Below are 140,046 nucleotides of genomic sequence, written 5' to 3'. Positions count from 1 at the left end.
AAAGAGCTAGTAGCTTGGGTTGGCAGGTGAAGTGCTTAACTTGAAATTTATTAGCTCATGTTTTTGCTCCGATTCTGTACTTGCTTGGCTAACTTTAGTAATCGTTGATGTAAATCTGGGGTTTCATTGTTGGTTTCTCTTCGATTCAGTGGAAAAGTTGGCTAGATTTCATCAATCTCGATGGGACTAGACTGCAGAAGGTTGGGCCTCTCTTTATAAGCAAAGTAAGTATCATCGTTTCTTTCCACGATTGGGTGCAATATGGAGTTAGCAATGTATTCTGCAATTCTTTATCATTTTAACACTATAATGACACCGAGAACAAGGAGTAAAATATAATGGCAAGGCATGGACAATCACAAAAGCCATCTACGGAATGCGGAAAACCCTGAACTCGATTTGTGGAAACAGTTAATGCTTCCATTCCATATTTGAAAGAACTTCAAATTTTTGCAGGTTAACACAGTTTTCCAGCTGATTTTAGTTGCCTCAGCTCTCCTACAACCCGAGTTCAGAACGCCAGAAACTAAATCATGCATCACATACTTGAGGTAAACTAACTGACCCTTTGCTTATTAGGTCATAGATAAATCACAAGTCACAAAAGCTTAGATTTCACGACACGTCAACAGTTGGATAGTGGTTGCAAGAACAGTAAGTTCTACCATTGCATACGGAGCCCAACACACGAGAAAGAGACTGGTGATGATGTCAAAAAAGCCTTGGTCGAATTCTTAACGCAACACTAAGACAAGTGACGAGTTCCTTCAGTTCCGGAAGCAGCCGATGTGTTAGCATATATAGAGCCGTAGATGGAAAGAAAGGAGTAGTTCATGAGCCCAAGGAGCCTTATCGGTTGCTTGTAAATGGCCGGCACCGTCTTGTAAAATTTTGTTATTGATGTTTAAGCTCCGTTTCAAGATTTTTTTCCTAGTTTTCAATGTGGATGATTTGCATCATGCCGAGTTTCGGATCAAACATGAAGATGCTTCCATTAGAGACAGGGACAAACATAAAATTTTATATTCAGGAGTATAATCGTCTTCAAAACCCCTTTTTAGTCGTTAAAAAATCTTATTATTTAAATCGTTCTAATACATTGCAAACGTGTAAGATCACCATATTTTATATTTGATTGTATCCACCATATTTTGTTTATGTATTCACCATTATCGATTATTACACATTCATTAAAAAGATTTTCATCTGATACCAATAAGATCACCATCGAAAGTCATCAGAATTTTATAAACAATCAAAAGTGTTCTTCAAACTTCTTTATTCTTTCAACAATCATCTATTTAACTTTTGATTCTAAAAATGTTTTTGAAATGCAACGGTTACTAAGCTTTATCACAAAACAACACGTGTGGAAACTTCTAGGCAGCTTCCACACGTGTCTGAGGACCCGGCTTCATCTTAACGTTACAAGCGCCACTGGTTGGCTCTTCGATTTTTCAAATTCAAATTAAGAAAACCTCACTTTTGCTCCTCTTCTTAACCGCTCTCACTCACTCACTCAACTCAATAAACCATTTGTTCGCTGCAAAATCTCCCAGTTAATCGCTGAAAATCGAATACGTCGATCAAATTTAAGCCCAAAAAATGGAGGAAGATCCTTTTTCGTCGTCGTTCTCTTCTTCGTCTTTACTTTTCAAAGACATCTCCAATTTCAAAACCCCAAAACGCCCTTCGAAGCCCCCCGTTTTCCATTCACCTTGTCCTCAGTACTTCACCGCTTCCAAACAAACCCCGAGGACTTCTTCGTCATTTCGTCACCGCTCGACCTTCCTTTGCCCCTTCCTGTTCCCGCTCCAGATCCAAAGCCTCCGCTGCCGCCGCCAAGTTCAAAGCCTTCGAGCTCCAGCAATCTCAGTCGGCTAGGAAAGAGCAGCTCAAGAAAGAACAGTCGCTCAAGTCATTGTCCAAATCTCTTACCGTTTGGTTGAATTTCCTCTTCCAGAACCCTAAGTCTTGCGGATGTGATTGTCCATCAATGGCCGTGATGATAGGAATACTGTTCGAGTGGATAGTGCCTGGAGAAGCCCGAAACGGATGAGAGAGTTGTGGTGGAGAGGGAATGAAGCGGAGGAGAACGTAGCGGTCAATATTTCAAGCTCGAATTATTCCATTTTGAGGTCTTCGTTGAAGGAAGTTTGTAGTTTCGATGATTTTAAGCAGCGGATGCAGATTTATTTGAGTTTGGGGAGTTGCGAGGAGATTTTCAATACCATGACTCAAGTTGTTAAGGTTTCGCTTCTCTAACTGTTATCCTTTTCGTTTTCTCTGCGCTTTTCTTTGTGGGAATGGTAGTTTTAGATTAGTGTTAGTTTCTCATATTAAAGATATGTTTTTAATTAGTTAGTGATAGCATTGGAGTCTTAGTGTTGTTCTTACTTAAATTTCAGAATATAGATGAAGGAAGGTTAAAAATGAAGGCACATTGTCCTATAGTTACGTTGGAATGAAGGAAAATGCATGTAAAATTCTTATGTCTTACAACTCAAGTTGGCTCCGAATCGGGTTGTATATTATTTTTGGAGGTGATTCCCTGTTATCATCTGATGGAGATGATAGTTCTGTGCAAGATATTTCATTTTTTAAGATGGTTATAGAAAAGCAGTTTCTATCGCACCCTGGACTTGCCAAGGCTTATGCTTATAACAAGAAGGTTGAAGGCTTGTACAGACCGGGATACTATGAAAATTTGGGGAATGTTATATTGAAGAGGATTTTGTTGCTTGTACTTATCCTAGATCGAGCTAAATCTCAGACCAGTCTTCCTCTTAAGTACGGTATTGATGGAGTGGATGGAGGTTCACCTCTTCTATTCACAGTTTCATCTGGTATAAAATCAAGTCGTCAAGTTCTTAATGGTAATTGCATAGCTCCTTGCTTGAATTTTTTTGTTGCTTAGTTTAAAGCTATATGTGCTATTTTTGGGGGATAACTTTGTCTTCATTTATGATATAAAACTAGATTTTTTATCATCGGATGTTATGCATGGCGAAGGTAGTCTTCTCGCACATCTGGTGGTCATAGGGTACAAAGTTTCTCATCAGCAGGTATGTGGTTTACATTTAATCCATATGTAATGTGCTTGTGGGTGCATATGCATACTCTGTATGGTTTAATACTAATCTAGAATCTCGCAACTTAATTTTGGGTCATTTTATGCTGATGACTATACATTAACTCTATATATCATCTTGGAATGGAAATATGGAATAATAAGTTCAGTTCCTTTTCTTCTTCCTTCTTAACATCCAAATTTTTACCTTGATGCAGTCTGCCCTTGCTGAGTTTGACTACCAAGTATCAGATTTATTCTTGGATTTTCAAGATGGGGTGCGGCTCTGTAGAGTAATTCAACTTTTGCGACATGAACCCTCTATCCTCATGGTTGGTATTTATATGGATTCCCATAAAATTAAAACGTCAGAATCAATTAGTTATCTTTTAGCAACGCATGGAATGTAATTTAACGTAGCTGCTCATTGCATGAGCAGAAACTAGTAGTTCCTTCAGACATGCAAAAAAAGAATTTGGCCAATTGTGGTGTTGCCCTGCAATATTTGGAACAGGCTGGTGTCATGCTATGTGATGAAGATGGATTGAAGATTACAGGAGATGATGTTGCTGGTGGAGATAAGGAACTCACTCTATCCTTGCTGTGGAATATATTTGTTCACTTACAGGTATGCTAATTTTATCTTTGTTTTAAATTTATAAAAGTTAATGGTTTTCAGAAAATTTGCAAATGTTAATCCTTTATCTCTCACTTCTGTTTTCATTGAACTTGCAGCTGCCTCTTCTGATTGATAAAACAACTATTGCTGATGAAATATCCAAAATAGGTGGCCTTAATATGGTATGCTTCAGACTTACATTGAGTTCTTGTGAAAAATGAGGGGTGACAAGTGAGGGAGGTGAGGAACAGGAAAAGGTGGATAATTGACTTAGTTTTCCTATTCATTACAGAAAAAATAAGTGCATGTAGGAAGTATAGCAACTAGCTTTATGCTTAAGTAATAGAAATGCTAGGCTAAGTTCCTTTTTTCAAATTTTGTTTCTTTTGTATATTAAGGTTTCCTAATGTTCATAATCTCAGTTTCATTTTTCTATGCTCACTACAGGAAAACTTGAATGTAATCAGTTCCACTCTTATGGGAATGATTTTAAACTGGATCCAGGTATTCTGTTATTTCATAGCAACATTGTTTTTTCTTCTTCTCCACCTCTTATATGTATCTTTTTTTGTCTGATATACTAGTTAATCAATAGTTGTGATTAGGGAATTTTCATTTTTGCATGTTTACTCATTCAAATTGCATCTTCGTTCAATTCATTGCGTTAATAACAATATAGATTAATGTTTGCAGGCAATTTGTGAAAAGTATGATCTTAAGGTTGACAGCTTTTCTTCACTGGTTAATGGAAAAGCCATATGGTGCTTGCTTGATTATTACTTCCGCAGAGAATTGTCCTGTTCTTGTTATAACAAGGTGCTACAGATTCTCTGGCCCTATGCTTTCATTCTTTTCTACAGTGATATGTATTATCATCTTATTGTTATGTCTTAACAGGATTCTCATGACCCAAGAGGAGAAGAGTCAATCATGTCTGCCACAGATTACACAGATGCAGTTCACAATTTTATGTTTTCACAGAAACTGATAGCACTATTGGGAAATTTCCCTGAGGTAATGTTCAGTTTAATGCTTATTAGTTGATTATATACTATTTACTTTACATTTGTGATTAGTTAAAAAATTATAACAGAGGTAAGGTGAGATTTTGGGAGACGCTGCTAATGTTTTAAAAGCTGATTTTTTGGGAGGCAAAACAGTGTTAAATGATAAATGGTGATTTAAATGGTGGTTGTGCTGTTATTAATTAGACAATGAAGTTTACTCTTTTAGCACATATTTATTCTTCAAAATACAATTTTATTATACAGCTTACTTTTTGCCTGCTGTGTTGTACAGGTTCTGCAAATAAGTGACTTACTTGAGCATAATGGTGCAGTCAGTGATCAGAGTGTGGTAATTTTGCTCGTTTTCCTGTTGTCCCATCTTGTTGTCAAGAAAAATATGGTAATGCTTGATTCCGGAAGTCATTTTATAAACAATTTGATTTTGTCATAGTTGCAAACGGTTCAAGAACTCTTCTATCTTTTGCCAGGATCAGTTGAATTTCCATAAACTATTGGGTTGCAATTGTCCAAACCTAGAGAGGAGGCATTCATTGACTCGAAGACAGTCAGCAAGTTCTCAAGCTGTTGTGCAAAAGGAAAGAGACATAGATATCACTGAAGGTATGCTTGTCAAATAGATCTATTTTGATTGTATATGCAGCTAAATATGGTTGGATTGTGCAAATCAAAGACCAAACACAATCACATCCTACAAAAAAGCGTGAAACTGTGAGTGTGTATGAATCATTCTTATTGAACCTAGCTTCTTGGGGGGGGGGGGGAACTGGAAAATAAGCTAGAGTTGGCTGCAGTTTGTTCATACAGAAGAAATGTGCTTTAGCTATGAATTTATTATAGTTGGTGCACTTCATGGATTCTATTGTCTTTGTTATGGGTTTTTTCCCTAAGAAATAGATGTTAATTAATCCGAGAAATGTCCAGAAAACTGGTGTTATTGCCTTTTCTATGTGATCTGTCAAACTTCCTCTACTGTGCCATACACTTTGTAATTTCATGCTATGTTTTTCTTGTCAATTCAGAGTATTATTTTGTTTGATACTTTTTTGCTTTTAATGTTAGTAATGTACACAACATTTTTTATTTTTCATATACACTGTTTGTGTGGTGTGCATTTGCATCAGTGTGTGTGTATATACATATATTTGTATGCTTATTTACTTTTTTCAATGCGATTAGTTTAAGGAAATTGTCATGTGAAGTTTTTGCATTTGCCAGTACAGTAAATGTTCAAGCCTTCAGAATTGTGCACTAAAATCTAGTCTTTATTTACTTACTCTTGCATTTCATTCATGCAGATGCTGCTAAAAAGTTCAAGGCCATTCACGCTTGGTGGCGAGATATGACAGAACAAAACTACAAGAGTTCTGTAAGACCTGCTGCTTCTGCTTCGAATTGTTTTCCGGCTCAGAGCACAAGCTCTGTCATTTTAAGAGGTTAGTGTTGCTTATTTTCAACATGAGTAGGAGTTAAATATCAATTGATTTAAAAAAATTTCAGTATTATTTAGTTGATTTTTCTTAATTGGCTATATTTAATTTTGGTATTCGTTGATTGTTGCCACATTCTTGTTATTGCAAGTTCTCATGGGAAATCTGTTCGCAGCGAATTCAAATTACTGGATTCTGAAACTATACTTGATAAATTATGCATTTCTCTAAGGTTCTCTTGATTTTTTGGCTTGCTCAAACTTAATTTGTTATATTTGACTCTTCGACCTTTCATTGCATTCATCATGAATAGAATCAGTAAGTAATATTCTTCTTCTAACCTTGCCATTCCTGCGTAATGCTTCAGAAAATGCTGCAATAACCATACAGTCTCATTATAGGCGTTTGATAGAGCGTCACAATTTTCTGAAGATGATGAAAGCAATCTGTTTAGTCCAAATTGTTATGCGTGCGTGGTTGACTGTAAAGAAAAATTCAGAGCTCAACAATTTCAATTTTGCCAGTATTGAGGAATTTCCATCTGGTATTTGCTCTTGTAGGCATTTTGGTTATATGCTTTCTTCATTTCCGATTTCTCACTGCAATTTTTTATCTTTGCTTTGCCAGAACTCGGGAGAGTTGTAAGGTTTGTTGCTGAGAGGCACAGTTTTGTTAAATTAAGAAGATCAGTGTTGCTCATACAGCAATCTGCAAGGATTTATATCACTCAAAAACGGAATGTATCCCATCAAAACCTCGTCAAAGCTGCCATTGTAATTCAGAAATATGTTCGTGGTTGGATGGTGAAGTCACACAACATTCTTAGCCATGCTCATAATGAGAATGCATCTCTTAAGTGCCGAATGAAGGGTCTACATGATGGTGATATAGAAGCTGCAACCAAGATTCAGATTGCAAGGAAGAGTTTTCTTCACAGATCTCAATCCAAACAAACTTTTTCTGCAACTAAAATTCAGAGCTGTTTTCGGGGTTGGAGGTTAAGGAGGAGGTTTATGAAGCAGAAGCAAGCAATAACAAAAATTCAAAGTAATTTCCGACAACTGAAATGTTGGAGGGTCTTTCAGATTTCTAGGAAGGAATTTGTCCGTAAATCCCTTCAAAATCAGACATTAGCTGCTACCAGAATTCAGACTCAGTTCCGTGCTTGGCTGTTAAGAAGAAGTTATACAAAGAAGAAACAAGCAATAATAAAAATTCAAAGTAATATTCGACGACTGAAATGCTATAAGGCCTTTCAGATTGCTAGGAAAGAATTTGCTTGTAGATCTCTTCAAACTCAGACATTAGCTGCAACCAAAATTCAGAGTCAGTTCCGTGCTTGGCAGTTGAGAAGAAGTTTTATGAAGAAGCAAGCAATAATAAAAATCCAAAGTAATTTCCGACGACTGAAATGCTATAGGGCCTTTCAGATTGCTAGGAAGGAATTTGCCTGTAGATCTCTTCAAAATCAGACATTAGCTGCAACCGAAATCCAGAGTCGGTTCCGTGCTTGGCAGTTGAGAAGAAGTTTTATGAAGAAGAAGCAAGCAATAAATAAAAATCCAAAGTAATTTCCGGCGGCGAAAATGTTTGAGGGCTTCTCAACAATGTGAAAATGCCAACAGATCAGCTATCATCATTCAATCTTATGTGCGTGGATGGATAGCGAGGAGAAAAGCTTGGAGATATAAGTATCTTATTGTTATGATCCAAGTAAGTTGTTCTTCCATAACTGTATGTTATAGTGTTTCCTTATATTTCCTAAGTTGCCTTGATCTGATGGTCAAACTGATATGTCTTTCGAAATTTCAGATAACCTCTGGATTTCTTGTCATATATCAGCTTGATTTATAATTGAAACTATGCTGTATTTGGTTTAAATTGCTGGATGGATCAACCCTCTTCCTTTCGCTAATGTTCTTAATATTGCATTGAATGTTCACTTGCATATCTTCCCAATTTTGAAGTATTATTTTAATAGTTTTTTCCTTGTGAAATTTGGTAGTCACATTGGAAAGGTTATGTTGCTCGGAAAGAATCAAAGGCACGGCTAAAGGATTTGCGCTTGAGAATGCAGAAGTCTGCTAAGAATGTTGACGATAGCAAACGTATTATTAACAGGCTGTTATCAGCACTTTCAGAACTACGAAGCATGAAAAGCATCAGTGGCATTCTTCATCACTGTGAGACCTTAGGTAAGTGAGCATACTGTATTCTACAAAGTTCATACTTGTTACTTTCAAACTACGAAAGCATGAAAAGCATCAGTGGCATTCTTCATCACTGTGAGACCTTAGGTAAGTGAGCATACTGTATTCTACAAAGTTCATACTTGTTAGTATATCCGAGGATATGTTCTATACTGGTGTTGGACACAGATACTTCAAAAATGAAGAGTCGGATCAAAGAAGAAAATGTGATTGAATCAACTTATGACAACACTTAAATTGCAGACATGGCAACAGCCCATTCTCTGAAATGCTGTGAAGAACTAGTGGCTGCAGGTGCAATCGGCATTCTAATAAAACAGGTTCGCTCAGCCAGTCGAAGCATCCCCGATCAGGAGGTTCTAAAGCATGCACTCTCAACACTCAGAAACCTTGCTCGTTATCCGCATTTGGCCCAAGTGTTGATCGACACTCCTCCGTCAGTAGAGACAATCTTATGGGAGATGCTCAGGTTTTCTATTCCCCAGTTGACGATCTTTACATTGCTTTGTTTCTGATTTGGTTATAATTTATATTTCCAGGAACAAGGAAGAAGGTTACTTTATTGCTTCCGAGATCTTGAAGAAGATATGTTCAAATCCAAAAGGTGTGAAAGCTGTACACAAGGTGCCTGCTCTTTTGAAGAGACTACACAATCTTGTTGAAGACCTTACAAGGAAATTAAACATTGAGAAAAGGTTAGATTTTTAGACCGTATAAAAGCTTATTTTCCTTACAAACATCTGGAATGTGAAGTCATTTATGACCCACACCTGGTGTTATGTTCCTTATCCAGCAGGAATCCTCGTACTGCTGCCCTAAAAGAGAGCACAGATAGAAGATCTAGGGAGGCAGTCCAACTGCTTAAACTGATAACACATGGTTATCGAAACCAGTAATCATCAAATGGGTGCACGACACGTGCATGGTTGTTCGGATTGTGAGAGATGCACTCTGTATATAAAGCTGCATAGTGTCGTTTTATTTTGAAACCGGTATGTGCTTGGTACTAACTATATTGATATAAAGCCTGAGATGCACTCTGGGGATGTAGGGCATCCTGGTTATGGGTTAGGGCATAAAACATAATTTATCCGACCATTGCTTACTCTAACAGCAAATATGTTTTTTTTACAAACATAAAATAGTAATTTGATTGAATTATAGTGCAGAATCAATGCCCGGATGGAATACTTTATACAAACTTAAGTACCTTTCGATACCAGGGGATTAAAGCTATAAGTTTCTTCATGTTCAGACGATTATCTGCTGCTTGACTGAATAACTCCTGAATCTGTTTCAGTTCTTTCTCTGGAAACAAAAACATGAAAACATCACTCCGATAGTTAAGACTCATTTCTGATCTCAATTTCTTTCTTCGGAGTTATTTGTAGGTTAACTTCCAAGATAGATAAGTTGAAACATGTGTACTAGTAGTTGAGAACGAACTAAAAACTCAAAAGAAACATGTATGATCAACCAACACGAAGCTAACATCCTCTCCTTACATATATATCACAAATTCCATAATTTGATCAACCTTAGCAACTATTGTCCCGTTGTCCAATCCGGCCCAGCCATATCTAGCAGCCTAGATCTTAATCATCTGCTACACTTGTTAGTATTTCAGTTATCATTTTTCCCTTATCTGTTATATTCTCATAAGAACATGGAAGACAAGTATAGGGATATAGGGATACGATCTTTCAAGGACTTTGATACCCATACAGGATTCGTACTGGTATCCGACACAATCATAATCGTTTCGAGCAAAAATAAATGTAAAAAAAACAGAAGAGAAAAGTACTAGTAGCCTCCAGTTGGTTCTGAAGCTCATGGCCTGCAGCATCATTTTCAGCCTGGACAACAAATGAAGGCAACAAAGATGACAATAAAAAAAGAAATCCCAACATGTAAGTTTATGGGTAAAGTACACCAGAGGTTACTGAGTATATCATTTTGTTCCTTGAACTTTCAGCAATCCTTGTGAGCTGAGCTTATTCCCTCTGTAGGCGGAAGTGCAGCAACCAATGCATCAAACTGGGAAAGAACTACCAACAACAATTAATAACATTGATCCACGAAACTATGATAAATCAAACACGGATTAAGATGGATGTATTTGTAAACATCTGAGACCATGCCTGCAAAATTGCTACTAGTTTCTCAGCTACTTAACACCAAGTCCTGAGTTCTGATCTGAAGCCACATGAATCGGTTCATGATAATGTGAAAAGCCTTGATGTTGATAACAACGGTGCTCCTGAAATTTCCGAATCCGAACCGGAATCCGTGGCTTGTCACATCGCAATCAACATGTTCGACAAACAGGCTTCACCACCAAGCCAAGATATCAATGTTTGCCAAGGTATTCATTTCGAGCTTTCTCAGAAGATTATGGATGAAGCTAGCCCCAATATATTTTAAGAAATAATTATAAAAAAAATTTAATGTAAAAATAATTTTTAAAAATAAAAATAAAACCGAATACACCCATCGTTATTTCATGGGCCAAAACCGGAAAACTTTACGAATACAAATCTGTAGTTGATACTAATACTGATTTAAGTATATAACAAACTATATCAAGCAACCCTCTGAACTATTATCAACATAACACTGCCTATTTGTGCAATAGACAAGTGATCTTCTTGGAGTAGACTTGGTTTCTCATCTAAAAGTTCGATATCGATACTGCCTAGTATGAACACTCTCATCCTTTCATGGACTCCTACTGAATGGAAGAACTATCGATGACGAACTAAGATCAGCATGCCGAAAAGACCGTCTATGGAACGTCTAGATTCAAGCCCGATGGGTGCATTGGAAAGCTCAGAACATGAAGAAAAAAATCATATACACACCTGGTGGGACTCGAACCCACAATCGTCTGATTAGAAGTCAGACGCCTTATCCATTAGGCCACAGGTGCTTCAGTACTTGGTACATTGTATTTGAGTATAAATACAAAGTAGTACATGTATTGGTTCACACATTAGTCGAAGCTTGAGGGATTCTAGGTTAAACAAAAATGAACTTGATCAAGTCATGTTATGTGATAATTTTAAGTTGTTTAATTAACATGTATTTTGTTGTATCAGAGTGGTGATTATATTTAACACGTGTTTTGACATTCGGTAATATTATTTTTGTCTAAAAATCAACAAATAATAATATTTATATATTTTTTCTTGTTATTATATTTTAATTTATAAATCATATATATCAATCATTTATTTTATATGATTTGACTATGGTCAAATTGATAAATTGTGTGCTTGATCAATATCGAATAAAACTAATGAGATTGAGAAAATAATTATTTTAAAACTTCTTAATTTTAAAATTAAACAAATTAAGTGATCACCGAAAAAGAAAATTATTGATTGGGTGATAGTGGTTTGGCCTATGACCATGATCTACCCAACAAGGATAATTAATTAGTATAAATAATACATTATCAGTTTAAGCTCTGAAATAGATCACCGAATTTTATATTTTTATATATGAAATAAACTATCTTAATGGTTAAAGGATGATTATTATTCCTGAAAGTCTTAAACTCGAGAACTAAAGATTATAAAGGTGTTTGAACTTTTATTATCAAATTGTTAAAAATGTTCTAAAGATTTAAAACATGTTATCAATCGAAAATACAAAAAAATATATATTAATTTCAATTTTTCAAAGAGACGACAACCCATACTACCTTCGATCCATTCCTGCTTTTACTCTTTTAGCTTACATCATCTTAAACAAGATTAAAGGAACGATTCAAAATTTAACCACTCTAACTTTAAAGTTGATATTTAAAAAAAATAATTCTAGTTGTATATAGAAAAGTTTATTAAAATTAAGAGCTTCTGTCATATTTATTGGTTTTATCATTTTGAATCTTATCATTTGTTAAAATTTGACAATTTGTTAGACAGAAAAATGAAACCCCATAATTATTTATTTTTTGACTGTGTTTTTTCAAAGAATGCATGGACTAGGACTAGTATATTAAAGGTTTGTAATTTGTATTTCAATGCAATAGCAGGATAGACCCGGTAATGTCCGGTCCAGACACCTCGATTAAATTGAGTCGATAAAATCTATCGAATATCGAACTTCTTATCACTTGATCGAACACCATATTATTTTTGGATATACTTTCTTCAGATCAAAAGGATCACATTAGTATCACTTGTTATTATTGAAAACAACAATACGTGAAAATGAAAGCCATACCTGCAGACAGTGAACTGCACATTCAATATGAAATAGGTGTGAACCATTGATGAATGGCCCAACAACATTTATAAGTCTCTGCAACAGATCCGAGGACACAACCAAAGCAGCCTAGCCTCGGATGCTGTCTGAAAGCAACCCCAGACAGTGATCCTCAAATGACGAATTCTTGTTCCCTTTTCATGCATGCAGTAATTATATACACTATGAGCTCATGCTAACGTCTTATGATTCTAAGCACCAACGATAACTTCAACAAAGCTTGTTGAACTAATCCAACACACAAGCTCTCAAGCAATGGAGTAAAATTCTCATAAAATCTCCAATAAAAATTTATATGGTATAATCCAATACTTGTATAGATACATGTTGCTTTTTACAGAATATTATTACAGACAAAATGCAAGATTCGTCAAGTAATGAGAGTCTGTACCTGGTTAAGCATCGACACTGAGTAAACTTTTCATTAACAGGGGTCTTACTCGTCTCGCTGTAAAACTTGAGAAGATTTCATCCATTTGTCCTTGGTCAAAGAGGTCTGATTTATATCATGCAGTTATGGATAAAGATTGAATCGGCCTTGAAAACTAGAACTGTAAGAGCATCATCATGGTCATCGAAGAAGCGATGAGAAGATAAATTGCAACATTTTCATTGTAAAGACCTGCAAAAGAGTGAGTGTCTACTCAGCGAGAGAAAGGCAACTACCATAATTAAAGTTTGATAAGTTTGAGTTTTAACTTCATTAAAAAATTATTCTGTCAACCCTATGTTCGACCAACAAAGAAGCGATGAGAAGATAAATTGCAACATTTTCATTGTAAAGACCTGCAAAAGAGAGAATGTCTACTCAGCGAGAGAGAGGCAACTACCATAATTAAAGTTTGATAAGTTTGAGTTTTAACTTCATTAAAAAATTATTCTGTCAACCCTATGTTCGACCAACATGACCCGGCAACTAACGATTAGTCTGCAAGTGCATGGAAAGATTAAAATCTACAAATTCTACTCGTCTCAAAGTGATTACAGTTATTTGAGTAAATCAGTCCATTTCTTACCACTTTGTGCATTTGTAGCTGCAGGTAGTGCAGGGATTCTTACAGCTGCATGCAAAAATTTCAGATGAAATAAATAAAAGATGACAAGAGAAGAAGTATCATGATAATATGAAATCAGTTTATAATACGGACTACCATTGAGAATACATACTTTTATTGCATGATGAAGTGGGTAAAAGTGATGGATTTGGCCATGGGGCTGGAATATTATCGTTCAGATCGCAAATGAAACTGATTCCAGAGAACTTGTCAAACGTCGCATCAGAGGGCAAGCTTGGAAGAAGGCATCCAGATGCTAAAAGCAGTTGAAAAAATACATTGTGTTAAATAATCTAGGCCATATGAGCAGTGTTTCAAGCAGAGCCTTCAACAAAAATCAAGAGCCATGATAAAGAGTTATAAATAACCATTAGAAATGAGTGGAGTAAGCATCTTACCCTGACTTCCAACTGTTGCATACAAGTTGTTGGTAATTGGTATCAAAATATATCATGACGACAAAAAAAGAATCAAGTATTAGTACCAGTTCGAAATTGTCACATCAAGATCATTTTGGTTTGCTTGGTACAGGTACAACAAAAAACAAAACCAACCTTGAAGGGAGAAATCCTTTAGGCTTATGTGACAGAGGCTATAAACATCTTTGGTGATATTGTATTTCTGTAGCTTCAAACCTAGAGAGGTAGCACAATCCAATGCTTGTAAGTTGGTGACAAGGGTCTGCTTTTGCAAGTGAGACACATAGTTATCCATAGCATCACAACAAGTTGTCGGGTTACTTATTACATTTCCACAGCTGTTTGCAACATGCTTCATATTGGGGAAAACAAGAGGGCAAACTGAAGCAGAAGACAACATACGAAAATAACTTAAATATGTAGTCAAAGATGTAACAATAACTTCTATGCTGCTCGATATCCAAAGGGATGCTCTTATATGCATCAATCACATGGCAAGAGGTGAATCCTAATCTATGTATATATCACATTTAATAAGGGGAAATTCCAAGCTCACCTTTGTTAACATTGCAATTTGTTAGTCCTCTAAGGACTTCCTTTGCACGATAAGGGTCAAGTTTACTTGCCAACCACCGAAGAACGACAGTTTTACAATCATTTACCCTTGTCGAGTGCTCAGGTAAAATGTGGGACCCATCCATGCTCAAAGGATCAGAAGCTTTCAGTGCAAGTCTTGTTGCAGCATCTGATATGGCACCTTGACAAACTTGGTCACAACATTCTTTCACAGGGTCAATCTTTTCACATGAAGCAAGAAGCTCAGATGAATTCACAGTGTTCTCAAACTCATCAACATCTTTTACCGGGCAAGATGCTTCAGTGAGGTTTGATGGAATAACTGAGCAAACCTGCTTGAGATTTTCATCAGCACCCTGGCCTTCTAAGACTTGCTCAATATCTGAGAGGCAAGGCTTGGCGATGGTTCTGTTTAGGGCAAGCACACCAGTCTCTTTACTTAATTGGCCAACAAGTATCACGAGAGTTGCATGTAGCTGTGGACAACATATTACATTTGCCAACAATGGAGCAAATGCAGCAAAACAATCGGTTGAGGTCATGGTCATCAAGTTCTCAGCAGCAGTGAAATTTAACATACAGTCTCCTATAAAAGGCCAAGTGCAAAATGTAATTAGACACTTAAATCACAACTGTCTTCAGATTCCAATGTGCCCAACTACGTAAAAAAATACCTGATAATTTTGGAACAGTACTATTCGTGAAGGGTGTCAGTGGAGAGGGCGCAAGAAGAGGCAGAAATGGCTGAGGAGATGCACTCGGAGTAATTTCAGGTAAAAAAGCATCTGCTCCCCTATCTGTTAACATATAACTTTTCAGATGATCCGTCGGGGTGGATAAACATTCATGGAAGCCTGCAGTGAGAGCAAGGACAAACACATCATACTCTTTACCAAGATAAATCAACAAATAAAATGTAAAATTTCCGGTTTTTCACTAGTACAGACAATTTTAGCGCATAAGTTCACAAAGGCAAGAGGTGTCTACAACATGCAACCATAAAAGGAAAGAAAAATGATAAAACCCTAAAATTCATAACTTGAGAATTTCTACACTTACATAATTTGCAGACACCTAATGCTTACACCTCAAACTACTGCTTTGCATCGGTCACAATGACAACGTCATTGATAAGACGTGTCTCATGTCTGTTCCTAGCATGTCAATCTATAAAAGTTCCCACTTTTTCCCCACTATCTATTTCTCTCACTCTAACATCAATAAGCGCCATTCACAATTACTCAAGAGATCTCAAACACCTTCATGATGTAATCTGGAGGTATACAAAATCAAGATCATACATTTCTAAGCACTGGTTTTGCTAAACTACCTCAAATAGTTTTCTAAGGTAACTTATATCCTTGTCCAAGAAGCAGTCATTATAGATGCTTAAACAGATATATATATAACCTAAACAACTATAAGAATTATTTGGGAAACAAATACAAGAACTCAAATTGGCAAGTATTCATCACCATAAGGAGGCTAAAAACTACAATAAATCAGTAGCAAACAGTTCAATTAATATAAACTTTTAACCACAACCACACATTCCCATTCCATTTCATTATCTTTTTTAATCATATTAATGGACATAAAATTGGCCTAAACCTAATATCATTATACCACCTTTAACATAAATAACAAAGCATCCAAGCTTTCAAACACTAAAAAGCTTAAGAATAATTTCCCCAGGTTCAAAAAATGCAAAGCAAAACAATGACCCAAGCAGCCAATTTCTTAAAACTAACAGATCAAGTTAAAAAAACAAAACCCATAGAAGGAAAAGAGTCGAAAAAATCACCCACATGCAAGAAACATAAACAGCTCGAGGAGTAACATGCTGGGACTGTGCTTGAGAGACACCCCGGCCCTCATAATCTTTCGTTCACTTAAAAAATAAGGTTGCAAAACAAGAAGAAAAGAGAAAAAATACCCAACTATGGTTAAGAAGCTAGGAAAGTGTGGTAATGCAAAGGAGGACAGGAGGGCAGAGAAGCCATGAATGAGCTTCAAAGAGAAAAATGAATTAAGAAAGAAGAAAGAAGAAAGAAGATAGAGGAAAGCAGTGCGGAAACTGTGGAATAATGAGTAACGAAACTAGCTGTCTTGTTGAGGGAGAGGAGACCCTACAATCAAATTAAATTGAATTTAATACTCGGATATATCAACTCACCCACCAGTCTTTGAGTGCATTAACGCTATCTATTGCCTTTTTTTGCTCATTTTTTCGAACTTTGTTTATTAAGTCATCTCTGACACGTGTGATGATAGTGTTTTTGTGTGAATGTGCAGGTTGTGATCTGGCACGTGTATATGTTTATTGTGAGTTTTTATTTTATTTTATTTTATTTTAAATACTTAAATAGTCCTTTAATCATTTTGAAAATAAAATGATGTTTTAAAAAATCTTAGAATTATATTATGTTTCTTCTTGACTCTAATGCTACATAGTTCCAAGAATTCCACGAAGGATGTAGAAAAATTTATTTTTGTTTTTAAACAAATAAAATTTTGTGTAAAGTTTTTGAAGTTAACATGAGCAAATATTATTTTATTAAACTAAAAGTGATTATAAAGTAATATTTATTTTAAATATTTTTAATTATTTAACAATAAACGTTTAACTATATTTGTAGTTGCGGGTGCTCAAATCTATATTCTCTGAGAATAATAACAATTTTTTTAACCGAAGTAAATCGCAACATAATAAAATATAAAACTTAAAATGAAAGAAATTTATTTCAGAGAAAATTTCTGATTTTAGAATTGAAATAAAAAAAATAAAATCATGCTCTTCGATGTAAAATGTAAGTTTTTTTTATAAAGGGTTCTATCTTTTTTATAACATTTTTTAGTCATTAAAATAATAAATATTAAATAATTTGCAATGATTTAAAATGTTAAAAGATTAAATAACTCGCAACAATTTAAAATTTAGAATGACAAAAAAACTGAATAATAATTTGAAAGTTTTGATGCTTTTTCATCCTTTTATCATTTTAAATTATTGCAAATTATTTAACATTTGTCATTTTAATGAGCTGGAAAATATTGTAAAAAAATAATATAACCCTCTATAAAAAGACTTTTATTTTATGTTAAAAGGTGCGGTCTTATTTTTTTTATTTCAATTCTAGAATAAAAAATTATCCTTGAATTAAATTTCTCTTAAGTCTCATATATTTTTATATTAACTTAAAAAAATTTAAACAAAGTATATGGTTGATGAAGGTCAGCAACAATAATGTTGGACAAATTAACCCGAGTGAATCACATCCCACAAAGCCTTGCTGCCGCCATAGGAGCGGGTGACAAACGGAAACCTCAAAACCGACGACACTTCCTCTACATCCGAGTTCCTCAGCCGCCATTCTTCTAGACAGGCACAGCGCTTAGAAGGTACCTACTAAGCTTAGTTAATCTCTTTCTTCTTCTAATGTTCCATTTTTTGTCTCTTCTGTAAGTTACTTAAGCAGATATTATGTTTATCCTTTGCTATAGTGATTTGGGTTTTTCTCTGTTTTAATATTTTTTTTAAACAGGTGTCATTTTTTTTATGAATTGGGTATCGATATTTCTATGGTTTCGAGCTCTCTTTTGTCCAGAAGAAGTTGTTTTTTCAGCCGAGGTTTGCATGTTGTAGGTAAGCAACTCTCTTGCCCATGTAGTGAAGACATTGTATTCAAAGCAATCTGCGTTAATTTACGACATAGGAGATGGAAATTTTTCGATCATGTGTTCCCAAGTCTCACAGATGCATTAGTGAGTCGTGTTATCGGCGAGTTTCGGAACTCACCTCAGTTAGCCTTGGATTTCTACAATTGGGTTGGGGAGAAAAAAGGGTTCCAACTCTCATTGGCTTCCTGTTGTGCTCTAATTCATGTGATGGTCAGGTCGAGGAGATTTGATGATGCCTTATCTCTAATGGAGAAATTAATCCATGTTAATGGAATGACCCCATTGGAAGTATTGGATGGTTTGTTGGATAGTTATGAATTCCATGATTCATGTCCTGCGGTTTTCGATGCATTGGTAAGAGCTTGCACTCAATCTGGGGCTACGGAAGGGGCTTACTTAGTCATTAAGAAGCTGAGAACGGATGGTCTTCTTGTTACTATTCATGCTTGGAACAATTTTTTGAGTCAACTTTTAAAGTTAAATGAGATTGTTAGGGTTTTGGAACATGTATAAGGAAATGATTTCATATGGGTATATTGAGAATGTTAATACTTTTAACTTGGTTGTTTATGCTCTTTGCAAGGAATGTGAATTACTACAAGCTATTTCGACATTTTATCGGATGTTGAAGAGTGGGATTCGGCCTAATATTGTTACTTTCAACATGATGATAGACGGAGCTTGTAAGATGGGTGACATAGAGCTTGCCTTGAAGCTAGTCGAGAAGATGGGTGTGATGTCCAAGTACTATGTTTCACCCAACACCATAACTTACAATTCCATCATTAATGGATTTTGCAAACTAGGGAAAGTGGCATTTTTGGAAGAAGTCGTTAATGAAATGATTAAGGTAGGTTTCAAGCCTGATGTAAGGTCCTATGCGACAATGATAGATGGTTATGCCCGGAGAGGGTGTTTGGAGGAGGCATTAAGACTGTGTGACGAAATGGTTGAAAGGGGCTTGACTCCTAATACGGTTGTTTATAATTCAGTTCTCCATTGGCTTTACTCGGAAGGTGATATCAGGGGAGCTTCTTTGGTATTATCCGACATGATTGACAAGCATGTATTTCCCGATCAATTTACCTACTCCACAGTCGTACAGGGGCTTTGCAGAAATGGATATATGATGCAAGCTTTTAGATTTCATAGCCAGGTTTTGGAAAAGAATGTCATTGAAGACACGTTTTCGCACAATATTCTCATCAATTACCTTTGTAAAAGCAATGATTTATCAGGAGCCATGCAACTCGTGGGTAGCATGTTTATCCATGGTTTAATTCCCGACTCTGTCACATATGGTGCTTTAATTGATGGGCATTGCAAGGAAGGGAAGCTAGAAAGTGCTGTGCAGGTTTACGAAAAAATGGTGAAGGTGGAAAAAGAACCCAACATAGTGATATATAACTCTATTCTTAATGGATTGTGCAAAGAGATGTCAGTGGATGTTGCAAGACGGATGATAGATTCATTAAAGAGTATGGGTTTATCTGATTCTGTAACATTTAACGCTCTCCTTAACTGTTATTGTGGCCATGGTGATATCGGGGAGGCATTTGCTCTATTCTTGGAGATGACAAAGGTAGGGAGGTTAGTAAACACAGTAACTTACAACACATTGATAAACTTTCTTTGCAAGTGTGGGTGCTTTCAACAAGCAAAAGAACTAATGAAGAGAATGGATCTAGAGGGCCTGACTCCGGATTTTATAACATACACGACACTGATTACGTATTCTGCTAAGAACTGTAGTCCAGATGAAGTTATTGAATTGCATGACTACATGGTGCTTAAAGGAGTGGTTCCTTACATACCGACATACCGGGCTATTGTTAGCCCCCTTCTCAGGGAAGAAAATGAGCAGACAAGAGTTTAGCTTTTATATTTTCTTACTCATGTTAGAACAGTTTTCATTATTTGTATATATATATATATTCATTTTAATACCTCATTGTCATCAGATAATGAAGAACTGAACTTCTTTATGTGAAATATATAGAGGTTTCGGTTTTACACATTGTGTGGATTGGGGCCAATTGTGCATGTTTGTCTTCTTTCTGAAATTGTATAGATAATCAAGCATGGCCTCCTTAGAATTGAGGGGAGGGGCCTTCTTGAATTAGCCTATTGATAGGATCCCCTCTTCGACTTTATGGTTCGAGTCCAGGATTTTGTTTTCTGCCTGTTCTGCCCTTTCTTTTACTAAAAGCTCTAAATCTAATAGGTTCAAAGAAGTAGGCATCGAAAGTTAAAAGCTCTCCAACAATGATATGAGCATTTTCGGTTTCGATGCAGATGTGTCGTCTTGTTAAACTGAAATTGATCTTCTGCACAACTCTGACCAACAATGTATTCCATATTGTGTGGCCTTGAAACTTCCATCATCTTTTATTGTTTCAGGGTATGGTACACCAGAAAAATGCTATCTTTTGATTCTTTTCGATGGAGGCTCAAATTATAAAGCCTTCTTGTTTAAGACACCCGTGTTTGGTAGTCACATGGGTTCCGTCGATATCTAGTCTAGTCGAGTCGAGTTGGACCCCTAAATTAAAGGGGTATTAAGCACCTTACCATTGGACTCCATGGGTGTTGGTAACTGTAAAGCCGAACTCGTTGGTCTCTTCTGCTACTATTTTTAGAGATGAAAAGATATTTTTGCTGCATTGAAGTCTTGACTTTTCTCATCAGATAAATGCTGAGAATGGTTGTTTTTACAGTTTTACTTTGAACCTTTATCACACAAAAATCCTGGAAATTTACCCAGACACGGTAACATCAGGTAAAATATTTGCAGCTATTGTTGGAGTACAGATATCCATGGAGTGGTATATGCCTTTCAGAATAGGGAGCCTATAAAGTTAAAATCCAAAACACAACCACTCAGAGCTTGCCACTTCAACTAGGTCCCATACAAAAAATCAATGAATCAAAATTACTCAAAATCCTCATCACAAAACCTTATCCATTCCCACTGATTCCCTCCACTCATTTCTCAATGATTTCCTCCATACCAGAAGAAAACCACTCTCCAACACACAAAAAAACAATCCCTTGTAGGAAAAAAAAGCTCTCCTCTTGCTCTCTTCTGAACAATTCTCTCGCAATCCTCCATTGTTCCACCATGTCTTGCTCAAATCTGACAATGTGGGTGTCTTCAAAACCTTCTCTTTCCGACACTTCTTTGCTCTCTTTCCGTTCTTTTGTCACCCCTTTTCAGTTCCCATCTCAGAGTCCAACTACCTGTAACCCTTCAAGGTCATCTTCGTCTTCGACCACGGTTCACTGTGGTCTCCGTGAGCTTCGAGACCGTATCGATTCGGTCAAGAACACACAGAAGATCACTGAAGCTATGAAACTCGTGGCTGCTGCTAAAGTCAGGAGAGCACAAGAAGCTGTTGTCAATGGTAGACCTTTCTCTGAATCTCTTGTTGAAGTCCTTTACAACATCAATGAGCAGCTCCAGACCGAAGACATTGATGTTCCTCTTACCAGCATCAGGCCTGTCAAAAAAGTTGCCTTGGTTGTTGTCACCGGTGATCGTGGTCTTTGTGGAGGTTTCAACAATGCTATCCTCAAGAAAGCTGAAGCGAGAATTGCAGAATTGAAGCAGCTTGGACTCGATTATACGATCATCAGTGTGGGGAAAAAGGGTAATACGTATTTCGTCCGCAGGCCTTATATTCCGGTGGATCGTTACCTTGAGGGTAGCTCACTCCCTACAGCCAAAGAAGCTCAGGCGATTGCAGATGATGTGTTTTCGCTCTTCGTTAGTGAAGAAGTCGATAAAGTCGAGCTTCTATACACGAAATTCGTATCGTTGGTTAAGTCTGATCCGGTGATTCATACTTTGCTACCACTGTCACCAAGAGGAGAAATCTGTGATGTGAACGGTGTCTGTGTTGATGCAGCTGAGGACGAGTTCTTCAGATTGACCACCAAGGAAGGGAAACTGACCGTCGAGAGAGATGTTGTGAGGACCGAGACTGCCGATTTCTCTCCGATTTTGCAGTTCGAGCAGGATCCAGTCCAGATTCTCGATGCTTTGTTGCCTCTTTATCTCAACAGCCAGGTATTGAGGGCTTTGCAGGAATCATTAGCTAGTGAGCTTGCAGCTAGGATGAGTGCCATGAGCAATGCTACTGATAACGCCCAGGAACTGAAAAAGACCTTATCTATCGTCTACAACCGTCAGCGTCAAGCGAAGATCACTGGAGAGATATTGGAGATCGTAGCTGGTGCCAATGCTTTGGTCTGATGGACGCGTGCTTGTTCCGCCGTCAATCGCGTTTCATTGTAGGTACTGAGAAGAATCATTAAATTATGAGTATTTCCCTTATTCATTTCTATATACTTGTTCATGAACAATCATGCAGATATGATCCCTTCTTTTTGGCATTGTGATTCTCAAATGCTTATTAAGTCTGCACAATTGAGAGACGCAATGTGTTTTGCAATTGAAAAATAAGAGCGTTTTCCCATCTTTGTATGTCATTTTCCCCTTGCATGTATATAATACTTATCCGGTTTCTGGAGAACGATTTTCGCTTGCTTCAGTTCGCTCTGATGTATTGCCGGCAATAACTATTTTTCCTTACTGAATCAGAATCAAGATGATTTAGGCTTTTCATTCTATAGAACTGCTGAGAGGGGCCTTTTTTTTTCATGTAGATTCATTCTACATATGATGTATCGTATTAGGCTCGAGACTTGGGATTTGACTGCCGAGTACTTTACTCGTGCCGACCACATCTGAAGTTTTCCAGGAATTCGGTGAATCTAAGTCTAGTTTACTAGCAACTTAGCTGCCTAAATTAAAATTCATGGAATATGATCTGCAGTTTATATCAGACATGTTGCTCTTTGGTTTTGGTTCGTTAAGTAGTTTAGACATTGTATAAAAAAAATCATAGAATCCGGTAACATAAAATCATACGCCCGATTAAGTAAAATATGTTGGAAAAACTGATGTTTCAGTTACAACACAAGACTTGTGAATATATGGAACTCAACAGACGGCAGCCATGGATGCCTGCATGCACGCATAGTTTCCATGTAATTGAAAAACTACAAAATTCTTACATCCACGTGGATTTAATACCATAAACTATGTTATTAATGCCATGAAGACAAGACATGAAAAGGTTTATGAAAGTTAATATTTAAAAAATCATATTTAACATTTAGTTTAGATTTCATTTTGATACCGGCCGTTGATGTCTCACCATAAGGTAATGCTACCTCAATATTTAAAAAAATAAGAAAAATATACAACATCAGTAGTTATGTTAATTTTTAACGTGGGATACCAAATTGAAACTTAAACTAAACATTAGATATGGTTTTCAAAACAAAAGAAAATTTGAGTACCAAAACATAACAAAAGCAATAGTTAAAATATCAAATATGTAGTTTACCCAAAAAATAATTGAGAATAAAAAATACTTAAAATACTTTGATACGTGATTAAACGCCTTTCTTAAGGTTTTTATAGTACTCTCCTGACTTATTAAAAAGCATAAACAAATAATTTTGAATCCGATTTTTTTTAATTAAATTAGATCATTAACTAAATTTTTTAATTAAACTCGAGTTTAATCCGATTAGTACACATATAGCATTTTGGCTAACATTATATTTGATTCTAGCTCGAGTTTAATTCAATTAGTGCACATATAACATCCAACAAATCTAAGATTCAAATTTGATGTTTGTTATCTATACGACAAAATCTCTTGTTTACTTATTGAAAGCAAAGGTGCAATAGTTACGCGATATTGGCACGGCTCAATCAGATAACATAACTCTTAAGCTTTTAGAACGATGCTCTCAAATTGAACCACACCAATATCTCGATAACATTCTTCTGTATGCTCTTACTATCTTCCTTCCGGGAACTAATGCTGCATTGTAGAGTTACAAGCACTGAAAGAAATCACACACAAATACATATGAAAGTGTATCCAATCCAATCCTTTGCTAAACTAAAGATGAGCACCAACAACACACATGCATATATATGTATGTATATTTGCCTTCAACTTCCATGGATGACAGAAAATGAAGAACAAAGAAGGAGAAGAAACATTAATGGAGGAGAAGATTAAGGGTTTAGAAAGAAAGAGTTACGCAGGAAATGAAAAGAGAGAGATATAAGGAAAGGAGGAATGGGCAAAAGCAGATGGTAGAGCATTGAATTTGCCACCAACCCAACAACAACAAAGGGGTGAGTGTATTAAATATAAAGCTGTGGATAGACAATATAGGGGGAAAGCTCTTACTTGAAACAAACACTTGAGCTTCCAATTTCTTGCATTTATAAGATGGGAAGGGCCTTGTCTTTGTACCAATACCATTTGAATTTCAAATGAGACTGTAAAAACCCAACGTTTAGCACATGACAAATGATGTTTCAAAGGACATTATTTATATTTTTTGCAATTAATGGGGCAAACAATAAGTACATTGATCCTTGAATGTTGATGTTTCTGTTGAGGTTTGCATTCCATAAATTTAATCATTTTAAATAACCAATCATTTATTATTTATATGAATCTTGATACATTAAAATCACGAGAAATAAGATTATGATATTTGTTGGGTATTGAAATTAGAAAAAAATAATAATGAGCGTTTTCCAAGCCTAATTAGAAGAGAAAAAAAATTAGAAACGGGTTGAGTCGAGTTGGGTTGCCTCTTTCTATACACCCTCCATTAGACTCGACACGAATTAAGAAGTATATTCTTTTTCCTGAATCTGATTCAACTCAATTTTTTTAATAAAAACTCACATATGACCCGACATATAAATAAAGAACTAATTAAAAATTATATAAAGAAGAGGTATTATAACAGTTATCAGTAAATTTATAAAAGAAAATTATAATATTACTCCATGTCTAGTCAGGTCAGAAATTTTTCACACTATATTCGAACTCAACCAACCTCAATTTTTTTTTAAAAGTGATTTTATCAAACCAAATCGTGTTAGAACATGTTAGTTTTGGATTAAATTACCCTCCCAAAACATAACATACATCTACAATATTTTGCCATTATTCTTAGTCTTATTCCGACGGCTTGAATTTGAATTGAAAGTGTTGAGATAAAATTAAAAAGCTAAACTATTAATGTTGTGGTAAAGTGTATTATACTTTTTTTAAAAGAAATAGTTAATTCAAACCTTAAATATGATATTGTTGAGATAAATTATCATAAATCTAGAACCTAACCCTTAAATTTTGCAACGTCAAAGTAAGAAAAAATAAAAACTTTGTGCTCAAATAGCTTAAATAGATTTATTATTTATTTGGAGGGACCAAAAATGTTATTTTTATTTAACTAAATGACTAAAAAGATTATATTAAATATTTAAGAATTGAAAGGGGCTAAACAACAATTGTACCATTTCATCAACAAGCCTTAAATGTCAAAGGACATTTCCCTTTGGTTCTCTCTACAAAACGTCGTCTCTCTCAGGCCCTCATCCTCCATGGTTGAAGTGGCGACCAAAGCAGCATTAAACAAAATAAGTAAAGATTGAACCACGGAAAATAGGGTTGGTGAATTTATAAAATTTTAGGGAACGAATATATATTACTAATTAAAAATACAAAGAAAATATTTAAAATATATACTAATTTAATATTTCTAAAGTGATTGTACTCATATGCCTCTTCCGGGATTGACCCATGGTTATGAGCACTGCTTTCTCTGACACAACCCATGTTCTACAACGGTGAAATATGCTTCAAGCATTGTTATGTTCCCCCTAATGAAAGCACTTCCGATTAAAAAAAGAACAAAGATTCAATACAAAAGTAATTCCACATTAACCCCCAATAGTGATAGAACAATAAAGATAGTTGCTACACTCCCATAATTACATCCCGAGTAGATACCGATGATGTGTCCCTCTCCCCATGTGAATTAATGCATTCATCTGTAACACCCCCCATCATTTACAGCAAAAAAAACAGCGCAATTTTATGACTGTATTCACGTGAAAACCCTGCAATATATATATAAAAGTTATGATCTCTTCCTCCTCAACTAGGAGTATACAAGAACCAATACAGAAGTAGTAGTTAAAATTTTCTGATACTTGAAGACGAGGGCACAAATCTTTGAAGCTAGTTAATGCACAACCGGGGGTAGGCCGATTCTTTTTTCTGCCGACAATAATAACGCTCCTCGGCCATGGTTAAATTAAAAACCATTTTTGCTTTCGAGTTTGATGGTACGTTCTCCTTCCTCACTGGTTCATGGCCTGCTGTTTGATGATGGCAAGTGACCTGCAATTCATGAGCGGAATTAAAGACTTGTTGCACGCGCAAAGATGGTTGGTGTAGCAGTAAGATTACTTGCAGTGAACCCAACAGAAGTTAATTAAATGAACCACGGCATGGCTCTCACTCTACTACCTTCTATCTGTGTTTTCTGCAGCCTGTCGCGTCTCTCTACTTAATGCTCATCTCCAAGTATAGATATGCTAAATAGTGCTAAAACAAAGTCTAACTTTTTAAAGATTGTTCGCTTCCCAAGCAAATAAGAGTTCTAACGTTTTGGTATGTAGTATATTTGAGGGTTATGACTGAAAATCTTTTATAATTTGTTATCTTTTAAAGATAGGTTCCGGTATATAATATCGAACTCTTTTAGTTTTACATAGATTTAGTACAGTTGGTTAAGTGAAAATAAATGTCTAAGATTAACAGTAAAAAATGAGAAGATATTAACTGGAAAAAAAAAACAAGGAATCAATCGAGCTGAATTAAAAATCAGAGATTTTTTTGACCTAAAATGAAATTGAATGCCAAAATGGTTCCAGAAAAAGAATAAAGACCCAAATTAAAATAATTGACAATGTTAACTATAATCCTTTTCTTTTATTGTTAGACTTCAATTTAAAAGCAACATTAAGTCGGATCTGTTGAGAGCGGAAGATTAACTCACGGGCCAACACCCATATATTTAACTTCAAAGTCAAAAAAAATTATTATACTTGTTGAGAATGGGATTTAAACCTACATGAGAAGGACTAAATTAAATTGAATTTCACTTTTTAAATTAAAAAATTACTAAATTTTAAATGTTTGAAGAGACAAGGACTAAAAGATGAATTAGACAGCATTTAGAAAATGTTAATACTGTGTTGAGAGTGGGATTTGAACCCACGCCCTTTCGGACCAGAACCTTAATCTGGCGCCTTAGACCAACTCGGCCATCTCAACTCAGTTATTGAAAATTGATTTTTTTCTGATGGTATATCTTGCTGATTGGACTTTAGTGAGCACCAAAGAAATGGGGAAATAAGTTTCTTACCCAATTAGTATTGATATGCGGTCGAGACAATGGTGTAAATGAAACGAGTCAAATTGCGAGTTATTCGGGATTGAGATATGATAAAATCTTATCTCATAATCGTTTGATTTGTATAGTTTTTTTGAGATTTTGGGATATGATTTTATCATATCATAGTTAGCAATTTAATGTCCAGCTCGTATTTTCATTAATTTTTTAATAGGAAACGATGAGTTTGAAACATATGAATAGTCGAATGACTATTTTATAACTTTTAATAGTCGTGGGACTTAACAAAACAACACCCTATAGTCAGGGGATCATTTTGTAACTTTTAATAGTCAATAAACTCAATAAAACAACGCCCTATAATTGGTAGATTATTTTGTAATTTTTAATAGTCTAATGACTCAATAAAATAATGTCCTATAATCGGTGATCATTGTGTACTTTGCCCTTTAAATTTCATACTTTATATGTTGACAGAATATATTTTAATGATATATTTAATTTGTTATTAAATGTAGGAATTGCTCGAATTTAAATCTAAGATTTAATGTCAATAAATTCTTAATTAATATAGTAAATAATTTACTATTACTGCTAAACTAATGATTTGTGAACCTAAATGAATTACAACATTAATTCATAGGTCGATTTAGCATCTATATATAATTTACTCAATAAACAATTAAAATTTTAAACGATTGACTGAAAAAGTAATTTAAGGTTCATATTTAACCAAATGCACTTTTTATAAATTTAATTTTATAATCGACAAAACTTTCAGAAATAACAGTATAACTTGAAACCGGCCCCAAATATGATAATACTTCTAATTGTTCTTTTTATTTTTCTAATAATCGATATATGATTTATTAATCAATTATTCAGGGTTAGATTTTACAAAAAATTATTATGAGACGATCATTCTAACTCAATTTATTTTATTTACAAATATCAATATTTAAATTATTAAATTTAACATACGAAAGACGACGATGAAATGCCGATGGGTTTGACAAAAGGTAGTAGCGTTTGGTGATGATAGACAACGGCATGTGCCTGAAGAAATTCTGAAGAAAAAAAAAGCAAAAGATGAACAACAATGGGCTTTTCTTTTCTTCCTAGCAATAGGAAGGACCACTTGTAAGATGGCTTTGTCTTTGATATCCCAATTTGCTATAAACTCTCCTTTGTTCATGAGTAGCAGCCTCAACTTTGCACCAATCTAGTGATAGGAGTCTCAAGGATATCTTTGTTTGTACAGACGAAGACAACATAATATGGGGGCCTTTGACGGTTCATCCTTCTTGATTTAGGTCAAGAGTCATATATCATCTTATTAACTAACATTCTAATAGAGTTATTTCATTTAAAGGTATCTCTCACAAGTTGTGAGAGGATTAATAATTATCTGAGCACTCTCAATAACGAAAGGATTAAAGTGATTTATCTTTTTTGATTCAGATGGAGAGTAATAAATATAAATTTTCTCTTATCTCGAGTGTTAGAGGCTTTGGTCAATGAGTTTTCTCTTATTTACATGCAAAGACGTCTTATTTAGAGACATCTATTGGTAATCTTAATACCAATTAGTGGTGGGAGAAGACGTCTCATTTAGAAGCATTCACGAATGTCCTTATCACCAATATAGTGAGGGGGACCATGAGCACGAATGTCCTTATCACCAATATAGTGAGGGGGACCGTGAGCATCAAATTAGAAATAGTGTCTCTAGGGCACACTCTGTTCATAAAGATATGTATAGACGTCGATTGGAGTTCGACGAACTTCGTAAACGCTATCACCACTCTCACTGTCAGGATGATCGGAATCGCCAACTACAAAAAATCCCACCAAACAAACAATTAAAAAGACCAACCCTTGTCTGAAAATCACAAATCAAACAATTAAACGTACTCGATTTCTCATCCTCCTATATATTATATCGACAAAAATACTAATCAAAATTAACTCAATCTTATATTAACAGAATAAACGTTGGTCCCACATTAGGCATATTATATATGAAACAGAAACCTCGGATGATGTGGGGAATCGCCGTTGGATATGAAAACAAACCTTTCGGATAAGTCCACGTCAGGGAATCCGACCAAAGAGACGAGAGTTTACCCCACAAAAAAAGATTCTCCACTAATCGGAGAACAAAGCAAAGCTGTGTAAAACTCAAAACACAAACGCTTCCTTTCCTTTTTGATATTGGTTAGGCCATCCTACACATCAAAAGATCCAAAGGAGACTCATAGATTAATAAAATTAAAAATTAAATAAGAATGGTACGAATCAAGCTATTTCAAAGGTTAAAGAAAAAGTTATTATTCTTAAAGATATTAGATTCAAACACAAAAGATTATAAAGGTATTTAAATTTTTATTGTCAAATTAATCTTTAAACAAATATTTTTTATAATCACACTTTAAAATAATGATAAAAATTAAAGACGAATTCTCCGTTATTTGTACACGAACTTACAAGTGTAGTCGTATTGTCTTTAAAATCAACATTTAACGATTTTAAAATTATAATTCCACCATTTTACTATGATGAAATCTAGCGCGGCTTACTTTTTTTTAATCTGTAGTTGGCAGGCTACGTTACTGGTTTTAGTGCTGATAGTTTATCGTTGATATTTTTTATGTTATTTTTTATATTGTAATTTTATTTTTTCTTTCTTTCTAATAATTTTGGTTTTATGATATATTTTTCTCTGTCTTTTAGCATATTTTCGGTCATTTTTATCGATCATTTTCTTCATATTTAGATTTGACGTCGTTGCGACTGATCAAAATGACGCTTATTTGTTATATTGTTGATCTTTCATTCTTTGAACTTTTAGATTGGATTTGAATATGTGATTTGTGTTCGTATATAATTTTCTCACGATGCATGGCTCTGATTTATGTTTGTCAGTAGTCTTTCAATAGTTTGATCCATTATTGTGATTCATTTGCCGATGCAATCGATTTGTTCGTATCTATCTTTTGTTTAAGTTGTTTTGGGATGAATTTTTAACTTATATGATCTCAAGTTACTAGTTTCTTATCTCTATGTTTATAGTAGAATACCCTAATAAAGCCAAATCGTAGGAGACACTTTGTTCTTTCGTATTCGAGGATATCGAATTCTAAAAGCATTCTACTTCTTCATATCCGATGAGTTGGATTTAGAAACATTTTACTCCTATTTTTCGTACTTGAAAAAAATAAATTTAGAGACATTTTTCTCCATCGTGCTTGAGGATGACAACATATTTCATGTTGCGGAAGACGGCTATCGGATAGAGCAAAATCGCAACTGATAATTTGAGAAAATAAAAATGAAGATAAAAGAGACAAATTTTACGTGGAAAACTCCTAAATAATATAGGGTAAAAACCACGGGCAACGGTAGAAGAATTTCACTACGAGAAAAATAGGAATTACAACCTCTCTCGATCTACCAAGGAGAAAACAATGATAATTCTTTTTTGATAAAAATGAGAAAACAACTCTCAAGAAACTCTCTAAATTCTCTCTAGTATTGGAAGAAAGCTAAAATGCTTTGGGATGGTTTTGAAGCTAAATGAGCTAGGGTATTTATAGTTGAAGCTTTAAGGACTAATTTGTAAATACCCTAAATTACAATGACTAATTGCATAGTTTTACCATCCAAAATTTTCAACAATTTGGTGGCCAAATTTGACCAATTTTGTCACCCCATTAATGCCTCCAAATTGCCACCCATAATGTTAACAATTGATGCAATTTGGTGTGCCAATTTTCAACATTTCATTCAACGTTCGTTCCCTAATCCCTTTCCATGAAACCCTAAACATATAGTGTATATAACCCATTACAAAATGGCCCAAAACAACCCATCACAAACTACACCATATTATTTAAATAAAAATAGGCTCATATCATCTTCTTATTCAAATTCAAGCAAACCCATATTTTCATGGCCACCTTTACAAGCTTCTTCCTGGTTCTAATGGGGTAGCATCCGAAGGAGACGATAGTAGTCCACGAAAATCAGGCAGAGTTAAAGCTACAAACGAAGCTAATAAATCAAAGGAAAGCAACACTAAGAAAACACTGCTTGTTTAAACGAAGAATGTGTCTCGTTGAGATCCATTAATTGATCAAGTGATTTTGGCTTTTATTGTCCCACGTGTGTGAGTTTGAATTCCGGCATTTATCTTTGAATTGTGATACCTCTTTATTTAGTATTAAACGAAAATGAAGAATGTCTCGTTGAGGGAATTAATATTGCTGCTGAGTTAATGTGCGATTCTTTCATTTAATATATATTTCATTCATTTTCAAGGGAAGTAGGTGGTTCCAATCTCCAACATTTGCCATGGTTTTCCTGTCATCATCGTTTAAGTTAAACGTCTAAAATATGATGAGATTCTGAATTATAAACACCAAACATAAAGACTTGATGTTGATTGACAAACTTTCTGTAACTGGATTGATGCCGACACCACCAACAAACAGATTGCTGTTGTCAAATTCAACTATCCAAAATTTATTAATAGATTTTTTTTTTCTTTTTAACAGTTAATCAGTCAAAATTTAATGAAAATTGAACTATCATATATTAAATATTCTATACTTTCAGTTATTTCGATCGGTTAGTTCAGTTAATTAACCAGTTTCGAAAATCGAATAAATCGATAACTGAAGTTTGAAAAAAAATATTATTCGTCAACTAATCGAACCTAAAATTAACCGATCAATTAATAAAAAGAAAACTTTGAACACCCCTAATCATACATAGTAATGGATCGAGTGGAGCGACTAGAGCGATCATTCTCCCTGAAAATTTCAAATTCTTATATATTTTAGATATGTTTATATATTTGTATTGATAATATGTGTTCATCATTTAAAATTTTATAGATTCGTCTCTTATAATATATTATAAATTCATCTTCTTAACATAAAATTCTACGTTCATCCCCGATTATACAATAATCCTCACAATCTTACATGTATGATATTGTATTTTTCTTCAAAATTTTAATTATATTCAATATATTATTAGTGTATAAATTTTATACATGGACACTCAATCACAATTCACTGCCTCAATAATAGATAAAACAAAAAATATTTGATGACTTACTAATATCGTATGAGATGTATAAATTGATAATGAATCAAATATAATTCTCTTTTTAATATATAAAAAATATCTAATTATTCAAATATACAATGTCTACACTGTAAATTCCTTAAATCGGAGGATAATGTGTACTTAAGTATACTAATATCGTACGAGATGTATAAATTGATAATGTCCCATGTATATGTCCCATTTTGTATGTGTTCATATTAATACCGTACAAAATCCTTTTAAAAAAAAGTGTATTCGAGTAATCGAGTTTATACTATCTTAAATGTTATAATAACAATCGTAATAATTTTATGATTTTTAACTTAAAAAATAAATGTAATATAATTATAATTTTGAAAGAAAAAAATAGAAACTTCTATAAAATTTATTTAGAGAATTTTTTATATTTTAATAGATATTTTTATTAAAAAAATAGGTTTTTACGAGTTCTTTTTTTAAATATACTACCTTTTAGAATTTTAATTTTATGACAAATGATAACTTTCTATTGGGTCGCATTATCAAATTTTTAATAAAATGAATGTAATGAAAATAAGAGGACAAATTCAACAAAAATAGTAAAATAATTAAAGTAAAAAATTTAATAAAATATAAAAAGATAATGCGTCAATTAAATTTTAATATAATATAAAAGGATAATGCGTATATGTAAATTATTAAAAATATAATTGATCGTCAATTATTTCATTAAAATATATAAATTTCATCTGAAAATTTGCTTCAAGTAAATTGATTTTAACTTGAAAAACAATCTTAAAATTTAAAATTAATTTTTTTTTAAAAATTCTAAATCAAATCCTAATCTTAGAAGGGAGATGAAAGGAGACTTTAAGTAAAAGAAAAAAGAAAAAAGAAAGCATTCATAACAAATTTAAAGCTCGTGACTTAAAAAAAATATAAAGAAAATAAAATAAATAATTTGATCACCGATTAAATATCCTCGCTCTATTTTAAACTTTTTATCTAAAATATAATATTTTACTCCTCGTATGAAAAAATGTGTAGTTCAAAGATTAAAAAATTAATCTTTATATTATATTTTTTTTATAAAATTAAGTCCCTATACTATTTTTATTTAAGGAACTTTATTTCCCCTTAATTTATATTCAATTTTACTGTTAACTGTTGATATAATAATTAGAAAAAATAAAATAAATTTTTAATGATATACGTTTATAACTTTTTCAAGAGTCAAATTGATAATAATTCTATACATAGAAAACTAAAAAATTATTTATTTTTTTTATAATTTTCTGGTAATAATTAATAGTAGAATTAAATATAAAGTATTATTAAAAAAATATAAAGTAACAAAGATTAAGATTTTTAAATAAAAATAAGGTAAACTGCATACTTAATATCTAAACTATTACTTTTGTTATGTTTTAGTACTCAAATTTTATTTTATTTCAAAACTATACCTAATGTTTAGGTTTCAAAATGGTACTCTCTATTAAAAAATTAACAGGACTGATGATGTGTCATTTTTAATTTTTTTTAATGATGACATAAGATTATCTTATGGTGACAGGTCAACATTGCCTTTAAGTTTTTAACAATATGATATCAAAATGAAATCTAAACTAAATTTTATGTATGACTTTGAAAAAAAAATTATGTATCAAAACGGAACAAAAGTAATAGTTTAGACACTAAATATATATTTTACCCTAAAAATATTTTACGGACTCAATTTATTGAAAATATAATATAAAGATTAAATTTCAAATTTCAAATTTCAAAACAATACAGGGATCTTTGACATATTTAAACCAAAATACTACCTGGTATTTTTTGTTCCTCAATCTTCCTTGAAAGCCATGGAATTAAACCTGCTAAAGCGTTAGTGTAAAATTTGGAAGGTTATGGGTCCATTTCCAGGTTTCCAAAACAGGCCACTGGTCCACCAATCGTAGTGAATCATATATTATATTGTGTGTTTGGTGGAAATATAACTGTTCACTGGTGCCAGATTTTCTCATTCTTGGAGTTTACTGGATTCTCATTGGATTTCTTGGCATAATTACCCTTCCCCTTTTTTCTCTTTCTTTGTTTGACGTCAAACACTCTAATTCGAGGGAAACGTGTACCCAAACTTTCTTATTCCCAACAACCTCTTCTTATTTTTCCAGTCTACCCAAGTTCTTTGAATTACTGACTCGTACGTTTCTTTGATTTTTTTCCCACTTCAATCCCACCTTTAAAACCCAGTTGCAAACCAGGAAAAGTTTGGTTTTTTTTAGTATTTTTGTGTAATGGGGTCCCATTGATTCTTCAACCTGCATTTTTCATTTGACGTGTCTTACTGTATTTTCCATACTCCCATCACCAAACTCGATCCTTTTTGTTCTTTAGATAGAAAATAGTAGGGAACAATTCACATTGTGTGTGATTTGGTTTCGAACTCCCTTTCATTTTTTTCCAATGGCTTTGAAGTGTGTTCCAGTTCCGTTTTGCCCTCAAAAGCCTCTTGTTGAGATACCAGATTTGGGGTCTTACCGAGGTAGGATTGTGTTGGATTTGAGGTCTTCCAAACTGAAATGCTTTGCTTTGGATTATGCTTCAACGCAAAGGGCTTTTGTTCTTGTTGAAGATGAGAAGCCTGGGGCCAAGACATCTCTCACTGGGAAGATTGATGGAGATGGGAGCACAGTTTCCAGGGCATTTCACAAGGACTTGAATCTTCTTCCTAGTAAGCTAACTTGATTTTAGTGCTTTGAACTGATATTAGGTTTTAATCTTTTTTTTTTAATATTTGCTTACTATGATTTTGTTGAGTTGTTCTATGAATTTTGAGTGTGATGGTTGCTATGTTTTGAAGTGATATGGAAATCTATTTTGATTGAGGTTGTAAAGAATCCTGAAATATGTTTAGGACAATGTAGATTACTCCTGTTTGCTGATGTGATGTTTGTAGCTATATATAAGGTTCTTCTTTGAATGAGTTTGTTCCTTAAAGACAACTGCTTTGAATGAGTTTGAAAGATTGATAATTGGAACATTCATTAGGACGAATGATGTGTTACTAGAACGCCATTCATATTCAATGTCTATTGTTTGAATGTTCTTCAAGGATAAACCATGGAAAGTTTGTGATTTTCTCCTGCATGGAACCACCGTTATGGACTATTAGATCCGATGCACCTATTGGTTTAGCAGAAATTCGTTGCGCCGCAGTTATCACATAATATGTCGTTGGCGATCGATGCTGATCTTTAATTATGTTCTTTTCAAGCTGAATCAGGCATCTCTTACTTTTATGAGAAACTCGGATAACACGTGTAGGTATGACTAGGAGGAATGTTCCTTTTTGGAACTTTTGAGTATCATGAATAATAGGATGCAACTCACACGTGGACGAACTTAAGGTGTTTTGGATTTGATCGACTACGAAACGTACTTGTTCTACACGTGCATTGATAAGGATTGTAACCGTTAAATGATTAGGAAGGGACTAATTCAAAGCTATGGACAATGAATATCTTGCCTTTTTCTAGTATTAGGTTAATCTTGGATGATAATATATCTTGTAATTTGGTTGGATTTTCTACTGGTATGATCTGGTGATTCTCTTGAGTTGTAAATGTTTGGCTTAGATGTCCAGAAAGCTATATATTAGCGTGCTATTAAGCACAAGAGAAAATACATTGATTGTTAGTTAGCACGATAAATATATTTCCAATTTTCTTGTATTGTTTTTTATAAGGTATTGTGTTTATCTTTTAATAACTCGGACCATTACATGGTTTTTGTCAATTTAATTTCTGAGATTGAATATATAACTGTTCTGTAGAACCGCTGTCCATAACCAATCTATCTCCATATCCTGCTAATGGTTCAAATGTGCGGATTGCTTATCAGGTCTGAAATCTCTTCATTCTTTGACTGAGTGCCCGATATGTTTCTTGCTATGCTTATACTGTCCATTAATTTTTTTAGGGAAACCCAGGTGCATATGGTGAGGATGCTGCTCTTAAAGCATACCCTGATTGTGAGACTGTGCCATGCGACCAATTTGAAGCTGCATTCAATGTTAGTAAGATAAGTACTTTATTGGTATTTTACTGCATGAACTACGCTGATATGTGTCCGTTATATTTGTCGCATTCTTTTAACAGGCAGTTGAGCTTTGGTTGGTGGATAAAGCAGTTCTCCCCATTGAGAATTCTGTTGGTGGTAGCATACACCGCAATTATGACTTACTCCTCCGGCATAGGCTACACATCGTAAGGGAGGTACAGTTGGTTGTTAATCATTGCCTCTTGGCGTTGCCTGGTGTTACAATGCAGGAAGTCAAGTGTGTTTTCAGCCATCCCCAGGTTGATCATGTTCATATCTTGATATCATTTTATTTTCTTGTTTGTTCTGGAAGTCACCTAATCATCCGGTACATGCTAGTAAAATATATTAGATCTCTTTGAAATTTGCTTTATCAAATATGCAAACTTCATGCTGGGGTTGGGCATTTAGATTCTTTAAGTGTTAGTTTTGCTAACAATTTCCTCAATTTCAGGCACTTGCTCAATGTGAGATGGCCCTTACCAACTTAGGCATTATTAGAGTTAGTGCTGATGATTCTGCTGGTGCTGCTTTGGTACGTCTCGAGATCATCTTGTGCTTCAGTTTCCTCGTGCCATATTTTATTCATTACTTGTTCTTTTATTGTTCGTGATGCTCTACGTATTATGATACTGGATCAGATGGTTGCTTTGAGAGGCAAAAAGGATATGGGCGCAATAGCAAGTGCTAGAGCAGCTGCATTATATGGGCTTGACATTCTTAAAGAAAAAATCCAAGTAAATATTTTCTTATCCCTCTTCAATGCCGCATAGTTTCCTCGAAGAAGATGAATACTGGCTTCATAACAATTGCTGATTTCCGAATCGTTGGCTTAGAATGGACTAACATTATGCATTTACATGGCCTATGAGGTTAAGATGTTATATATATAATATAATTATAACTGAAATTGGATTGACGGGTATCCAACTTGTGTTTTGAAGCACACTTAGCTATTCTGATTTGTTCCTTAGAATATTAGTTTATATTTTCTTCTGAATCACACAGTTATTTCATGCATCAGGACGAGGACGATAATGTTACCAGGTATTTGGTACTTGCAAGAGAGCCCATAATTCCCAGAACTGACAGGGTTTATAAGGTATTCATCCTTGAACTCGATCATTTTTATTTTATTTCACCTATTAATGTATCTCTTTTGTTGATTATCTTCCAATTTTCCAGACCAGTATAGTTTTCACTTTAGAAGAAGGTCCTGGCATGCTATTCAAAGCATTGGCTGTGTTTTCTCTAAGGGATATTAATTTGTCAAAGGTAAACTATAACAGAGTGTTCATCTTTGTCTTATCATTATCCGAGAAGATTCTGAATGTTATCACGCCTCTTGGAGCACTTTTCAGATAGAGAGTCGACCACAAAAAGGGCGTCCTCTAAGGGTAGTCGACGGTTCTAACAGAGGGAGTGCCATGTAAGTGTCCTATTCATTGCGATCTGCTACTGTAAACCGAATCTTAGTAATTCCAGAGCTATATTAATCTGGTTGATGCGTGGTGCCAGGTATTTTGACTATCTTTTCTACATAGACTTTGAAGCTTCTATGGCAGAACTGCGTGCCCAAAATGCATTGGAACATTTACTGGTCAGTCATTTACGATTTATCATGTATCTAACTTGTAATGGTCACATTCTTATCTGTTAGCTAACTAAATTTTCTCGTTTGGATCAATCCGTGTTCTTATTTTATGTAAGAACTCGATGTCATCTTGATCAAGCTGTTCGAGTGTGCATGTTTCCAACATTACTAGCATGTAATAACTGCATGATTCCACTGTGTATTGCTTTTTCGAATTCCGAAATCTCATTGGGGCGTGTGATGCTCTCTTTGGCAGGAATATGCCGGATTTCTCCGAGTCCTTGGTTCCTATCCGATGGATATAGTTGTGTAGATGGATGTCTCTCCCAAATGGAGAGTAGATTTTTATCGTCATTTAATCATTTTTCTGTCAAACCAGCAAGATGGTGGTGGTTCGAGCCACAGGCTATATATGTACATATTAGTCTGTCTTGATCCAGCTGAAGATGAATGGAGAGTTACCCAGAAATTGTTGAAACCTCAACTTACAGTTTATTGGACATGAACTATTTTCTTTCCCTCATTTCTTTTTAGCCCTTTTATCGCCATAGGTTTTTCTTTGTGAAATTTTAAAACATGAGATACAATCAAAATTCAGTGATACAGTATATCCCCCTCTTGAGGGCTTTTAACCTATGGAAAACAAGTTGGTTTGCTAGGTTTCCTTACAAGTATCATTGTTTTGCCCCTTTATTTGTTACTGTTTTCCGAACCGATTGTTTTACAGGCTTCGTCTCCGGCGAGAGATGGAGATAGTAGTTTATTCATATAGTAGCACTACCCTGCTTAATGCCTACTTGAGTTCCTTCAGGAAGTCTTCATTGTTAACCAGGACCTGCAGACACAAAGCATAACCATATTTATAAACTCGTCATCGTAAAAGGATTCTGCTAACGCAAAAAAAAAAAACGAATTTCATATTATGTTCTTGGTTTATATTCAAGTTGATGCAGGTTCTGGGCCATTTTTCTCGCTTTCAAACTGTTTTCCATCCGTGTTAAACACCCAATTATAGTTCCTTGTGAATACTTAAGAACATGGTAGAGATGGTGAAGTTGCTAGTAGAACTAAAGCTTACAGTTTTCCAGCCATCAGGATCTAGGAAAGAGGTAATTCTAGTGTTGATTCCGCGGATTGACCCTGGTTTTTGAGTGCCTTACCAAGCTCTTGAATAACACCACTTCTGTTACATCATCGGTACTAATAGCAACCTGGAATGGGGAAAGTAGTCACCTGAAAAGGACGGTGGAATCGGCACAAAGGAAACTTTGGTATATTCAGTCACTCCATACTTGTAAGTCAACTCGAGAACCGTAGTCTCGTGTTGTTCTGCGTACCCCATCATGGCAATGGGGTACCGTGAAGTGCACGCAACAAAAGCGAGAGAGTTCAGTAAGCTTCTTCTTCCACAGCTGAAGGATAACCTTCATATCTCCGGCTAATACTCTAAACAGAACAATCCAAGTAGGACAGAATTTACCTTGTATTCAGGTCTATCAACCTTCTTTACAAGTTCTTTTGAAGTGAACTACCTTTTCATAGAATTTAACGGAGCGATCTGAATTCCCGGCACAAAGCATTACTTAACAGAGTGGCTGAGGAGTAGAAGCTCATTGGATGAGCTTAAAAATATAAACGTCGGGATCCTTCACAAAATCAATTACAGTTTCCGGCTTTGACGACCTGGGCTCTCAAAACTGTATTTTCTTACGTATTTTCTAATCACTCAAGTTCATCTCAGTGTCTCCTATCACTCTATCAATTTTAATTTTACTTAAATCACTTTATAATTCAAACCTAAATCCAAAATCATAAAACCTTAAATCACTCTAATCTATAGTATCGACTATCCAATTAGTATTGACTCAAGATATGCAACTTGCTTTCTCCTTTGCCTTTGAGATTTAAAAGAAGATGCTTCATTATTAATAAATTGAAAGAAATTCGAAATTAGAATTTATTGTTTTTAAAAAAATGAAAAAAGTTTTGAGGCCATTTCATAATTTTTAAAAGAAAAAAAATTAATTATAACGTCATTAAGTATTTAACAATAAAATAATCAAAATAAGAACAAATAAAAAATTTAGTGAGTAAATTATAATTTTTAAACTTCAGTTAAAAAAACTGTATTTACTGTTATATTATTATATAAAGAAACAACTTAACAAGGAAAAAAGGAAAAGGTTTTAAAAAATAGGATATTTTATTTATTTATAGCCATGGAGTACCATAATTGAATTCAATGATGGTCATATATGTGAGGTCATAATTCAAACCTCAAAATCTAAGAGAACTAAAAACACCAATTATGGAGCATCTCGGTTGTATGATGGAAGCAGTGAGGAATGACATTTTGCCTCCAAAATCAGCCACGTAAGCCAACCATCAGTATCCGCAATCACGTCCAGGTTCACTGAACCCTTTTCATCCCCTCATTGTTTAAAAGCCTTCGAGTCATCATTATTCTCTCCTACGAACACTAAACACATAAAAAAGAAAAATAACTCAGCCACAGATTATTATTATTATTATTATTATTGTTTCAAAATGGCGTTTGCTGTTTCTTCTTCAGCTGCAATCTCTGGTTCTAGCTTTCCTCGTTCAAGTTCCTCCTCCGATCTCAAAGGTACTTTCATTTTTAAAAATTATGTTGTTTTGAGAGGTTGATTAAGTTTATTGATTTTTTTTTTAAATTTGGGCTTTGCTGTTCCTCAAATCGGTTCAGTCCGGTTAGCAGATCGTCATGCAACGGTGAATCTGAGTCGAAGACGTTACGCGGTGAAGGCCGTGAATGCAGAGCCAAAACGTAATGATTCCATTGTTCCTCTGGCAGAAACCATGGCTGCTTCTCTAGGTAAAATTTCAGCAGAAAAATTAATTATAATTTCGAGTTAATTATGATTAAATAAGCTTGAATTCGGGATTGCTTATTTGGTGGATTGAACAGCAGTATTGGAAAAAGAAGAGGCTGAGGATTTCGAGCAATTGGCTAAAGAACTTGACAATGCCTCTCCGCTTGAAATTATGGACAAGGCTTTACAGATATTCGGGGACGACATTGCCATCGCCTTCAGGTAACATTTAGCTCAAAATTTGATTAATCTTGTAAGTATTATTAATGGTTAAATTCTGGTTTTAGTCCCTATGCTATGTTGAGTTTGTGGTTAAATTGATAATAATGTCAATTACTACCCTTGATGCGATGACAATTTATGTTATTTTAACGGTAGCCGTTAACAATGTTATCATTTTAAACCTAATAACATTATAAAAGTAGAGTGCCTAATTATACTAAATCAAAGTAGCGGGATTGGATTCTTAATTTTAACATAGTAAAGGGATTAAAACCATAATTAGACCTATTTTAAAAATAATGTATTTGCCGTAGCATCTCATCATAATTAGACCGATTCTTCAGCGAGGTCGAGAAACATTACGGAACTCGAATCGAGTACATGTTTCCGGATGCTGCTGAAGTTCAGGCATTGGTGAGGAGCAAAGGATTGTTTTTGTTTTACCAGGATGGACATCAAGAATGTTGCCGCGTTAGGAAAGTGAGGCCCTTGAGGAGAGCACTCAAAGGGCTGCTTGCTTGGATTACTGGTCAGCGGAAAGACCAGTCTCTGGGGACAAGTCGGAGGTACCTGTTGTTCAAGTGGATCTTGTTTTTGAAGGATTGGATGGTGGGATTGGTAGTTTGGTGAAGTGGAACCCGGTTGCGAATGTCGACGGGATAGACATTTGGAATTTCCTCCGGGCAATGAATGTGCCGGTCAATGGTTTGCATTCTCAAGGATATGTGTCTATAGGCTGCGAGCCTTGCACGAGGGGGGGTTCTTCCGGGACAACACGAGAGGGAAGGAAGGTGGTGGTGGGAGGATACAAAGCCCCAGGAGTGCGGTTTACATAAAGGAAATTTGAAGCAAGATGGTACAGCCGAAGTTAATGGCATCGACAATGGGGTGACCAATGCCAATGGTACTGCCACTCGAAGTGACATTTTCAATAGCCAGAGCTTGGTCACATTGAGCAGGGCTGGAATTGAGAATTTGGCAAGATTGGAGAACCGGAAAGAGCCGTGGCTTGTCGTCCTCTACGCCCCATGGTGCCGTTTCTGCCAGGTAAACCATGGTTCAAACTATGCATAATTCAATTGAAAAATGTTGACCTTTTCGTATTTGATCCGATGAATGAGTCTCTGAAACTTGAAAAAGGCAATGGAAGAATCTTATGTCGAATTAACCGAGAAGCTGGTAGGTTCAGGGATGAAGGTAGCTAAATTTAGACCGATGGTGAAGACAAGGAGTATGCAAAGAGAGAGTTGCAGTTGGGAAGCTTCCCAACTGTACTTTTCTTCCCAACTATACTTTTATCCAAGAAGAGAGACGTTGATTCGTTGATGGCCTTCGTTAATGCCCTCCGATGACGGTGTCGATGGTCGTGCGGCGGTGGTTGCTTCTCGTTTTTTTCGTAAAGAGTAGGAGATGGATTCTTCAATATCTTGTTGGAGAGGTTCGAGTGGGAGAATGAGTTTCTAGCATAGCAGCCATGGTATCATAATTAGCTCAGTTTTTTTCTTGCATGTACAGTACACTTAGCACATTGTTCCTTGTATTATTAGAGTTATATATATAATTATTTAAAATTTTGATATTTGAACTCGATAAAAGAAATTTTCCTCAACTCTAACTCGGTCCGTCTCAGAAATTGCATTTTTTATAACATGCATTAAAATATTATATAATTTTATATTTTTATATGAATTTTTACAAGATTAAAAATACATATGGTTAAAACTTTTAAAAACAAAAATTTAAAAGGTATATAAAAATGTTAAAACATTTTGATCTAATAAAAATTTAAAATATATTATTAATTATATAAATAATCAATTAAAGAAAGTGTTTTGGTAAAATTTTCAGACAAGATAACACTAATTTGAGAAATGAAAAGCCACCTTTGGAGAGGAAATGAAAAGCAAGCCAACTGTAGAACCCGATGTTGTTGATCTCTAACACTAAACAATTGTTTGAGAACTTTCTCCACCCCTCCTACTTGATGAATTCTTGCCCCCAAACTAAATTTTCCCTTAACTTTTCAGTGATCTTTGGCTCCAATTTCACTGCAGTTCTGAAATGTGAATATTAGATACTAATATCTTTAATTCTTTTTCAATTTTTCTCATATGTTTAGAAGGTTCATTACCATGGTCTCGGATTTTATGTGCGAAAACATCAGTTTTATTCGCTAGCTTGTTCATCCTTTTAAGTGAAAAAATTCCTTTACCTGTTCTAAACTAATTTATTTGATCCTCATTTGATACCACAATATAACGAAGGTTTATAATCAACTGATAGGTATTGTTGGAGAAAATAAAAGGAGTGAATGAGAGTGAAAACGGGAAGAAACCATGACAGAAGTACAAGAAAATCGTGACGGTTGATGATTTCAATTTATGGTAGAAGGTTTATACCCAGCTTTGATATGTGTTGTTGGAGAAGAAAATGAAATTAGGAAGACCCTAAGAATAATTGTTAAATTTAAGTTTAATTGTAATATGCATTAAATGAAGAATTTGATTTGGAAAATAAAATCTATGTGAATAAACGATATGAAAAAAAAGATTGATATGTATTCTTTTAATTGGAGAGGAGAAATTATTTCATGTACCCTCTCCACCACATCATTATTGGCTCCAACCAATTAAAAAAATACATATCAATCTTTTTTTTTTCATGTCATCTATTCACAGATTTTATTTTCCAAATCAAATTCTTCATTTAATGCGTATCACAATTAAATTTAAATTTAGCGATTATTTTAAGGGTTTTTCTAATTTCATTTTCTTTTCCAACAACACATATTAAAGCTGAGTATAAAAAAGTTGAGACCAATTGCTTATCCTATTGTTATGTCTGCTCCTCAGCGATTAAGGAAGTCTGGGACAAGATATGGACGCAAGGCATGAAAGTTCATTGGCATAGACTGATTTGGTACCCTTTGCATATTCCAAAGCACAATTTGATCTCTTGGATGGTATTATTGGACAGGTTACCTACTAGAGATCGTTTGCGGAGAATGGGTTATGTTCTGATTCGATATGCGTTAACTGCTACCAATTTCAAGAATCGCGGGATCATCTTTTCTCTCAATGTTCTTTTGCTGTTGGACTTTGGAAAGCTATTTTGAAGCTTAATGGTATGACTTATTCTTCACTCACTTGGGAAACAATGGTCTCTCGGGCAAGCATTTCCTGGAAAGGGAAGTCTCTTATCACCACTTTGCTGAAGATTTATTGGAACGCTTTCATTTACTCCATCTGGCAGGAAAGAAATCAATGTATTTTCCAGGGTCGATTTAGATCGATCGATACTTTGCTTAAAGATATTGTCGAAACTGTTAGTATTAGACTAAGGGGTAAAGCTATAGATAGACTTGATAGTACTAATTTTTATCTCTGTAATGCTTGGGGTATAGTCTAACCAATCTTTGGTTCTTTTTGTAATTAGGCTGCCTTGTTTTTTTTATGATTGGTTGTAGCATAACATTGCTATTTTGGGTAATAAATTGCTGATTTATCCACACACAAAAAAACTGAGTATAAACCTTCTACCATGAAATTGAAATCATCAACCTTCACGATTGTGTAGTCGTTCCTGTCATTGATATGTTACATAAGGTGAAATATATATATAATGTTAGGCTCTTTAATGGTGAACTCTAAGCTCACTGCTTTTTTCATCAGTCATCACCATTGTTTTCTTTTTCTTCTTCATAGTTCTTCACATTGGAGGATGCTTTTGGCAAAGGCAGCTTCGTTTGTGTATGCGTTCCTGTCATTGATATGATTATGGCGTGTTCTTGAACTAGCATATGTTGGTTTGATGGTTTTGAAGGAATATTGTTAGGTTGATGTGAATTGAGGGCTTAATTGACAGCGATAGCAATGTGGTATTTGATTACTTAGGCTCAGAGTCAAGCAAAGCTTGCTTTGAAGTTGAGGATGTCCCTGTGGTTTTGGTAATGTTAGTTTTTGTTGAGTTGTCGTGTATGTCGACATAGTATGTCGATGGCATTGTTAGGTCTGGTAGGCGTTGAGTCGCTTGGCGTGGTTTTATGCTTGACAAATAAAGTGATTTAACATTGCAATTGAAGGTAGCCATTGTCTGTGCGAGATTTTTTTCTAATTTTCCTAATGATTGATAGTTCTAAGCTGGTTGGTCAGGTCTTTCGTTGTAGCGATATTTTGTTGGTGGGTGATCGCAGTGGCGATTGACACATAGAGATGGAGCGGTGTATTTACCATTGTACAAGTATCAAGTTCATTGAAGTGATTTTGAGTTTGATGTTAGTGTTATGACTTTTGCTTCGTTTCAAGGCATCAATGTGGTGTGAGAGTTGTGGTCCGGTTGGCTTTTGATAGTCTTGTTCTCGTTGCTTGGCTATGGAAGATTTTGCTTGAAACTGTGCTGGCTGTAAATTTTGATGAAGAGATCTGTAAACTGGCTGCAAATCTTGAGAGGTTCTGATCCAAACCGCGCTCAGAGTGTTTCAAAGGACATAGATTTGGCCTGTTAAGAAGTTTGCAATCAAGGAAGTCTAGATACAATCTTTTACTTTTTTTTGGTGATGTCGATGATGTAATCTCAATCTTTTACTAGATGAGGATTACATTGGCTGGTAGTGGTCCCTTACTACCCCGAAACACTCATCGCTCGTATCAGCGTCGGAGATGAGGTTCTAAATACGGTACCATCTTCGGCTTCTTTGTCCATATTATGTGCTTGATGCTGTGGTGCTTGTTACCGAGAGCGGTTGGCCTTCGAAATGGGATTCAAAAGAACTTCATGCTACTACTATAGACAATGCAGATACCTATAATTCGAATCTTATCAAGCATATTTTAGATCACAGTGGAACCGCTCTGCATCCTAAGCACTTCCAGTGTGTTTGCATACCAGTTGTTTAACGAGAACTTGAAGTCGCCCCCGGAGTCGGCGGCGAATTGGGGGTTGTTTTATTCGAATTCGACGTCAGTGTATTTGCATCACATCTCTTCTTCCTAGATTAAACACACTGTTAAGCCATATGCGGTTTAAAAATTTGCCTGATGTTCATAACAGAGAATGCTCAATTTTTGTTATTCATTCCTGTTGTGATCAGTTGGTGAAAGAATGTATGATCATTTAGCATTGCATTCATATAGATGACCTTTTGGGGGCAAACGTAAAAAAAAATGAAATATCTTCACCAATATACCCTATTTTTCTCTCAAGTTATAGTTTCATCAAACGAGTCACATCACAAGCTTTTCAGACTGAATCAAATAAAATTTATGTCCTTAATTCAGATTGTCCTTAATTCAGACAAGTTTACTTTTAAACCCTTATGACATCAAGACACTCACTTGTCCAAAAATCTGGCAAATTCCATGAACAAGGAATATTCCCCCCTCCCCCTACAATTTGAAACCGTCTACTTTGAGTTGCCATCCTTTCAAATTCAAACCCCCCTTTGTCAGCAATTTCATTACAAACCGACAGACAAAAAGTTGGTTTCACCCATTGTTGGGCAATTCCCCATAGCAAAGAAAAATGGTCATCGCAGTGTGACGTTTTGGACATTCGACGTGGCCACTGCATGAGCACCAGAAGCCAGCTGGGAATATAAAACAATGCTTGCGTATACCCAACCCCACACTCGATCGGTTAGTGTGAACATTGGCTTCTTCTTGCATAGAATGAAACTGTCCATGCTTTAGTGCTCCAAGAAAAAAACTAAAACAGACATAATAAAAAAAATTGTCTATAATGTTTGATTAAATAATCACTTTGATTCCTATTTTTTAAGATCATTTTGGTCTTCTTCGTTTTGTCTTAAGACAAAAAACCTTTCGTGGATAGAAATTATTAGTCAACAAACTGTCAACACTTCAAAATATGAGTTTTTTCCTCCTAAAATAAAACGTTTGGCCAAAACGCTCTAAAAAAAGAATAAGTGCTAAAGTGACTATTTAATAACGTTAGAAGCATTTTTAACCTAAAATGAAATGTTGATGGATAAAATGCCGAGTATATATATATATTATGTAAGTTAAAGTAGAGATGGCCGGAATAAAGGGAAGTCTCCTGTTTTGAGGAATGAGGAAGGAAGGACTGAACACGTTTGTAGTAAGAAGTGCAAATCAGCAAAATGCTTAGGTCATTTTACATGTCAATGGCTCCATGTTTCACTTTGGGCCATTGTTAACGTTTCTGTCTTTTTCTTTGTTTTCTAGTGAATAGCTGTTTGTGTTTATATAACGTTTAGCTTTTTCCTATTTTTTTTCCATTTCTTAACTGTAAAAATTATTGCAGAATCTCCTACAATAAATTCAATAAAAATAGTTGGGGCTTGAGATTAATTCTAAGAATCTGGACGATAAATGAATTCAACACTTGCATTTATGTTCTTCAACAGAAAATTGAAAGAACAATGGATGTCAGGATATATATATATATATATATGGCCACCAAAGAATAACTTTGAACTTGAAACCAAGCATATCATGAAGAAATTTGGGATGAAAAGGGGTTTTTTTTGGTTAATTGCATAGGACGTCCTAAATTGTGATTCAGATTTTAAATAACTCTTAAAATTTTATAATGTTCTAATTGAGTTTTCAATTTATTAATTTGTATCAATCAAGTCCAACCATCAATTTAGTCATTAGTTTGGGTATTAAATGCCTGCAGAGATGGAACTATTAAGGAAGTGGGAGGGGGGATTATCTCTTGGGAAGACAATCCTACTCGAATTCATTGAGTTTTGATTAGATCTAATTTAATAGGGTTGGATTTTTTTATTCTAAAAATTTGAGTTTGGATAGAGCCAACTTTTTTAAAGGTTGAGGTCAAGTTCATTCGAGTTTAGAGTGAAAAATCTCTAACCTGACCCGGGATTAAAGTACAATTTTCTTCTATATATTTAAGGATAATTTCCACGATACCTCTCTCTATATTTAATAAAAAAAAGTATGAACTCATCAAATAGCCTCAATGATAAAAAAGAATGTTGTTCTCCCCAGAAGTCTTGAGTTCTAATAACTATGTCTGCAGGTTGTGTGTGCATTGTCAATTGGTTAAGAAAGTTATAAACATAGACTACCTTGTAATCATATAGACTATTCAAAAAAATAAATATATATATTTGTATCAGATTGGATCGAATTTCGACATTAGGATGAGATCTTACTAAACTCGAGTCAGTTCGAATTCGAATTGAGGAGTATACTTATCGGGTTAGATTACCCAACCCCCAACTCAACATGTTGCCATCCTTACTTGTCCCCTACCCAAATTTTCGGGTGCAATTACCTTTTAATACCCAATAGTTTTGGACTTAGATAACTTAAGTCTGGTCCTCAAATTTTCTAATTTAATTTTTTCTAGGCTTTTTTCAATTTAAAAATTAGTCAAGTTAAGTCTTGATTCCTTTTTTATTTAAATACCTATTAACTTATTGCAAATTTTAAATTAAATAAATTAAGTCATAATCCAAATTTTGTTTGGTTTAAATACTTATATTTCTATCAAATTCGGAGTTCAATAATTTGGAAGTTTTAATGTTCTATCCTATGTACGTCTTTGAATATCAGTTGAGATATGATGTATGACACATTTAAAATATACTGATCAAATTATAAGTATGAGTATATCTATCACATGGAGAGTTTGGATTTAGCTATATATACACATGTTGATATGGGACTAATACTCTTATGACTCAATTGAAACGTTTTGAAGTTTGAGAGCTAATATTTAGAATTGAACCATAGTTTGAAGACGTTACGTTAAATTAAGCCAACTTTTCTTTTTTTATTATTATTAAATTTGTGATTTTTATTCTGGTTTTTTTTTCCCACCCAATTAATCAAGTTATTCCCCCTTTTTTTAATGAAGAAACTGAGTTTTGAAATTCCGTGTCCAAATTTTCCTTTTTCTAATCGAACCTCCAATAGACTAAAACTGGCCCTTAAAAGACTGTAAGAAAAGCTGCAGAACAAGACAAAATCCATGCAACACAAGTCTTCCCATGTATTTATTCTCTTTCTGTTTCAACTTTCACTAAACACCCCTTCCTCTTTCTTCTTCTCCTCCTCTTTCATTTTCATTGTCTGATCATCTTTAGGCAACAAAAATGAAGAAAACTGCTGATGTTGATAGTTGGCTGCTCAAAGGGGGTTCTAATTCATCTTCATCTTCTTCCCTCGAGGACACCGGCTGTGTTTATTCGCAGTTACCATCGGCGGCAACCGTGAGAGTCACGAGGCGACACAATAAGGACGATAATCTGTCGGAAATTAGCCTGAAACCGCTGCTCGTGAGGCCTTACGTTAGATCGAAAATGCCTCGTTTGAGATGGACGTCTGATCTTCACCAGTGCTTCGTGCATGCAGTTGAACGCTTGGGTGGAGAAGACAGTAAGCAAGCTTTCTTCCTCAAATTATAACTATACCTTCTTTAACCCCTTTTTTCCTCAAATTATTAATGCATATTTACCTAGGAGCAACCCCAAAGATGGTGTTACAGATAATGGATGTGAAAGGACTAACAATCTCGCACGTTAAGAGCCATCTTCAGGTTTGTATATATATACATATACATATATATATGTTGAAAGAATTCTGGGTTTTGTTTGTTTTTGAATTCTGGTATGTATTTTGAGAGTCTTTGTTTGGTTTGATATATATGAACAGATGTATAGGAGCACCAAGCATGAACAGATGATGCAAGGTATATACATACGAGATTCGTGCATGACATATATAAAATGATATATACATACAATTTTCATGTATATGTCTTATATATGTATGTTTGGTTGTGTAATATTGCAGAAGCGGCTGTTGCAGCAAGGAGAAACGGGGAGGTATCGGATCCGATGAACATGAACTGCCAACAAAATCATCAGTTTAAGGATCATGGAGGACCCTTTAATCGCAATTCATTCCAAAGTGTCGGCCTTGGAATCGAAGGGATGCCTTCGAGAACCGTATTTCGGCCGCTACAATGGTAGAATTATACACAGTCGGTGTATCGAATATTTAGAAGGAAAATGTACCGAGATTTTGTTTATATTGAGACCTTCCTCCATGTCTGCAGGTATGGAAACAAAGGGAGTAACCAGTTATCATACAGAGAATCTGAGCAAACATCAAATTCATATATAATCTTCAAGGATTTACTCAAAAGTTGCACGATCCAAGTAATCATCTCTCTTTGTTTCTGTCATTTTTTGTTGATTGTACACCGAGAAATTAGTCCGTTTTCGATTCGACAGGAGAATAATGAACAGCCGAACGCGGAGCGGCTACATGGTGGTGCAAATTGGAAGTGCAATCATCAGGCAGCGACGGAGAGAACAGTGTCCGATTGTTCGATTTGCCGATCAATTAACTCGAGAGTTTCCGAGACGATGTTAAGGCATGGCAAAGCTGAGACCTTAGGTCTCAATGATGTTTCTCTAGAACTCACTCTTGCTTGAAAACTATGTAGATAAAGAGGACATAACCAGTAGGGAATAACAGAAAGCTTCTTTTGTTTTTACACTGTTTTGTTGGCTAAATATCAACATATTCTAACTTTTAGTATCGATATATATTCGAATACGAATATGCGGATATGATATGTTTCGAACACTATCGACTGCTCGAGACAAGACTTAACAGTGTAGCTACCTCTCCCCCCCCCCCAATTATGACGAAGGTGACCAAAGGCTAAATGCATAGGGTGATAAGCCAGACTTGATTAACGTGTAGCAATTGCATTGTAGCTCGACAACAGTGACGAACACTTAGATGACATTTGGTTGGATGAAATTTTTTTGGAATTGAAATCTAATTTCATCATTTTTTTTATATTTGGTTCAAGTTTTTCAAGGGAATTGGAATCCATGATAGAATGATGGAATTCAATTCCATCAAATGAGGGAAAATGAAATAACATCCAAAAATAGATGAAATTCAATTCCCTTGTTGGAGGGAATTGAAATTTGACCATACTATCTTCATCAATCTTTTGGTAATTTATTCATATATTGAATAAAAATATTTTTTATTATTTCGGGTTGGGTCGAGTTTCTAATTCATATAGTCGGGCCGGGTCGGGTGAAACTTTATTTTGGTCGGTTCGGGTTCGGATTTAGGGTGAAAAAAATTGGACCGACCCGAAAATATATATAATTCAGGCCGGGTCGGATTAAGTCACTGTTTTTATTAAATAATTTTTTTTATTATTTCGGGTCGGGTCGGGTTGGATTTCTAATTCATATATTCGGGTCGGGTCGGATGAAACTTTATTTTGTTCGGGTCGGGTTTTTTAAGTGTGATGTTCGAGTCGAGTCGGTCAGGTTTTTTTAAGTGTGATATTCGGGTCGGGTCGGGTCGGGTTTTTTTAAGTGTGATATTTGGGTCGGGTCGGGTTAGGGTTTAGGGTGAAAAAAACTGGACCGGCCCGAAAATATATATAATTTGGGTCAGGTCGGATTAAGTCACTGTTTTTATTAAATAAAAATAATTTTTTATTATTTCGGGTCGGGTCGGGTCGGATTTCTAATTTATATATTCGGGTCGGGTCGAATGAAACTTTATTTTGTTCGGGTCGGGTTTTTTAAGTGTGATATTTGGGTCGAGTCGGGTCGGGTTTTTTTAAGTGTGATATTAGGGTCAGGTTTGGGTTTAGGGTGAAAAAATTGGACCGACCCGAAAAAATATATAATTTTACCTTATATATTTAGGAATAATTACAATAATACCCCTCTATATATAATTTTTTTTCAATTAAGTCAATGTTTTTATTGAATAAAAATAATTTTTTTATTATTTTGAGTCGTGTCGGGTCGAGTTTCTAATTCATATATTGAATAAAAATAGTTTTTGGTCTATTTTTTGGTAACTAATTAACATACTCCGATTAGAATGTATCGAAATATTGCTCTATCTTTTGGTAACTTATTAACATATTTTTATTGCGATTATTTTAACTTATAATGTTTATTAGCATGATTTTTATAATTTATTAAAATGAATAATCAATCAATAAAATGAAATTTTAATATTTTTTAATTTTTTATAATATATTACTACATATAAGTTGTAAAATAAACTAAAATAAAGCAAAAAAAAAATAAGAAGGACAATTATGACATTTTATATTATTGAAATCAAATTCATCTGACATGTATGCGAACCAAACAGAATATGAAATTAGATTCTAATTCAATTTCCTGCCAATCAAATAGAATATGGAATTGGATTCCAATTCCCACATATTTCAATTCCTTCAAAAATTTTAATTCCCTCATAAACATTCTAGCGAACCAAACGCCACATTATTTTTCTATGTTGGGTTATGTTGATCATAATTGAAATTCCAAAGTCATCATTGATTGAATTGAATTGATGGGCAAAAGGTAATAACATATATTGAATCGATTGATAATTGATTAGACTATAGATCTTAGCACCTGGGATTAACTGATTAGGTTATCTTGTTATGTCCCAGTTAAGGGTGCTGGGCTAGGTTGGGCTGTGCTGTTGAGAGTTGGGATGACCATTTCATCTGAATCCAATGAGATTTAATCTGATTCGGTTAGATTGATTCTTTTTGAAAATTTAGATTTAGATCATATCAGATTTTTTTTAGTGTGGTTGGGTCAGGTTTGGAATTATAGTAGAAAAATTCAGCCTGGCTCAGTCCAACATAATATTATAATTATGTTTTTATATTTAATGATAATTACATTAATATCTCTTTTATTTTATTTTTTTCAATTATGTCCATAATTTACCTAATAAAAATGAATTTACATATATAGATCGAGTTAAGCACGGATTTTAACCTAAAATATTATATTGGATTTTGAGTTAGATGAAAACCTTCTAAACCCGGGTCAAATTAAGTAAGCCAAAAATTTGGCCCATATTAATTAAACATATTTTTAATCTTTTACATCTAATTAAATCTTTTAATTAACATTTTTATCTAAACAATTTGCTGGGTAAAGTACACAAATGGTCCCCTGACTATAATGTGTCGTTTTATTGAATCTCACAATTTTTAAAAGTTATAAAATGGTACCTCGACTATAGGACACTCCTTTGTTGAGTCATCTGACTATTAAAAGTTACTAAATGCTCGTCCGACTATTCATATGTTCTAAACTCATTCTTTTCCATTAAAAATCGCCGATCGTATGAACTGGACGTTAACATGTTGATTGAGATATGATAGAATCTGATCCTAGGATCGTTTGACCTGTATTTTGTGTAGCGACTCTTCGTTTATATTATGTCAACGAGCCAGTGTTCGAAACATTATGTCATCGAGTCAGTACTTGAAAGCAACAACGGTGCCAGTAGACATCATTAAAATATGATTTTATTATATCTCAATCAACAAGTGAACGTTTAACTCAGACGTTTATCAATTTTTTAACGGAAAAGGACGCGTTTGGAGCATATGAATAATTGGGGGACTCAACAAAATAATGTCCTATAGTTGGAGGATTCTTTTATAACTTTTAATAATCAAAGGACTCAACAAAACACCATCCTATAGTTAGAGGAACATTTATGTACTATACACTAATTTCTTTTATCAATTTTAATCAGCAAAGCTTTTGTACACACGGGCGGGTGGGGTTTCAATTAGATGTAGAAGAGAGTGAGGATGAATTAATTTTGGGGCTTTCTACGGCAAAATTAGGAAAATAATACAGGTGAGAATTTTTTTTTAGAAATGAAGGTGGTTGAGGATTATTTTAGGATTTAGGTCATTTGTTACAATGTACGTGGAACTCGTCATGTAGAGGTGACGAGTTTGGAACCTATCTCATGGAGGTGACGAGTTCCATACAATTTTGATCCATTTCATATGACGAATTTTATTTTTTAATATATTTTATGGAACTCGCTACCACTACATGACAAATTTTACGTATACGGTAACAAATGGCCTAAATCCTAAAATAAATCTGAAGGTACCTTATTTTACTAATTAATTATTCCACCTCCATTATTTGTCCAATTTTATTGCTTTATATATCATTAAGCCATTAGCCATTGTAGAAATTTTTTCTTCATAAAACTTTCAAAGAGTTTTTTTCAAAGTTATTTTCTGATCTTATTCAACTAATTAAAATGAAATTAAAATATATTTGTTAAATTCAAGTTTATGAATCATTGAAACGGATTACTTAACCCAAAATCAAATTTACGTGACCCTTAAATCGAAGGCTAAAAACAAAATTATAAGAAAATCATGAATGCCATGAGTGATCATAATTGCAATTTTCCAATAAAATAGTAAATCGATTAGCTATAGGCCCATCAAACATGAAGTTAATCGATACGCCATCAGCAGTCGTGGCATATATATTTCTTCTAACCCTGGCATTTGGCACCCCACTATCTCAATTTGCAATATTTATAATTCAAATTGATCAGTTCAATTATCACTATTAACTTGTCTGCAACTTATGCATATATTTATATAATAGTACCCAAAATATAAAACATGTTTGTTTTTTTGTTTCTCCAAGTGATAACACTGGATTCCACTTCCCAGTTTTATAATCTCCATTACTTAAATTGTATTCTGCATCCCATGTTGCAATCACATGGCATAATACAGAAAACCTTTAACAATATTGGAGTTGGTTGATGGGTTTTAAGTGTTGCTGTTGGACACACATATTTGTTTATATATTTTAAAATAATATCCAGATAATTATAATTAAAATTAATTATTACAAGGTATAAATCAATTTTTGACGAGATTCACTTATGATGAAATTTAAATCATAATAAAGTTGAAGAGGGCACATGCATGACTTATATAGAATGCGACTCGAACTTGAATGTTTCTAAAATCTTTACGTTACCTCTTCAACTTAAATGTCAATGCTAATAAGATTATATTTATGTTGATTTAAGGGCAGTGACTAGTTGAGAAATATTTTTTAGGGTGAGCGTGTATATATTAATAATAGAAATTTTTCGTATGAAGTGTATACAAATGGGTGAATATTCGATCGAGTTGAATAAAAAAATTTCGAGTTAGTCGAGTTGACATGTTCTATTTTGTGATTTAAATTTTGTTCGAATTTTTTCAAGTGAGTCGAGTTTATGAAATTCAAGTCGAATCGAGTTGACTGAGTTTCATTTTAAATTTAATTGTAAGTATTCATGATATCATTCATTATACAAATTGATTCTAATTTAAACAATTTTTTATATGTGAAAGTAATATTTCTTTGTATTCTTTTTTATATGTGAAAGTAATTTTTGTAATGTTATTTAAGAAATCAAATATAATTTAAAATTATAAATATATTTATAATATTATTTTTAAAGAAGATATTTTTTAGGGAAAAATATTGATGGCGGTATAAAAGAGTCAACAAGTTTATGAAAGCAAAGAATTTTTAAAAACTTACAATAGAAGGACCAACTTGACTAAAATATAAAGTTGATGGATTAAATAAAGAATTAAAAAAATAGGAATTAAAATTAAATAGAAATTATATAGTATTAGTAGAGTATGTGGTTCAAATTTAGACTTAAAACTAATGAGAAACTTAAAAAATAGAAAAAATTATACAAAATTAAAGGACTACATAGAAAAAGAGGATGTTTGTTTAAAAAAGAGAGGAATTTAAGGTGCATAGTTATTCTAAAGTAGTTTAAGAGCATGCGATTTAAATTCGATCAAAAATATATTTAAATTAAAAAGAAAATTAAAGAAATAAGAAAATCAAGCATTGTATCATAAAATAGTCAAATTCAAATTTTCAATTTTTTGAATTGATAAAATTTAAAATCGACTCAAACTCATAAATTGAATCATTAATTTGAGTATAATTAAATAACTCAAAACAAAAAAAAATCGATTTTTTTCTAGTTGAGTGAAGTTATTATTACCTCTATGTCCTTAAAATTTGAAAGAAAACAAAAAGATTACATCTCCATTTTTACCATAGAAGTCACTGAGTTCGTGTCCATACCCTACATTTAGATGTAAGACTAATGGACATTTTGTTCGAGGATAAGAATAAATAGATAATTAGCATCAACAAAAAAAAATTATTTATTTAAATTTCTAAGTATATATTGCGCTTCTCTCTGTCAGAAATTTCAAGAAGATACAATTACCTAATCCACTATCTATATAGATGATTGATTAATAGCATTATTATTATTTATTTTTATTTCTTGGAACTGAGCATCATTATTATTTCTTAATATGAAGATTATAATACTAAATGTATGTATAATTTTTGTCAATAATGGTAATAATGTAATATTATTTGTCGGCTACGGTTGACTTTACACTTAACCTAACACAATTTGGACATTTTTTTCCTCGACTTCAATGGCGAATTTTCATGCATGTTTCCCTTTGAAACACAGTCTACTCTCTGCTATATAAATATGTGGCAATGGAGAGGGAGAATGAAAACCAAGCCAAGTTTGGTGTTCTTGAGAATCTGTTTCATCAAACAATGGCGGCCATTGCTATTTCTGATAAATTTTGGTACGTAGCTGTTCTTCTTCTATGTGTTGTTGCTGCATTGAATGGTGTTGTTGTTGAAGGAGATGTTCATGAGGGTGGTTATGGAGGTCCCGGAGGTTGGAGGTATGGTGGTGGTGATGATGATTACTGCTCATATAGAAGTTGGCGAAGTTGTGGTAGCTTCTTTGGACGAGGTGGTAAGTTTGGTGGTGATGGTGGTGGTGGTGGTGGTGGAGGTGGTGGTTCCTCAGGTAATGGTGTTGGACATGGGGAAGGGTATGGTGCTGGTGCAGGAGGAGGCAATGGCATTGATGGAGTAGGAGGTGGAGGTGGTAGTGCTAGTGCTGGTGGTGGTTCCTCAGGTAATGGTGTTGGACATGGGGAAGGGTACGGTGCAGGAGGAGGCAATGGAAATGGTGGAGTAGGAGGAGGTGGAGGTGGTGGAGGTGATGCTACTGCTGCTGCTGCTGGTGTTGGTCATGGAGAAGGCTTTGGAGCTGGAGGTGGTGTGGGGGGTATTGGTGGCGGTGGCGGTGGTGGAGGAGGAGGTGGAGAAGGTGGGTGGAGGTGGGGCTAATGGAGGATATGGTCATGGTAGTGGATATGGTGCCGGTATTGGAGTTGGGATTGGAGGAGGAGGAGGTGGTGGTGGTGGTGGAAATGGTTATGGTAATTCTGGTGAAGGGTTTGGTCATGGTAGTGGATATGGTGCCGGTAGTGGAGTTGGAACTGGAGGAGGAAGTGGTGGAGGAGGAGGTGGAGGTGGCAGTGGTTATGGTAGTTCTGGGGAAGGGTTTGGTCATGGTAGTGGTTTTGGTGCAGGAGCAGGCATTGGAGGCGGTGGCGGTGGAGGCGGTGGTGGTGGTGGTGGTTCTAATGGGGGATATGGCCATGGTAATGGCTACGGTGCAGGTGGTGGCATTGGTACAACCGGAAGGGGAGGAGGAGGAGGTGGTGGTGGTGGAGGTTCAGGTCATGGTAGTGGTTTTGGTGCAGGTTTCGGCACAGGTGACATTGGAGGAGGAGGAGGAGGTAGTGGTGAAGGCGGTGGAGGAGGAGAAGGATATGGACATGGAGAAGGCATGGGTGTAGGAGGTTCAGATGGCGAGAAAGGCGTGAACATGGGATTTGGAATGGGGATGGGAATGGGCATTGGATTTGGTTTTGGCATTGGAACCGGTGGAGCTAAACCCTCAACGGATGACAATGCTAAACCCTAACTCCTCTGGGTATACAACAACAACTTCCTTTCTTCTTTTGCCAATTCCATATGTTCGTCTACTCCTGCATCTTTTCACTACTTTTGCAACAATAAAATACACCAATTATTAGTTCAGAAATTCAAATATATAATCCCATAATAAACACAAGATTATACAGGCAATTCTGCAGAAACAGTGTGTTGTATATGTTCCTACATTATTAATATACAAAGGAACCGATGCTCCCACACATGATCCTTGGAAAATCGGATCTCGTCATCGTTGAATCACTTGTTACGCTCTTGGCCACTGTGGACTAACCACCTGTAACAGCCATTAAAACCAGATAATCAAAATCTAACGATGTAATCATTGACAATCAACATAGATTGATCAACCATGAATCCTTTAAGCCCATAGGGAGCTCAAAGTTCATAGTCATGTGATCCACCTCTGCAACAATTCGCTCACCTCGAGCGTGCTAAAAACTAACCGCATTCGGCTAGCAACAACTGAAGGCTCCTCTGCACGTCCAATCACCGCCATTTGCTCAAGCTGGAGAGTTTTCACCGGAAGCCTTTGGCAAAACAAGAATCCATCTTTCAGTTTTTACTGTTAAAAACATATAAACACAGCAGATTCTAGGATAATCAAAGAAAAGATCAAAGACTAATATCTGATAGGGTTTTTCCAACCAGCATTGCTAAAAGTATATCTCACCATGCCATTCCTCTTATAAAATATGCATTTGCTATGAGAGCGCAAAAGCCTTTCCAATGATGCAGGACATCATCGGACACTGGCGGTGTAGACGACCATCGGACTATAGTTGGTTGTGGTGTACACAATATGGTGATGAATATAATGCTCGCCATAAAATACACTCATTAACCTGGATAGTCAGAAAACAAATTTTCCTTCAGCAAAAATATGGGTCGGATTATATCTCAATCCCATATCTAAAAAGTGTCGGACACCATGCCAGACACCGATACTTCATGAAAAATGAAGAGCCAAAGCAAAATGAATGAAGCGCATCTAAGTTATAGGATATTGCTGGTATACTAAAGGATCTCTAGAACAAATGTAAAAGCTAAAATATGTAAGATCATCACTCACTTCCTCTGCACAAATCTTGGATTTCAGACTGGTGCTCCCGCCATAACTATGCATTACTTCGATTTCAATGCCGGATTCCTTCATGGCGATAAGTTCTTTCCGCAATCCTTCATCAGTGCAGCCCAATGCATATGCATTGACCCCAGCACTAATGAACTCCTGAGATACAAAATCAATCCAACAGTATCACATGAAGGAAGGCTAACATACATGGTCAACTCATTCGAATAAAAAACAGATCAAGCAAGCATGCAAATCATTGAATATACTTTTAGGTTGTCACCTCCTCCACGTTCGATGGCATTCCTGTATCGCCTAAACAAGCTGATCGCTATATTCCGCGACGATCGATACTCATCATCGGATGAAGCAGAACCATGTGATTGACACTGCAGTTAAAATCATAGTTAAAACATGTAAATTGTAAACACTCTCCATTTTATTTCTAAAAAACAATGTAAAAATGAAAGAGTTTAGGTTCAATAATCCTAACCAGCCATCTCTTCGGGGCAACCCGATGCGATACAAGATAGGTTGTAAGCTTGCTGGAATCTTTCCATGAAGGCAATGAGTTATGAATATGAACTAAATTGTTATAGTGAATCGCTGGTAAGATATGGTGAATTGCAGGCTTTGAAACACAAGGCAGCTTACTAAGAAGGATGGAGCTGCCCAGAAATGTCTGGGTTTGGTTGATTTTTCCCGGAGGACTTACCACTAACATCATGGAACCATCCTACGATTATACAACCTTCAAAAGAGGAAACGAATAAGAAGAAACAAAAATGATTGCAAAATAAGAGAAAATTCCATTACTTTGAGAAAGACCCATCCAAGAATTTGGTGATTAAACTCGAAAACTATCGATTTTGTTATTCATAAACATCAAAGAGAGTGGAATTACTAGTGCTTTCTTTTGTTATATGAGCTTTGATAAGTTAAATATAAAGCAAAGAGAGAACACAGATGATCAAAATCTAAATTTATTAATAAAAGAAATCAGTATATTACCTTGGAGGATTTTTGATGAAATCGTCTTCCAGATAAGAGTTGATATGAGAAGATTTGAAATGTACAAGGAAGAATCTTGGTGATGAACTAATGGTTAACGCCACTAGTTATTTGAATGGCTCCTAGATATTCAGTTGTTTGAAGGAAATTTTTTTATATTCTTTTATTTTAGGTCTAATTATATTTTAGTCCTTAGACTATAATAGAATTTAAGATTTAATCTTTATTATTAGTATTATTGTTGTTATTATAATTATTATTTAACTATGCAGTTTGTACTCATTGCATGGTGTTAGTGATAAAAGGGAATTTTATTTTCCATAGAGGATTCAAGTTTGTGCAACTGGTCAGAGTGTGTGTACAGTTTATAAAGGGACTAAAACTACATTTAGACCTTTATTTATTTTACTTTTATATGTATAATTTGGTGTCCTTAATTCCAATATTTTATTGCTTAGAGAGGTACGTAGAGACCATGAACTCCATTTGTCACAAGCAACCACATATAGCGACGTTTCTTGGAATCGTCATCCAAATTCCAAATTCAAAATCCCATGAAAATTTTCCAAATTTCACTTTTAGGCCCCCGGAATTCTCTTACTGGAATTGAACATAATATAAAACACTAAACAACAGAATGTTCATGTACTGTCATGTCGGTTAATAGAAAACCAGATATTGGTATTTGATTGCAGATGTTAAAGTTCAATGGGGGGGGAAACCAAATCAGAAGCAGGAAACAACTGAGAAAATCAAATCCCAGGGACTAAAAGTGTAAATTTTGATCTTAGGATGATGGCTTGTAATATTTTGTTGGTACAAAAGGCATTTTTGTGACAACTCCATCATAGGCCTTTCCTCTTACCAGGATCTTAGCTTTGGTGCCCGCCTTGTGTAATCCGGATTTCACATATCCCATTGCTATGTTCTTCTTCAGGCACGGACTGCATCCTCCGCTGGTGATTTCACCGATGTTGTTCCCTTTCTCATCCTGGATTTCACTGTGGGATCGTGGAGGTGGTCCAGTGGAGATGAAGCCAACTCGCCTGATCGACGGACCCTCTGCTAGTTGTTTCAGGATTACCTCGGCTCCTAAGAATCCGCCTTCTGCTCTTCTTCTCTTCCCTATGGCCCATGTTAACCCGGCCTCAACTGGTGTTATATGAAAGTATATTGAAAATAGACAACTTTATCTAGTACACTCCGTAGCGCCCCAACGAGTGATAACATCGACTTGCCAACCAAATCACTACTCTTTTTTTTTTTTTTATAAGAATTGAAGGCCTCATTAAAAACCCCCCTTCTTAATTAATGGAGCTTGATAGAAAGCTCCTTAATCATTTGAAGGAGGAAAAGAGTGCCCTAGAATTTCATTCAACAACTTAATTACATAAGATACAACCAGGACAGCACCCCTATCAAAAGCAAAAAACCAAACAGTACCCTTAAACAACGAAAAACAGCAACACTAACTTAGACTTGACCTCCTAAGCACTACTCTTTGAATAACAAGAAGAAACAAAATCGAGTATTACCCTGTCCGAGTGAGATAACATGTTGCACCATTGATATCCAAGATTCGGAATTCCCCGAAATATAGCTTACTCAGATCATCCTTTGTCAGATGTTGAAGAACCGGGGCAGCAAGAGGTCCCTGTAATACAAAAAACCAAATGTTTCGACATTGTTCAAATGCTACAGTCTCATTAACCAACAAATCGTGCTAACCGACAAACAATCATTGCAACATTTGTTCGGACTGCTACAACACGAGAAAGTAAGAAAAGTATGCATGTTTGACTTGACAATCACCAGCAAATTGCTTGAAGCAAAACGACTGGAGTCATAAAATCTGAAGGGTCTAGTGATTAACCTGGAGAGCTAGAAGAGATCTCTCATCGTGGATGTGCCACGAGACATCCCCGCCTTTGGCCTTGAATGCCTTCATATGCTCTTCAATGTGAGCCAGATCCTTATCCCTGCAGCCTGCATTCACAACCAGGTATATATGATCATCTTTCACTTTGGTAATCACGGAATCATCGATTGCCCCTCCCTTCTCATTTGTAAATACAGTTAGAGTTCCGGTTCCTGGGGTAAGGCCAGCTACATCAGCAATAACGAGCTTTTCAAGGAATGGAGCACAGTCCTTTCCCTTAAGGCTCAGTCCACACATATGGGAGACATCAAAGAGTCCACCATTCAGCCTGCAATTCACTGTCGAGTCCATGATCGAATCCTTGTACTGAATGGGCATGCTCCATCCGGCGAACGGGACCATCTTCCCGCCATTATCAACATGGAAATCGTAAAGAACAGTCTTTTTCAGATCAGCCTCCGAAGAAAAGTACCGACGTGGCACAACCTTCTTGTCTGCCTGAGCAAGACGACGAGTAATCGACTGCCCGAATTGCCAAAGACTTCCCCTCATCTTCTAAAGCCGAAAAATCTGATGAAAGAGTACATTTTCAGAAACAAGACCACAGTGTAGATACTAAGAACAGCATTTACTTGGGCAATACTAAACGGAATCGTTATCAGAAGCGGAACATTCGAATTTAAAGGGGAAAAGTGATTTAACAGCATTGAGCCTAAAGGGGTTCAACAAACAATACAGAATCTACTGAATCGATGTTACAAATCCAACAAGAAATTACAAACTAAAACATCAGATGGATTTCTTGATAGATTATAACCCAATACACGATCTAATATCACTAAATCAGCATTTGAAGCATCCAATAGTGACATTCAAAACAAATAATCCGACCATGTACAATGAGAATCCCAACATTTACCACAGTTTTGAGATGCAAATGATCGAAACAGAGAAAGGGTATTTAACAAAATCAAGCAAAGAAACCCAATGCTATCAATCATCAAGATCTCATTAAAAAAGACTGAAAAAAAGGCTTACAAAGAAACCTTCTTTGCGTTTTTCAAAAGGAGAGCAATTTCAGAGAGCACAAATGAGCATTCCTCTGCGGCTCTGCCAACTCTGGTACAAAAGATCAACGAAAAAAAGGACAGCCTTTTATATGTGTGAAAGAAAATATATATAAAAATATTATTTTTGGGTATTAAAAAAAGAAGAAAAAATTTGAGAAAATGGTTGGTGGCAATTGAGTGGGTGGAGGATACCAAATCCTCAGCGAGTGGTGCTTAAAAGGGCTTTTAGAGCTATTTCACCACTTCCCAAATCCTTGTCTTGTTCTATTCATCTCTTAACTTCATCTAACGGCTATCATTACAAGGAATCTAATGTATGTTTCTGATTTTGTTCGAGGTTAAAGGTGTGTGATCCTCTAATGAGGCAGTTACTAAGGCTCCAAGTTACTCGAATTTAATTCGATTAAAAATTCGATTCAAATAAATTTAATTCGAATTTTTAACGAATTAAAAGTGAGTTTAAATTTAAGTAAAGCTCAACAATATTAAAATTCGACTCTAACTCAGTTACAATACCAAAAGGCCTAATCTAAAGTAGTCCATAATGGAACCGAGTCTAGAAACGAATATATGGGATTAAAGTCTCAGATAGGGGTCCCATGTTGAGAGATCACTGAGATCTGGGTTGAATCGGCCATGAAATATATAATATTTTTTTCTGATAGAAAAACTAAGAAAAGTTTGTAGTCCGAGCTATTTTTTACAACCATAAGACACATTTGTCCATCGAATAATTCGGATTCATATACTACAAAATTTCAATACGGAACAAACCTCTTAACCCAATTTCATTGAAAATGGTTAATATTTCGAGTGTTACTAGAAAATTTTGATGAAAATGCAAATATAGGAGCCCTGGAAATCTCAGTTGCTATTTATTCTACACCAAGAAAATGTTTTGCCATATCCAGGCTATTTAATAGACTGTTGTTGTTTGCATTCTCATATATCAAGCAGCAGTCTCCGTGGATCCTCCACGACGTCTTTAATGCGACGTTAGTAAAAACAAGAACTTAGAAGAAACATGTCGGATCTGGCATGTATGACTGCGAATACAACGTCATGTATGTGCAGTAAAACATGCATCCAGAACACAGAGTTGAACTTGTTTCACAGTACTGTGAGTTAGGAGCAAACTGGCTGCAAAGCATCTCACCTGAGGAGGGTTAATGATTGGAGTACTTAAGAGGCTTCCATAAACACCGCCATTGGATATCTTGAATGAGCCTCCGGCCATCTCATCAATTGATAACGACCCATCATTTGCCTTCTTAGCAAGGTTGTTTATCCCTTTCTCGATTTCGGCAAAGTTCATTCTGTCAGCATTCGTATAACTGGAACTACAAGACCCTGGAGAGGCATGTCAAACAAAGCAGCCCAATTTCAGATATCGATGGAGAACAAGAAAGCAAAGCACAGTTAAGGGCTTTTGTACATTTTAAACAAAAAAAGGTAGTGCAGAGTGCAGGCAGAGAATATCAAAAGGTTTTTTTGTATCCTTCATACTCGTTTTTAGGTCCATGTAAACTACAAGTAACACGATCATGCAAATCCAAGAAAACTGGATGTAAGAATGTTGCTGCAGAAAGAAATCACAGCTACATTACTAAATCACTTTATATGGAGTGATAGAAACTGCGCCGGACCTTTGGGGTACCAACAGCAACACTGATATCGATATAATCTCTATATATTATGTCATCTCCATCAATTACAGCATTGACAATCGGTTGATTCTGAAGCGCGCTAACAGCAGCCTGGGAGGAGATAAGACGACTCGAATCAAGATTGTATAATGTACACGGAAACAAACACATTTAAGCATTCTTTTGGTGAATCTTACCTTTACAAATCCCGACATAAGTCCTAACTTTACTCCATGCTTCTCAAGAAAAGCATCCTTATATTCAGAACGGAGCTTCATCAAACTGGTCCTGGAATCGTATATCGAAGTAGAGAGCAAATGAGCAAAAACTAAGTCATTACCATCTTAAAATAACATGAGAAACTTATGAAAGTGGAATATCCCAATAAAAGATGTGTATATCTATTTCAAAATACGACCAAAAGATTAATCTAATCCAAATAGCATAAATTCTCTCTCTTGTGGAATCACAAGGACCAAAAGAACAAAAAGGTTAGCAAAAGAGAAGAGTAACAATTGACATCCTACAACATTACATTAAGAAGGGGTGGAAATTACATATCAACTTCATTGAATGTCGTCAACATGGCGAAAGTGTTTTGAGAGTCCTTCAACCGTGTTGCAACACGCTTTCTAAGTCTAGTCATAGGAACCTGAAATCACAGAAATTACATGTTACAGTTAACAGCAAAAGAAAAAGGTTAATAAAAGAATGGTATGAAGAATTATAAGTCCTGTGATACTTGCTCTTCTCTCCCTTTCTTTAGGAGGAAGTTGAGGTTCCTTAGTGAAGGCTTGGAAGGAGTCAGGGAAGGTACTTTAAGCTTTTCTTTGCCGGGTGGAGTTTCTTCTTTAGGCTTCTCTGTCTTGATTTTCATTGTTTTCACAGGAGAAGGCTCAGAAACCGTCTGGCTAGACTTTTCTTCTGATGGAGCAACATGAGTTACGTCACCGGATTTTGAAATGACAGCTATCATCGAAACATTAGTTTATATTCATATTAAGTATTAACTTCTCTGAAAACAGACAAGCTTATAAACTATCAGATATTTACCTATTCAATTACACCAGCTTCCGGACTACTCACGTCAATTGTCACCTATTTGTATCATACAAGGGGGAAAAATCTTCTTTAATCAGAATAGGAAGAAAAATATTATCTGCAGCTAATGAAAACTGAGTGATGGACAAATCTAAAGACTTGGATGCTTAGAAAGAATGTCACCTAGCTAATAAGTACCTTATCCGTTTCTATTTGTGCAATTGGCTCATCTACTTCTACACGGTCACCAGGTTCTGTTCCCAAATCACAAAATATAAGATGTATTATTGTTTTCACATGCATCTATAATAATCTCATGATGAAAAGAACTTGCACAACATACGCTTCAAAAGTTAGAAAGAGTGCCATCGGTGATGGATTCCCCCATGAACGGGACAACAGCATCAACAACTTCACCTTCATATCCAAGCAGAAGCATTTGAGTTTAGGATCAGAACATAAACTGGATTTCAAAAAGAAGAAAATAAAGTCACGAAAGATTTACGAGAATGTGTAACCAGTATCGGGAGAAAATGACCTAGTGTGGACAAATATTGGAGGAGATCTTTGAACAAATTAAATAACTTCACTGAAAATAACATAAACATAACATTCTTTTAGAAGAAAAAAAAGTACAAAAATTGATATGGTAGTGGATAACCATTGTTTATTTCATTAATTCATCACATGTTACTTCATGTATGCATGTATGATGTATTTACTATTAATATTTCATGGAGAAAACATCTTAGTAACTCTAAAATCTATGCAGAAGAAGCAAATTTTCAACTTAAACTGCCATAACAAAGGATGGAAATTGTTTCAAGATACAAATAGAGACAAGAGACATGAAAACAAACCTTAGAGGCTTTGAGCCAACTGAAACCCTGTAAACACATGAACCCAGATAAATGAAAGGAGCATGGATTCTTTTACAAGGAAAATGGTGGATATTGTTTAATTTCCAATTACCTAAACAACCCACAATCCCTGCATCATGTGATGACCCTTTTCTGGAAACTAAAGTCATAGCATAGGCCTATAGAGAAGCATGAACAAATATATTAAATAAAGAGGCAGCCATAAATGGAAATGATCTCATAAAAGATTCAACCTTGGTAATTTGAAATAAATCACAACAGTGCTTGCACTGAAGCTTTACCTCTTTTGAAGAAGTGTAAGATCGTGAAGGTCGAGCATTTCGAAATGAGTGGCCTAATACCTGAACCAAGAACCACAACATTTTAACAAAAATAGTAAGTATTATTTATGTAAGTATGTATGCATAAATATTCAGAAAACATTAGTGATTTAACAAAGAGAGAAAGTAATGAAAACTGACTGAAGAAGAAGAACTAACTCTTCGTCTTGAAACAGCCAACATGGTCCCCTAAACAAGAAAGACAACAAAATCACAAAAATCAATCGGAATCTGGGATTTATGTATACAGAAATGAAGAACAACAAAAAGAAAAAATGACCCAAAGTATGAAAACCTTTGTTTAACAAGGCTGATGTTTTGGAACACCAAAAGAAACAAGGGAAAGGAAAAGGGTTTGGGTATGGGCGTGGACTAAAAGAGAAAAGCCTCTCAATAAGTATGGAATGGAGAGGGGTTTAAAGATCATCATTTAATGTTGATTTTTTTTTTTCTCCGGTAGAGCAGCTAGAGATTTTATTAACTTTTCTCCATATATAAGTGATTAACAAGTTTTTTCCTCTACTGTTGAAACTCTCTAAAAGTAGGATGATTGAAGGATTAATTAATAATTTAGCCCCTGAAAATTGCACTAAATTATTTTTTGTTGCAGTTCATCTCTAAACTATTATTTTCATCCCATTTTACCCTAAACACTATTGGCATCCAATTATAACATGTCATATATAACGTCATTGTTGGTTGCAATAAACATTATTAAAGTATGATTTTATCACATCACAATCAGTAGATTAACGTCTACTTCAGATGATCATCAATTTTTAACAAAAATTATAAGTGTGGAACTTATGAATAATTGAGTGACTATTTTATAACTTTTAATAATCGGATAACTCAATAATATAACACTCTATAATCAATACACTATTTTATAACTTTTAATATTCAGCAACAAAGCGTAGGGGACAATTTGTGTATCGAAAAAACTGTTCTGTTTTGTGCTTAACGGGGTTGGAGTTCCATTGTTACTGAAAAAAAGCTTGCTTAACACTCTTAATTATGACATTTTTTTCCAAAAGAAAAGAAATAACGTTTAAAGATGCTTCAGTTATTGTTCGTCGTGATATTCACAGAAATGGTGGTGAAAATGGAAGGAATACAAAGAAGAAGAGAGAGAAAAGAAGAAGAAAATGAAGGCGACATCGTTTTGTTTTTGACAGAAATTTAGTTTTTAAAGAACGAAGTTTTGATGTCGTGTGTCATATCATAACGTCATTAATTATTTAATGACAGTTACCAAAACAGGAGCAATGTCAAAGTTCAGTGAGTAAATTAAAAAAACTGAGAATAAAATTCAATGATGATTAGTGTAATTTACCCATATATGAACACTGAATTTTAAGCGTAAAACGATATTTACAACCAACAAAGCAAGACTTTTTCTCTCCCTTTTTAATGTACTAGGCTGAGAGAAGTGATTTCTTCAGCTGTTCACAATTTTATAAAGTTAAAACATACATAAACACAAACTTTACGGGCATTTAGAAAAAACACAGGTTCCCCATTGTAGCTCCTATGCAGCTTCTGCGAAGCCAACTCTAGATTTACCGTAATCGAAGACGGTGTGATACCGACCCATGAAGACATCTCCCAAAATCCTGCATCAAACACGAGTAATGATTTTCGAATCGAGATTATTTTCGGGTCCGAGCAACATAAGTCCATGGAACTTGCTTAAGGAAAAGCTTAAATACCAGAGTGGTCCACGAGGAGGAGGAACATCCAAAGCAGTAAAGCCGCTGATGCATTGAGCTTCAGAACCTTCACCCACCTTCAGGATGTACTGGATTACATAGCCCCGAAAAAGTTAACGTCGGAACAATGCGATTTCAGTTGGACAATTCGAAAACAGAAAATTAAGGATAGAGAGTACCTCGTCTGGGGTAAGCTTAAAAACTTTGCCACCAATAGTGAAGGAAACAGGAGGCATGGAAGAAATATTTTTGCAGTCAACCGAAGATTCTCCCATTGGGTTTGGCATCCGATCGCAGAGCTGCAGAAGTATCGAATTGATGAATCGGCACCGGGAAGAATGTAATCACAAATTTATAAATCGAATACAAGTCTATCACATGTCACCTGATCGGCATAGTTCAATATGCGGTCTTGAGTCTGATTATCCATCAGTTGGTTCTGCATCCAAACAACTGCCATTTCACAAGCAGGGCACGTAGCGCCGTGAAGAATTCCAGATGATTTGCCGTTGCTCTCATCTGCGACATTCTCGATTCCCATGCTATACAAACACATTTGAGCACCATTACTTGACCGCTTTAATAGTGTCATTCTATCTTTGAATAAATTGGAGAAAACTGAAAGATAGGAATTATTTAATGCAAACAAAGACAAATAGATTAAAACGAGCCTCACCTAACACCATGAGTACCGTCAAAAGCGCACAATCCAATTTTGGAGCAGATTTTCACGGGTTGTGCCTGTCGGAAAAAATACGGAAAACCAATCACTAGGTAGAAATAGTGTAGCAAGACCATGTCGCAACTGATGTTACAACAAATGAATACAAACTACTTGCAATTATATAGGTAAATGTAATAGAGTAAAACTAGCATTCACCCCAGACACAAGTAAATCGATGATAGTTTGCCCATATTGTTGAACCACTGCTTTGCACTCCTGGTTAGCCACTCCAGCGGCTCCGATTGCTTGATTTATCATGGTAATCACAGTCTGCATCAAGATAAACAAACAATCAGGACTGCAATCAATAGCCAGGTTAACAAGTAACATAAACCTACAGGACTTGGCCAAAAAAACACGATAAATGAATAGCTCAAATATTTTAAAATTTGACAACACACAAAGATAAGGTGAAAAGGTTAGAAATTAACTAGATAAACAAAATACTTATCAGAAGATCCAACAAGGAAGCATTAGGACTTACTGTTGGACCTGCCAGCAAGGAAGTTCCAGAATCTGCAATTGCTGCACAACTGCCAGCACAATATCCTGAACAGCATAAAACTAAGTCAGAAACACAGATATATTCCAAAATCATGTTTTTGCTTCAAAGAGAGTGCTAAAGATCCCAATTTTAAAATACACCAGATAATAAAAGGAACATACCAGTCGGTTTTTCACCAATAAGAACATCGCCCATGTCAAACTATCAAAAGGAAAAGATGATTACACAAAATGTGAAAGAATAAAACATACATGTGTACGTAGAAAGCATTTATGTGGAACGAAATAATTTAATTTTTGAAAGGTCAACCTGCCAATATCCTTTTTGTGTTACAGGGACGTATGTGTGCTTGCCCTTGTAGTGGTTTGGGTCAACCCCACCAAACACAATTTCACCGCCCACTTCTCCCTCTATATTGCGGTTAAGCCAAAATGAAAATACCTGGTCCTGGATAAGACCTTGTTTGACCATGTTGTACCTGTAAGATAAACAAGTGGCTTGTGAGAAGCTCATACACATCCAGAAATAGAAACAAAAATTAAAACTCAAGCATACCACACTGGGACAGCATCCCCAACTGAAATCTCCTTAAACCCAAGTCCTAATATCCCATCAAATTTGGCCGCCACAAATGTAACACCTGGCTCCTTAGTAGCTTCTATAAAATCCTGATAATGAAAATAGATCACCAGTTACCTAATTTAAACTTCCAAACAACTAGATCAAACGTGATAAGAAGATTAGCTCCTCTTACCTGATCTTTCACAACCAAATGGCCAACTTGAACGTTGTCATTACTAAAGAAACCAGAAATAGCTCCAGTACCATATTGAATAGAAGCAGATTTCCCTGCATCGAATATGATAATACTTCTAGATTATTTTAGCATCCATGGGATAAATACACATAGTAATGCAATATGCCAAGTAAGCTATAAGAAAACTATTACAGAAAGAACTCAAAACTTGTAATTTTGTTAATATTAGGCCACAGAAGCATGCATCAGATTATATGTTGGAGAAAACTATCTTTCTATTTAAGTTTGTCCTACCACAACATGGACCAAATACAGAAACAACACACTGCATGAACAACCATGATCGATGCCTATCACTAACTAATCCAATAGTATTAGAGACGGACATGATTGTTTTTGGAAAAAAAATCAAAATTTCACATATTACTATGCAAAATTAACTTAAAATGTTCTGATGTCACGAATATCAATAAGAAACAAGTTGCAGAAACAATTATGAGAAGTAAAAAGAGCGTAAGACATACCATTCTTCTTATAAGTACTCGAGTCCCCTGACTTGTACTTGGAATGAAAGTAGCACGCAACCTACACCAAAATGTAGCATGAATCATGTTCCCTAAACCACATTTGCTTTCACAATTATCAAGGTCAGAAGTTATATTTCCAATAATTTCATAGTAATCATAAATGTAGGGCCTCACCGAGAAATAGCACTTCGCTGATGGTACCCACAGATTTGAGCTTCCTGTGTCAAATACCACAGTGAACTTTTGCGGTGGAGTTCCAATACCAATCTCACCATAGTACTGAGCATCCATATAGTTCTTCAGTGCAACAATATCAGTTTCCTCTGATCCAAGATCATTATGGAAGCGATACTTTTTAGCCATAGATGCTCTAAGAGCCTCTCGATCCTTGGAGTCAAGCTGGCCAGCAAGCCGGTTGTTTGGATCCAATTTCATCTTTTTCAGCCCAATTCTAACCAGCCCATCATCGGATGCAAATACCACAGAAAACAGCAGGGACGAAATGAACAGTGACAGTACCACGCCTTTAACAATGGTTCCCATATTGACCTATAAACCCCCATTCACTACTGGATTGTTAGAATAACATAAAAGAACACAGAATATATATATATATATATATATATATTGATGTATGCATGTATGAGGGAATGCTAATATCAACACCATTCACAGTAACTCTGAACTAGGCAAGCTAAATTCCTATAAGATCTTATAATTTTTAAAGACACGTTAATACCTTCAAGTTTTTTTCTGCTTTCATTAGTTTCCCAAATGGAGTCTCCTTTCCAGTTTTAAAAAGATAAGATAATTTAAAAACAAGACAAAACAGAGGTAAAAAAACAGACCTTCACAAGTCATAGCTAAATCGAATCAAGTCCTCATTTCCCCTCAAGTAAAAACTTCATTAAAAAATTTTCGTCAAATTCTATAAAAGATATTTTTACTATGCCATTTTTTACGATTTAGTCATCTACCATAACAAGATCATTTCTAGTCATCGATTTTCCGAAGAATATATGATATACCAATGTAAACCTTGGCAGCCTTTCTTCAGTTAAACGAATTTTTTTCATACAATAAAAATATTTAATATTTGTTTAAAAAACGTCAAGGTGTATACATTATATTTTTAAAATATTTACAAAAAATAAATGAATCAATCGAACTAATGGCGAAAAGTATATTGAAAAACACAATTCAAACAAGTTGAAACAATCAAATTCTCCTATCCGCGGAAAACACATTCTATACAAATTGGCCAAAATTTTCGCCTTAGAGTAAAAGGAACTCTCAGTTACAGGTTAGAACGGCTAGGAATAAAAGTAAAATAAGTCACCGAAATTCCGCATGCAAGTCAATATTGTAACGAAATAGAAGGACAAGTCCACAGTTAAGTGCTAACAAGCTAAAAAAATTGATCAAAAAACATAAAACAAAAAAAACAAAAAGTTCTCGTCGTAGATGCAAACAAACGATAAGCCAAAGCTTATGATCGAAGCTTCAAGTTCCGCAGATAATCATGAAAACAATCCGACCGACTAGTACAAATGCAACAATTCAAAGCGAAAATTAGAAACGCTCACCGAAATATCGAGACCGCTTAAGGCGAAAGTAACGAGAGAAATGGAAAGCGTTGATGACGGTAGAGAAACGAGGCAGAAAGAGAGTCTATATTAGAGGGAAACGCCTTAGGAAACAAACTGTGAGAGAGTGGCACGCTAACGTCACCCGTCCATTTTCTAAAGTGGGGCCCGGATACTAGAATCGTTGATTCTGGTATTTTAAGGTGAGGCCTTTTTGTTTATTGAATCTTTTTATCAAGAGATGTAAATAATGGGATTAAATGGAGGCACACGATTTTTCTTGTTGTCGGAGACTTTTCTTCTAAGGAAAGCATAAGTTGATGATGACAAATTCTAAAAGATAATAATAATTAAATGATAATATATAAAAAATATTAGTTAATGCGTATAATTTTTTGTGAAAAATTGAGATAGGTCATTATTATAATATTAAAAAATTATAAATAAAAAATATTTAAATGTATAATTATCTTTAGTTTTGAGAGGTTTAAAAAAATATACCTAATTTAAGCATCGTATTAAAGAATCCAAATTTTATAACACGAAGTTAAAGTGCAAAGTACTGGTAGACCTTGGAGTTAGTTTTACAGTTAAATATATTTTATTTTTATCATTTAATTAATAATAATTTAAAACCTTACTCCGGTCAAACCAAGCTAAAAATGAAAATGACCATTTGTTTTTTTATATAATATTTAAATTATTTATTTTCTTACTCATTGAACGGTGAATTCTAATTAATATTTTTGTGTATATTAGAACAACAATTTAAGTGAGATTTAATCCTAAATAATAATTTAAACATGATTTGTGGATTAACCGCTAGTATATGATCTACTAATCGACTAATCAAATCAAATATTAGAGCTCGTTACTTGGAACAAAGCCATTTATTGGGTGGAAAGGGTTGTGCTCCAAACTTTTTAGTAAAATAGCATTTTAGGTCATTGTTAGTTTAAATAATAGTCGAATAAGGTTTTCGTTCATCTTAATTTTTAGATTTAAATACTTAATATATTTTGTCTTCCTAATGTTTAATCCTAGCTATGTCCTTTCTCATTACGAGATTGACTTTTCAATTTAATTTGTTCCATTCATAATATCATAATTTGAATATTTGATTTTGCTTAGAAGATCTAATGCATTAACTTATTAGACCAAGCAGTATTTCAAGAATTCTCCTCAAGTGGTTTGAGTTCGAGTAACAATATCTGCATGTGTGTGCGTTTAATCGAATCTATTTTTTTAAATGATATTTAAAGAGTTTTTTAATATTATTGCGGTAACAAATCATTTATCCTAATTAAAATTGAAAATTCATTGATAAATTTTACTTATTTAACAAGTATTAGAAAGAAAGAAAAAAAAACTTAATATTGGATCATTAAAATTGAAAATAACCGTTTTAAATAGTTTATTGCTCTCACGACAAACCTTTCTTGTGTTAGGATACTTTGGGCACTCACTCACGCGACACTTACCCAATACACACAATGTTTGTTGTATGATTGTGCCCTTTCCCCTTTGCTTTGCTTGACTTTGCCTCTTTGCTTTTCACGAGTTTTGTATTCATTGCTTGTATTTATGACAATGTGAACATGGCTTGCTGGATTTAGTGGCAAGTTTTCTTCAAAAGTCTTTATCCTAAAATTGGTCATATAATTATACCTATTTGTCTATTGGATAAAGTAATGGTCCCCGACTATAGGGTATTTTATTGAGTCCCTCAACTATTAAAAGTTACAAAATGATTACCAGACTATTCATATGTTCCAAACTCACTTTTTTCGTTAAAAAATTGACGACAGTTTAAGGTTGACGTTAACAAGTTGACTGAGATATTATAGTCATTTGAGATTTTGGGATCATATATTATCATATCACAGTCACCAGGTTAACGTCTAGCTCAAATTGTCGTCAATTTTTTAACAGAAAAGAACGAATTTGGAACATATGAATAGTCGGTGACCATTTTATAACTTTTAATAGTCGGAGGACTCAACAAAGCAATGTCCTATAGTCAAGGGACCATTTCATAACTTTTAATAGTCGAATGACCCAACAAAACATTGTCCAATAGTCAAGGGACCATTTCATAACTTTTAATAGTCGGGGACTCAATAAAGCATAATCCTATAATCAGGGGGCCATTTGTGTACTTTACCCTTTTCTATTTACGCACTTCTTTTAAAAGCGATATTTAAATTATATTTTTTATCGGTTTACCTTGAAATAACCAATAAGACTACGCCAAGGGGAATAAGGTATAGTTTAAATACCACTTTCTAACTTGGAAAAAGTTTAGGTATCTAGGTGGAAAGAGGGTATAGTTCAAGGACCAAGTTTTCAATTAAGTCTATTCAATATACAACAAGGGTAAACTACACCAAGGTCAGTAAAATGTGGGTAAGTTCCTATTTTCAGCACTAAAGTGTGAAAAGTTATGTTATAGTAACTAATATCATCGATTTGTAACAAAATGATTACTTAGTCGTGACACACTAGAGTAGCTGAAATTTCATTTTCTTTAACAAATTAGAACCCTTCAATTTAACCGCTCTAACGTGTCACTATTGAATGATTACTTATTACAAAAGTTTTCAAACTTCAATGGTGAAAACAGAAACTTACGTAAACTTTAATGACCCTTGGTTTAGTTTACCTATAAAACAAATAATTATAAACCGGATTGCAATCAACGGGGTTTGCTAACAAGATAGACAACGAAAGCATGTCCATGAAGCTAACAGTCGCAGTGGGGCTATTAAGGAGACGAGAGGATTGTTGCCATTGCCAACAAGAAAAAGAAGAACAAAAATTGAATCCAATACTCAATAATAATGGAGAGGCATGATCTGTAAGGAAGAAAACTATAGATTTGGTGTTTGAAATATAAATGTTGATATCATCTTTAAACTGAAAACGCCAATGTTGAATGACAGCCTTAAGGCCTTTTGCATATCCTATCCTATGCTTTAGAGGGCCTTTCATTTGTTTTTAAAGTAAACAAATACTTCTTCGCATGCTGCCTAATGTCGACCCGAATAGAGTTCAAACGGTTAATTCGATCATCGACCAAATTAAATTATCCAAAATTGAATTAACCTAATTTTTTCTTTAACCATTAACCGAATCGCTTTTTTTTTAAAATATTAATGGAACTGAAAAAAGGTTTGGTTAATTATATCCGTGGTTGAATTAACTAAATTTTTTGTAATTTTTTAGGTAGATTAAATTAAATTTAATAGATGTGTTTTTTTCATTTAGGTTAAAATTTGATTGTCTTTGTAAGTTTAATAGGTCTAGTATGATTAAAAAATAGTTGGACATTCCGGTGAGTTTTGAGTTTACAATCGAAAAAAATTATATAATTTATATATTTTTTATTATAACTAAAAATGTTACGAAAATAATAATATTTCTGGTTTCAATTTAAAATGTTATTATATCTAACTTAAAAATTATATAATTTATAAAAAATTTTTGCAACTGAAAGAATTATATGGTTTACAACTGATTTATCCCGTTTTTAATCTTATATTAAGAAGCGAACCAAAACCACTTATTTAAACCAGTTACTGAAATGGACATTTGCTTTTTGCATTTTCTTTGGTTATATTAAGAAATTTAGAACATATATTTATAGCAAGTTAACAACCACATGCACTGTAAATGGACCTCAAATATTTGGTCATGCCTCTCATTTATTCATCAAACAATTTTCGGTGTGTTTTCTTCTTGAACGTCTGAAAATAGCTGGCAATTACTTTGACTAATTTGACCATTATTCGCTTGGGGTGTGTGTTTTTTTAATCGTATTTGTCGTGCGCATAAAATACTTTTTTTCTCTCTCGATTTTAAGGTTTTACTTTGACTAATACAGACTGACTCGCATCGTACATTTAACTTTAGTGAGTGAGTCTTCCAGCAGAGATTGTTTGTTTATTTAAACGATATCAAATGTTTACCACTTAAAACACAATATATTATACAAAAATTATAATTAAAAAACTTAATATTTGTAATAAAATTACTCTTATTCATTATCAGTGTGTTACTAAAAATCTTTATTATTATTGTTTGATTTTTTTATACATTTAAATCCTAAAATCTAAAATACTAACTTCTCTATCTTAAATTGACTCTACATTATAAATCTTAAATCTTAACTAATACATGTAAAATTAAAATAAATAAACTTAGTTTATACAAGCATATATATTTTTTGGTTGAAAACAGGTGAAAGGGGCCGCCTAGCTACCCGTTATATCAGCTAATAACAATTCCTCAGCTTCCTTAGGGTAATTTTGCATAAATATTGTGTCTTCCTGATGCTTCCACATCTGTTTGACAACAAAGTCAGCAACACGATTGGCCTCTCTTGGTATGTGCTTCAGATCAACCACCCAATTTCTCCTTAATAGTTTCTCTCAATGTGTGAGTAACTTTTTATTTATTTATTGTGTAAACTTTTATCTACTTAAATTTTAAATCTTAAATTTTATAATTTTTTTTTTCCATTAATTTGAGTAAGTAAAATGTATTATCTGTTCAATATAACTTTCTAGCTACCCGTTATATCAGCTAATAACAATTCCTCAGCTTCCTTAGGGTAATTTTGCATAAATATTGTGTCTTCCTGATGCTTCCACATCTGTTTGACAACAAAGTCAGCAACACGATTGGCCTCTCTTGGTATGTGCTTCAGATCAACCACCCAATTTCTCCTTAATAGTTTCTCAATGTGTGAGTAACTTTTTATTTATTTATTGTGTAAACTTTTATCTACTTAAATTTTAAATCTTAAATTTTATAATTTTTTCCATTAATTTGAGTAAGTAAAATGTATTATCTGTTCAAATATAACTTTCAACCATTTGATATTGAATGCTCACGCCTTGACATTCATGATTCTCAAACCCATAATTTAAAAGAATAACAACAATTCATTTACTACCGATATCACTTGATTCATATTATATCCTAAATTTTAAATCTTGTTATATGTTATATTTACAGCGGGGATAGGATTTTACAGCGAAGAAGATGATAAACCACCCCTAGTGCCCTACATTAAAACTTCTTTTATACCCACGTTTAAAGCTGTGTGGAAACCGAAACTTTATGTTTCGTTTTTTATGGGAAAACTTTTGAATGGAATTAGGTTTACATTGGACCAAACCCTAATAGGCTCCCTTTTCCCCTTAGTATTCATACTTTGGATGTCGTATGTTTGAAAAGGAAACCTATGAGTTTCCTACTTTCTTTATGTAAGAGAGGGCATGATGGATATTATCGCATAAAAATTTTTAGTTTTATACTTTTATTTTTAAATTATTAAAAACGAAAATATGTTTGTTCGGTTCGTTTATGTTCACAACAAACTCGTTTATAAGCTTGTTTACTTGGATCTTCTTTTCATTTTATTTTTTTTACATTTTAAATACTGATAAAGATAGAAACTAAGCTGAATATAAGGTGAACTTTGAAGTTCAAACTGTGAAGATTAAAAAGATTAAGGACTAATGGCATAATTTCATCATTTTTCTTTTCCTTAAAAAAAGAGTAAAAATAGAGTTTTGGTTGTCAAGCATTAAACAACATTAATCATACATGTTCATGAACATTAAATTAATTTGTTGGTGGACGTTAAACGAATATGTTCTTAAACGTTAAATGAACGAACACAAATACCTTCAAAAATAAATAAACGAACACAAATAAGATACTCAAAATTTAAACGAATATGAACAAAACTTGAAAACTCTAAAAAATAATCAAATGATTACAGATAATAAATTATTCATTCAAACTCAATTAAGTTACGTCCCTAATTTTAAAAGCTAATTTTTTTTATATTAATATAAGGTAAGTATAAGGCAGTGTCTATTCAAAGAACACTTTTAACTATTTGATATTAAACGTTCACACCATTGATATTTATGATACTCTAATCAATTCGTCAAAAAATAATAATAATTTATTTATTATCGATATCATTTGATTCGTGATAAAATTGAAAGAATATAAAAAAAGATAACTAGTACAGCTAATATACAAAAAGTGGAAGCAAATTATTCGGCCCCACAAGTAAACAGTCAACTAGAAAATAGGAGACCAAGCCTAATTGGGCATTGGGCAACAAAATGAAAATCAAGGCCACTGCTCGATCCGGTCAAAGGTCATAACAGAGCCGGGCCGTCAAAATCATTGACTTGGCTTCCACCTTGCTCTATACCTCTCAATTTTTTTCCAATCACGTTGAAGGCGCCGCACCGTACGGGACGGTGGTTTTTTTCATTTTGAGTTTTTCTTGAGTTAATTACATCATATGTCCTTAGAGTATGACCCTTATTTTAAATTGATGCACAATATTTTAAATAATTCAATTTAATCCCTAAACTATGACTATAATTTTAAATTAGTCCTTCAACTTTCCAATATTGCAATTTCATCCCCAAATATAACATTCATTCTAAATTAGTCTCCAAACTTTTTAACATTCCAATTTCATCCTAAACTATGTGTATATACTAATCACATCCTTTGTTGATAAAATCATTAGACTAAGTTATATTATTATATGTTTGGAAAAAATTTAGGTTAAACTATGGTTGAAATTAATTATATATTTGGATGAATTTGGGGATCAAATTGAAATATTCAAAAGTTTGGGGACTAATTTGGAATAAGAGTCATAGTTTTAAGGATGAAATTTTAATATTTATAATTTTAAAAACCAATTTAAAATGAAGGTTATATTTTAAAGACATATAATGTAATTAACTCTGTTTTTAAAAAAGAGAAGTCAAACTCTTTGTTGACCAAATATTGAAGAAAATTTTTTGTTCTGAAAATGCTCACCTACTCCATTTTTAGATACCTATAGATAAAAACTATACAAATTTTTCACATTAAATTTTTTATTCATAAAAATTGATTTTTATTGATGATGATACGAGAATTATTAATCAGTCTCTTTTATCTCTTTTTATTTTTTTAATCATTTTACTATTGTTTTTCTAAATTAAATTTATCAACACAATTTCAGTTGGAGATTATTTAAGTATCTTATTATTTTATATTTATTTTTAATTATTTAGTTATTTTTCTCATGTCAATAAATATTCATAATTATCTCAAATATATCATTAAGATCAATTTTTATTATTGGATGATATCAAAAGAATTATAATTCCACGAACTAACTTATTTTAGTGGCTAAAAGAACTGTTGTTATTCTTATAGGTCATTGGTTAAAACACCAACTACTGCAAGGATAATTGTGAGTTCATTATTAAATGATTTTGAAATCACCTTTAGTAGGTGACCAAAATGTAACATCAAATATGATTTTAAAAAAAAATAATTGGGTGACTAAAACCATGGATGGACTAAGGGGGTGTGGTCGCACTCCCTAGAAATTTTAAATTCCGCTTATATATTAGGTGTTTTCTTTGTACTTAATATGAATTATTTGATTTCGCACCCCTTAATTTTTTATATTCACATTCCCGACAAAACTCCTACATCTCTCCCTGACTAAAACGAAACAAAAATGATAATTGGGTAATAAAATGTAATTTACCCTAGTTTAATTAATTTATCTTAAATTTTATAGACTATTTCAATTATGAACTGATTAATATTAAAGATTTGAACAAACAACCAGTTTGTCTAGTGGGATGAGGCACTAGGTCCCTTAAGCAAGGTCAGTGGTTCGAATTTTGACGTTTGCAAATGGAGCAAACTGAGTTAAGAGGATCGTCCTAGCGTCTACAGTATTCGATCTGAATTAATCGGACAACAGATTGAATACCAGTGAGGGTGAAACATAGGGTGAATTGCCAGCTGTCAAATTAACGATCTATCTCACTTAACAATAAAAACAAATTCCATAATTCTAAACTCAGATTAATTATTTCGGAATAAGTTATTTTCAGTCCCTAAACTTAATTACATATTTTCAATTTAATACTTAAATATTTTTATCTATATTAATTCCAAAAGTTGATTTTTATATTTTTAATAATGTAATATTATGATATTGTAACACATTGTATAATATCAAAGTGTCATATCACCATAATAACTAAAAATATTAGTGAAGTTGCCTAAGTAATTAAATGGAATATTATTTTTTTAGAAAATATGGGTTCGAGCATATGTATCTACAGGATGTGTACATTGTCAATAATTAAAAAAGATTTTGAACATATACTCCATATAATCATCTCATACTATTAAAAAGAGCGAGCGAAGTTGTTAACTTTAAAGCTAACATGAATATAAAATTAAGGATTAAATTGATAAAAATTACCACTTTCAGGGAGTAGAAGCTGTTTTGTCCCGAGGAATTATTATCTTGTAAATCCAAGGTATTGGTCTACGTTCCAAACCCTATTTTATAGGCGATTCCATTGCACCGGTGAAGACTTGTGACACTTGACAACATATATTTACTCCCGTTTCTCTCTTTCAACGCCATCTTACCACCATTTTCTTCTCTTTCTTTCTTTTCCCTTACACTTCTTTTCATGGACAAAGGATGGGATCTTACCCTTGATTCTACTTCTTTTTCTAATCTGTTTCCAGACAAGACCAGTTCCAATACTAAGCAGCAGCAGCAGCTAGACATGTTTCAGTTCTCCGTTTGTTCTTCCACCGGGGAGGACTGCCATGGAATAATCTCCTCCTCTTCTCCTTCCTCTTACGAGAACCGGCGGGTCGCCGTCGATGAGGTTGACTTTTTCTCCGATTATGTTGGGGATAAGAAGAAAATCAATGCTTTGACCGTCGTTAATGTCAAGGAGAGGTTTCATGGCGAAAGCGGTCCGGGCTCTGCGTTGGATGTTAATGTAAGCGTTCTTTTCAATGGTTTAATTCTACTTTTAGTCCCTATTATATACAAATTTTGTGATTTAGTAACTGAATAATTGTTCTTTTCTGTATTGTTTCAGGTGGCACAATTACAAGTGGAATTGAGACGCATGAGTGCCGAGAACCAGAAGCTAAAAGACATGGTTACTACTGTTAATAACAATTACACTGCTCTCCAAATGCGTCACGCAGCCTTAACGCAACATCAAAGAAACCGAGGCGGAGCCGATGAGATTGAAGAAGAAAACCGAGGAATCCATAGAGAAGAAAGCCCGGAATCCAACAAAGCTCGGAAGCTGAATCCGATGAAGCCAGTCGATAAATCCAGTACTGAGTCTACCATGAGAAAAGCTCGTGTCTCTGTCCGAGCTCGATCAGAAGCTCCCATGGTATACATATATATATATGTGTGTTTAATCCAATAATTGTAAGGATTTAATCTGAAATTTATTGTTGAGAACCTAATTGATATACAGATAAGTGATGGATGTCAATGGAGAAAATACGGACAAAAGATGGCAAAAGGAAATCCCTGCCCTCGAGCTTATTATCGATGTACAATGGCAGTTGGATGTCCCGTCAGAAAACAAGTATGTTTCAATGTTCATTGAACATAGGTTTACTTATGTCAAATTAAATTAATGGATTAAACTTCAAACTTTGCATAATAAAGGGACTAAAAAAATAATTAAACCTTCTATCTAGATTCCGAAGTATGGATCTAATTTGAATGATTTTTGGTGTAATTCCCAGGTTCAACGCTGCGCGGAAGATCGAACAATCTTGATAACAACTTACGAGGGGAACCACAACCACCCACTTCCTCCAGCTGCCATGTCGATGGCGTCGACGACGACTGCTGCGGCCACCATGTTGCTCTCAGGTTCAATGCACAGTGCCGATGGGATCATGAACCCAAATTTGCTCGCAAGAGCAATGCTTCCATGTTCTTCGATGGCAACGATTTCAACTTCGGCTCCATTTCCGACCGTAACACTGGACCTCACTCACTCACCAAACGCTCTGCAACTCCAAAGACCGACCACACAAACACAATCGCCTCAAGTATTTGGTCAAGTACTATATAATCAATCACAGTTCTCAGGCCTGCAGTTGTCTCAAGACGTGTCTTCTTCGCAGTTGCAGCAGCCTCAGTTAGCTGACAATGTGTGTGCTGCTGCCACGGTCGCCATTGCGAACGACCCGAGCTTCACCGCCGCGCTTGCGGCCGCTATTACCTCCATCATTGGTGGTGCTCACCCGAATAGTAGCAGCAAAGCTTCCAACAGCAACAACAACAAATATGATACCACAAATAGCAGACAATAATAGATTAGGACTCTTAGTTATATCAAACCATTGTTATTGGTTTTTGTTTTTCCATGTTTTCTCATTGGGGGAGGGTTAGAACTTAGAGAACATGTTCACAAATTTCATTCTTTCTTATTACTGTTTCATTTTTCATAGATTTATAGTTGTTTTCCATGCTTCGTTAGAATTCATTTCTTTTAACATACAGCATGTGTATTCTTTCATATGTATGCATGCATGTTAGTTCATGTGCATATCATCTATGATTCTATATATAAGTGTACTTCATAAAGCATAGTACTAAATTGCAGTTGCGATCGCGGTTGCGACTTCAATGTCACAGTTGTGAATATTGTGAATATTACGACACAATTTATTTCTTAAAAATAATATTGGTTTTATATTACAGATTTGGTTTGCGATATTGCAGTGACCTTGAGAAATTTTACGATAAGATCGTTACACTGACTTGTGACCACAATTTAGGGTTTGTTTGTTTAGCTGTAATTGGTTTTTCAGAAAATGAATTACTGGAATTTGAATTACTAGAATTTGAATTACTGGAAAATGAATTACTGAAATTTGAATTCTGGAAAATAAATTACATTTCTGTAAAATGAATTACATTTCTGGAAAATGAATTACATTTCTGGAAAACATCTGGAAAACGTTTTATGATGTTTGGAAGATGTTATTTAAACATTTTTTCGGTATATTTTAGTGAAATAAAATTTTATAAATTATATTAATTATTTATTAAAGTAATAGTACTATATTATATTTTAAAAATATTAATTAGTATATTTTAATATCTTTACTAAAATATTATTGAAATATATAAATAATATTATTCATTATTAAATATATAAAAATTTATTATATATTATTAAAATAAAAATATAATATCTTATATTATAATATAATTGATTATTTTATATAATATTAAAAATATAATATTATATTATAAATATTAATAAATATTTTTAAATATTTTAATTAATTTTGATGAAAATTAAAATATTTTTATTGAATGAAAATTAAATTTTGAAAATGAATGAAGTCATTTACAGCATTTGAAGGAAAATGTTTCCGGAAAATACGTGAAACAAAACGGGAAAACGGAAAACGAATTACGTGAAACAAACACGGGAAAAAATTTTCCGGAAAACGAATTACGTGAAACAAACACGGTAATTCGGGGAAAACCAATTCCGTAATTCCAATTACGGGAAACAAACAGACCCTTAATACAATGTTAAAAAATATTAAAAGTAAATGACATAAAACCCTTAAAATCTTAAAATTAGTATAATTATCCTAGATAAATATGCAATTTTATTATTTTATTTAAGTTTAAAGTATAACAAAAATTGAGTTCACCTGATTTAATATACTTTAAAATTAATAAAATTTAAATATATATTTAGAATTAAAATTAAAAATTATTTTTCTATAAGTAAGATATAATATTAATCTATTTAAATATTTGTATTCGTATCATTATTCGAGTTTTCATAAAAATCTTATATTTTAAAAATTAAAATATATAAGTTTTGATGAATTCATTATATGGTCATATGGATAGGTATTACACAGATTCTTTCTCTCATTAAGATTTCACTTTCATTTGATTGCTTGAAGCTCAAGCAAGCCTTTGCAGAACCAGTTCTGGACCTGTGGTGATATCCTTATAAGCTACCCTTTCGGAATTTGATGTTGGCTGTGGAAGCCTTATTACAAAAGCTTGCTTGCTTGCTTGCTCCGACCCCGGCAAGCTCGAGCTTCACACACCCTCCGGTAGATACCCTGTATGCAGCATTAGTTACTTCGATCCTCATATTCTCTTGACGGATCCATTTATGTGGAATTGCCGTGACGGCAATAACTCCTGTCCGACAAGACCTTCAGCCTTGACACAAGCACGCATTTATCCATGTCCCCTGAAAATGACTACCTCTTCTTCAACTGCAGCAAGGATCATGTGATCGTCGAGCCGAAGCCTAACTTCTGTCGAAGGTTTCCCGACGAGTGCGGTTCTTCATGTGATAGCGGTAGTTATCTTTGCAGGCATTTAACTGAATGTGCCACCCCAGTTCGTGGTAGTTTTTGCTGCTCGTACAACCCCAAGTGTTTTGGAGAACTGTTGGTGCAACTGCAGATTCTCCATATAACCAAGTACTTGAATATGAAATTCTGGTCGATTTCGATGCTCCGGTAACTACACTCTGCCTCCAGTAGTCCAGTGTCAGGATCCATATATGGGAGCCGGAACATGCGGATTCGATATGAACTTCCAGTGTCAGGTACGTTTTTCCTTTTTGAGCTTTGATTGCAATGAATTATCTGACTAGATTTTTGTCAATCATTGAATGCTTATATGTTCTGAAGACCATAACATTTCAAGGCACCATAGGACAGGAGTCATTGCAGGTTAAATTTTGAAAATTTCGGTCTAGCGTTTAATGATTTCTATGTAATGTACTTAGTATAAGGAAAAATGAAGATCAGGATTTCGACAATTCCGTATTGTTTGCAGGGACTGTAACTGCGGTTAAAGCTGCCGGAGCCATAGGAATTGGGATCAGCATTTGGTTCTTGAAGAAAGTATGAGCTAAAGCGCCTGTAACATGTGGGGTTCAAAGCAATGAGAGTAGGCTTTTCTAAACAAGTCTAAAGAGTGTAAAAACACAGTGAAAACCAAGCCTCAACCTTTATTATTTTCTTCCTAACTAACCATATGTTTCTTTATACCTTGAATAACACAATTACAATGCTTTTGGTAATCAAAAGTCGAATCGAGGAAGAAACAAGATACGACTAAACTAGTTTTACTGTCTTTTTTCCTTTTCTTTTATAGCATGCATGGTCTGTCAACAAGACAATGTAAAGGACCAGCATCAGATGTTAAATCAGGTACCATGTATCCTGGAGCAACAATGAATGCTTGAGCCATGGTGTAAAGAGGATCGGAACTTCCATGGCCCGACGGAACGAAATAAGCACCGTTTATAAACACATCTCTCGAACTCTGCCATCTCCAACTTTCCCAATTATTTGTTTCTCTCTTGGTAACCTCTTTCGACCCCGGATCATCGGAGGCTATGAAGTAATTTCCTTCGCTGAAAATGGTTGGATTAGCGCTGCCGCCGATGGCATACATCTTCCATTCATCGTATCGGTTGTTGGCAACATGAGCATAGCCTATCCGGACCCTGTCACGGCTATCAACTTACATCTATAAATCAGATCAAATGGCCACAAATATGGTTATAAACTTACCTTGGCATCCGCTCGATAAGTCCCTCCCCGAACCGGTTGAAAACTACAGTAACTTTCATAACTTCATCGGCGATAAAGTCGTCACTGTGGCCTAACAACATCACCTGCAATTTGGGTACAATCAATAGGTTAAAAGACAACAACGAAATCCATGACAAAAAAGGAAATCGAAATCAAAATGATGACTTTGTCATGTTCAGCGAAATAGTTATTAGAGATCGTGACATCGGTTGAAGCATGAATGACATCGATAAGTCCATCCGTCGAACTAGAGAGATAGCAGTGATCAATCCAAACGTTGGAAGAGGAATAAATGCTGATTGCATCCCCATCGCTGCCTCCGCGTTTCCCTACATACGTCGGGGAGTTCCGAATTAAACCAGCCGTCCCCGGCTTGCAATCATGTATGCTAATCCCATGGATGATAACATCGGTAACCCCATGGATCGTTATGCAGGGTCCGTACGCAATCTCAACGTTAACTCCTCTGCCATCGATGGTCTTGTAACTATTGACTATGAGTTCATTTTTGAGCGTGATAACCATGTCGGTAGAGAAAATGATCCAAAGCGGACTCGATTGAATAACACCGAAACGAAGCGTGCCGGGAGCAGGGTCTACCGGATCATCATAAGGGTTGGTAACTAAATATATCGGTCCATATTTCCCTCCTATCGATGCTTTCCCAAAGCCAACGGAACAATCGGCCAATGCCTCTAGGTTGGTAGCCCAGTTGATGGTTCGCCAACACGAGTCGATGATGTTCATAAGCTTCATGGAGGCGGTGGTGGAGGTATTGTATGGTATGAAGGTGGAGGCGTTGCCATGTGGGGATGAAAAAGCTAATTTAAAGAGAAGAAGTGAAAGCAATGGGAGAGAAGTGAAGGGAAGGGAAGCCATGGACTAGTGAGAATTAAAGTGAAAGATGTTTATAGGAGAATTGTTGAGTAGGTGACCCACACGATTTAAGGTAGGAAAAAAGATAGTTTTTCTTTTAGTTGAAAGTAGAATTTACATGTTGTACAAAACATGGTCTCCTTTTCTTCAAATGGTCTTGTTATCTGTTGTTTTGTTTGAATGATAAGCTAATCTTGGTTTCCCAGCAGAATTACACACAACACAAACATTATTATTATTATTATTATTATTATTATTATTATTATTATTAGTGAGTATTCAATCGAGTCGAATGAAAAAAAATCAAATAAACTGAAGGGTAAAGTTCATAAATGGTCTCTCGGGTATAGGGTGTTGTTTTATTGAGTCCTCTAACTATTAAAAGTTACAAAATGATCTATTGAGTATAAGACGTTTTGTTGAGTTCCGATTATAAAAATTACAAAATGATCACCCGACTATTCATATGTTTCAAAATCATCCTTTTCCATTTAAAAAATGACACACATCTAAAACCTACTGACTAAGATATGATAAACTCATATTTTAATGATGTCTACTAGCACTCTGTTACAAAATATAGTTAAAGTGAATCTGAGATCATATTTTATCATATCTCAGTCAACATGTTAACGTTCATCTAAGAAGGTCACCAATTTTTAACGAAAAAAATGAGTTTGGAACATATGAATAGTCAGGTGACAATTTTGTAACCTTTAATAGTCAATGGACTTAACAAAGCAACACCCTATAGTCGATGATCATTTATTTACTTTACCCTGAATTGAATTTATAAGTATTATTTTATCATTTAAATTTATTTAAAAGAATTTGAGTTAAATCAAGTTTATATATATTGATTCAGTTAAGTTTATAAAATCGAATTGAATCAAATATATTTGTTTAATATTCTATTTAAATTTAAATGTAATTATATATAATGTTATGATGTTAATGAGTTTTAATTTAAACGTCTCGTTAATAATATACGATATATATATATATATATATATATATATATATATATATATATATATAATTTTTACATATGTTAGTAAGATTTATAGTATTATTTAATAAATTAAAATCTTCTAAAATTATACAATATAATTATAATATTATTTTTTAAAATTAACTCTTAAAAACAAATTATTGATGGAAATATTAAGAATCAAAGAAGTGATATAAAGAAAGAATTTACATAAAATTATAGTTAGAAAATTAAGTTGAATAAAATATAAAGTTGAAGGGATAAATTAAAAAATAACAAAAATTATTAAAAAAAACAAAATTAAAATTAAACATAAGTCCTATGATATGTATGTGATTTAAATTTAGATAAAATAAACTTAAGGGTAAAGTATATAAATAGTCTCTGAATTTTTAGGGCATTTAAATTTTGGTCACCTAACTTTTGAAACTTGTAATACAATCATCAAATTTTTAGTTTGTTTTTAGTAAGGTCTATATCGTTACCTCCCGTTAGTTTTAGTTTATGTGGCACTTAACTCTTGTTAACCCCCTTCTTATCTTTCTTATGTTTCTTCATAACCAACAGCGGACGAAGGAGGGACAACGACAAGGAGGCACGACCAACTAGGTTTTAGCTGAAACAATATGAAGACTCCAACGGTGGTGACGGTGTGGCGAACCGATGGCCTAATCAATAAAAAAACGACGAAAATAGAAAAAGGGCATTAGGGTTTTCTGATGAGATTTAGGGCCCTTTCCACGACGAACGGAGGTGAGTCTCGGCAAGTGGTTAGCAGGGTTTTAATCGAAATACGGCGGTGCTCCTATTGATATCGGCGGTGACTGTTACCAACGACTAACGATGAATATCGGGGATGGGTGTTCGAATAGTCTTCTCGTGATTTGGGACGAAAGGTGGATGGAGAGTATGAATCGAGGGTTGAGGTGTGGTCGAGAGGCGACGTCGATAACGATGGTGATGGCGGTGTGAACCATCTATCACCATCGTTGACCGGAGGTATGTGTGTGAGAGAATAAGAAGAAGAAGAAGAAAGGGTTAATGAGAGCTAACGACATATACTTTACAGAAAATGAACTAAAAGATTGATAATTGTATTGCAAGTTTCAAAAGTTAGGTAACCAAAATGAAAGCGTCCTAAAAATTCAGGGACTATTTATATACTTTACCCTAAACTTAAAATGGAAAAATAACTAAAGAAACAAAGCATTTAAAGATTAAATTATATAAAAATAAACTATTTAGTTAAAGACAATATTATTTTATTTTTTTATTATTTAAATTTTATAAATTCAATAAATTTAAAATCTATTTTTTTTAAATAATTTAAATAAATCGAAATTAAAAAAAAATATTTGTAGTAAAATAAAATTTTGCTCACTCTCTACGTAGTACAAAATCATCACTATTGGCATGTCACAAGCAATACAACGCACCGTATTCCCCACAAGGCTAGAACACATCGTTTGGCTTAATCCTGACGCTGAACTGAGCGAAAGGGTGGAAAAAGGAAAAAGTTATGATGAACAATCTGGAAGAATCCAAAGGCGACAACAGCCCACAACATCAACAGGAAGAAATGGCAGCCTCGTCGGCGGCGATGGACGGAATAGCAGCATCGGCTCTCGGATCAGTTATCCAGAGAGTCCACCAGGCTGCCGAGCGTTGTGGTCGTGAATCGCAGCGCATCCGCGTCGTTGCTGTCAGTAAAACGAAACCCGTCTCCCTCATTCGCCAAGTCTACGACGCTGGTCATCGATGTTTTGGCGAGAACTACGTCCAAGAACTCGTCGAAAAATCCCCTCAGGTTCTTTCTTCATTTCCTTCAAAAAAATCCAATTTGTCTTTTTTTTTTCTGGTTTCCATTTTGGAAGTGATAAAGCGCCGAAGTAGTGAACTTTGCAATTTCAGCTTCCGAATGACATAGAGTGGCATTTTATTGGGAATTTGCAAAGAAATAAAGTGAAGCCTTTGATTGGTAAGCAGAGCTGCTTTTTCTTGTTCTAGTAAATAAAACAGATAGAGGATTAATCCTACTTTCTTTATGAGTTATCTATGTATTTTTTTTCGTTAGGAACTTTTGATTATAATGCCATGTTTACATCTTAGTTTATTACTATTTTTAGCTGCCCTTGTTTCCATGGATATTCGAAATTGAACTTTGACTTCAGTTGGTTTTGCTTGTAATGGTGGAGGGAAATGTGTGTTGTGTAACTTTACTTATTATTCATTGTTATGCAGCTGGTGTGCCAAACCTTGCCATGGTGGAAACCGTAGATGATGAGAAGGTAAATCAAGGAGTTATAAAATTCTCTGTTCATTTTGATTTAGTATAATGCTTAGGGTTGCTATAAAGTATTCCCAAAGTTTGCTGACACAATTCAAGAAAAGTTTTTCCCCCGCTTAATTTATTCCTAATTTTGAATCTAGTTTTAGCGAGAATGGCCGATATGATTTTGTTTTGTCAATCATTATGTAATAGCCATTGATAATTGATCGATAGTGCCACGAACAGCAATCATATATTGGTCGAATATTTGTGTTTCTTTCTTTATTATTAGTCATTACTGAGCAGCTTCGTTATTTTGGGCCAGATTGCAAATCATCTGAATCGTGCGGTTGGAAACCTTGAAAGAAAGCCTTTAAAAGTCTTAGTCCAGGTTAATACCAGTGGAGAAGAATGTAAGTATATTTCTATCGTATTACCACTGGAATATAATGTTTTTAGTTGAGTTGCATTAAGGCTTCCACATTCAAGCTTATTGTCATGACTTTGTACTAGATAAAACTGGTATTGTTCCTTTAGCTTCTAGTTCCGTACCATGTTCTATCAATATGGCAATTGGAAATAGAAGACGTAGTCCATTGGGGCTACGTATGCTGTTAGATTAGCTCAAGTATATTTGCCGACAAATAAGTTGCCTTTATCAATTGTTTGGAATTCGTTTTGATACTATTCCCCTGCATCATTTTATTGCAGCGAAATCCGGTGCCGAGCCTTCAGCTTGTGTGGAACTTGCGAAACATGTTAGTGTGAATTGCCCAAACCTTCAATTTGGTGGATTGATGACAATTGGGATGCCTGATTATACATCAACACCGGAGAATTTCAAGGTGGTTGAACTTCTTACCTTGTTTTATATGTACTTTTCAATCTTTAATTTTTTTCTTACAACATTTCTTTGATATAACCAGACATTAGCAAATTGCCGAAGTGAAGTCTGCAAGGCTCTTGGAATACCAGAAGAACAATGTGAACTGTCAATGGGAATGTCTGGGGACTTTGAGCTCGCTGTAAGGACTATTTTCATTTTGCCATCTAGAAAAGGAAAATATTGGACTTGTAACAAATTGGCTTTGTCTTCACTTTAGCACTAGAACATTGTACAATGTTTATGCCTTTGCCACATGTGCACAAATTCATGCTAGTTACTCGAGCTCGGGTGCGTGTCAGATATGGGTATATTTGATTTTTTTGAAGTGCTAGACACGGGTACCTAGAAAGAAGAAGAGTTGAAATAACACCCATTGTTTTTGTGATGGATTTTCTCATTGTCCTTGCAGATTGAAATGGGCAGTACCAATGTGAGAGTTGGATCAACCATCTTTGGGGCAAGGGAATATCCAAAGAGAAAATGAAACAAAGCTTATTCTTACGAGGTGTGTGCACATGCAACACAATCCTCAGGCTGTTATTTTCTTACGCTTGGTTGATGTGGTTAGATCCGAGAGAAACCTGAAATACAGTGATTGATATTAAAATCCATGGAACTTGTTTATTCCATCCAAATAATGCCAATAAATATGTAATAGTTTGATCTGAAATTTGAGTCTTCTTGTTCAAGTTAACCTAAAAATCAATATATCTCATTCATTACAAGGGAATTCAATTATAAATAAAGGTATTCTCCATATAATTTGTATCATCTATCATTCAGTAATTGAAAGCATTTACTCTAAAAACACTTGTTCTTCCTCTTGGTCCTTGATGCCTTTCTTGGTAGTCTTAGTTCCCTTTTATGAGATTTTGCATCCGTTATTTTCTAAGCGTTTTGGAGAGTTTAAGTTCTCATGGTTAATTGGTTTAATTTTAATTAAATTGATTAATATTTTTCTTGTCTTATGTTATCAGAGTTGATTCTTCATTATTTGATTTTCATATAGGTAAGATGGATCATTCATGATAGATAGATTGGGACAATACAAATTATAATAAATAGATTACATAAAAAATTCATTTAATTATCTAAAAGTATATATAATATATTCATTTCGTATGGAAAGAAAAATAAATTAAAATGCTGTTTTTATTAGAAATCTCCTGTGATTGTCCTTTTTAGACATTTTCTTTCTAAAAAAAATATTTTTAAAAAATAAAACACGTTATCTTTTCAATTATTTACAAAATGCTTAATACATCGTTTGTTCTCTAGCATGTTTTTTTTCTCTTCATTTTTATCCTTATTTTATTCTCTGTCTATATCAAGACTTTAAACAGTAACTGTCAAATAATTTAATCTTTTCGTGTTAAAAAAAAACTTAATTTTATATAAAGCTCGTTATCTAGTATGATAAATTGACTTTTATGAGTAACATGTGTCGTCTGTATAAAGAAATTATCTTTTAACAGGATGGATTTTAAATTTGAAATAATAAAATATGTTTTTTTAAATAATTGAAAATGGAAGTATTTCTCAAAAACATTAAATGTCAGAAAGAAAAAAGACCTCTGAATAAAGAGTAGCAGATTTAAGGGTAAACTACATGTTTAGCATCCCAACTACCACTTTTGTTCCGTTTTAGTCACTCAACTATTATTTTTTAAAATTATACCTAATGCTATATTTTAGTTTTATTTTGGTCACCTACAGTTAAAATATCAACAAAACTAATGATGTGGCATTACCTTATAGTGACACGTCACAATCACCATTAATTTTTTAACGCTAGATGATCAAAATAAAATCAAAATGTAACGTTAGATAGGATTTTGAAAAAATATATAGTTGAGTGACCAAAACGGAATAAAAGTGATAGTTGGGTATTAAAATATAATTTACCCTCAGTTAATTTAACGTAATCCCTTATCATCCAGCATGATAAAGGCTACTAAATTTCACCTCAAGTACTTGAGTTTTGGCCATAATTCAGCTCAATTCTACTAGTTCCAGAAACGGAAAACACATAGCTAGATTATCAGATAGAAGCATAAGGCTATAACATAATTGGTCAGTCGACTAGATTTGTTCGAAGCAGGACGTCGGATTCCAATGCCCGATTAAAATTAAAACTACAATGAACCATGAAACCATAGAAATGCTAAGCTAAAATTCTAGTCTTCGTCAAACCTTCCAAGACTCAACCTTTAACGTGCCAGGCAGTAGAATGAGTGATGAACAAGATAATACCCACTACCATCAGCACCACCAAATCCTTCAATTCCATAATCAACCGCCTCTCCTCACAAGGATCCCACGATGAAGTCCTCTTCACCTACATTTCCTTGCTCAATTCCAACACACTCCCCGATTCCCACACATTCCCCAGCCTCCTCAAAGCCTGCACTTCTCTGAACCTATTTTCCCTCGGCCTATCGATACACCAACACGTTATACACCATGGGTTTTCTTCAGATTCCTACACCGCGTCTTCTTTGATAATTTTTTATTCGAGATTCGGTAGCACGACGAATGCTCGCAAGAGTTTCGATAAAACGCCGAAGAGAGATGTTCCCTGGACTGCCGTTATCGGAGGCTATTGTCGTGGTGGCGACCTGGAAAATGCTTTTTTTATGTATAATAAAATGCGATGCAGTCTTGAGCTTGCTCTCTGGAGCATTGGGGTTTGGTTACGTGCAGGCTTTGCATGGCTGTGTGGTTTTACATGGCTTTGAATCGGACGTAACTTTGGGGAATTCATTGTTAAATGCATATATCAAATTTGGGAGCATTGGGGAAGCAAGAGTGTTTTTTGAATTTATGAACCAAAGAGATAAAACTTCATGGAATTCTTTGATGTCTGGTTATGCTCAGTTACGGAATGTTGTGGAAATTTTGCAACTTTTTTCTAGAATGAAGATAGAAAGTACTGGTCCCGATCACCAAACTTTTGGTTCTTTGATTGCTTCTGTTGCAGCACAGTGTAAACTTAATCTTGGAAGAATAGTGCATGGACAGACTTTAAGATGTGGGTTTGATTCAAATGCACATGTTGAAACAGCACTAATGGTTATGTATTTAAACTGTGGTAATACTGATGCTGCATATCGGATTTTTGAAGGGGTATCTGAAAAAGATGTGGTTTTATGGACAGCAATGATCTCCGGGCTAGTGCAAAATAATTGTGCAGGCAAGGCTTTGATAGTTTTCAATAGTATGTTAAAGTCAAGAGTAGAGCCATCCGCTGCCACCATAGCTAGTGCTCTTGCTGCTTGTGCACACCTTGGTGCATTTGGTTTAGGAACCTCCATCCATGCTTACATTTTAAGGCAAGGACTGACAATAGATATTCCGGCTAAAACTCTCTTGTTACCATGTATGCCAAGTGTGGTCATCTGGAGCAAAGTTGTGCAGTTTTCGAGAGGATGGAAAAAAGGGATTCGGTTTCTTGGAATGCAATAATTTCTGGATGTGCCCAAAATGACTATTTATCTAAGGCCTTGTTCTTATTCAATAAAATGAGGTCAACCCTCCAAAAACCTGATTCATTAACTGTTGTCAGTTTGCTTCAAATCTCTGCATCTACCGGTGCTCTCCATCAGGGAAAGTGGTTCCACAACTTTGTAATTAGAAATTGTCTTAGGCCATGCATCTTGGAGGATACAGCTCTGGTGGACATGTACTGTAAACGTGGTGATTTGGACTCTGCTGTTAAGTGTTTTAGGGAGATGTCACAGCGGGACTTAATCTCATGGAGCACAATTATTGCAGGATATGGTAGTCATGGCAAAGGGGAGACAGCTTTAAGCATGTATTTTGAGTTTCTGCACTCTGGAATGAAACCAAATAAGGTGATTTTCCTGTCAACTCTCTCTGCCTGCAGCCACAGTGGACTTGTTGACCAGTGTCTGAGCATATTTCACTCGATATCTAGAGATTTCGGTATTCAACCAGGAGTTGAGCACCGTGCTTGCGTTGTTGATCTCCTTTGTCAAGCTGGCAAGGTGGAAGAAGCTTATAACTTCTACAAAGAGAATTTTTTGGAGCCCACCATTGATGTTTTGAGCAGGCTACTCGATACCTATCGAGCAAATGATAACCTGGAACTTGCTGATGTGATTGCCCAAGATGTCATCATGTTGTAGCCTACAAGTGCTGGAAACTATGTCCAGATAGCACTGTTACGCTTCTATGAGTAGATGGAACAGCATGGGGGAAGCATGGACCCAAATGAGGTCTATAGGCTTGAGAAAACTCCCAGGATGGAGTTTTATTGACCTGCATGGTACAGTTACCATGTTTTTCTCTGGCCAAAACGCTCATCCGAAACATTAAGAACTGGTTGCTACATTGTCAACTCTGTGGTGGGAAATGAGTGAAGATGGTGTGAACTTTAAGATGAACAAAGTTCGTGATATGTTCTTCGACTAGAGGTTTTTATGAACAAAAACCGAGTACTCGATACTTTGGTCTGTAAAACAGATTCCAAAGCAACAGGTTAACTTTGGAAGATACGAGGGAACAATTATGCTTGGTATTATATCGACTGCCAGGTGCAGGTAATTCGTCCTTTTTCCATGTTACAGATACTTGACGCATCAATGTGTTGTTGGCCTCTTAAAGTCAACTCTGAGATGGTTTACAGAAAGTTTTTTTTTTTTTTTGTGATTAGAAAGCAGAAAGCAGAAAGCAGGAAACCAATTGATCATTTGTGTAGGATTCGACTAGATTGTGCGGAATACTGGACCAAAGACCGCTTAATTCGAAGAAATTTAAATGTTCTTGATTTCAGGTTTTGACTTGAATGAATTTAAACTCTCAGAATTTTAAATGTTCTTGATGGCTACTGTTTCAAACTTGTAAAATAACCCCCACTGGAAGGTTGAAATCATGCATCAGTTAAATATTACAGACAATATGATTGATGTTTGCTTAAGGTTTCTGACTGTTAAGTTTGGGTTCTTTGTGTATAGTGTCATGGTTCATTGTCCAAGTAAAAGAACTTGATTATTAGATCTGATAAGATATTTAGATAGATCGAATGATCATTGCAATATCTATAATAATAATTTATTGTAATTATGGAGCTGTTACACTAAAAATAATTATGCATATTGTGATATAAATGTCAACTTTTCCTAGCCAGTAAACATATGATCTAGATCAGAACTTCTCTAGTCATTTAATTAGCAACACCAATGTCAATGATGATTATCCAACTCCTGCACCGTGTTTCGATCTTCAGACTCTTCTATCTGCCTCTCGAAGCTCTGTTTCGAAAATAAAACCTATTTCTGCATATACAGTAGCGTTGTATATCAGCAAAACTTTAGCAGGCAATCTGCTTTCCACCCTAGTTGTTCTTTACAGGCTATCGGCTGAGAGTTAGGTGGTTCGAGGTTTTGTGATCAGCAATCATGACAAATTGCCTAACAATGACGAGGCAGCAAAGGGAGCAACCACCCCCTCACTCAAAAGGCGCATGGCAGCTCCTCTTGAGAACTTCCTGGCGAATAAAAAGCAAGGAACAGAGGTAGTGTTGACTCGACACCACTCTGTCCGGGATTCACTCTCGTAGTATATATGGTTGATGTCCTGTTCAAATAAGCACCACAGTTGGAGAAACGGTAAGATACAACATGCAGAATAATGGACCATGTGGAGATGAGCCAAAATGATAAACCTTTATTTCTCTGAGTCGGTTAGGGCTAACATCTGCATAGTTGAATGTAACAGGATGCCAAGCTTTGTTATCCATTTTTGTGGCGGACTGATTCCAGAGGGTATAGGTTAGCGATCTTTGTTCTATCTCACCTTCGAGCCCACTCATCTGATGAGTAAAAGACAAATGTAACAAAATCAGAAAATGTATAAAATCAGAAAATGTATAAAATCGAAGAGACTAATTTTACTTACCAAGAACAGGGTTAGAGGACAACTATTAAAAATCTAAGAAAAACCAGAAACTAGTTCAGGGAAAGAGAACATGTGGTAATGGGATATACTGATTCTTTACTAACCGCAAACAATGTCGGCACATAATGTTCATCTGGGATACAATTATGCTGTTTTTGAAGTTTCTGTGCAATCAAATGCAAGTCATCAATCACATTGAAAGAAAGAGTCTCGATCACAGTATCTGAAACAACGCTAAACTCGAGAGCATTTGCAAAACAAGAGAAAATACGACACCTATTGGAATCAGATCTCACTACTAAATCAATGTTTTAGCCCCTGAATCGACTATCAAAATGAACAAAAAGGCTCCTGTAATCAGCCTAATTGCATTCATTTTGGGAATTGAACTCACTCACGTTATTCAGCTTTCCTTTACTGGTGTCCAGAGGAGGGCGTCGCTGCAAACCAAGAAATAAATTTAAATTTCAGATTGTTGTTCCATATGATCCAATAGCTGATCCTAGCTTTAATGTGTTCGATAAACATTCACAAACCCTTGAGAAGCAATTTAGGAGACAACCAAGGAAGACCAAAATATTATCAAAACATTTATGCACCGATGCACAGCATGCCAAAGAAAGAGGAAAAGATCTCCCAAAGACATAATTTGCGTATTAGAATCGTTTCACAATGGCGAGAAGAGAAACTCGATTGAAAGTAAACACATAACATAATATAATCAATGGCATACCTACCTTGCAGAATTTCTTAAAGACTGGAAGAACAACCTCATCATCTACAACGGCTTCGGCATGGTTCCTTATTAAAGAGATCCACTGCAAATACAAGGCAATTGATACAATAAATGTGCACCGAAACTCATAGAAATGCACAATGATGATAATGGAAAAATGTGGAATTAAACCATTTGACTGCTGCAAGAAGTTGGCTTCTCAATCAAGACAAGAGCAAAGAAAAATTCGAAACGAGTTCTATTAAAGCTATTCAAAAGTCAGATCAATTCTTCAAAACTTCCTATAAATAACCTGAGATCCTTTTCTCCACTTGTTCCTTGGTATTGCTGGAGACATTTTGGGATGGTAACGCCCATCCTTTGAATCAAGAAAGCTGCAAAACAAGAATTTTCATTTCTTCAAATCAAAACAACAACTTGTTTAAAAACCATCATACAGCTTTTCCCCAGTTGTATAAAAATACAAAAGGAGAACAAATAAATGAAAAAGAAAATCAATCAATGCTTGGCACCTCAAGAATGAAAAAGGCCCGCCATCTACCTGTCCACGAAACTCCTAGGCGAAGCCATAAGATATCTATAGATATAGCTGAAGTTGTATAGAGGAACGCAACTGCATAAATATAAACACAACTTGCTATAAATATATATACACTTCGTTTAATGAATTATATAATATACACACACAAAAAACAACCATCAAGGCAAATTAGTTAAAAGGTACAGACCTGTCAGACAGAAGAACAAATCTCTGATTTGCAGGGTCCTCTAGAGCATTCGCAAGTAACAACCTTTCAGCTTCTATCATACTCGATTCTCCCCACGCTACCTGCAACGATTATTGATTTTACCCATAACTTTTTTTATTGAGCTTATCCGAATATTGTTCAAAAGATTCAAATCAGTTGACTACTAAATCACCTGTATGCTATCAGTTAATTGCCGGTTGTAAAAGAAATGCGTCCGAGAAGTCGACTCGTCGAAGACGAAGCCAGGGGCGGAGTGTATATAAATGGAGAAATTGGCCGTGTCAGCGTTCTGTAACAAAAGTCCCACATCAAAACAATTAGTAGTGAAAGTGGGGATAAAGGAAAGAAGTGTTTTTGGGACTGACCTTGAAGAAGCTGCTCCAGAGAAAATCGAGAGGGAGATTGAAGCGGGCAAGGAAGAGGAAAGCGATCTTAGGGGCACCATTAAAGTTGTTATAGCGAGGAATACGGGATCTCCAGCGCGCACGAGAGAGATAGTTAGTGGGAGAAGATATTTCTGGGGAGAAATGGAGGCGAAGGAGAGCACAGAAGCAAAGTGCGAAGGAGAGGAAGACAGCGAGTTTCCAACCAAACCAGATTACATGGCGGACCGGTACTGGAACGACGGCGGCTTTCTTCGACATGGTTTTTTCTCCGGCAACTAATCACTGCCTAACTTAAAAGTAAGACTCTATCATCTTCAATTCTTCATAAATATTAGGATCACTTGTACGATAGTCCAGTCATATATCAACAGGTATTAAGAAAAATAAATAAAGGGAAAGAGAAGAGAATGTGAGGGTTTTTAATTTTCTAGGACATGGATAGGAATGGACACATCATTTGAAATTTGGGTAAATTTTATCAGAGATTCCAAAATTATGCTTAGTTGATTTTTTGGCTAATAAAATTTTCAAAAATTACAAAATAATTATTATATTTTTCGAACTATAAAATTATAGGGTTTTTTGCAAATTAATCAAAACTTAGTAACTTCCATGGGATCATTGGGTAATTTTTTACAAAAGTTATAGGGTGTTTTATTAAACGGTAAATTATAAATTTAATAACCAAACTTTCTTATCATTCATATTATAAATGATCCTCTGACTTTAAGACATTTTTTTGTTGAATCTCTTGACTATTAAAAGTTATAAAATGATTTCTCAATTATAGGATGTTATTTTTGTTGAGTTCTTCGACTATTAAAAGTTACAAAATGATCACCTGACTATTCATATGTTCCAAACTCGTCCTTTTCCGTTAAAAATTTAGATCGTATGAAGTTAGATGTTAACTTATTGACTGAGATATGACAAAATTTGATCTCACAATTGTATAAGTTGTATTTTATGGATAGATTATCTATTTACATTATGTCTTCGAGTCAGTACCTAAAACGTTATATCATCGAGCCAATACTTTAAAGCAACAACGAATGCACTAGACATCATTAAAATATAATTTTATTACATTTCAATCAACAAGTTAACGTCTAGCTCAAGATGCCATCAATTTTTAAATGAAAAGAGATGAATTTGTAACATATGAATAATCAGATGACCATTTTTTAACTTTTAATAATCGGGAGACTCAACAAAATAACATCCTATAGTCGGAAGATCATTTGTATACTTTACCTTTTTTTATCATTTTGACCGTTTTCTTAATAACAACTTGATTACTAACCAAACAATCTCGATGGTTAAAAAATTTATTGTTATCCCTTGATATCTCATATTTGAACACCGCAGTGTATGTAGAGGCATGAGCTTTCATTGTTGCAATTTTGCACACCCAGATCATAAAGGTTACAAGTTACAAAATGTATCATCTACATACAAAAACATGTAATCCCAAATATCAAGCACCAATCCTATAGGGACCTGTCTTGTTCCTGAAAGAACAAACAACAAACAGGCGTTTTGATGTTCAAACTTCAGAGCTTACGAAACATGTTTGTATGATTTAAAACATGAATTACTCGCACCTGTACTCTTTGATACGCATTTGTAACTTGCCAAGTTGAATGGCAGAATAAGAATGTTGAACTCAAAGCTGTCTGGGATCTCTTGTGAATGTGGGCACGTATATGAATACTGGGTGCACGAGAACTATTGGATGCTGCCCGCCTTGGCGCTTTGACGATCCAAGATAACATTTAAGATCTTTCCAGGAACAAAGATTCTCTTTTTGATTGGTTTCCCGTCAAGATACTTCGATAGTTTCTCGTCTTGTGAAGCTAATGTAAAAGCATCCTCCTCTGAACATCCTTTTTCGACCTCGATTGTACCCCTGGTCTTGCCATTTATCTGGACAGGTAGTACAATGGTTGATTCTTTCAAGTACACAGGATCAGCCTGGCATTGGAGTATGAACAAGGTTGTGAGGTTATCACACTACCACACCCCTTCCTTCCTGGCCTATAGTAAGTGATTCGACGAATACGAGGTGTAAAAATAAATAAATATAAATCTGAACAGATACTTATACCTTAGGAAAAGCCTCGTATGATATCGAATCCGGATGACCGAGGCGAGACCAAAGCTCCTCAGCCATGTGAGGTGCATAAGGCGAAAGCAACAAGACAAACGCTTCAATAATGGCTTTTGGAAGTTTGTCCCACTGATGACATGAATTAGAAAAACACAAAATCAGATCACAAATGGGCAAAGACAAGCATCAAACAGAAAACCAAAGAATATTGAGGCAGAATTCTTCAAGACAAAAAAGTGATCTAACAGGACCTAACTAAAAAAATGTTAGATAATACTGAAAGCAAAAGTCTCGAAATAAAATGTTCCAAAAATTTTCTGTAAGTGTGAGCTTTTGCAAAGTAGTAGCTGAACAACTTATGTAGCTAGATGAAAAACATGTTCGACTTTGTTTAGGACCTGACAGATTGCACACTCTAGATTCAACATAAACCCCGCTAACCCAACGAGTCAACGACATCACTAACTAAAAGCAAGGAAATACTATTTCTAAAAGAATACATATCGAACACATCGAGAAGTGGAACTCATGTCATTCATTCTCTGTGTACCAAAATCAGTATAAGGGTCTGCCGTATATATAGTTAATGAGAAAAGGTCAAGCTCCATTTGCCCAATGAATAAAACCTTATACGCTGCATTGATGAACTCCATCATTGCAGAAATTCCAGTATTGAACCTTGTCCCTTCAATTTCCTCTGTCACCTGGTTAAAAAAAATAACAACCGATCATCTGTCAAAAAGCTAACAAGGAAGCTTATAGGTGTCAATATTCATGTTACTTGTACGGTCCTAAATTGATAAAATACCCTTTTGGATCACATTGAAACAAGACCCTCTTGGATCACATTTACATGGTTAATCAGATTTCCATAAGGTAAAAATAGAAAGAGAATATGACCTTAGTGATGCATTTATGGAGGGCACGAAGTTGTTCTGTAGTAGGTTCCTCATCAGTAACCAGCGTTCCATCTCTAAACACACCATGATGTAAAGGTGAGCCAACAATCAGCCTCCAAGTTCGTCCTAAAAACCGATGGACCCCTTCAATGCCACTGGTATTCCATGTTTTTGAGTCTCTATAAGAAAAACGCAACAGGCACCTTTTGTTGGGTTCCCTCTTTATACATAATGATTAAAATACTAAAATAAATTGAACCAACTATTACCGAAATGGTCCCATGAACATTTCATACAATCGAAGAGAATCCGCACCAAATTCGGAAACGACATCATCAGGATTGACAACATTTCCCCTGCTTTTACTCATTTTATGAGAACGTGCAGTCAATTGAATGTTTGGGTTCTCTTTCAACACAAAAAACTCCCCAGACTTCACAACCTACAGAAGGATTAACAAAAAGAATAACAAGATGAAATGCCAGAATTTATAAGCTCATCTTCAGTATCGTGATGAACAAAATAAGAAAGGAAAACATATTGAAACATATAGAAGAACATACTCTTTCCTCTGGAATGATTTCTGGAAGGTATTCACCTAACTCATCAGAAGAGTCTGCAGATATATAGTTGCCATCCGTGTCTTTGTAAACCGTATATTGAACCTGCCACTCCAACCATGAGAAATACTTCGATTGAACTATCGCTTTATTACGGACAAGAAAGTTTGCTTACTTCCCCAAGAATAATCCCCTGGTTTATTACACATTTGAAAGGCTCTTTGGTTGATACAACACCAATGTCATATAAAACCTGAAATATAGAATTAGAATGCCAAAGTATTAGCAATGCATAGAAATAAAATTAAAAGTTTTGATTTTCCAAAGGAAAACCAGACAATTCAGTTCATGCTCTTAGGCAGCCCGCAATCAAGTTAGGACTGCATGTCCTTTGTATCTCTACAGAAGGTTTCAGTCATAATCAAAACTTTACCCGTGCTGAAATAGGGAACAGTAGCTGAAAGACAACCTATCTTTATGTTTAGGCTCTAAAAATGTTAATTTGATCCTATTCTAGCCCAAAACAATCAGAACTGATACTTTAATAAAAATCCTGTCTCCGAAGGCAAGCTCGTTTTTCATCCAAGACAGCAACATTAAGTAGAAAAATACAAGAAAAAATGTTTTATCAAATTCTATAAACATTTCCACGTGAAGTTCTCTGTGGCTATCACATTGCAAACCGTACATGCATATTTACATGAAAGATAGAACACATACATACCTTGTGCCAGAACCTTGAATAAAGTAAATGGAGAACAGCATGCTCAGCTCCACCAACATAGACATCAACTGGGCTCCAATACCTAAAAGTAGAGATATGATCAAGGAAAGCAAAGAAATAAGGCAATAAAATATACACAAAAGACTCTGTCAAGTTCTTCATGAGAACTTGACAACAAAACTAGAAATTGTCAAAGAGAGAAAACTCATTATGTAAACAATTCTTATCAAACAATGAAAAGATGCCCTTACTTTTCTTTTGCCTTATCCACTATTTCATTGGGGTTTTTGGGGTCCATAAATCTCAAATAGTACCTGAACAAAGATGGAAAAAGTATGGGACCTTAACAATCTACCAACATATATGATTTTTTAATAATAACGACCACGTCAATTTCTCCATCAAGCCAACATAAATCAGCAAGCATTCTATTATATATCGACAGAGATTCCCAACTTTTCAGACATATTCTACAAATTCTAACTTTCATGTGACCTTTATCTTTCAAGATGATATCCTTCTTTTCTACCTTTTCATGCATCTAACTCATTTCCAAGAAAGAGATAGTGGTGGAAGTCAACTACAGATATGTATAATGATAAAATTTAACTTTTGAAGGTAATTACAGGTACTTTACCAGCAGGAACCAGCCCATTGTGGCATGGTGTTTGTTTCTCTCGTGGCAGGTTTCCCAGATGAAGGGTCTATGGTTTTAACCTGAGATAGATGAATGGATCTAAATCAATGCATGATTAGCCATATAACTTGCACAAATAAGAGGATGGGCTAAAATTGTACCCAAAAAACTGCTTTAGACAGTGGTGGTTCCCCTGTACCACTTGGAGTAAAATCATCCAATTCAGGAAGGGTAAGGGGCAGTTCAGTTTCAAGAACTGGAATGCTCTCATCACTATCTTCCAAGAAGATAACTGGGATAGGTTCCCCCCAATAGCGTTGCCGAGAAAAAAGCCAGTCCCTCAACTTGTAGTTCACCTAATAGATAAAACAAAAGTTTAGGCAAAGAATGTCGTAAATTAAAAATGACTATGGCCAAATCCATGCTTTTCACTGATAACCAAGAAAAGATACCTTTTTCTTCCCCTTTCCGTTATTCTCTGCCCACTCAATAATTTTGTAAGCTGCTTCTTTGCTTGACAAGCCATTTATGTCAAGGCCCACGTTCATATTTGAAGAATTTATAATGATGCCTTCTCCTGAATAAGCCTTCACAGTTTCAATGCAATTTCCATTATTGGGTGTCACAACCCATTTTATTGGAATATCAAATTTTGAGGCAAAATCATGGTCACGAGCATCATGTGCAGGTACAGCCATAATTGCTCCAGTTCCGTAACTGCACAAATAAAAATTCAAATATCTCTTGTGCATTGATAAAAACTGTCCATATTCTCACTAACAGTCTTATTGTGATTGCATAAGATGTCTAGTAGGCACAGATTTTATCCTAGAGAAAACAGACAAATGGGCAACATCCACCAATTTGTAACAAATACAAAGAACATAACAAATGAAGTCGAACACACCTTGCCAACACATAATCTGCAACCCATATCGGAATTGGTTCCCCACTTGTTGGATTTTTGGCATAGCAACCACTGAAGACTCCTGTTTTCTCCTTCTGGAGTTCAGTCCTTTCAAGATCACTCTTTCTAGAGGCAATTTCTTGGTATTCCTCCACCTGAATTGTAAGATTCATTATCCTCAAGTTACCAAAGTACTAAAAGACAATGGTAGGTAAGAAGGGACACAGGGACATACACTTTCCCTCTGTTTTATGGATACTATTGATGACAACAGGGTATACTCTGGTGCCACGACTAAATACCTGCATACGGACAACAGGTAAGAACAAATCATTCTTCAACAACTATTATATTGATATACAGACATAAGAATAGAGAGCAAGGGAAGTACGTTGCACCAAAGATGGTATCTGGCCTGGTAGTATAGACTGTAATTTTCATGTCTGTTTCTCTTCCATCACTGTCAAGAACACAAAATTCGACTTCAGCCCCCTCTGACCTCCCTATCCAGTTTCTTTGCATTTCTTTGATGCTTTCAGGCCAATCAAGTTCATCCAGATCTTCAAGAAGACGATCGGCATAAGCAGTAATCTTCAGCATCCATTGCCGCATTGGCTGTTTGTAATAAACAATGACACTGTAAAATATTAAACATTCACAAAAACAGGAATAAGTGAAGTATCTAAACTAGGAAAAATGGATACCCTGTGAACAAATAATTAAACTGAAATACCTTTCTGATAACAGGATGACCCCCACGCTCGCTTACACCATCCACAACCTCTTCATTTGCAAGGACAGTACCAAGAGCCGGACACCAATTAACTGGTACTTCAGCCTGAAAGAATTAGATAAACCATCAGATCAAATTTATGGTGAGGATATATAAAAAGTAATAATAGGAAAATGAACACGGAACTAGTCATAACCCAGACCTGGTAGGCCAATCCTCTCTTTAACAATTGAAGAAAGATCCATTGGGTCCATTTATAGTACTCGGGTTCAATGGTGGATATTTCACGATCCCAGTCATATGAGAAACCCAATGATTTAAGCTGCAAGTAATGATTAATGTAAGAGACCATTCAAGTTAACCACATAGATGCTTACAAATTGGCAGAGCTATCAAACCCAACTGCCAAAGATGACCAAAAATTGTCAAACTTAAGAAGCTATACATTAAGAAAACTATAGAAACTTCGAAGAAAGATACTAACTCATAATGGCTAATAGAAAGCTTTCAGCATCTTAAAGGGTTTAAATTTCCAAGTCGTTGCCTCTTTGGAAGTGAGCGGACTTTGACCATATATTTTCATTATTTTATTTAAATAAACACATTATTAAATACTGTCTCTATATCTATTTGATTGGTAATAACCATCAGAACCATTGCAAGACAGTAAGATGAACTTCTAAAACCACTACTATAAAAAATTCATCATACACATTCCACATATGTTTGATCTCCAAGGACAATAAAGAGTAATAACCTGGGAGGTAAAGCGATTAATGTTCCTCAACGTTGTGAGTTTTGGGTGAGTTCCAGTCTGTGTGAACCGCATTATGAAACCAATTAATAAATTAAAAATAGAACCATGGCATTCCACAACAATGAGAATTAAAAATCATGATTTCAACACAAACCTCAATTGCATATTGCTCAGCAGGCAATCCAAAAGCATCCCATCCCATTGGATGCAACACATTGTAACCTTGCATGCGTTTGAACCTAGCAAGAATATCTGTGGCCGTATATCCCAGGGGGTGCCCAACATGTAATCCAGCTCCACTGCATGGCATTAATCCAAAACATTTAACACAAAAACTTCATTCAAAACAACTCAGAGCTACTCAGTTCCTACATATTTATGAATGGAACTCAAAGCCAAGAGGCCCAAGACATTCAATCCGCTAAAAAGCACAAACATATGCTTAATGAAACTGGGATTATCCCCAAAAGAGTTCTACTTTTGAAAATACAATAAAGTAAACAACAATTTAAAAATGGATTAAAGGACCTGGGATAAGGGAACATGTCAAGGACGTAGTATTTGGGTTTAGAAGCATCAACATCATCGGGTGTACGGAAGGTCCGATTCTCTTCCCAATAACGCTGCCATTTGGGCTCAATTTCATCGAACGGATATGCCCTTTTCACAAGCACTGGTTTCTGCTGCTTCTCATCTTCAACCCCACTTATCGAGCTCCTGATTCTACTTATGCTAATACCAGAACAACCATAGCTTAAAAGGGTGTGTTTTCTATACAGAGTGGAAGCAAAAGATGGTGAGTTTTTAACGTGGGCATGTTTCAATTTTCGTGGCAATGAAAGACTTTTGCTTGAAAAGAGAAGAGCACGGTGATTAAGAGGAGGAGAGAGTGGGAATGGTTGGAGTTTAGTATGGGTAATATTCATTTCTGGTGATAAATTGAGGTTCGAAGAAGAGAGCAAAGAAGAAGAAGCTTGAAGAGTGTGAGAACAGGTTGAACTGGAAAGAGAATCGGGATAATGCTGGAGATAAACTGATTGGTTGCTTTAACATTGGCCCTAACATTTGCCTTTTGTATGAGATTTCTGGGCTAAATATTGTTCCTTTGTTAGATTTCCAATATCTAGAAGAGGCCCAATCTACCTGGAATTGTACTTTCCGATGTAGATATGGAGTACTATGTCTCTCGATTTTGATTTAAATTAAAAAAAAATTGATTCGATAAATTTGAATCTTGTTATACCTTCGTAGATAGTCAAACTTTCATCAGATTAAACTCGTTAAAATTGTCATCTCTCCACCCGCCAAGATTAGGGGTGTTCATTCGGTTAAAACGGTGGCCGACCGAATCGAACTACCCTTAATCGAATTAATCGAATTTTTTTTTCTTTAACCGTTAATCGAACCGAACTTTTTTTTCAAACATATTAATTGAACCGAATTAATTTCGGTTAATTCGGTTAATTTTTGAATTAACCGAATTTTTTTAAAAATTTTCTAATTTATATAAAAATTAAATGTTTTTAATTCAAAAAAAGTTTATAATTAATTTAAATAATATCTAATTATAAAATAAAAATTTCAGATAAATTTTTTAATTAATTAATATTGATTTAAATTTAAAAGTTATTGGATCTTAAATTATTAATTGAGTTTTAAATTGTTTGGGCTTAGCCCAAATGTTATATATAATATATTTAATATTTTTAATTAAAAAAACAGTTTACAATTAATTTAAATAATATATAATTATAAAATAAAAAATTTATATAATTTTTTTAATTAATTAATATTGATTTAGGTTTAAAAATTATTGGATCTTAAATTATTAATTGGGTTTTAAATGGTTTGGGCTGAGCCCATATGTTATATATAATATATTTAATATTTAAAATTTATTTTTGGTTAATTTACCGAATTAACCAAACTAATTCGGTTCGGTCGGTTAACCGAACGACCGAACCGAATTAATTCGGTTATTTGAACACCCCTAGCCAAGATCATCTCCTTGAATATAAACTTCTAGCTAATTACAATGCATAGGTAAGACCTCTGATAGTCTCATGTAACAAGTCAGAACATAATCTAAAATCTGACTAACGAATTCACCTAGCTCGTTAGTCTACAAATAGTCATAATGGTCTTACAACTAACACATGTATTAAAGGTCACTATAAATATTCTCAATCAAGATTGAAAAAAGATTGAAACTTTCACGACCTCTATATAGTCTTCTGCATCCTCATGGTGACCAACTCTTTTCTTCTTCTAAAAATTGACCAACAGTTGTTACCTCTTCAGTCGCGACCCTCGTCCCAAACAGAATAGATGAATAGCCAACAACACACGAGACAAATTTATTGTCATCGACAATTCTTAATTTAATGAAATAGATTTATAATAAAAAATTTAATTTAAATTCAAATTTTGCATAGAATTAAAAATAATTTTAAATCTAAAATAATTTATGTAAATAATTCAAATTTAACTTCTTTTTTGGTTCGATTTGATATTGCACAGCACAGATGCTTGGTTCATTCTGTTATAGTGCTCCTGAGTTTGTTTTGTCCAGAGTATATACTGTGATGAGCGATGTATACAGTTTCAGGATGGTGGTGTTGGAGCGACTGACTGGTCGGAAACCACTCAACAGGTCAAACCTATTTCCAGTTCCCGACCAGTATATAATAATCTCTAGATGTTGGCATTGTTGCATGCTTTGTCCATCTGTCCCAAGTAAATTTTTGTTATGGTGTGAGACTGTATTCAAGGGTGAGATCCGAGCAATCGCTTGTCATATGGGCCACTCTTCAACTACATGTCATAGTACTCACACAGCAACTCGGTCGGGTGTAAAGGATCTCGTAGCAGCTTTAGATTAGACTCTGCAATAGTAGTTCTCAGCCCCAACATTCTCAAGTTTAGTGTAGTTCTTGAAAGTATGAACAATGCACTTCTCCTCAGGACAATAATACCACCAGTCCACTGCGCTCGAACCTGCACGTTGTACCTGCTGTCTGATTCAATCTTCTTAATTTGTGCCACATACGGGTGCTTACCGGTGTCGGAAGGACGCATCAAAACACAATCTCCAACTGCAAAAACAGCACTCTTTCACTCTTAAGCCATCGCAAACTACATTGCTGAAAACATCTATGGTACACCTTTAATACACAATCGCATACAAATTAATGTTAATATGCATAGGTGGATGCATTTGCATCTTGAAGAACAGTGGTTTATCTTCAAAAAGTCAAACTGGTGGAGTATTGAAGAATTTAAGGCAGGGAGAACGAAAGAAAGACGAATCATGTTACCCTCATGGGAGAGGGGGAGTAGAGACAACCCTGACAAGGTGGCACACCATCCTCAAACTGTACGACCAAGAGCTTGAAGAACAGTTATTTTATTATTATTATTTTATCCTAATCATTACTAATGACAATGTGGATAAGTTAAAAAAAGTGAGCTTTTGTTGTAGAAATTGTGATTTTTCCAGTGCAAAACAATAGCATTATGCTGGATTTTCATTCATAAGACTCTTTAGCTTTAGGCTAGTTGGGGACTCCACTTCAGTCAATGGGCATGAAAAGGAAATGGCCCCCACACTCTTGACAGAAATCAACATAACTGCTAACACATAATTATCAGATAAATATTCATATATTATGGTACTCGAAATCTAGTGTAAATAAGTTTATATTCTCGAACATAAATATTTTTGTTCATATGGAGAATCCGAACAACATGACAATCCTGTCGACAGCATCATGAGACCTCACTAATGTGTCGTGCAGTAAGATGCTATAGACATTCAAGCCCTGCAAAAGAAAATCATACATAACAAAGCCTTCAGCACCACTAATCAGATATTGAACTAGCTTCAAATCCCTTTCGGATGGGGTAAAAGAAAACCAAAACAACAGTCTATTCAATATAAAAGAGATCAAATATATATATCAGATTCAAAGAGTCAGAACATTATATAATAAATACAGCCTGAAACTGCATACACGAGGTATGCATGCATATTGCATAGGATAATATAACATAAACTATGTTCCTACTTCGTTATATCACTGTTTTTTTTTTTTTTTTGCATATAGATGCAGCAACCTTCAAGCTTCCTGCCAGCGGCGATATAGGGCGAAAATACTTTGGATCTTTTAGAGAAGAGTTGGGGAGAGATCCATAGGAAAAGGACTGCCCAAAACATTGTCCATATAATAGTGAGGATGCGTCGCATCCATTACCACAAACTGCATATCTTCGGATGGCTTCCAGTGCCTTTTCCTTTGATTAATGAACCAGTTGTTTATCTGCTTCTGATCCAGACCAGTCGACTCAGCCAAGGCAAGTTTTTGAGACTCCTGTCAAAATGGAGTTAGGGGTTGGATGCATAAATGGAGATGAGTCGATAACATAATAGAAAGAATAAGTTCTGCAATGTGTACTTACCGATGGGTAAGGCCATTTGTAATGCCGACTCCACCAATCCAGCAACTGTTGCCTGGCTTCCTTAGGCAACTTCCCTTTCTTCCTCTTTTTCATAAACTCCTGTTTCAGACTGCCTAGATATCCGCTGTATTTCCGCAAAAGCTGACCTTTAAGTTCTCGATCTTCAGCAAGGGGATCAATGAAATTGTTGTTCACATCAACATCTTCCTCAGATGATACATTCCTGTCAACACCCTCTCCACAAGCTGAATATAAACAAATCAGTAAGCAATTTACACACACAAATGTGAAGACTTAAGAAACCCTAAAAACTTAGGAATTCTTGAGAGACAATGAAGACTGACACTTTCGTGTTATGCAGGGAAATTAAGCCATGATGATAAACAATTGGAATCAATCAATATGACGGTTCAAACAATACTTAAGAGGAATTAAATTATACTTTTTGGAGGTACACCTAACCTAAATTCCATACCTCGAAATCGGGATCATTATATGATATAGGGTGATAGCAATCTGTGTTCATCATAATAGGAAGAAGTTGGCGTCACCAGAATGCAATAACTCTAAAATTATTTGTGGAACATATTATTGGCATTAACAAAGTCATCATCAGAAATTTTATAAAATGAAACATCCCTAAGCTCAAAAATGGCAACAACAATGTACAAACATTAATTCTAATGCTAAGGCTCCCATAACTTAGGTTGCTAACCTGAAAAGAACACTCAGCTTGAGATCCTAGCCTGAAAAAAATTGAAGCTGCTGCATGATGCATGAAAACTAGGACCACAACTATAAAGGGCTAGAGGCTGCAGACATAAATTAAATTGTATATCAATTAGGAATTCAACTTATAAAGAACTCTAAATATATGATCATTACTCTCAATGAGACCAAGTCCCTTACCTAATTTGAAATAGCATTCCAATTTAATACCCCAAAATTAGGGATATTATTCCCTTAATCCATCTGCAACCCTATTTTGATCAAACCCTAAATCCTCCTTGACAGTGTGGTAATAATCTTTGAACAATATCTTTCAGTTATCTAAGCACTACAGTACCTTCCCATCTCAATATTATGTAGACTAGCCCTAGCAAGTTACAAGCTGCAACATATATTCCCATTGTTTGGTTCATCACTTATTCCATTTTCGGAAGGCTTAGCAACCAAACTAGGTAGTAGTTTAGTTGGTTACTCCAGATGTTTACTTCACTGCAAAGTTCCTTATTTACTAGGATTGTTAAATAACAAAACAAGACATCTTTCAATGCTACAGATAGCATACGTTTAGAAGGCGTTTCCTTCTACGGTTGAACTCCGAAATGGTTAAAATGCGTGTCCCATATATAGAAAACCAGACAACATCACAAGAAAGCACATCAAGAAGATAACTAAAAACTTTGAGCAAAGAAAGGAAGATGACAAGAAAATGGAATGAATGAATGACTTTGAAACAACACGCTTCTCTGAATATACATAAATTATTTTGTTAATTATTTAATGCTACATGTCCCAAGATCCATAGCCATGCATGATGTTTTCAAAAATATAATATTAGAAATTATCAATTTTGGGGGGAGAAAGACACAGAGAGAGAGAGGAGGAGTTGGAGGAGGAGATAGAGAGTATTATCACCAGAAATTGCAGATGAAACTGTGAGGGCTTTGAACTGACACTCAACCCTTTGGAGGAAAAGCATGGCTTCCTTGAAGGGTTTAGAGAGCTCTTGCTCGTATTTAGCCAACATCTCACAATATGCCTCCATGAACTGGTCAAGTGCTGGATCTTCACCTATGCAGCTGGTCCTAGAAGGACCCATAGTGGCGGCGGACGCGCATGCTTCTTCCAACCTCGCCACCACTTCAGGCGGCGCTCCTACCTGCTTGGTTTCGTTAAGTTATTACTACTTCCACTAGAAAAAAAATAATATATCTTCACAATTATTAGGGAAAATACTCGAGACTCATGTCCCCATCACACGTATTTCTTACTCACAAAGAGTCCGGGACCTCTCGCTTTCAAGACCAAAAAATAACAAATGAGAAACTAGTTTAGTTTTCACCTTTTGGCAATTGACATAAGCTGCCAAGAGACGATGGAAGTGAGGATGAGCCATAATCTTGGCCTTAATAAAAGAGCTGCCATCGTTGTTGCTCTCCATGATATAACATCCAGTATTGTTTCTGTTGTTGTTGTGATGATCGTCTAGGATCATAGAAGAACCACTGCTGCTATTGTGATTCTGGCCTTGATTGTTAACAGGAGGTAGAGGAAGAAATAAGGATCCTGAGTCTGCATTATGATGATGGGGATAAGAAGTCATGGGATGATGATGATGCATCATCGTCATAGGACACAGTTCATTACTATCGTGTCCAAAAGCCATAATGCAAGAAGAAGTGCTATTGGAACCACCTTCCATTATCTCTCTCACTATCTTATCTTCCTTTTTTCTTTCTTTCTTCTCCTAGTTGTTCACTTAAGGGCTTTACTATATAACAACAGAACACATTCTCTCTCTTCTCTCTTGTTGGTTTCTCTTTCCTACGCAATCTATTCTCTTTTTTTTCCCCTAAATATTGTTTATATCTCAAGAACTCTCCCGAGATTTATGCTACAAAGAAACAGGCTTTTCATATGAAAAGTGGGATTCTACTCTCTGTGGGTTCAATTTCTGGCAAAGCCTGCTCAGATTTCCTTTGGAAAATGGGAGTTTGTGGTGTTTGTTTATCTTCCTAGTCATTAACAGAAGAGCATTAATTCTCAGCTTCTTTTGCACTTGTTTGGAAGAAAAGAAAGAGAGAGAGAAAAAGAGCTGTGTTTCAGTAGGATTTCACTGCAGAACGCACGCGGGGCATGCAGAGAAAAAGAAAATAAAGAAAAAATGCTTCAAATTTTCATGGCTCAACTATTAAGCAGACGACTGCCCTGTGTGGCTGTGTGGGATGCAAAGCTTTATCTTCCCGATGAAAGCTCTTAAACCCGTTTTTCTTGCACCGAGCTTACTGTGCACACTGGCACACTGCCATTACTGGCAAACAACAAAGAGAGAAAAAGATATATGAGAGAGAGATTAGACGTTTATAAATTTGTTTTCTTAGCTTTTACTCCATGTATTAGGAAAGGGAAGCAAAAATAAATACAACAATGGAAGAAAAGAGACATCAAATCGACGAAGACTAGAAGGCAAACAAGTGGGAAAAGGTTTATGGAGCACGAAATCACCCATTCATAAATAAAACTCTTCTTCAAACTCTCATTTTATGTTATAGTGTGTAGGCATTGTGATCTTGCACTTTCAATACTAAAAGAGCACTTTATAATATTTACCATTTGGGAATTAAAAGTCTTACCTTACCTTATAAAGAGTTCATCCAATTTATTTTATAGTATTTTTTTTTGTAGATTCTTATAAAATGGTATCTATTTGATTTTTTTTCTATCAATGTATGCACATCTTACAAACGTCATTGTTGGTATCTAAAATTTCTTGAAAGAAATCATTTCTTTTAATCATTATAACCATTTGATAGGTTCACTTTTATAATATATTGTTTATATATATTTTTGTGTTAAATGATTTTTTACCCTTTAATTATATTCTATTAAATTTTGTTTTGTTTTCAAAATTTTAATTAAGATGTGCGTCACTTCATTTCTCTTTTATTATAGAGAAATATACCTACATTCTAGAAACATATCTCATAATGTATATTAAACTCAAAAAAAAATTAAAAAAATGTATAACACTTTAAAATTTAATAAAAGGTCAAATTTTTATTTAATAAAATTGTTTTTTTATGTTTAGAGTTTTTTATATAATTTATTAAAGATTTTAAAATTTAATATATATTATGTATCATAGAGTGACACATTTTTTGTAATGAATATATATGTTAAAATAATGCATATTACACTTAAGGATGGGTATTTGACTCAAATCTGACCGTTTTTTTATAGGTTTCGATAAAAATATTTTTTTATGTTAGTCATTTTGGATCAATTCTTTTAATATATGATTAGACAAAAAAATCTTGCACATAATTGATAATGAAATATAACTTATGAGTTAAATATCATTTAGTCTTATAATTTAAGTTTTAAAAATTATGTTAATTGTTAAACATTATGTGTGGTGGTAAGATAGACTGCATTCTCACATAATGAATTCAAACTATAACTTTATGTTGGGATTCAATGAAGCTCAAATTGATCAACCGAATAATTTACTAAGAGGGGATGAATTGGCTTTTTGAGTTTAGGGAGTAAGGAGCATAAAGATAAATAATTTGCACAAAGATTTATAGTGGTTCGACTTCTCAACCAAGTCTACATCCACTACCTAAGCTCATCACTTAATATTTTCTAAAAAATCCACTAATTTATTCTTTCTTTTTCTAGGACAAAGAGATAACCTTTATAACTCTCTAACTTTTCAAAAGGTTAAGCTATAATCAATCTCATTTACAAAATGAATAAAATATGTAAACAAGAAAACCTCCCTTAAAGGTAGGTATTTACAAAAATTAAGCTCACTAAAATAATAATATTTACAAGAGAAATGAAAATAAGAATAAAATATTATCTTGTGTTTGATTGCTTAGATAAGTGTTCTCTAACATTCTTCAAGTGTTCTCAACTTGTTTTTATATGTTGGAATGAGTTTGTGGTTGTTTCTAGCCGTTGAGGTTGTTTTGGAGCCGTTAGGGATTAATTTTCTGTAAAATAGATGCCCAGAACAGGGGGTATCAGTGCTCCTTAACGAGTATCAATACTACCTTTGTAATATTTAAATAAACTAGCCATTGAAGACCGTTGGGCTTGGTCAGCATTGATATTATGCTTCGTGGTATTGATACCAATGTGTAAAGTAGTATCGGTACCCTTGAGTATTAGTACCTATTTTGCATTATGGAATTTGAGCAATTTGGAAAACAATTGGTAGTATCAATACTACCTAGAAAGTATCGATACTTCTCTTACCTTTGGTATCGATACCACATGAACAATATCGGTATTGTTCATGTAGTATCGATGTTGTAAAAACGGTATCGATACTATGTACCCAAATACTATCTTGTGTTCAAATTATAGTTTAATGAACTTTAAATTATTTTTGAAAACCTTGAACAAATTCAACCAAGTTCAAAAAACATTTTGTCTTAATTTGTTATATCAAAATATTATAAAACATAGTTGTACACATTATAATATTATTAGGAGGGATAACAATGAACTTCAAACATAAATAATCGAATAATAGGATAAAGTATACAAATGATCTATCAATTAGAATGTACTTATTTGTTGAGTCATCTTATTTTTAAAAAATACAAAATGGTCACACAACTATAAGGTGTTGATTTATTTAGTCCCTCAACTATTAAAAGTTACAAAATGGTCATCCGAGTATTCATTATGTTCTAAACTTGTCTTTTTCCCTTAAAAAATTATGATCGTCTGAGATAAATGTTAATATGTTGACCGAGATATAATAGTCGTTTGAGATTATGATATCATATTTTCTCATAGCTTTTTCAACATATTAACGTCTAGCTCAGAATGTCGTTAATTTTTTTAACGAAAAATGACGAATTCTAGAGTATAATAAATAGTCAGGTGACCATTTTGTAACGTATGATAGTTGAGTGACTCAACAATCGAATGATCATTTTCTAACTTTTAATAATTATGAGATTCAATAATGCAATAACTTATAGTCATGAAACCATTTGTGTATTTTACCTTAAATAATATTGAAGATACTAAAAGAATAGACTCAATTGATAAATAAGTGTTAGGATTATAATTCTTTTTTATTTTAGATGTTTAGTTTTTTTGACAATATATATATATATATATATATATATATATATATATATATATAATGTTTTATTTCATTCTCATTTATAGATTTTCTTGTTAAATCCTTTAAAAAAGTATCTAATAAATACACGATATATGACACATGTTCATTTTCTTTCGTAACTCATTTTCTCACTCCATTTTTTCTTTTATTTTATTGGAAAAGCAAAGCAAAAGAACAAAACCAAAGGGAAAATGGTTAAACCGAAAGAAGATGAAAAAGAGAAAGTTATTACGGATACCAATACAAATCTTATGTCTCAAAAATTCGTCCTACACACTTCCATTTTGATTTATGCCCATCATTATATATATAATGTCAAAATTAGTCTTATCAAAATTATCATTTTATCTTATATTTATTTATTTATTTTTGAGTATTTTGATCTTAATGTTTTATTTTATGGTAAAAAATTTTCTAACATTTAATATAATAATCACTTTGTCTCTTATTCTTTTTTTTGAAGCATTTTAACTCTCAACGTTTCATTTTAGATTAAAAATGTTCATATTCTGAAACATTAATTGTGTGTTAACTAATGATTTTTATTTATAGAGAGAGTTTTTTATCCCAAAACAAAACGTTGTAAACTAAAATACTAAAAAAATATAAACTAAAATACTCAAAAAAATAATATAAACTAAAATAACTATTTTAATAATGTCAATAGAAAAATCAATAAAAAATGGTATGATTTTGAAAATACATATTCAATTATTGTAAAATATAATTAAATTTAATATAAAAAAATGAATAGATAAAGGACAAGGGGAGTGAATATGAAGAGAGTGGACATCATCTTTTTTCCTGGAGATTTTAAAAATCTCTCAACACTCATTGTTAGTCTCAGTCACAGCATCTAATCCGCAATTATTTAACATGCAACAAAATTAGCCCCCAAAAAAAGTTGGCTTCAACCACAAAAGCTGATAAAGCAAGTGGGACAGTCCGAATCTCTATCTCTCTCTCTTCCCATCAATGGGGGTTTCATGAGATACGGCTCCAATTAACCTTCAACAAACTATCTCCCTATGGGTTCAAATCCTTCATGCTCACATTTAGGATGCTCGTATGTAGAGTTAAGTTTTTTATTCCGTAAGGGATAATTATAATATTATATTAAATTTGATCGATTTTTAATTTTAAATCATTTTTTGAATTATTTTTTGAAAAAAAGTCTATTCGACTTGATTTAAATTCGAATTTTTATAAAACTAAACGATCAAATGAATTCGGGATCAATCGAGCTTAGGTTAAATGCTTATCCCTACTTACATTATAACATCCATTTAGAGTTTAAAATTTAAAGGGTTATGCTTTGAATATCATGTTTTAGAGAGAGATATTATTTCACATATAAAAGAAAATTAAAGGTCTTCAAATATAAAAGTGTGGATGCTGTATATCTTATTAAACATGTATTTTAAGAAAAATGACTTCAAAACGATTTTTTGACTATTCAATTTTACATTGAGCGTGTTAGTACGTGAGAAAGGCATGATGGATAATCATGGCAATAGCGTCACAAGATTGGTAGCGTTATATATCTATTTTTTATTAATGACTATCTCTTTAAATATTAAAGTAGTTTATCATAATAATCTTATGCTAAGTTTAAAATTTCAATTTACATACTTCGTGTATCAAAAAATTACTCTAGATATCATGTGATATGTGTTAATCTTATTTAATTACTTGATATTGTGTGCTATAGGTTAATCTCATTGAATTTTGTAGCGGTGCTATCTTATTATCAAAGATTAGATCATGTTGTGTACTACTAAAATAAGTTAATAATCTATTAATGATCGACAGTTGACGAATTTCGAATTTCTTATCAGATCTGTCAAAACTTTGAAAAGGAAAAAAGGGTTTTTGTGCTTGAAGGATCTTATGCTATGGTTACAATGAAAGGAATGTGTACAACGGGAAAGCAACATATCTACATGTGCTTCTTCCAGGGAAGCAGTGCACCAGTACACACAAGTGTTGTAAAACGTCTGCAAAACTTCAGTTCAACTACTGTCCATGCATAGGGTTTTTTTTCACTAAACAAGATCTCTCATAGTACTAAATTACGACTACAAATGTCACATACGTTACGATATGATTTATTTTTTAAAAATAACTATGATTTTACATCACTATTGTCATTAACGGTTTACAATACCACAATGACCTTAATTTAATGTTATGAGATCACCTACACAGCACGACACACTTGTAAACGTGGAACATAACATATTAACTTACCGAAAACACTGGTTGAACTCAATTATGAAGAAAACCAAGACAAAGACGAAGGAAACCAGTTGATGTAGGGTTTGTTTGTGTGGATAAAACATAAGTTAGGTTTCACGGTTTTTTTTCTTTCTAAAAAAGCCAATAAACCCAAAAAGAAAGGGAAGGGTTAACTTGTGGTTTTTGCCCCTTTCTTGCAACATCCGAGTTAAGGGTTTTGTGTGTCAGTTTTTAGGGTTAGGGTGAAGGGCAGGAACCCCAGGTCTAGACTTTGAAGGGACAGATAGAGAGAGAAAAAGGAAGAAAGAAAGCAAAAAGAGGGCATAGTACGCGAATCCGTCACAACAGCGTAAGAAAAAAAGCAAAGAAGAAAGACGTCAGTGGTTGTTTGTTGAAGTTGGAAAGCTGTGAAATTAGCAATGCCGCTGAAACTAGTGGGAAAGAGAAAATAGTATAAAATGTGAGTTAAGTTAGGGACGAGTAAAATTGGATTTAATTTTAAAAAATATTTTTTATTATTTAAATCTATTAGACTTGTAATTTTATAAAATTACCTTAACTTATAAAAAATTAAAATTTAAGTTGAGTTGTAAAATAAAATTTGAATAAATTAATTTTTTTTTAGTAATTAATAGATTTATTTTTTAATTTAAGTCGAGTTTCATAATTCTATATGATATATATATATATTATATGATTATAAAAAATAATTTAAATTAGAATTAAATAATAATATAATATTATAAATATTTACAACTAAATTTAAACAAAAATACCAACAACTCAATTTACCGGCAACCTAGTGTTGCTTGAATGAAGATTTCAGCTTCATGAACCCGCAACATCTTCACTTATTAGAGCTCAATTTACTTGATCAGATGATCTAGTGCCTGAGTTTACTTGATTCAATGTTGATGGAACAGTATCCGTTTGGTCTATACCAGGGGAAGGATTTTACTTGTCATATGTTGTTGGCATACATAGACGAACATATCATTTTATATTAACAATAATTTTTTAAAATTTTATGGAGATAAAATTATAAAATTTCAAGAGTCAAAAATAAAATAAAATCACCAATTACGTTTATTTTAAACGTTAAAATAAAATCACCTTGTGATAACTGTAAATTTAAATGTATTTACCGAGACATGAACATTTGAAGCCATGACTGATTTTATGTATAAAACATACGATGATTAGTCTATAGAATAACTGTTTATGAAGCCTATGATGATGGTTTTGAGAAATATTTATTTGCTGAGTCATAACTCGTTTCCATAAGCACAATTAGTGATGAAACATGAGTTGACAAAACTTTTATCTTGAAATTTAATACATCAACTATCACTTTTATTCTATTTTGGTCACTCGGCTATTTTTATTTAAAAATCATACTTAACGTTACGTTTAGGTTTCATTTTGGTCACACACCTCTAAAAAATTAACAGAATTGTTAGCGTGGCATTTTTTTAAAAAATTCAATGATGATGTGCATTAAGTGATGTTGACACATCAAAAAATAAATAAAAATTAGATGACCCTTATTCACATATATAATGGGGTAATGGGAGGTAGGATAGTATGCTGCCCCCAACACTAGGTGGAGAGCAGTTTCCGTGGAAGACATCCGAATTATGAATTGCCCACCATGGTACTCGATCCCACGACCCTAAGGTTAAGAGCCTTGTGCTCTACCAACTCATGTGCTGGACAGGCAATTCACAAAATAGCTAACCCTATTCCCATATTAAATGAGATAAAGGGAGGTAGGGTAGTAGGTTGCCCCCAACGCTAGGTTGAGAGCAACTTCCGTGGAAGACCTCCAGCAATTATGAATTGCCCACAGTGGGACACGATCCCACGACCTCAAGGTTAATTTTTTAATAATGAGTTACCAAAATAAAACCAAAACATAACATCATATATGATTTTGAAATAAAAAATAGTTAAGCGACTAAAATAAAATAAAAGTGATAGTTAGAAAACTAAATGTGTAGTTTACCCAAAATTTATTTATATGTTGTGAATGGCTTTACGTCCCCTCATCAACAGTTGCATGATGAGAAGGTGATAAATTAAACAAAAAGAATGAAAAACAAATTACAAAGAAAGAAAGAAAGAACAAAGACCTGCAATTATCTGAATTCAGTTGACAGCTAGAAAGCAAAAGATACTTGGGAGTATAATTTTCCAACCTTTTTGACTGCTTCGTGTCATGGCAGGCAAATTAATTGTTAATTAATTTAAACCCTACCCTTAAGTTTGGATTTATTGAAGCTGATGATGCCATTAGAAAGATAAATCACTTTTTTAACCATTTATAATCACGAAATGAAAGAGCGATTTAATACATAGTAATGATTACGAGATCTGTTTTCTGTATGTTTTAAATCATTAGCTTCTTTGATATAAAGTAGAATTAATGAAGGCTCCTGTGGGAACCACGAAATTCATTTCTTAAAGCTTTAGTAGTAGGTATACAGATTAAATATTAATAATTATAAAAAATTGATGTTTAAATTACGTTCTCATTTTTATATTTTTATTTGTTATACCTTCGTAAATAACTTTCAAAAACTATCAATTCTCTGTCGATAAAAATCTTTGAACCAAACCCTCTATTCGTGAGAGTTTTTAAGAAGTTTACATCCTTTGAGTAAAGGTCTCTGAGTCAACTACAATAGATAGAAGAGACATTTGAGAAGTCCACCTACTAAAATGAAATTTAATATTTGATTATCATATTTATTTAGTTCGTTAGTCTACGATTAATAATAATTATCACTTTATATTATCAATTAGGATCACTATAAATGCACTTCAATCAAAATTATCCGGATGTCAAACATTCTGACAATCTACGCATAATCTCTCCTAATTTTTTATGGCACAATCTCTCATATAAACAATAACTTTTCATCTACTTTAAAATAATTCCTCTTGTCAGGGTCGTGACTAATTTGCCGGGAGTTATGTATAAATTTTTATAAAGGGATATTATTTTCTAGATATATTCAATTTGGGGTAATAATAGTGACGTTTTTTTGACAAACGCCGCAATAAATCCATCAGCGTTTTTTAATAAAACCCCAATAATAATGACAGTTTTTTTAAAAACACCGCAATAAATCCATATATAATGATGTTTATTGAAAAAACGCCACTATAGATTACTTTTTTGGGCCCTCGCCCATGGCAATGCCTCTTGTGATAGTCGTTTTTGAATTTTAGTTTTGTTCTCAAATTATCCAAAACGTGACTTTCATTTAAAAGTTATTTTTTTTTTCAATCAATTGAAAATTGTTATTCTAGCGCTATCACATTTTCAATTAACGAGTCATGTTATTGTCGATAAATTGAAGTGTAAGAGGCTATTTGGTTCGGGGAATGTGGGATTTCCATAGGAATAAAATTCACATTCCTTCGTTTGGTTAGCCGGAAATGTCATTTACAGTAACGTTTTATTATCAATAGTGGATTTTTTGGGAGTATATTACCAGAAATGTCATTACCTCCCTTTCTTTAGGTATTGTTGGATTACCGGCGTTTTAGACTAAAATGCCCTTAATTTTTTTCTCAAAAATATCATTCTTTTGTCATTGAATAATAAAAATTCTACGAAGGTTAAATTACAAATTTATCCTTAAACTATTTTAGATTTACAAAAAAGTCTATAATTAAAATTTTATATGAAGTTCAGGGTTAAAGTAAAATTTTACCATTTCATTAAACTTTTTTATATTTTTAATTTTGTAAACAAAATATATGAATTTTATAAATTTAAATTTTTTAAAGAAAATATATAAATATTTTCTAACTTGTTAAAAAAACAAATATATAATAAAAACAAATTGGTCAAATATACATTTCAATAATCTTTTATTCCTTTAACCAAACACGATAATTTTACATTCATGCTAAACCAACAAAACACAAAATACAACATTCTCAGTAATCTTATTCCTTAGTAATCTTTTATTCACACTGGTTATCTTACATTCCGTGAACCAAACGCACCCTAAATATTTATTCCAAAAAAAATAAATTTAGATAATAACTTGAAATAATGATATAGTTAAGGGTCAATTTATAATTATTATTTTTTCAACTTAAAGTCTACTTCTACGTAAAAAAAAAGTTTAAAACACTTCACACATAAAATTAGCGTGTATATTTATATATATATATATATATATATTACTAATAGTATGAATAAATTTGTAAGATTAAGATCGGTTCAATTTGATTATAACTGTTTTAAATATTGATAATTTGGTTCAATATATATATATATATATATATATATATATATATATATATATATTATTTCATAAACCTATTGATCTTAAGTTTCACATAATTCTTTTATTATGTAAAGAAATGTTTATAACCCCAAAATAAATATTACGATTCAAACCCATTTAAAATAAAATAATATAAATATTTTTAATCACTCAATCAATTAATAAATCTCTAAATTTCATATCTGACTCTTTGCTTATATATGAAATAAATAAATAATTGAGTTTACCAATTTGCAAAAACAACTTTCAGTTACCATTATACTCACATCCCTAAACTAATAAGATTTCACTTCAATCACAATCACTTGTTTTTATCCATAATTTTAAAAAGTTATATTTATAAAATAAATACATTTTTTGATATTTAACTTTGATATTTATGTTTAATACGATATTTAATTTTTTTGGGGTATAAATAAATAACTTTATTTTTTGTGTAATTACGTATTCAATTTGAACTTTTTTTTTGTGTGCAAATAGATACCTGATATTTAAAAAAAATTACACACGTGATTACGTATTCAATTTGAATTTCAATATCTAACTTTTAAATGTGTAGCCCATATTATTTATTAAATTAAATGATGTTAAAATAATAAGTATGAGCTAATCAAAATTAAACATGCATAATTGGAGAAAAATTAAATACCTAATTACACCAATTAATCTCCAGAAAATGATATTTAAAAAAATGATATTTTAGTATATAAAGTTTCAAACATTATAAAATTTAAATAAGATTTTATAAATCAATTTATAAAGTTTTTAAATTGATGATGTAGTATATAAATAGTATATAATATAATATTCAAACATTATAAATTGATATTTAGAATCCTATTAATTTTATAAATATTATTTAATATACTAATTACATTAATAATATATTATATATATTTTTTGTAAATTTTAGATAGTGTAAAAAATAGTTCTGTTAATTTTCATGTAATTATTTTCAATTTAATATTAGAATTGTTAAAAAAATATATACCACATAGATGATTTGATAAAATTTACTTCTTATATTATTCTAACAAAACACTTTAATTTTACATTCTTAATAAATAAATCAAACGTGATAATATAATATTCTTAATAATTTGTCAGATAATGTTATATTCTAATAATCTTATTCTCAGAGATAATTTTACATATTATGTGAATCAAATACATATTAAAATTTTACATGTAAATTTTGATATTTTTAATATAAATAAATTACAAAAATATTTTTAATTTATCTTTATTCGCAACTTATAAATAGTATAATAATATATATATATATATATATATATATATATGTTCTAATTATATACTTATTTAAAAAAGGTAGGTGGGGACAGTTTAATTCTCCAACTCTCATTTCGAATTTTCATTGGCAGTTTCCTTTTATTTTCTATTCCTATAAATAGAAGAAGAGAATAGGTTTTCCGATCAGTTGTAGCAAATCTTATACTTTTTCACAGTAAAATTTTATTTTCATTTGCTTGTGATTTTTCTATTTTAAAATTTTCACGTAAATATTAATATTTTTTATTTTTATTTTCGATCGTGTTTGTTTATTCGCATTAATCATTTCAAAAACTACAATAATTATCAATTGAAAACTTAAAATTATATATTGGAAAAATTGTTGACTCTTTTTTTTTATCTATTTGGTTTGATGACAAGACCCCCTATATGTCCTAAATTGATGGTATAAAAGCACCGAACCAAAGCACGAGGAGCGCATGCGTGAGTTGGGTTAGATGAGGGACCCTTGGCCGACCCAACTCGGATCTGCATAAATCTTTTGAAATGGGAACAAGTATTTTGTGCTGATAGTTTTAGCCGACATCTTTCTCTTTTTCACGTCTACTCTTATTTAAAACCACAATCAATGGAACCCTATTGACCCTTCGTTACCACCAGGGAATCATGCTTGGATCACCACGTTGAATTGCTCACCTTAAGAATTAGATTCTTACTATTATGCAGTTTTTTTATTATTATTAGGGTTTATGATGTAAATAAATATTGGATGTTGTAATAAGGTATGTTATACCGAGAGAACTTAACTTCAAATTTTGAGCATAATAATATTAGGTTTTTATGAATTCTGAATATGAGCGATGCAAAAAAGTGTTTATTATATTTTTTTTTGTATTTGGTTAATTGAAAAATAAGCGTTCATATTACACTTTTTTTATGTGTCTAAAGTTTTATTCCGTTTTCACTTTAAGATCATTTCGTCAACGGTGGTTAATTGTTTTTTAAACACTTTTTGTTATGATTTTTTGTAGTGTATATCTCATTCTACGCTAACTGAAACCACTCGTTGGGTACATAATTAAATCCAACGAATTATAGATATGGTTATTATGTAAAAGAAGGGGGGGGGGGGAAGGAAGCAAACAATTCAATGACAAATGGAATCGAAAATTTTATCACTTTCTTACATGCAGCCTAAGCTAGAATCTCATCAGCCGGCTTTTCATGGTTTGGGTTTGGATTCAATTGGTGAACATTCATCAACAACCAAAGCCCATCTTCAAATCTTTATGCCATACCCCTTCTCCTAAGGGTACAAAATGGGTTTTACTCCCACTTAATTAATTAAGGTCAAATTGTAGTCTTGATCCTTTGACTATATTCAACTTTTAATTTTAATCTCTATACTTTGATTTGACATAATTTGATCAAAAATGAACTTAAAATAAAGGGTGAAAGGAATGAGAAAATAATGAAAGTTGAGAGATTGAATTGAAAAATAGAAAATTTGTTAAAAAAATGGAATTGAAGATGCATGTTTATTATACAATGATTTAGAATCATATGATTCAAATTTAATGAAAAAAATGAACTTAAAATGAAGTATGAATTGAAAGAATGAGGGAATCAAGGATCAAATTACAAAACTGAAAAAATAATCAACTAAATTTTTAGTTTTCAATTGACTTAAAATTGTCAAATTCTACCTTGAATCGAACTCGATAATTTGAGCTAACTCTAATAATTCGAATCAAATAACTCAAAAAAAATGAATCAAAGCTTTACTTACTTAGAAAAATATAAAGACCAAATCTCAAATTTGAGCATAGTAGAGGGGCGGAAAATAAATTTGAGCATATATCATGCTTGAATGGTGGGACCCGAATAAGGGACAAACGATGATATGGCTCCAACTTTTTTGTCTCATTTTACCGGCCACTTACCAATAAACGCAGCGAACTCTTATCCTCTTTACTCCTATTCTGAAACCCGTTCATGGCAGACCCAGGCCAACCCACCACGCTCACCAAAGACCGTAATTGTCTAAAACACCCTTGCGATGCTGGGTTTTTCTCCGACGCACACCCTTTCGACACTCCAAGCCTTGATGAAGAAGATTCCAACGATCCACCACCCGCTTCTTATTCTCTCGACTGCGACTCGGAATGTGATTCGACTCCGTTGATTGATCTTCCGAAGAATCATCGGGTGTTCTCTGATTCGATTCTCAGGATGGAGATGGTCAAGGCAATGGAAGCCTCGAGGTGTGAGGCGGAGAAACGGAGGGCGGAATCGGAGGCGGAGTTGACTCGAATGATGTTGTGGACTCAGTCCCGGATCGATTCGTTTGTCGCTGGAGATGGAGATAACAGGAAAAGGAAGCGTGGAGCGGATGACGAGTCAAGGGACTCCTCCGTTAGGTAGCTTTTGCCCATATATTTACTGGTCTAATTTCTGCAATAGTCCCTCTACTACTTCGAAATTCAATACTTTAATATTTTGTTTGATTTAGTTTGATTTCTATACTATTAATGTTAATAGCAATAACAGCTGTCGATATAATCAATTTTTATATACATTAGTAATAGTATTAAAAGCAGAGAATCAAGTTATTCCAACTTTAAGGGATTAGATGCTTAATTTTCAATATACTAGGACTAAAATCATAATTAGACTAGTGATATTGAGCTCAGTTAGATTTGTTGGTTAATGCAGACAAGGAGCTTTGCTGATGAGCTTGTTCCAGTGCAACTTAATCTTCTGAAGTTCCAGTAAAATTAATAGACTACTCTTTGGTTTATCTATCAAAGTTGGTGGTGACAATAAAGCTGTGATCTATATCTCTATGTAATGAAACCCCAATTATATTAAATGAAAAATCTATGAACATGGGACTGAATGCAGATGGCAGATAATCCACCTACACTGCTGCTGTTGATTGCGAAGATAACGAATCTAAACGAGGTTTTTTCTGCTCGGCGGCATTGAGTAGAGCCTTTCTTCAGTTAATGGCACTTTTTATGTATTCCTCGAAAGGTGGGAGAGATGGTTGTTCTTTGTCGTTCTTTGCCTGTCCTCGAATCAGCTGTCGGAAGCCATGAATGAATGTAAATGGTAAATACTAAATACTAGATGGTATGCATTAGATCAAAACATATTTGATACTTGGGGTTGGATAACTAACCTTTGATGCCCATGATCGCTCAGCTTGTTGGCATACATCCCGGATGTCCCTACCAGACATTCTGGATATTTCGAACGGTAATCCTCGGTTATGATTTGAATGATGCATATAGAACAAAACATCCATAACGTACTCTTTAAGAAATTTGAATCACAAAATGTTGGGCTTACTTGTCAGTGACTCGAGCAAATTCAGCTAACTCTGATTCTGTAAGGTGCTTTGCATAATGAGCTGCTATTTCCTGCCGGTTGTGCTCATCAGGTAGACCGAAGACAATCACTGAATCGAAACGACTGCAAACACAAATGTACGATACAGAAAAATTTAATCAGATTAGTCTCTCCGAAAGGGACCGGGACTGCATCTATTAGTACCTAATCAATGCTGGATCAAGATCTTGTTTTCTATTTGTGGTTGCAATGACAACTAATTTCTTGTCCTGTTCAAATCCATCAATCTGTGCATCCAGAAAACTTGATTAATGTTACTCATGCAGGATAAAGGCATAATCAGATGTTCATGAACAGGCAAGCTGAGAGGTGCATTTTTCATTAGAAATAGAAACCACTCGAATATCAACTTTAACCTGTCGCAATAACACCGACAAAATCCGACGTGTAGCTTCATGAATTTCACCACCACGAGCAGTGGCAAAGGAATCAACCTGAAATACAAGTCGTCTTATCAACAGTCTAAAACAAATGAAATGCAAATTGATGATGGTGAAAAAAAGGAAACTAGTGGTCCATATATAAACGGGAAGGCTTTGTTGATTTATCACTACTTGCTTCATCTAAGAATATGATAGCACCATTGGGGAGCTTATTGGCGAGAGAGAACACTCGCCCCAGTATGCGTTCACTTTCACCATAGTACTTTGACATGGCAATCTCTAGTGGTACATAGAGCAATGGGACACCCTGCAAAGCATGAACATGCTTCATATCGTTACACATTCGAATAAAACAATCTCCTATAGAAACTACCATATTTGTATGAGTTATTCTACAAAGTATACTATACTAAGCAATAAGAACTATTTTAATATTTAACTAAAAATTATGTTTTAGTCATCAATATTCTAGATAAGAAACTTGCTGCTCACCGCCTGATTAGCAATAACACGAGCACAAGATGTCTTCCCTGTACCTGCAATATGTAAAATTTTGACGAATCAGCTCAAAATTGCATTTCCAGGAACTTGAATCAATATTTCTTTATGGGTTTAAAAAACAAACCAGGAGGTCCTTCAAAGAGCACAGCTCTGGGTCTATTTGACTCGAAATTTTGGCGAGTCCCACGTGCAATATCATCATATACTTGAGGGCTATTTAGAGCCAGCAAAATTGTGTCTTCTATGTCTCTGGAAAAAGAGCACAGCTCTGCGTAATCTATGTTTGACCGAAAATGGAAAAAACAAAGTCTATTAAGTCTTTTACTTACCGTTTTTGTTGATCATACCCAGCAATATTGCCCCATGATATCTCACTGTATGGTTTATTCCGATGTGGCATATCAAGTCCATAAATTCTTACTCCCATGGCCCTCAGGCTAGAGATTGATTTTTGTGCAGGCATCTGTGCAGATCCGGTCCTTGGTTTGTTTACCACAGAGCTACTTTGTGCAATCTTTCGACCAGTGAGTTCTAAGGCAGAGACCAAGGCATCAAGCTCCTTTTGATTCAAACTTCCTTGCTTTATAAACTCAATTTCCTATGATAATTTGAACGGTTAAACAGTTACTCTGTGAAACATAAAGAAAATAATGCACACTCATACTAAAATATTGTCAGAAGCTGTAAGAAATTAAGACCAACCGCTTTGTCGGAGCTTATCAGTGAACGGAAAATGAGGATGCATAAATCCCCTTCATCTCCATTCCTATATACTGAATGCCCCTCGTTTACTCCAGTTTCCTTATGTTTCTCCGGTGGTTTAAGCGTCAGCTGCCAGGCAACTGAACTGAAAACAATAAAAAGGTTGGAACTTTACATAATTTTAATGCCAACATAAGTGCAGCTTTAGGTTAGGTTTAAAAGGAACTTTAACATTCACAACCTGTCCCATGCACGCAATAGCACATCCGAACCACCACCACGCTCTTCAACCTCCAGTCCGAGATGTGAAACAAGGTTCGCAATCAATTGTGCAACTTCACAACCATGAGGAATCTGGAACTTGATTGTAACCTATAACAAGTTTACTCCTATTAAAAATACTTAAGTTGAGCAGAAATACCATTAATCCAGTTATACACGCAAAACCAGTTTACAGATGAGAATTAGCAGTGAAACATGCTTTCCGAAAATAAACTAACTGATTTAACCAAAAAAAAAGAACACTATAAATCATCAGGAAGAACAAACAGATCATTAGGATCATCACCATGAACCTCCCCTTCTAATCCATGAATGAGACTATGGCATCCTAGGAAAACAAACAAATAAATAAAATGAAACAACCTTTTGGCCCTTGACAGCAACAGTAAACCGAGGATAAGAACCATATCTAATTCCTTTATCTTTAAGCCTCTGCGCAATGCGCCGCTTCTCTTTCGTGGCAGTTTCCTCAAGGTTGACATGACTAGCAGGAGGTTTCAATGGAAGAGGAGGTTTGGAAGAGACCTGCAAAAAGCTAATTCCACTTCAAAATCAATTCAAATAATGCAGCTCCAATCCATCATAACAAGTATAAGCTTACGATACACATTTGGGGAAACACTTGGATTAGTATTGAGCAAGACAAAACATGCATATACTCGATAATAAGACGTATAAATAGCACAAACCTCATCAGCATCAGCGTACGCTGTCTCTACTATTCCTGCTCCAAGCAAACCGGCCAAGATAGCTGGAAGTATAGAGTATGACCCTGAAACAGCAGCCAACAACCTTAGCTGCTGGACATCAGATCCGATTGTAAAATTTGAGCCTTGAGGGAAACCTGTAAACACAATAATAAGAATAAATTCTCAAAATATCAAAATGGAAAATACCAGGGATTTAAATAGCGATCGAGTAATAGAATAACGGCAGTTATATAGTAGTAGCAGTGCCGTCCGAAACCACTAGCGGCGTGAAGCGGAATCATACCAATAATGGTGGATCGCGGCCATAATTTAATGAGTAACAGTCAATTGTGGCAATAGCGGCCCCTATTCTCATTATTGTTAGTTGCCGTAAAATTTTAAAAAAATCCAAAGGTTTGTTGCGGCAATTAAAATTATTACGTTTTATATTAGTTTGTTGCGATTTTAGGAAAAACTCATGACCGTCATGCTTGTAGTGACAGGAATAACATCCTGCAACCGCCGCAACGCGACCGAAAATATAACCGCAACCACAATTTTAATCCCAGGAAACTACAACCCACAATGATATAAACATTCTATTTCCAATTCCCGGGTTCAAATCTTATGGCAACATGGAGAAAACACCATCAGTCCAACAACTCATAAGTCAACAAAGAAGCATTCAATTTATGCACAACCAAATTAAGAAAAAAGGACCATTGGAGAAGAACAACTATAATCATCACGAAACCAATCAATTTTTATACGGATCAACTTCCATTAAACTATGCTCCAAAACATCAACATCAGGCCATTTCTAATGATTAGAATCTTGATTCCTTAATTTCCCATCGCCAAGGTCTTGAAACACTTACAAATAAAGAAAAGAAGAGATAGAAGACACTTACGGTGGCAGAGAGGGGGAAGGAGATGAGTTGAGGGAGAAGGTGAAGTGGTTGGGGTTAGGATTTTAGGAGAGGCGATCTTTTGCCATGAAGGAGCAGTGGTAGTGAGGAGTCGCTTCAAAATTGCCATTGGAGAAAAATTATCCGTACTACTTTCTTGGAATAACAGGAGACAGATATAACAGGTTAATACAAAATAAAGTTGTAATCTTAATTATTATTAATTATATAACTTTTAAAAAAATATAAAATACAGACCTTGAATCTTTTAACCAGCAAAATTAAAGAAATATAATTAAAAAAAAGGGAAATGTGGATCTAAAAATTTGTTTAGAGATTTGATTTTACTCCAAATCTTTAAATATATATATTTTATTTTTTATATTTCTTTAAAATTTTAATTAGATTTCCTTACTTTTGCTCTTAAACTTTTCTTATCTGTTTATTTAAAACAAAGAAACGACAAACTTATGAAAATATTTTATCTTTCATAAAAACTAGAAAACTGCTCTTCTTAAAAAACCATTTGGATATTTAAATAAATTTATTATAATTATCAAGGTCATTTTAAGTAATGATAATTTTGATAAAAACAATTTTTAGTAAAAAAATATGTTTAATTATTTTTTTAAAAGATCATAAAACTATAAACAATTCATAAAAATTCTACACTTAATCTAACAAATTTATTTTATACATTTTTGTTTTTATTTAAAAAAGCAAATTTACAATTTCGAAGAAGATATAAGTTTTTTAGAAAGTGAATTTTTGAGATTTTTCGAAAGTGATTAATTTTCATTAACGACGTAGTAGTTAGTACTTCTCAATCTCATCCGAGAATTTTTGCTTCTAATTTGTAAAATTTTTAAATCTTAAAAGGAAAAATACCAAAATGACTATCCAAAACGCTTGAAACTCAACTACAAGAACAAGTCCAATAGCATATATAATTGGTTCTTACAGCTTTAAAATTCATAGATATAAGCCAATCCATGGGTCCAAAAACCTTAAAAAAATTCAAAACTCGAAGGAAAAAATAAAACAAGAAAAACATACTACAAGGTTTGATTTGCTATCTCTAGACATTTGAGCTTTTTTTCTACTAAGCTTGAGCACCGAGTTCAAGGAGCAGAGTGTGGTTAACTGCATTGGAAGATGGCCCAACAAATTGAATAGGACCTGAAATACATCGAGGACAAAGTTAAAGACAAATTACAGTAAAACCTTAAAATATTGCATTTAAAGCCACGAAACCAACCAGGACTAATGTAGCAGTTCTTAAGGGCCCATTCCTCCCGCATGGAAGCATATTTCTTGTACGGTGCACCTGCATAATCGTCCCTTGCGGCGTCATGATTTTGAATAGAGTATAATAAACAACATTACCAAAATAACAAATCTGCAAATCTTACCGTCCAATTCTACCATTGCCTTCTTGATAACAGGCTTGAATTTACCTGCAAACCATTTCAATGTCGATCTAGCGCTCGAATTTGAGAAGAAATTAACCGAAAGATACGTGCATATGAAGGCAAGATAATTTCTCAAGACTGTCGTTTAGTTTTAGAAGAGAAAGACTACAAAGTTGCATCACCATTAAATGGTGTATGTTTTTGTAGGTTTAATTTACTCGTTAAGTGTATTCTAAAATTAACAGAACAAGATGTGAACCTACAAAACACAAACTAAATGCATGATATGGGGTCAAGTGCATTCTAAAAGTGTTCTTCGCAGGATAAATTAGCAAAGGAAAAAAGAAATGGAAGTTCTAAAGAAAAAGTTGATTGAAGTGATAGGCTGAAGAGCAACTCTACCATGTCTCCTCTCCACGTCCATCATTGATGTAAGAGCAGTCCCTCCAACAGTCCATTCTTCTACTGGGGCACACAAATTTCCAACCTGTTGACATTACAATGTGGAAATAAAAAAACAAAAACAAATAGTGCATTAAATTTAAATGGCCATTGAATATCAACGCAGAAGGAAAAGGGTTGGATGGTGGCAAGAAGGAAGCGAAATGGATGAAAACAAACCGATGATATCAATCCAGTTTTTCCACTGTGGAGGAGAGCTCCAGCACCATAGCCCAAAGCATAGCAGTATGAGGCATCAAAGTTAGTTGGCAAACCACACCTTCCTTCATAACTGAAAATTATAAAATGAGATAGGGAAAGATGTCATCAACATGAACCAAGTTATTGATCCAATAAGAAACACACTTTATGGGTCAAGTCACTCAGCACAAGGTTTAAAACCTACAAAAATACGACATTTCTTAGCAGATTGTGATTAGTACCCAAAGAAGTGTGACTGTCCTTTAAAATCAGCTTTATAGGAACCCAAAGAAGTGTGACTGTCCTTTAAAATCAGCTTTATAGGAACCTTCCTGCTTCCTCTCCTCTAATTCTGTTTCAACCATTTGAATGAGCATTTTCTCTGTTTCTATTTTGGCAACCTGATGTATAAAAAGAAGAGAACTCAACATTGTGAATTTGGAAGCCATGAAATACTTAAAGAAAACAAAGATAACCAGAGGAACATCATTACAAGGTACCTGAACATTTCCATGCGGATCCCTTTCAAGCATCAATTGTTCTTGAATTGCTTGAGGTAAGAAATCAAAAAGCTTTAGAGACTGATCGGTAAGTTTCTTTTTCCATAGGCCATCTTCATCAACAATGTCATGTGCCAGAATTTCATTTAGTTCAGCAATAAGCTGCTGGACCTGGAAGCACACAAAAGCGTGCATATCAATCAAGTAGTACAAATGCAGGTGTTTGCAAATAGAAAAGCATTACATTTCCCAACTATAAACCATTATGAGAATGAAATAAATAATCTGATAAAAATAGATTAGCTGATGATTAACAGTACCTCAGGAATGAAATCAATGAGACCTTCAGGAATGAGAATAACACCATAGTTGTAACCAAGTTCAGCACGTTTGCAAATGACATCAACCATGTAGTCTGTTACGTTTTTAAGTGTCAACTTCTTGGCAGCAACCTGCAACAAAATATACATTGATCAACTATGAATCTGTACAGAAAGCTTTTTATCAAGTATCTTCAGAATCTGTTACTTGGACTTGGTGATGATAATGGAAATGTGTGTGCATCAGACATAAGTATGCTGAATTTTAATTTTTTTTTATTGTTTTGGAGAATCATACCCTTGTACACATATCCAATTATGTAACCACTAAGGGTAACATAGCCCATACAAACTTTTGCCAACCATTTATCTTCAAGAGACAGAGAAATAATCACAGGATAGCAAGAGACAGAGAAGCCATTTCTATCCTAACCTATCTTGGAAAGGACACACACAAGTGTTTTACCAGTATAAATGAACACGACAGTTCAAAAAGTAGTCAATCACACACGCAGATATATATACACATTTTCAACAGGTTCATGTAATTTGAAAGCTTTAAGCACTTACAGTGGTAATATTTTCCAGTTGATCGTGCATCAATCATTACATTCCCAATCATTTCAGCATATATCTATATGAAGATAAGTAACCATGAGTACATATCCAACCAAGTAACATATACAGCAAAAGGGTCTCCAAGAACAACTTGCAAAAATGATAGAAACTGTAATTAGAATTATAAAATGTGAATGCAAATATAGCCTTACCTTGCAAGCAGTATCAAACCCAAAACTTGTGGGAACCTCTTTGCATTTCAAATCACCATCGATGGTTTTTGGGCACCCAATCACTCGAGTTTTCAAATTTTTACACCTAATAGATAAATTGAATAAACAAGTGAAGAAATAAGGTAAACTATATATCAGCATATTATATGTCAACAATTAAAATTTTCTCTAACCGTACCTGAAGTTTTCAGCAAGAAGGCAAGCATTTGTGTTTGAGTCATCCCCACCAATAACAAGAAGCCCATCCAAATCAAGCTTCGCTGCTGTTTCTTCAGCTTGCTTAAACTGAAAATGGTACCCACATAAATCAGCCACTATTAGTTGATAAAAATTAAATAATTAGAATGAATTACAGACATAATGTTACCTGCTCAGGAGTTTCAATCTTGTCTCTCCCACTACATATCATATCAAAGCCACCCTGATTATAATAAATAAAGAAACACAATTGTTAGGACTTAGGACCTTTGCTTTAAGGGTCAGCACAAATGTTGTAATGGACAGATGCAAAGTTAAAATCAGTCAGCGTGAGACAAATGAAACATAGGCGTGCTAATATTGGCCATAACACAAACCTATAATGTAGGTGACATGACATATATCCATGCCATGATCTTTTACACTGATTAAATTTTCCTTGTCAGAAAGAGTTAAATTAAGTTGAGGCTATGTTACCATATACTCGCGCCAACAGTTTACAAGATAATAATGTAGAAATTCCAAAACAATCAAAATCCCCAACAGCAGCAGTTACTACCAGATAATGAATACTTAAGTATGCACTGCTAAAGGCTTCATTTAGTTTCTTTCTCTACTTACTTTTTCGTCTTATTCTGCAAAAACTATACCTGGTTTCTGTAGGGGTAAATATAATCTGCACTCAATTCTATGTATTTTCCCTTCATGATCCCGGCAGGACCTCCCCTAAAACCATACAAAATGCTACCTTTCGCGCGCTCCTGCAAGTAATCTGCCATTACAAAGAAAGAAAGAAATCATTTTACTTCCTTTAGCACAAGTATCAAAATCCTAAAATAACATGCAATGTTATTGAAACAATGTAACTGAGAAAAAAGACTAACCAAAGATTCCAGAAATCACATTGTGGCCTCCAGGTGCCTGCCCTCCAGATAAAACGACACCGATCTTCAACTTCTGATCAGATCCAACACTGTCAACTCCGTTTGGCACTAGCATTGCCGAGGGTTGCCCGAACATATTCGGAAATAGCTTCGCGATCTCATCTGCCCCACCAAAAAAAGAAATATTTTATTTAAATTTTAAAAAGAGCGGTATTCCAGTTCAGTCAACTGAACCAAGACGATTGTTTACCTGCGTGATTATGCAGATATATATATATATATATATATATATAATATATATATATATAATATATATATATATATATATATATATATAGAGAGAGAGAGAGAGAGAGAGAGAGAGAGAGAGAAGATGGATCGAATATTAAAAAGGTGAATAAAGAAGTGAAGAGAGAAGATGTAATAACCAGGGTTGCCGGCAGCAGAGCTAGGGGGACCATCGACGATTTTGAAGGGGTTTCTAAGAACAGAAGGGAGAGGAAGAGCGTGATCGATGCGATTCGTTTGAACCTCACTGTAAACGGCGGCAAACCGTCCGGATACAGGAGATGATTTAACGGCGGCGACATCGCCGTTGTAGACTAAAGACGGAGACATCTCTTTTTTTAACTTGAGAATTTGGTGGCTATACCTAAACTCACTGCTTTCAGTGGCGAGTGAATCGACCAGATTTGTCCTGGGTCATTTTTAAAGTCAAATAAAATAGTAATAACGTCATTTTACTTCAGTATATACAGCGCTTGGGGGACTCTGCCACTGTAAAAGGTATTTGTTTGCTCATTGAAATCGGTGGTATTTTTGGAATTTAACCACGAAACGACAATGGATCACGTAGTTTCAAGGTCCAGTAAGCAGTAACTAATGAAGTCGGAGCAAAAAAGAAACTGATCCAGGCTACTACCCATAGTTTTTAAGATATATGAAAAAAATATAAATATTAAATATTTATCAAAATTATGTGGTAATTATTTATATATTAAAATTGTACAATTACATTTAATTAAAATTATTATACTTAAATCTACAATATAAGAAAATAATTAATTGAATGTAAAAATCTAATTCTATATCAATTCAGGAAGTATTCATTTAGTGTACTAAAAGATTAATTAATCTCTTAAAAGACTAATTAATTCTATATCAACTCACGAAATTATTATACTAAAAGATTAATTAATGACATGATAATTTACTAATCTCTTAAAATATTAAAATATTTTTTTTGGAAAAGGGGAGAGTTTTTATGATATTATAAGGAAATACATACAAAACCATCAAACGATCGAGCTTCATTAAAAAATATCGCTAATCTTATAAAAGATAATTATTGGTTTAAAATTTACTTTTTTATCATAAAATTTATCTTGTTCTTATCAGTTAGTAATTGAATTAATAAAATTAGATGCTTAGATTATTTAAGTAAGATTAAATATATAAAATGATATTTTAAATAAAAGAAACTGAATTGAATGAACTAATAGGATTAAATATATATGATTATAAAAATTATTTTGTTCTTTAAAATAATAAAAATGAATGTTTGTTTAATTTTATATTGTTAAATTTAATTTAATTCTAATTCCACTCACACATTAAGTGTGATGTATTCTATACATACGATCATACTATAAATATAGGAATTATCAACTTTTGGCTAGTTAATTACATCATATGTCCTAAACTGTGATTCTCATGTTAAATTGGACCTTAAACATTTGAACATCCTAATTTCATCCATAAACTATGCTTTCATTTTAAATTAGTCCCCAAACATTTGAACATACTAAAATCATCCCCAAACTTAGGGATGGCAAAAAAACCCGAACCCGACGAGGAAAACTGAATTAAATAGGGATGGGGAAAAATCGTTTATGTTAAACATGGACGGAGACGGGGAAAAATCATTTATGCTAAACGGGGACGGGTTTGCTAATCCCCGCCCCGATTACCCGACCCGATAAATATTAAAAACAATTATTATTATATATATATATATAATATTAATTAATTTAATTTAATTTAATATATATATATATATATAATATTTATATATCTAATTTAAATATATATGCCCGGCCCGATACCCGTTTAAATAACCGTTTATGCTAAACGGGAATACCCGTTTCTCCACGATTTTTCCTGATTACCCGATGGGGATCCCCGTTTAAATCCCCGCAGTTAGTTAAGCAGAGACGGGTACGAGTTTTTTAAACGGGGACGGGGGACCAATACCCGACCCGTTGCCATCCCTACCCAAACTATAACTCTTGTTCTATATTGATACCCAAACTTTTAAATGTTCTAATTTCAACTTTGATTTTTTAATGATTCAGGGGGATATTATTGGAATGCTCAAAAGTTTGGGGACTAATTTAGAATAAGGGTCATAGTTTGATGATGAATTTGGAATGTTCAATAGTTTGGGGACCAATTTAGAATATTAGTTATAATTTATGGATGAAATTAGAATATCCAAAAGTTTAGGGACCAATATAGAATAAGAATCATGGTTTGAAGATGTATGGTGTAATTAACTCAATTTTGGTGGATGGAAAGATTGTATCATTACCTAACCCTAACAGTCATCTTGATTTGGTGGGAAAGCATATTCGCATATTCCATTATTAGATTAATTTATTCATAATAGGCAAAAGTTTCTATCAGTCCCATTACCAATTTACCATCGTAAATTATAAATTTAATATATATATTTATTTTAATTATTTTAATTTTAAAACTTTATTTAATTTAAATAATGATTATTAAATTTATTAAATCAAATTTAGCTGTTAGTCTCTGTATATTTAACTTATATTTAATATTTTAATCATTTAAAATCTGTATAATTTAATTATATTATTATTATTTTACTTAAATTTGAAAAGTTATGAAATGCATAAAATTAAAAATAATTAAATTAAGAGTATAATGCCAATGTTTCTTCTCTTCTACGGGTTCTCTGGTTTCCGAATAGAATCCAAGATGGTTAGGGAAACTCTTTCCTTTTTGGTGTGAGGCTTTATTTATTTATTGTATAAATTATTGGATCAATCACTTTTCTTTTATATTTATATAAATTTTCTCATTATATTAAAAAAGTTATGTTTCAGTCACTTACATTATTGATTTATTATATTTATTGTGTAAATTAGTGGATTAATCACTTACGTTGTTAATTATTATATTTTGGTTATTCATTAACTCATGTTAGTTTGATTATGTGTCATGTTTGTTAAAAAGGTTAATTTTTAATTTGACCCCCGAATTTTAAACAAAGCATAAAGAAGGATGCATAAAAGAGATTCTATCCAGCTCTGCAAAATCTTTGTTTGATTTTCTCAATTAGGTCCTTATATCAACCTAATTACAAACCACCTCAATTCAATTAATCTAATAATTAGCGACCTAAAAGAAGACTTGTTGAAAAGCAAAGATCATGATTTGTTCTTAAAATAATTCCATCTGATTTACTATTGTCCATGGTTTTTCAATAGTTTTTTTGTGGTTCATTTATTCGATTCATTAAGATCTATTTGTATCTATTTTTATTTGATTTTTTTTGTGTTTTTAACATTCTTCTTGTATGATCATTGTATGATATCGACTAGTTTTTTGTGTCAATAGTTATAAGAATATGTCCTAATTGTATGT

General features: G+C 34.1%; 19 protein-coding genes, 1 long non-coding RNA gene, 2 other non-coding genes and 7 pseudogenes across 24 annotated transcripts; 14 read left to right on the top strand and 15 right to left on the bottom strand.

The window, feature by feature from the left end:
* LOC120147108 overlaps positions 1-1,008 on the top strand; it is a 2,036-nt pseudogene extending 1,028 nt beyond the window's left edge.
* Positions 1,009-1,508: 500 nt separating this feature from the next.
* On the top strand, positions 1,509-9,317 carry LOC120147234 (abnormal spindle-like microcephaly-associated protein homolog). The gene is given in 22 exon segments (XM_039160672.1): positions 1,509-1,782; positions 1,784-1,985; positions 1,988-2,250; positions 2,409-2,457; positions 2,460-2,876; positions 2,980-3,065; positions 3,289-3,402; positions 3,510-3,698; positions 3,806-3,871; positions 4,137-4,193; positions 4,383-4,505; positions 4,587-4,703; positions 4,989-5,096; positions 5,185-5,317; positions 6,013-6,150; positions 6,512-6,688; positions 6,772-7,700; positions 7,702-7,857; positions 8,150-8,339; positions 8,598-8,823; positions 8,894-9,049; positions 9,148-9,317. Coding segments are annotated over 22 exon segments (4,176 nt in total). The 5' UTR covers positions 1,509-1,605; the 3' UTR covers positions 9,251-9,317.
* Positions 9,318-11,210: 1,893 nt separating this feature from the next.
* Positions 11,211-11,283, bottom strand: TRNAR-UCU. Its single transcript has one exon. It is a non-coding gene; the product is annotated as a tRNA-Arg (tRNA).
* Positions 11,284-12,922: 1,639 nt separating this feature from the next.
* LOC120147232 (uncharacterized GPI-anchored protein At1g61900-like) lies at positions 12,923-16,792 on the bottom strand. The gene is made up of 8 exons (XM_039160669.1): positions 16,485-16,792; positions 15,351-15,530; positions 14,657-15,262; positions 14,236-14,481; positions 14,080-14,091; positions 13,794-13,937; positions 13,643-13,687; positions 12,923-13,248 (listed from the first exon to the last, which is right to left on the bottom strand). Exons 1-8 carry the CDS (start codon positions 16,552-16,554, stop codon positions 13,172-13,174), a joined length of 1,380 nt encoding a protein of 459 aa, XP_039016600.1. The 5' UTR covers positions 16,555-16,792; the 3' UTR covers positions 12,923-13,171.
* A 1,146-nt stretch (positions 16,793-17,938) lies between these two features.
* On the top strand, positions 17,939-20,280 carry LOC120147231 (pentatricopeptide repeat-containing protein At1g11710, mitochondrial-like). Its single transcript, XM_039160668.1, is given in 3 exon segments — positions 17,939-18,078; positions 18,222-18,852; positions 18,854-20,280. Coding segments are annotated over 2 exon segments (1,974 nt in total). The 5' UTR covers positions 17,939-18,078; positions 18,222-18,258; the 3' UTR covers positions 20,234-20,280.
* A 1,060-nt stretch (positions 20,281-21,340) lies between these two features.
* On the top strand, positions 21,341-22,835 carry LOC120147233 (ATP synthase gamma chain, chloroplastic-like). The gene has a single exon (XM_039160671.1). The coding sequence runs from the start codon at positions 21,353-21,355 to the stop codon at positions 22,610-22,612; it is 1,260 nt and encodes a 419-aa protein (XP_039016602.1). The 5' UTR covers positions 21,341-21,352; the 3' UTR covers positions 22,613-22,835.
* Positions 22,836-27,506: 4,671 nt separating this feature from the next.
* On the bottom strand, positions 27,507-27,587 carry TRNAL-AAG. The gene has a single exon. It is a non-coding gene; the product is annotated as a tRNA-Leu (tRNA).
* A 7,555-nt stretch (positions 27,588-35,142) lies between these two features.
* Positions 35,143-39,037, top strand: LOC120146956 (arogenate dehydratase/prephenate dehydratase 1, chloroplastic-like). The gene is made up of 11 exons (XM_039160430.1): positions 35,143-35,494; positions 36,596-36,663; positions 36,742-36,834; positions 36,921-37,121; positions 37,316-37,396; positions 37,503-37,598; positions 37,886-37,963; positions 38,047-38,136; positions 38,223-38,290; positions 38,380-38,461; positions 38,712-39,037. The coding sequence occupies exons 1-11, from the start codon at positions 35,227-35,229 to the stop codon at positions 38,766-38,768; spliced, it is 1,182 nt and encodes a 393-aa protein (XP_039016361.1). The 5' UTR covers positions 35,143-35,226; the 3' UTR covers positions 38,769-39,037.
* A 211-nt stretch (positions 39,038-39,248) lies between these two features.
* LOC120147107 lies at positions 39,249-40,378 on the bottom strand (annotated as a pseudogene).
* Positions 40,379-40,975: 597 nt separating this feature from the next.
* Positions 40,976-43,034, top strand: LOC120147160 (annotated as a pseudogene).
* Positions 43,035-49,529: 6,495 nt separating this feature from the next.
* LOC120147161 (putative Myb family transcription factor At1g14600) lies at positions 49,530-51,008 on the top strand. The gene is made up of 6 exons (XM_039160597.1): positions 49,530-49,916; positions 50,000-50,076; positions 50,193-50,229; positions 50,334-50,508; positions 50,599-50,701; positions 50,777-51,008. Exons 1-6 carry the CDS (start codon positions 49,634-49,636, stop codon positions 50,978-50,980), a joined length of 879 nt encoding a protein of 292 aa, XP_039016528.1. The 5' UTR covers positions 49,530-49,633; the 3' UTR covers positions 50,981-51,008.
* A 5,927-nt stretch (positions 51,009-56,935) lies between these two features.
* LOC120147106 (glycine-rich protein DOT1-like) lies at positions 56,936-58,229 on the top strand. Its single transcript, XM_039160555.1, has 4 exons — positions 56,936-57,455; positions 57,495-57,576; positions 57,608-57,771; positions 57,832-58,229. The coding sequence occupies exons 1-4, from the start codon at positions 56,936-56,938 to the stop codon at positions 58,227-58,229; spliced, it is 1,164 nt and encodes a 387-aa protein (XP_039016486.1).
* A 116-nt stretch (positions 58,230-58,345) lies between these two features.
* LOC120147162 lies at positions 58,346-60,485 on the bottom strand (annotated as a pseudogene).
* Positions 60,486-61,110: 625 nt separating this feature from the next.
* LOC120147165 lies at positions 61,111-63,374 on the bottom strand (annotated as a pseudogene).
* Positions 63,375-64,335: 961 nt separating this feature from the next.
* LOC120147163 lies at positions 64,336-65,914 on the bottom strand (annotated as a pseudogene).
* A 75-nt stretch (positions 65,915-65,989) lies between these two features.
* LOC120147166 lies at positions 65,990-67,384 on the bottom strand. Its single transcript, XR_005518267.1, has 8 exons — positions 67,320-67,384; positions 67,140-67,199; positions 66,950-67,016; positions 66,838-66,864; positions 66,496-66,566; positions 66,321-66,394; positions 66,176-66,231; positions 65,990-66,034 (listed from the first exon to the last, which is right to left on the bottom strand). It is a non-coding gene; the product is annotated as an uncharacterized LOC120147166 (long non-coding RNA).
* A 1,234-nt stretch (positions 67,385-68,618) lies between these two features.
* Positions 68,619-73,063, bottom strand: LOC120147159 (aspartic proteinase A1-like). Its single transcript, XM_039160596.1, has 14 exons — positions 72,990-73,063; positions 71,578-71,952; positions 71,401-71,461; positions 70,874-70,968; positions 70,675-70,787; positions 70,429-70,597; positions 70,281-70,320; positions 70,099-70,163; positions 69,771-69,884; positions 69,567-69,631; positions 69,276-69,432; positions 69,070-69,189; positions 68,891-68,979; positions 68,619-68,794 (listed from the first exon to the last, which is right to left on the bottom strand). The coding sequence occupies exons 2-14, from the start codon at positions 71,944-71,946 to the stop codon at positions 68,710-68,712; spliced, it is 1,542 nt and encodes a 513-aa protein (XP_039016527.1). The 5' UTR covers positions 71,947-71,952; positions 72,990-73,063; the 3' UTR covers positions 68,619-68,709.
* An 8,354-nt stretch (positions 73,064-81,417) lies between these two features.
* On the top strand, positions 81,418-82,026 carry LOC120147105. Its single transcript, XM_039160554.1, has 2 exons — positions 81,418-81,905; positions 81,950-82,026. The coding sequence occupies exons 1-2, from the start codon at positions 81,527-81,529 to the stop codon at positions 82,024-82,026; spliced, it is 456 nt and encodes a 151-aa protein (XP_039016485.1). The 5' UTR covers positions 81,418-81,526.
* Positions 81,710-83,243, top strand: LOC120146954 (probable WRKY transcription factor 31). Its single transcript, XM_039160429.1, has 4 exons — positions 81,710-81,715; positions 82,132-82,258; positions 82,346-82,459; positions 82,623-83,243. Exons 2-4 carry the CDS (start codon positions 82,175-82,177, stop codon positions 83,196-83,198), a joined length of 774 nt encoding a protein of 257 aa, XP_039016360.1. The 5' UTR covers positions 81,710-81,715; positions 82,132-82,174; the 3' UTR covers positions 83,199-83,243.
* Positions 83,244-85,113: 1,870 nt separating this feature from the next.
* Positions 85,114-85,790, top strand: LOC120147104. Its single transcript, XM_039160553.1, has 3 exons — positions 85,114-85,355; positions 85,416-85,483; positions 85,717-85,790. Exons 1-3 carry the CDS (start codon positions 85,114-85,116, stop codon positions 85,788-85,790), a joined length of 384 nt encoding a protein of 127 aa, XP_039016484.1.
* A 190-nt stretch (positions 85,791-85,980) lies between these two features.
* LOC120147127 (probable pectate lyase 16) lies at positions 85,981-87,359 on the bottom strand. Its single transcript, XM_039160571.1, has 4 exons — positions 86,840-87,359; positions 86,646-86,797; positions 86,460-86,563; positions 85,981-86,392 (listed from the first exon to the last, which is right to left on the bottom strand). The coding sequence occupies exons 1-4, from the start codon at positions 87,357-87,359 to the stop codon at positions 86,032-86,034; spliced, it is 1,137 nt and encodes a 378-aa protein (XP_039016502.1). The 3' UTR covers positions 85,981-86,031.
* A 2,437-nt stretch (positions 87,360-89,796) lies between these two features.
* On the top strand, positions 89,797-111,255 carry LOC120147224 (pyridoxal phosphate homeostasis protein-like). Its single transcript, XM_039160661.1, has 9 exons — positions 89,797-90,154; positions 90,259-90,325; positions 90,589-90,635; positions 90,942-91,029; positions 91,328-91,461; positions 91,543-91,641; positions 91,912-91,998; positions 110,100-110,105; positions 111,245-111,255. The coding sequence occupies exons 1-7, from the start codon at positions 89,867-89,869 to the stop codon at positions 91,984-91,986; spliced, it is 798 nt and encodes a 265-aa protein (XP_039016592.1). The 5' UTR covers positions 89,797-89,866; the 3' UTR covers positions 91,987-91,998; positions 110,100-110,105; positions 111,245-111,255.
* On the top strand, positions 93,740-95,950 carry LOC120147221 (annotated as a pseudogene).
* LOC120147222 (glycosyltransferase BC10-like) lies at positions 96,596-99,613 on the bottom strand. The gene is made up of 10 exons (XM_039160658.1): positions 99,272-99,613; positions 99,079-99,195; positions 98,886-98,986; positions 98,699-98,770; positions 98,450-98,531; positions 98,159-98,239; positions 97,820-97,861; positions 97,526-97,585; positions 97,189-97,335; positions 96,596-97,100 (listed from the first exon to the last, which is right to left on the bottom strand). Exons 1-10 carry the CDS (start codon positions 99,548-99,550, stop codon positions 96,921-96,923), a joined length of 1,161 nt encoding a protein of 386 aa, XP_039016589.1. The 5' UTR covers positions 99,551-99,613; the 3' UTR covers positions 96,596-96,920.
* LOC120147219 (leucine--tRNA ligase, chloroplastic/mitochondrial-like) lies at positions 97,201-107,651 on the bottom strand. Of its 3 annotated transcripts, none has more exons than XR_005518273.1 (21): positions 107,148-107,651; positions 106,774-106,918; positions 106,620-106,676; positions 106,065-106,184; positions 105,863-105,967; positions 105,521-105,744; positions 105,365-105,431; positions 105,130-105,284; positions 104,675-104,939; positions 104,384-104,578; positions 104,223-104,302; positions 103,837-103,899; positions 103,586-103,667; positions 103,037-103,114; positions 102,865-102,966; positions 102,571-102,743; positions 102,303-102,480; positions 102,029-102,106; positions 101,400-101,531; positions 100,897-101,266; positions 97,201-97,335 (listed from the first exon to the last, which is right to left on the bottom strand). XR_005518273.1 is itself a non-coding variant. In XM_039160656.1 (20 exons), the coding sequence occupies exons 1-20, from the start codon at positions 107,543-107,545 to the stop codon at positions 101,021-101,023; spliced, it is 2,943 nt and encodes a 980-aa protein (XP_039016587.1). In that variant the 5' UTR covers positions 107,546-107,651; the 3' UTR covers positions 100,700-101,020. The 3 variants fall into 3 exon arrangements, 1 of the variants encoding a protein (XP_039016587.1); XR_005518272.1 differs by lacking the exon at positions 97,201-97,335 and adding an exon at positions 100,697-100,803; XM_039160656.1 differs by lacking the exon at positions 97,201-97,335 and having other exon boundaries at positions 100,700-101,266.
* LOC120147223 (homeobox protein SBH1-like) lies at positions 110,560-114,150 on the bottom strand. Its single transcript, XM_039160660.1, has 4 exons — positions 113,146-114,150; positions 112,719-112,962; positions 111,078-111,322; positions 110,560-110,989 (listed from the first exon to the last, which is right to left on the bottom strand). Exons 1-4 carry the CDS (start codon positions 113,503-113,505, stop codon positions 110,786-110,788), a joined length of 1,053 nt encoding a protein of 350 aa, XP_039016591.1. The 5' UTR covers positions 113,506-114,150; the 3' UTR covers positions 110,560-110,785.
* A 12,536-nt stretch (positions 114,151-126,686) lies between these two features.
* Positions 126,687-127,639, top strand: LOC120147225 (uncharacterized protein At4g22160-like). The gene is made up of 2 exons (XM_039160662.1): positions 126,687-127,168; positions 127,464-127,639. The coding sequence occupies exons 1-2, from the start codon at positions 126,744-126,746 to the stop codon at positions 127,510-127,512; spliced, it is 474 nt and encodes a 157-aa protein (XP_039016593.1). The 5' UTR covers positions 126,687-126,743; the 3' UTR covers positions 127,513-127,639.
* Positions 127,453-131,796, bottom strand: LOC120147220 (probable 26S proteasome regulatory subunit 10B). Its single transcript, XM_039160657.1, has 14 exons — positions 131,631-131,796; positions 130,720-130,874; positions 130,394-130,555; positions 129,990-130,120; positions 129,749-129,893; positions 129,376-129,644; positions 129,171-129,295; positions 129,038-129,081; positions 128,721-128,852; positions 128,519-128,596; positions 128,307-128,389; positions 128,103-128,225; positions 127,933-127,993; positions 127,453-127,833 (listed from the first exon to the last, which is right to left on the bottom strand). The coding sequence occupies exons 1-14, from the start codon at positions 131,755-131,757 to the stop codon at positions 127,750-127,752; spliced, it is 1,719 nt and encodes a 572-aa protein (XP_039016588.1). The 5' UTR covers positions 131,758-131,796; the 3' UTR covers positions 127,453-127,749.
* A 747-nt stretch (positions 131,797-132,543) lies between these two features.
* LOC120147103 (pyrophosphate--fructose 6-phosphate 1-phosphotransferase subunit beta-like) lies at positions 132,544-137,076 on the bottom strand. The gene is made up of 16 exons (XM_039160552.1): positions 136,803-137,076; positions 136,375-136,536; positions 136,141-136,262; positions 135,660-135,713; positions 135,471-135,577; positions 135,272-135,377; positions 135,072-135,135; positions 134,855-134,871; positions 134,502-134,633; positions 134,182-134,352; positions 133,967-134,082; positions 133,661-133,772; positions 133,442-133,526; positions 133,040-133,084; positions 132,886-132,954; positions 132,544-132,806 (listed from the first exon to the last, which is right to left on the bottom strand). The coding sequence occupies exons 1-16, from the start codon at positions 136,990-136,992 to the stop codon at positions 132,730-132,732; spliced, it is 1,629 nt and encodes a 542-aa protein (XP_039016483.1). The 5' UTR covers positions 136,993-137,076; the 3' UTR covers positions 132,544-132,729.
* Positions 137,077-140,046: the final 2,970 nt, after the last annotated feature.

The sequence above is a fragment of the Hibiscus syriacus genome, unplaced genomic scaffold (assembly GCF_006381635.1).
Source record: "Hibiscus syriacus cultivar Baekdansim isolate YM2019G1 unplaced genomic scaffold, ASM638163v2 tig00110933_pilon, whole genome shotgun sequence".
NCBI classification, from domain to species: Eukaryota; Viridiplantae; Streptophyta; class Magnoliopsida; order Malvales; family Malvaceae; genus Hibiscus; species Hibiscus syriacus.
The sequence above is the reverse complement of the archived record's forward strand: the minus strand, read 5'-3'. Positions and strand labels throughout refer to the sequence as shown.

Coding starts and splice junctions, on each gene's coding strand:
- LOC120147232 (XM_039160669.1), bottom strand. CDS start 16,554: ATGAGGGCCGGGGTGTCTCTCAAGCACAGTCCCAGCATGTTACTCCTC. Junction 14,482..14,656: donor AAATTGCAATGTTAACAAAG/GTGAGCTTGGAA, acceptor CTTCTGCTTCAG/TTTGCCCTCTTGTTTTCCCC. Junction 13,249..13,642: donor AGCTACAAATGCACAAAGTG/GTAAGAAATGGA, acceptor ACTCTTTTGCAG/GTCTTTACAATGAAAATGTT.
- LOC120147233 (XM_039160671.1), top strand. CDS start 21,353: ATGATTTCCTCCATACCAGAAGAAAACCACTCTCCAACACACAAAAAA.
- LOC120146956 (XM_039160430.1), top strand. CDS start 35,227: ATGGCTTTGAAGTGTGTTCCAGTTCCGTTTTGCCCTCAAAAGCCTCTT. Junction 36,664..36,741: donor ATGTGCGGATTGCTTATCAG/GTCTGAAATCTC, acceptor TAATTTTTTTAG/GGAAACCCAGGTGCATATGG. Junction 37,964..38,046: donor GAACTGACAGGGTTTATAAG/GTATTCATCCTT, acceptor CCAATTTTCCAG/ACCAGTATAGTTTTCACTTT.
- LOC120147161 (XM_039160597.1), top strand. CDS start 49,634: ATGAAGAAAACTGCTGATGTTGATAGTTGGCTGCTCAAAGGGGGTTCT. Junction 50,230..50,333: donor GCATGAACAGATGATGCAAG/GTATATACATAC, acceptor GTAATATTGCAG/AAGCGGCTGTTGCAGCAAGG. Junction 50,509..50,598: donor GTATTTCGGCCGCTACAATG/GTAGAATTATAC, acceptor CCATGTCTGCAG/GTATGGAAACAAAGGGAGTA.
- LOC120147106 (XM_039160555.1), top strand. CDS start 56,936: ATGGAGAGGGAGAATGAAAACCAAGCCAAGTTTGGTGTTCTTGAGAAT. Junction 57,577..57,607: donor GGTGGAGAAGGTGGGTGGAG/GTGGGGCTAATG, acceptor TGGTCATGGTAG/TGGATATGGTGCCGGTATTG. Junction 57,772..57,831: donor TGGTGGAGGAGGAGGTGGAG/GTGGCAGTGGTT, acceptor GTTTTGGTGCAG/GAGCAGGCATTGGAGGCGGT.
- LOC120147159 (XM_039160596.1), bottom strand. CDS start 71,946: ATGGGAACCATTGTTAAAGGCGTGGTACTGTCACTGTTCATTTCGTCC. Junction 71,462..71,577: donor CAGCGAAGTGCTATTTCTCG/GTGAGGCCCTAC, acceptor ATTTTGGTGTAG/GTTGCGTGCTACTTTCATTC. Junction 70,598..70,674: donor GGGGATGCTGTCCCAGTGTG/GTATGCTTGAGT, acceptor TTTATCTTACAG/GTACAACATGGTCAAACAAG.
- LOC120147105 (XM_039160554.1), top strand. CDS start 81,527: ATGGACAAAGGATGGGATCTTACCCTTGATTCTACTTCTTTTTCTAAT. Junction 81,906..81,949: donor CCCTATTATATACAAATTTT/GTGATTTAGTAA, acceptor GTATTGTTTCAG/GTGGCACAATTACAAGTGGA.
- LOC120146954 (XM_039160429.1), top strand. CDS start 82,175: ATGAAGCCAGTCGATAAATCCAGTACTGAGTCTACCATGAGAAAAGCT. Junction 82,259..82,345: donor CTCGATCAGAAGCTCCCATG/GTATACATATAT, acceptor ATTGATATACAG/ATAAGTGATGGATGTCAATG. Junction 82,460..82,622: donor GATGTCCCGTCAGAAAACAA/GTATGTTTCAAT, acceptor TGTAATTCCCAG/GTTCAACGCTGCGCGGAAGA.
- LOC120147104 (XM_039160553.1), top strand. CDS start 85,114: ATGTCCCCTGAAAATGACTACCTCTTCTTCAACTGCAGCAAGGATCAT. Junction 85,356..85,415: donor CAGATTCTCCATATAACCAA/GTACTTGAATAT, acceptor CTCTGCCTCCAG/TAGTCCAGTGTCAGGATCCA. Junction 85,484..85,716: donor ATATGAACTTCCAGTGTCAG/GTACGTTTTTCC, acceptor TATTGTTTGCAG/GGACTGTAACTGCGGTTAAA.
- LOC120147127 (XM_039160571.1), bottom strand. CDS start 87,359: ATGGCTTCCCTTCCCTTCACTTCTCTCCCATTGCTTTCACTTCTTCTC. Junction 86,798..86,839: donor TTGCAAGCCGGGGACGGCTG/GTTTAATTCGGA, acceptor GGAAACGCGGAG/GCAGCGATGGGGATGCAATC. Junction 86,564..86,645: donor ATTTCGCTGAACATGACAAA/GTCATCATTTTG, acceptor CCCAAATTGCAG/GTGATGTTGTTAGGCCACAG.
- LOC120147224 (XM_039160661.1), top strand. CDS start 89,867: ATGATGAACAATCTGGAAGAATCCAAAGGCGACAACAGCCCACAACAT. Junction 90,326..90,588: donor TAAAGTGAAGCCTTTGATTG/GTAAGCAGAGCT, acceptor ATTGTTATGCAG/CTGGTGTGCCAAACCTTGCC. Junction 90,636..90,941: donor AAACCGTAGATGATGAGAAG/GTAAATCAAGGA, acceptor ATTTTGGGCCAG/ATTGCAAATCATCTGAATCG.
- LOC120147222 (XM_039160658.1), bottom strand. CDS start 99,550: ATGTCGAAGAAAGCCGCCGTCGTTCCAGTACCGGTCCGCCATGTAATC. Junction 98,532..98,698: donor CCTAGGAGTTTCGTGGACAG/GTAGATGGCGGG, acceptor CTTGTTTTGCAG/CTTTCTTGATTCAAAGGATG. Junction 97,862..98,158: donor TCTTTAAGAAATTCTGCAAG/GTAGGTATGCCA, acceptor CTTGGTTTGCAG/CGACGCCCTCCTCTGGACAC.
- LOC120147219 (XM_039160656.1), bottom strand. CDS start 107,545: ATGAATATTACCCATACTAAACTCCAACCATTCCCACTCTCTCCTCCT. Junction 106,919..107,147: donor GACATGTTCCCTTATCCCAG/GTCCTTTAATCC, acceptor AATGCCATGCAG/TGGAGCTGGATTACATGTTG. Junction 104,303..104,383: donor TGTCTAAAGCAGTTTTTTGG/GTACAATTTTAG, acceptor CATCTATCTCAG/GTTAAAACCATAGACCCTTC.
- LOC120147223 (XM_039160660.1), bottom strand. CDS start 113,505: ATGGAAGGTGGTTCCAATAGCACTTCTTCTTGCATTATGGCTTTTGGA. Junction 112,963..113,145: donor CTTATGTCAATTGCCAAAAG/GTGAAAACTAAA, acceptor GAAACCAAGCAG/GTAGGAGCGCCGCCTGAAGT. Junction 110,990..111,077: donor ACAAATGGCCTTACCCATCG/GTAAGTACACAT, acceptor CCATTTTGACAG/GAGTCTCAAAAACTTGCCTT.
- LOC120147225 (XM_039160662.1), top strand. CDS start 126,744: ATGGCAGACCCAGGCCAACCCACCACGCTCACCAAAGACCGTAATTGT. Junction 127,169..127,463: donor TCAAGGGACTCCTCCGTTAG/GTAGCTTTTGCC, acceptor TGGTTAATGCAG/ACAAGGAGCTTTGCTGATGA.
- LOC120147220 (XM_039160657.1), bottom strand. CDS start 131,757: ATGGCAATTTTGAAGCGACTCCTCACTACCACTGCTCCTTCATGGCAA. Junction 130,121..130,393: donor TTGCTGTCAAGGGCCAAAAG/GTTGTTTCATTT, acceptor AACTTGTTATAG/GTTACAATCAAGTTCCAGAT. Junction 129,082..129,170: donor GCTCTTTGAAGGACCTCCTG/GTTTGTTTTTTA, acceptor TACATATTGCAG/GTACAGGGAAGACATCTTGT.
- LOC120147103 (XM_039160552.1), bottom strand. CDS start 136,992: ATGTCTCCGTCTTTAGTCTACAACGGCGATGTCGCCGCCGTTAAATCA. Junction 135,578..135,659: donor AGATTGAAACTCCTGAGCAG/GTAACATTATGT, acceptor TACCATTTTCAG/TTTAAGCAAGCTGAAGAAAC. Junction 133,085..133,441: donor GGACGTGGAGAGGAGACATG/GTAGAGTTGCTC, acceptor AATGGTTTGCAG/GTAAATTCAAGCCTGTTATC.